The 144179-nt window shown below is 46.6% G+C and overlaps 1 long non-coding RNA gene across 1 annotated transcript; it reads right to left on the bottom strand.

The window, feature by feature from the left end:
* Positions 1–80761: 80761 nt before the first annotated feature.
* Positions 80762–136915, bottom strand: LOC144673950 (uncharacterized). Its single transcript, XR_013574450.1, has 3 exons — positions 136880–136915; positions 93380–93423; positions 80762–80799 (listed from the first exon to the last, which is right to left on the bottom strand). It is a non-coding gene; the product is annotated as an uncharacterized LOC144673950 (long non-coding RNA).
* Between the last annotated feature and the right edge of the window lie 7264 nt (positions 136916–144179).

Genomic DNA, 144179 nt, shown 5'->3' with positions numbered 1-144179 from the left:
TTAAACAGAGAGACTTTAGGACAGAGAGGTTAAACAGAGAAACATCAGGACAGAGAGGTCAAACAGAGAAACTTCAGGACAGAGAGGTTAAACAGAGAAACTTCATGACAGAGAGGATAAACAGAAACTTCAGGACATAGAGGTTAAACAGTGAAACTTCAGGACAGACAGGATAAACAGAAACTTCAGGACATAGAGGTTAAACAGTGAAACTTAAGGACAGAGATGATAAACAGAGAAACTTCATGACAGAGGATAAACAGAAACTTCAGGACATAGAGGTTAAACAGTGAAACTTCAGGACAGACAGGATAAACAGAAGCTTCAGGACATAGAGGTTAAACAGTGAAACTTAAGGACAGAGAGGTTAAACAGAAACTTCAGGACGCAGAGTTTAAACAGAGAAACTTTAGGACAGACAGTTTAAACAGAAACTTCAGGAAATAGAGTCTAAACAGTGACATTTCAGGACAGAGAGGTTAAACAGAGAAACTTCAGGACAGAGAGGTTAAACAGAGAAAGTTCAGGACAGAGAGGTTAAACAGAGAAACTTCAGGACAGAGAGGTTAAACAGGGAAATTTAAGGACAGAGAGGTTAAACAGAGAAATTTAAGGGCAGAGAGGTTAAACAGAGAAACTTCAGGACAGAGAGGTTAAGCAGAGAAACTTCAGGACAGAGAGTTTAAACAGAGAAACATCAGGACAGGGAGGTTAAACAGAGGAACTTCAGGACAGATAAGTTAAACAGAGAAATTTCAGGACAGTGAGATTAAACAGAGAAACTTCAGGACAGAGAGGTTTAGCAGAGAGACGGCAGGACAGAGAGATTAAACAGAGAAACTTCAGGACAGAGAGGTTAAACAGAGAGACTTTAGGACAGAGAGGTTAAACAAAGAAACATCAGGACAGAGAGGTCAAACAGAGAAACTTCAGGACAGAGAGGTTAAACAGAGAAACTTCATGACAGAGAGGATAAACAGAAACTTCAGGACATAGAGGTTAAACAGTGAAACTTCAGGACAGACAGGATAAACAGAAACTTCAGGACATAGAGGTTAAACAGTGAAACTTAAGGACAGAGAGGTTAAACAGAGAAACTTCAGGACTTAGAGGATAAACAGTGAAACTTAAGGACAGAGAGGTTAAACAGAAACTTCAGGACACAGAGTTTAAACAGAGAAACTTTAGGACAGACGGGTTAAACAGAAACTTCAGGACATAGAGGTTAAACAGAGACATTTCAGGAAAGAGAGGTTAAACAGAGAAACTTCAGGACAGAGAGGTTAAACAGAGAAACTTCAGGACAGAGAGGTTAAAAAGAGAAATTCAGGAGAGAGAGTTTAAACAGAGAAACTTCAGGACAGGGAGGTTAAACAGAGGAACGTCAGGACAGAGAAGTTAAACAGAGAAATTTCAGGACAGAGAGATTAAACAGAGAAATTTAAGGACAGAGAGGTTAAACAGAGAAATTTAAGGACAGAGAGGTTAAACAGAGAAACTTCAGGACAGAGAGGTAAAGCAGAGAAACTTCAGGAGAGAGAGTTTAAACAGAGAAACTTCAGGACAGAGAGGTTAAGCAGAGAAACTTCAGGACAGAGAGTTTAAACAGAGAAACATCAGGACAGGGAGGTTAAACAGAGGAACTTCAGGACAGATAAGTTAAACAGAGAAATTTCAGGACAGTGAGATTAAACAGAGAAACTTCAGGACAGAGAGGTTTAGCAGAGAGACGGCAGGACAGAGAGATTAAACAGAGAAACTTCAGGACAGAGAGGTTAAACAGAGAGACTTTAGGACAGAGAGGTTAAACAAAGAAACATCAGGACAGAGAGGTCAAACAGAGAAACTTCAGGACAGAGAGGTTAAACAGAGAAACTTCATGACAGAGAGGATAAACAGAAACTTCAGGACATAGAGGTTAAACAGTGAAACTTCAGGACAGACAGGATAAACAGAAACTTCAGGACATAGAGGTTAAACAGTGAAACTTAAGGACAGAGATGATAAACAGAGAAACTTCATGACAGAGAGGATAAACAGAAACTTCAGGACATAGAGGTTAAACAGTGAAACTTCAGGACAGACAGGATAAACAGAAACTTCAGGACATAGAGGTTAAACAGTGAAACTTAAGGACAGAGAGGTTAAACAGAAACTTCAGGACGCAGAGTTTAAACAGAGAAACTTTAGGACAGACAGTTTAAACAGAAACTTCAGGAAATAGAGTCTAAACAGTGACATTTCAGGACAGAGAGGTTAAACAGAGAAACTTCAGGACAGAGAGGTTAAACAGAGAAAGTTCAGGACAGAGAGGTTAAACAGAGAAACTTCAGGACAGAGAGGTTAAACAGGGAAATTTAAGGACAGAGAGGTTAAACAGAGAAACTTCAGGACAGAGAGGTTAAACAGAGAAACTTCAAAACAGAGAGGTTAAACAGAGAAACTTCAGGACAGGGAGGTTAAACAGATTAACTTCAGGACAGAGAAGTTAAACAGAGAAATTTCAGGACATTGAGATTAAACAGAGAAACTTCAGGACAGAGGGGTTAAACAGAGAGACGGCAGGACAGAGAGATTAAACAGAGAAACTTCAGGACAGAGAGATTAAACAGAGAAACTTCAGGACAGAGAGGTTAAACAGTGAGAAGGCAGGACAGAGAGGTTAAACAGAGAAACTTCAGGACAGAGAGGTTGTACAGAGAAACATCAGGATAGATAGGTTAAACAGAGAAACTTCAGGACAGAGAAGATAGACAGAAACCTCAGGACAGAGAGGTTAAAAAGAGAATTTTCAGGACAGGGAGGATAAATAGAGAAACTTCAGGACAGAGTGGTTAAACAGAGAAACTTCAGGACAGAGAAGTTAAACAGAGAAACTTCAGGACAGAGAGGTTAAACAGAGAAATTTCAGGACAGAGAGGATAAACAGAGAAACTTCAGGATAGAGATGTTAAACAGAGAATCATCAGGACAGAGAGGTTAAACAGAGAAACTTCAGGACAGAGAGGTTAAACAGAGAAACTTCAGGACAGAGAGGTTAAACAGAGAAACTTCAGGACAGAGAGGTTAAACAGCGAAACTTCAGGAAAGAGATGTTAAACAGAGAAACTTCAGGACAGAGAAGTTAAACAAAGAAATTTCAGGACAGTGAGATTTAGCAGAGAAACTTCAGGACTGCGAGTTAAACAGAGAAACTTCAGGACAGAGAAATTAAACAGAGAAATTTGAGGACAGTGAGATTAAACAGAGAAACTTCAGGACAGAGAGTTTAGACAGAGAAACTGCAGGACAGAGAGGTTAAACAGAGAAACTTCAGGACAGAGAGGTTAAACAGAGAAACTTCAGGACAGAGAGATTAAACATCGGAACTTCAGGACAGAGAGGTTAAACACAGAAACTTCAGGACAGAGAAGTTAAACAGAGAAACTTCAGGACTGAGAGGTTAAACAGAGAGACTTTAGGACAGAGAGGTTAAACAGAGAAACATCAGGACAGAGAGGTCAAACAGAGAAATTTCAGGACAGAGAGGTTAAACAGAGAAACTTCAGGACAGAGAAGTTAAGCAGACAAACTTCAGGACAGAGAGGTTAAACAGAGAAACTTCAGGACAGAGAAGTTAAACAGAGAAATTTCAGGACAGTGAGATTAAACAGAGAAACTTCAGGACAGAGAGTTTAATTAGAGAAACTTCAGGACAAGAGGTTAAACAGAGAAACTTCAGGACAGAGAAGTTAAACAGAGAAATTTCAGGACAGTGAGATTAAACAGAGAAACATCAGGACAGGGAGGTTAAACAGAGGAACTTCAGGACAGAGAAGTTAAACAGAGAAATTTCAGGACAGTGAGATTAAACAGAGAAACTTCAGGACAGAGAGGTTTAGCAGAGAGACGGCAGGACAGAGAGATTAAACAGAGAAACTTCAGGACAGAGAGGTTAAACAGAGAGACTTTAGGACAGAGAGGTTAAACAAAGAAACATCAGGACAGAGAGGTCAAACAGAGAAACTTCAGGACAGAGAGGTTAAACAGAGAAACTTCATGACAGAGAGGATAAACAGAAACTTCAGGACATAGAGGTTAAACAGTGAAACTTCAGGACAGACAGGATAAACAGAAACTTCAGGACATAGAGGTTAAACAGTGAAACTTAAGGACAGAGATGATAAACAGAGAAACTTCATGACAGAGAGGATAAACAGAAACTTCAGGACATAGAGGTTAAACAGTGAAACTTCAGGACAGACAGGATAAACAGAAACTTCAGGACATAGAGGTTAAACAGTGAAACTTAAGGACAGAGAGGTTAAACAGAAACTTCAGGACGCAGAGTTTAAACAGAGAAACTTTAGGACAGACAGTTTAAACAGAAACTTCAGGAAATAGAGTCTAAACAGTGACATTTCAGGACAGAGAGGTTAAACAGAGAAACTTCAGGACAGAGAGGTTAAACAGAGAAAGTTCAGGACAGAGAGGTTAAACAGAGAAACTTCAGGACAGAGAGGTTAAACAGAGAAATTTAAGGACAGAGAGGTTAAACAGAGAAACTTCAGGACAGAGAGGTTAAACAGAGAAACTTCAAAACAGAGAGGTTAAACAGAGAAACTTCAGGACAGGGAGGTTAAACAGATTAACTTCAGGACAGAGAAGTTAAACAGAGAAATTTCAGGACATTGAGATTAAACAGAGAAACTTCAGGACAGTGGGGTTAAACAGAGAGACGGCAGGACAGAGAGATTAAACAGAGAAACTTCAGGACAGAGAGATTAAACAGAGAAACTTCAGGAAAGAGAGGTTAAACAGTGAGAAGGCAGGACAGAGAGGTTAAACAGAGAAACTTCAGGACAGAGAGGTTGTACAGAGAAACATCAGGATAGATAGGTTAAACAGAGAAACTTCAGGACAGAGAAGATAGACAGAAACCTCAGGACAGAGAGGTTAAAAAGAGAATTTTCAGGACAGGGAGGATAAATAGAGAAACTTCAGGACAGAGTGGTTAAACAGAGAAACTTCAGGACAGAGAGGTTAAACAGAGAAACTTCAGGACAGAGAGGTTAAACAGAGAAATTTCAGGACAGAGAGGATAAACAGAGAAACTTCAGGATAGAGATGTTAAACAGAGAATCATCAGGACAGAGAGGTTAAACAGAGAAACTTCAGGACAGAGAGGTTAAACAGAGAAACTTCAGGACAGAGAGGTTAAACAGAGAAACTTCAGGACAGAGAGGTTAAACAAAGAAATTTCAGGACAGTGAGATTTAGCAGAGAAACTTCAGGACTGCGAGTTAAACAGAGAACCTTCAGGACAGAGAAATTAAACAGAGAAATTTGAGGACAGTGAGATTAAACAGAGAAACTTCAGGACAGAGAGTTTAGACAGAGAAACTGCAGGACAGAGAGGTTAAACAGAGAAACTTCAGGACAGAGAGGTTAAACAGAGAAACTTCAGGACAGAGAGATTAAACATCGGAACTTCAGGACAGAGAGGTTAAACACAGAAACTTCAGGACAGAGAAGTTAAACAGAGAAACTTCAGGACTGAGAGGTTAAACAGAGAGACTTTAGGACAGAGAGGTTAAACAGAGAAACATCAGGACAGAGAGGTCAAACAGAGAAACTTCAGGACAGAGAGGTTAAACAGAGAAACTTCATGACAGAGAGGATAAACAGAAACTTCAGGACATAGAGGTTAAACAGTGAAACTTCAGGACAGACTGGATAAACAGAAACTTCAGGACATAGAGGTGAAACAGTGAAACTTAAGGACAGAGATGATAAACAGAGAAACTTCATGACAGAGAGGATGAACAGAAACTTCCAGAACATAGAGGTTAAACAGTGAAATTTCGGGACAGACAGAATAAACAGAAACTTCAGGATATAGAGGTTAAACAGTGAAACTTAAGGACAGAGAGGTTAAACAGAAACTTCAGGACACAGAGTTTAAACAGAGAAACTGCAGGACAGACAGTTTAAACAGAAACTTCAGGACATAGAGGCTAAACAGAGACATTTCAGGACAGAGAGGTGAAACAGAGGAACTTCAGGACAGAGAAGTTAATCAGAGACATTTCAGGACAGTGAGATTAAACAGAGAAACTTCAGGACAGAGAGGATAATCAGAGAGACGGCAGGACAGAGAGATTAAACAGAGAAACTTCAGGACAGTGAGGATAAACAGAGAAACTTCAGGACAGAGAGGTTAAACAGAGAAACTTCAGGACAGAGAGATTAAACAGAGAAACTTCAGGACAGTGAGGTTAAACAGAGAAACTTCAGGACAGAGAGGTTAAACAGAGAAACATCAGGACAGAGAGGTTAAACAGAGAAATTTAAGGGCAGAGAGGTTAAACAGAGAAACTTCAGGACAGAGAGGTTAAGCAGAGAAACTTCAGGACAGAGAGTTTAAACAGAGAAACATCAGGACAGGGAGGTTAAACAGAGGAACTTCAGGACAGATAAGTTAAACAGAGAAATTTCAGGACAGTGAGATTAAACAGAGAAACTTCAGGACAGAGAGGTTTAGCAGAGAGACGGCAGGACAGAGAGATTAAACAGAGAAACTTCAGGACAGAGAGGTTAAACAGAGAGACTTTAGGACAGAGAGGTTAAACAGAGAAACATCAGGACAGAGAGGTCAAACAGAGAAACTTCAGGACAGAGAGGTTAAACAGAGAAACTTCATGACAGAGAGGATAAACAGAAACTTCAGGACATAGAGGTTAAACAGTGAAACTTCAGGACAGACAGGATAAACAGAAACTTCAGGACATAGAGGTTAAACAGTGAAACTTAAGGACAGAGATGATAAACAGAGAAACTTCATGACAGAGAGGATAAACAGAAACTTCAGGACATAGAGGTTAAACAGTGAAACTTCAGGACAGACAGGATAAACAGAAGCTTCAGGACATAGAGGTTAAACAGTGAAACTTAAGGACAGAGAGGTTAAACAGAAACTTCAGGACGCAGAGTTTAAACAGAGAAACTTTAGGACAGACAGTTTAAACAGAAACTTCAGGAAATAGAGTCTAAACAGTGACATTTCAGGACAGAGAGGTTAAACAGAGAAACTTCAGGACAGAGAGGTTAAACAGAGAAAGTTCAGGACAGAGAGGTTAAACAGAGAAACTTCAGGACAGAGAGGTTAAACAGGGAAATTTAAGGACAGAGAGGTTAAACAGAGAAATTTAAGGGCAGAGAGGTTAAACAGAGAAACTTCAGGACAGAGAGGTTAAGCAGAGAAACTTCAGGACAGAGAGTTTAAACAGAGAAACATCAGGACAGGGAGGTTAAACAGAGGAACTTCAGGACAGATAAGTTAAACAGAGAAATTTCAGGACAGTGAGATTAAACAGAGAAACTTCAGGACAGAGAGGTTTAGCAGAGAGACGGCAGGACAGAGAGATTAAACAGAGAAACTTCAGGACAGAGAGGTTAAACAGAGAGACTTTAGGACAGAGAGGTTAAACAAAGAAACATCAGGACAGAGAGGTCAAACAGAGAAACTTCAGGACAGAGAGGTTAAACAGAGAAACTTCATGACAGAGAGGATAAACAGAAACTTCAGGACATAGAGGTTAAACAGTGAAACTTCAGGACAGACAGGATAAACAGAAACTTCAGGACATAGAGGTTAAACAGTGAAACTTAAGGACAGAGAGGTTAAACAGAGAAACTTCAGGACTTAGAGGATAAACAGTGAAACTTAAGGACAGAGAGGTTAAACAGAAACTTCAGGACACAGAGTTTAAACAGAGAAACTTTAGGACAGACGGGTTAAACAGAAACTTCAGGACATAGAGGTTAAACAGAGACATTTCAGGAAAGAGAGGTTAAACAGAGAAACTTCAGGACAGAGAGGTTAAACAGAGAAACTTCAGGACAGAGAGGTTAAAAAGAGAAATTCAGGAGAGAGAGTTTAAACAGAGAAACTTCAGGACAGGGAGGTTAAACAGAGGAACGTCAGGACAGAGAAGTTAAACAGAGAAATTTCAGGACAGAGAGATTAAACAGAGAAATTTAAGGACAGAGAGGTTAAACAGAGAAATTTAAGGACAGAGAGGTTAAACAGAGAAACTTCAGGACAGAGAGGTAAAGCAGAGAAACTTCAGGAGAGAGAGTTTAAACAGAGAAACTTCAGGACAGGGAGGTTAAACAGAGGAACGTCAGGACAGAGAAGTTAAACAGAGAAATTTCAGGACAGAGAGGTTAAACAGAGAAACTTCAGGACAGAGAGGTTAAACAGAGAGACAGCAGGACAGAGAGGATAAACAGAGAAACTTCAGGACAGAGAGGTTAAACAGAGAAACATCAGGATAGAGAGGTTAAACAGAGAAACTTCAGGACAGAGAGGATAGACAGAAACCTCAGGACAGAGAGGTTAAACAGAGAATTTTCAGGACAGAGAGGATAAATAGAGAAACTTCAGGACAGAGAGGTTAAACAGGGAAACTTCAGGACAGAGAGGTTAAACAGAGAAACTTCAGGACAGAGAGGTTAAACAGAGAAATTTCAGGACAGAGAGGATAAACAGAGAAACTTCAGGATAGAGAGGTTAAACAGAGAAACATCAGGACAGAGAGGTTACACAGAGAAACTTCAGGACAGAGTGGTGAAACAGAGAAACGTCAGGACAGAGAGGTTAAAGAGAGAAATTTCAGGACAGAGAGGTTAAACAGAGAAACTTCAGGACAGAGAGTTTAAACAGAGAAACTTCAGGACAGAGAGGTTAAACAGAGAAACTTCAGGACAGAGAGGTTAAACAGAGAAACTTAAGGACAGAGAGGTTAAACAGAGAAACTTCAGGATAGTGAGATTAAACAGAGAAACTTCAGGACCGAGAGTTTAAACAGAGAAATTTCAGGACAGAGAGGTTAAACAGAGAAACTTCAGGACAGAGAAGTTAAGCAGACAAACTTCAGGACAGAGAGGTTAAACAGAGAAACTTCAGGACAGAGATGTTAAACAGAGAAATTTCAGGACAGTGAGATTAAACAGAGAAACTTCAGGACAGAGAGTTTAATTAGAGAAACTTCAGGACAAGAGGTTAAACAGAGAAACTTCAGGACAGAGAAGTTAAACAGAGAAATTTCAGGACAGTGAGATTAAACAGAGAAACTTCAGGACAGAGAGTTTAAACAGAGAAACTTCAGGACAGAGAGGTTAAACAGAGAAACTTCAGGACTGCGAGTTAAACAGAGAAACTTCAGGACAGAGAAGTTAAACAGTGAAATTTCAGCACAGTGAGATTAAACAGAGAAACTTCAGGACAGAGAGTTTAGACAGAGAAACTTCAGGACAGAGTGGTTAAACAGAGAAACTTCAGGACAGGGAGATTAAACATAGAAACTTCAGGACAGAGAGGTTAAACACAGAAACTTCAGGACAGAGAAGTTAAGCAGAGAAACCTCAGGACAGAGAGGTTAAACAGAGAGACTTTAGGACAGAGAGGTTAAACAGAGAAACATCAGGACAGAGAGGTCAAACAGAGAAACTTCAGGACAGAGAGGTTAAACAGAGAAACTTCATGACAGAGAGGATAAACAGAAACTTCAGGACATAGAGGTTAAACAGTGAAACTTCAGGACAGACTGGATAAACAGAAACTTCAGGACATAGAGGTGAAACAGTGAAACTTAAGGACAGAGATGATAAACAGAGAAACTTCATGACAGAGAGGATGAACAGAAACTTCCAGAACATAGAGGTTAAACAGTGAAATTTCGGGACAGACAGGATAAACAGAAACTTCAGGATATAGAGGTTAAACAGTGAAACTTAAGGACAGAGAGGATAAACAGAAACTTCAGGACACAGAGTTTAAACAGAGAAACTGCAGGACAGACAGTTTAAACAGAAACTTCAGGACATAGAGGCTAAACAGAGACATTTCAGGACAGAGAGGTGAAACAGAGGAACTTCAGGACAGAGAAGTTAATCAGAGACATTTCAGGACAGTGAGATTAAACAGAGAAACTTCAGGACAGAGAGGATAATCAGAGAGACGGCAGGACAGAGAGATTAAACAGAGAAACTTCAGGACAGTGAGGATAAACAGAGAAACTTCAGGACAGAGAGGTTAAACAGAGAAACTTCAGGACAGAGAGATTAAACAGAGAAACTTCAGGACAGTGAGGTTAAACAGAGAAACTTCAGGACAGAGAGGTTAAACAGAGAAACATCAGGACAGAGAGGTTAAACAGAGAAATTTAAGGGCAGAGAGGTTAAACAGAGAAACTTCAGGACAGAGAGGTTAAGCAGAGAAACTTCAGGACAGAGAGTTTAAACAGAGAAACATCAGGACAGGGAGGTTAAACAGAGGAACTTCAGGACAGATAAGTTAAACAGAGAAATTTCAGGACAGTGAGATTAAACAGAGAAACTTCAGGACAGAGAGGTTTAGCAGAGAGACGGCAGGACAGAGAGATTAAACAGAGAAACTTCAGGACAGAGAGGTTAAACAGAGAGACTTTAGGACAGAGAGGTTAAACAGAGAAACATCAGGACAGAGAGGTCAAACAGAGAAACTTCAGGACAGAGAGGTTAAACAGAGAAACTTCATGACAGAGAGGATAAACAGAAACTTCAGGACATAGAGGTTAAACAGTGAAACTTCAGGACAGACAGGATAAACAGAAACTTCAGGACATAGAGGTTAAACAGTGAAACTTAAGGACAGAGATGATAAACAGAGAAACTTCATGACAGAGAGGATAAACAGAAACTTCAGGACATAGAGGTTAAACAGTGAAACTTCAGGACAGACAGGATAAACAGAAGCTTCAGGACATAGAGGTTAAACAGTGAAACTTAAGGACAGAGAGGTTAAACAGAAACTTCAGGACGCAGAGTTTAAACAGAGAAACTTTAGGACAGACAGTTTAAACAGAAACTTCAGGAAATAGAGTCTAAACAGTGACATTTCAGGACAGAGAGGTTAAACAGAGAAACTTCAGGACAGAGAGGTTAAACAGAGAAAGTTCAGGACAGAGAGGTTAAACAGAGAAACTTCAGGACAGAGAGGTTAAACAGGGAAATTTAAGGACAGAGAGGTTAAACAGAGAAATTTAAGGGCAGAGAGGTTAAACAGAGAAACTTCAGGACAGAGAGGTTAAGCAGAGAAACTTCAGGACAGAGAGTTTAAACAGAGAAACATCAGGACAGGGAGGTTAAACAGAGGAACTTCAGGACAGATAAGTTAAACAGAGAAATTTCAGGACAGTGAGATTAAACAGAGAAACTTCAGGACAGAGAGGTTTAGCAGAGAGACGGCAGGACAGAGAGATTAAACAGAGAAACTTCAGGACAGAGAGGTTAAACAGAGAGACTTTAGGACAGAGAGGTTAAACAAAGAAACATCAGGACAGAGAGGTCAAACAGAGAAACTTCAGGACAGAGAGGTTAAACAGAGAAACTTCATGACAGAGAGGATAAACAGAAACTTCAGGACATAGAGGTTAAACAGTGAAACTTCAGGACAGACAGGATAAACAGAAACTTCAGGACATAGAGGTTAAACAGTGAAACTTAAGGACAGAGATGATAAACAGAGAAACTTCATGACAGAGAGGATAAACAGAAACTTCAGGACATAGAGGTTAAACAGTGAAACTTCAGGACAGACAGGATAAACAGAAACTTCAGGACATAGAGGTTAAACAGTGAAACTTAAGGACAGAGAGGTTAAACAGAAACTTCAGGACGCAGAGTTTAAACAGAGAAACTTTAGGACAGACAGTTTAAACAGAAACTTCAGGAAATAGAGTCTAAACAGTGACATTTCAGGACAGAGAGGTTAAACAGAGAAACTTCAGGACAGAGAGGTTAAACAGAGAAAGTTCAGGACAGAGAGGTTAAACAGAGAAACTTCAGGACAGAGAGGTTAAACAGAGAAATTTAAGGACAGAGAGGTTAAACAGAGAAACTTCAGGACAGAGAGGTTAAACAGAGAAACTTCAAAACAGAGAGGTTAAACAGAGAAACTTCAGGACAGGGAGGTTAAACAGATTAACTTCAGGACAGAGAAGTTAAACAGAGAAATTTCAGGACATTGAGATTAAACAGAGAAACTTCAGGACAGAGGGGTTAAACAGAGAGACGGCAGGACAGAGAGATTAAACAGAGAAACTTCAGGACAGAGAGATTAAACAGAGAAACTTCAGGACAGAGAGGTTAAACAGTGAGAAGGCAGGACAGAGAGGTTAAACAGAGAAACTTCAGGACAGAGAGGTTGTACAGAGAAACATCAGGATAGATAGGTTAAACAGAGAAACTTCAGGACAGAGAAGATAGACAGAAACCTCAGGACAGAGAGGTTAAAAAGAGAATTTTCAGGACAGGGAGGATAAATAGAGAAACTTCAGGACAGAGTGGTTAAACAGAGAAACTTCAGGACAGAGAAGTTAAACAGAGAAACTTCAGGACAGAGAGGTTAAACAGAGAAATTTCAGGACAGAGAGGATAAACAGAGAAACTTCAGGATAGAGATGTTAAACAGAGAATCATCAGGACAGAGAGGTTAAACAGAGAAACTTCAGGACAGAGAGGTTAAACAGAGAAACTTCAGGACAGAGAGGTTAAACAGAGAAACTTCAGGACAGAGAGGTTAAACAGCGAAACTTCAGGAAAGAGATGTTAAACAGAGAAACTTCAGGACAGAGAAGTTAAACAAAGAAATTTCAGGACAGTGAGATTTAGCAGAGAAACTTCAGGACTGCGAGTTAAACAGAGAAACTTCAGGACAGAGAAATTAAACAGAGAAATTTGAGGACAGTGAGATTAAACAGAGAAACTTCAGGACAGAGAGTTTAGACAGAGAAACTGCAGGACAGAGAGGTTAAACAGAGAAACTTCAGGACAGAGAGGTTAAACAGAGAAACTTCAGGACAGAGAGATTAAACATCGGAACTTCAGGACAGAGAGGTTAAACACAGAAACTTCAGGACAGAGAAGTTAAACAGAGAAACTTCAGGACTGAGAGGTTAAACAGAGAGACTTTAGGACAGAGAGGTTAAACAGAGAAACATCAGGACAGAGAGGTCAAACAGAGAAATTTCAGGACAGAGAGGTTAAACAGAGAAACTTCAGGACAGAGAAGTTAAGCAGACAAACTTCAGGACAGAGAGGTTAAACAGAGAAACTTCAGGACAGAGAAGTTAAACAGAGAAATTTCAGGACAGTGAGATTAAACAGAGAAACTTCAGGACAGAGAGTTTAATTAGAGAAACTTCAGGACAAGAGGTTAAACAGAGAAACTTCAGGACAGAGAAGTTAAACAGAGAAATTTCAGGACAGTGAGATTAAACAGAGAAACATCAGGACAGGGAGGTTAAACAGAGGAACTTCAGGACAGATAAGTTAAACAGAGAAATTTCAGGACAGTGAGATTAAACAGAGAAACTTCAGGACAGAGAGGTTTAGCAGAGAGACGGCAGGACAGAGAGATTAAACAGAGAAACTTCAGGACAGAGAGGTTAAACAGAGAGACTTTAGGACAGAGAGGTTAAACAAAGAAACATCAGGACAGAGAGGTCAAACAGAGAAACTTCAGGACAGAGAGGTTAAACAGAGAAACTTCATGACAGAGAGGATAAACAGAAACTTCAGGACATAGAGGTTAAACAGTGAAACTTCAGGACAGACAGGATAAACAGAAACTTCAGGACATAGAGGTTAAACAGTGAAACTTAAGGACAGAGATGATAAACAGAGAAACTTCATGACAGAGAGGATAAACAGAAACTTCAGGACATAGAGGTTAAACAGTGAAACTTCAGGACAGACAGGATAAACAGAAACTTCAGGACATAGAGGTTAAACAGTGAAACTTAAGGACAGAGAGGTTAAACAGAAACTTCAGGACGCAGAGTTTAAACAGAGAAACTTTAGGACAGACAGTTTAAACAGAAACTTCAGGAAATAGAGTCTAAACAGTGACATTTCAGGACAGAGAGGTTAAACAGAGAAACTTCAGGACAGAGAGCTTAAACAGAGAAAGTTCAGGACAGAGAGGTTAAACAGAGAAACTTCAGGACAGAGAGGTTAAACAGGGAAATTTAAGGACAGAGAGGTTAAACAGAGAAACTTCAGGACAGAGAGGTTAAACAGAGAAACTTCAAAACAGAGAGGTTAAACAGAGAAACTTCAGGACAGGGAGGTTAAACAGATTAACTTCAGGACAGAGAAGTTAAACAGAGAAATTTCAGGACATTGAGATTAAACAGAGAAACTTCAGGACAGAGGGGTTAAACAGAGAGACGGCAGGACAGAGAGATTAAACAGAGAAACTTCAGGACAGAGAGATTAAACAGAGAAACTTCAGGACAGAGAGGTTAAACAGTGAGAAGGCAGGACAGAGAGGTTAAACAGAGAAACTTCAGGACAGAGAGGTTGTACAGAGAAACATCAGGATAGATAGGTTAAACAGAGAAACTTCAGGACAGAGAAGATAGACAGAAACCTCAGGACAGAGAGGTTAAAAAGAGAATTTTCAGGACAGGGAGGATAAATAGAGAAACTTCAGGACAGAGTGGTTAAACAGAGAAACTTCAGGACAGAGAGGTTAAACAGAGAAACTTCAGGACAGAGAGGTTAAACAGAGAAATTTCAGGACAGAGAGGATAAACAGAGAAACTTCAGGATAGAGATGTTAAACAGAGAATCATCAGGACATAGAGGTTAAACAGAGAAACTTCAGGACAGAGAGGTTAAACAGAGAAACTTCAGGACAGAGAGGTTAAACAGAGAAACTTCAGGACAGAGAGGTTAAACAAAGAAATTTCAGGACAGTGAGATTTAGCAGAGAAACTTCAGGACTGCGAGTTAAACAGAGAACCTTCAGGACAGAGAAATTAAACAGAGAAATTTGAGGACAGTGAGATTAAACAGAGAAACTTCAGGACAGAGAGTTTAGACAGAGAAACTGCAGGACAGAGAGGTTAAACAGAGAAACTTCAGGACAGAGAGGTTAAACAGAGAAACTTCAGGACAGAGAGATTAAACATCGGAACTTCAGGACAGAGAGGTTAAACACAGAAACTTCAGGACAGAGAAGTTAAACAGAGAAACTTCAGGACTGAGAGGTTAAACAGAGAGACTTTAGGACAGAGAGGTTAAACAGAGAAACATCAGGACAGAGAGGTCAAACAGAGAAATTTCAGGACAGAGAGGTTAAACAGAGAAACTTCAGGACAGAGAAGTTAAGCAGACAAACTTCAGGACAGAGAGGTTAAACAGAGAAACTTCAGGACAGAGAAGTTAAACAGAGAAATTTCAGGACAGTGAGATTAAACAGAGAAACTTCAGGACAGAGAGTTTAATTAGAGAAACTTCAGGACAAGAGGTTAAACAGAGAAACTTCAGGACAGAGAAGTTAAACAGAGAAATTTCAGGACAGTGAGATTAAACAGAGAAACTTCAGGACAGAGAGTTTAAACAGAGAAACTTCAGGACAGAGAGGTTAAACAGAGAAACTTCAGGACTGCGAGTTAAACAGAGAAACTTCAGGACAGAGAAGTTAAACAGAGAAATTTCAGCACAGTGAGATTAAACAGAGAAACTTCAGGACAGAGAGTTTAGACAGAGAAACTTCAGGACAGAGTGGTTAAACAGAGAAACTTCAGGACAGGGAGATTAAACATAGAAACTTCAGGACAGAGAGGTTAAACACAGAAACTTCAGGACAGAGAAGTTAAGCAGAGAAACTTCAGGACAGAGAGGTTAAACAGAGAGACTTTAGGACAGAGAGGTTAAACAGAGAAACATCAGGACAGAGAGGTCAAACAGAGAAACTTCAGGACAGAGAGGTTAAACAGAGAAACTTCATGACAGAGAGGATAAACAGAAACTTCAGGACATAGAGGTTAAACAGTGAAACTTCAGGACAGACAGGATAAACAGAAACTTCAGGACATAGAGGTGAAACAGTGAAACTTAAGGACAGAGATGATAAACAGAGAAACTTCATGACAGAGAGGATGAACAGAAACTTCCAGAACATAGAGGTTAAACAGTGAAATTTCGGGACAGACAGGATAAACAGAAACTTCAGGATATAGAGGTTAAACAGTGAAACTTAAGGACAGAGAGGTTAAACAGAAACTTCAGGACACAGAGTTTAAACAGAGAAACTGCAGGACAGACAGTTTAAACAGAAACTTCAGGACATAGAGGCTAAACAGAGACATTTCAGGACAGAGAGGTGAAACCGAGGAACTTCAGGACAGAGAAGTTAATCAGAGACATTTCAGGACAGTGAGATTAAACAGAGAAACTTCAGGACAGAGAGGATAATCAGAGAGACGGCAGGACAGAGAGATTAAACAGAGAAACTTCAGGACAGTGAGGATAAACAGAGAAACTTCAGGACAGAGAGGTTAAACAGAGAAACTTCAGGACAGAGAGATTAAACAGAGAAACTTCAGGACAGTGAGGTTAAACAGAGAAACTTCAGGACAGAGAGGTTAAACAGAGAAACATCAGGACAGAGAGGTTAAACAGAGAAATTTAAGGGCAGAGAGGTTAAACAGAGAAACTTCAGGACAGAGAGGTTAAGCAGAGAAACTTCAGGACAGAGAGTTTAAACAGAGAAACATCAGGACAGGGAGGTTAAACAGAGGCACTTCAGGACAGATAAGTTAAACAGAGAAATTTCAGGACAGTGAGATTAAACAGAGAAACTTCAGGACAGAGAGGTTTAGCAGAGAGACGGCAGGACAGAGAGATTAAACAGAGAAACTTCAGGACAGAGAGGTTAAACAGAGAGACTTTAGGACAGAGAGGTTAAACAGAGAAACATCAGGACAGAGAGGTCAAACAGAGAAACTTCAGGACAGAGAGGTTAAACAGAGAAACTTCATGACAGAGAGGATAAACAGAAACTTCAGGACATAGAGGTTAAACAGTGAAACTTCAGGACAGACAGGATAAACAGAAACTTCAGGACATAGAGGTTAAACAGTGAAACTTAAGGACAGAGATGATAAACAGAGAAACTTCATGACAGAGAGGATAAACAGAAACTTCAGGACATAGAGGTTAAACAGTGAAACTTCAGGACAGACAGGATAAACAGAAACTTCAGGACATAGAGGTTAAACAGTGAAACTTAAGGACAGAGAGGTTAAACAGAAACTTCAGGACGCAGAGTTTAAACAGAGAAACTTTAGGACAGACAGTTTAAACAGAAACTTCAGGAAATAGAGTCTAAACAGTGACATTTCAGGACAGAGAGGTTAAACAGAGAAACTTCAGGACAGAGAGGTTAAACAGAGAAAGTTCAGGACAGAGAGGTTAAACAGAGAAACTTCAGGACAGAGAGGTTAAACAGGGAAATTTAAGGACAGAGAGGTTAAACAGAGAAATTTAAGGGCAGAGAGGTTAAACAGAGAAACTTCAGGACAGAGAGGTTAAGCAGAGAAACTTCAGGACAGAGAGTTTAAACAGAGAAACATCAGGACAGGGAGGTTAAACAGAGGAACTTCAGGACAGATAAGTTAAACAGAGAAATTTCAGGACAGTGAGATTAAACAGAGAAACTTCAGGACAGAGAGGTTTAGCAGAGAGACGGCAGGACAGAGAGATTAAACAGAGAAACTTCAGGACAGAGAGGTTAAACAGAGAGACTTTAGGACAGAGAGGTTAAACAAAGAAACATCAGGACAGAGAGGTCAAACAGAGAAACTTCAGGACAGAGAGGTTAAACAGAGAAACTTCATGACAGAGAGGATAAACAGAAACTTCAGGACATAGAGGTTAAACAGTGAAACTTCAGGACAGACAGGATAAACAGAAACTTCAGGACATAGAGGTTAAACAGTGAAACTTAAGGACAGAGATGATAAACAGAGAAACTTCATGACAGAGAGGATAAACAGAAACTTCAGGACATAGAGGTTAAACAGTGAAACTTCAGGACAGACAGGATAAACAGAAACTTCAGGACATAGAGGTTAAACAGTGAAACTTAAGGACAGAGAGGTTAAACAGAAACTTCAGGATGCAGAGTTTAAACAGAGAAACTTTAGGACAGACAGTTTAAACAGAAACTTCAGGAAATAGAGTCTAAACAGTGACATTTCAGGACAGAGAGGTTAAACAGAGAAACTTCAGGACAGAGAGGTTAAACAGAGAAAATTCAGGACAGAGAGGTTAAACAGAGAAACTTCAGGACAGAGAGGTTAAACAGGGAAATTTAAGGACAGAGAGGTTAAACAGAGAAACTTCAGGACAGAGAGGTTAAACAGAGAAACTTCAAAACAGAGAGGTTAAACAGAGAAACTTCAGGACAGGGAGGTTAAACAGAGAAACTTCAGGACAGAGAAGTTAAACAGAGAAATTTCAGGACAGTGAGATTAAACAGAGAAACTTCAGGACAGAGAGTTTAAACAGAGAAACTTCAGGACAGAGAGGTTAAACAGAGAAACTTCAGGACTGCGAGTTAAACAGAGAAACTTCAGGACAGAGAAGTTAAACAGAGAAATTTCAGCACAGTGAGATTAAACAGAGAAACTTCAGGACAGAGAGTTTAGACAGAGAAACTTCAGGACAGAGTGGTTAAACAGAGAAACTTCAGGACAGGGAGATTAAACATAGAAACTTCAGGACAGATAGTTTAAACACAGAAACTTCAGGACAGAGAAGTTAAGCAGAGAAACTTCAGGACAGAGAGGTTAAACAGAGAGACTTTAGGACAGAGAGGTTAAACAGAGAAACATCAGGCCAGAGAGGTCAAACAGAGAAACTTCAGGACAGAGAGGTTAAACAGAGAAACTTCATGACAGAGAGGATAAACAGAAACTTCAGGACATAGAGGTCAAACAGTGAAACTTCAGGACAGACAGGATAAACAGAAACTTCAGGACATAGAGGTGAAACAGTGAAACTTAAGGACAGAGATGATAAACAGAGAAACTTCATGACAGAGAGGATGAACAGAAACTTCCAGAACATAGAGGTTAAACAGTGAAATTTCGGGACAGACAGGATAAACAGAAACTTCAGGATATAGAGGTTAAACAGTGAAACTTAAGGACAGAGAGGTTAAACAGAAACTTCAGGACACAGAGTTTAAACAGAGAAACTTTGGGACAGACAGTTTAAACAGAAACTTCAGGACATAGAGGCTAAACAGAGACATTTCAGGACAGAGCGGTGAAACAGAGGAACTTCAGGACAGAGAAGTTAAACAGAGACATTTCAGGACAGTGAGATTAAACAGAGAAACTTCAGGACAGAGAGGATAATCAGAGAGATGGCAGGACAGAGAGATTAAACAGAGAAACTTCAGGACAGAGAGGATAAACAGAGAAACTTCAGGACAGAGAGGTTAAACAGAGAAACTTCAGGACAGAGAGATTAAACAGAGAAACTTCAGGACAGTGAGGTTAAACAGAGAAACTTCAGGACAGAGAGGTTAAACAGAGAAACATCAGGACAGAGAGGTTAAACAGAGAAATTTAAGGGCAGAGAGGTTAAACAGAGAAACTTCAGGACAGAGAGGTTAAGCAGAGAAACTTCAGGACAGAGAGTTTAAACAGAGAAACATCAGGACAGGGAGGTTAAACAGAGGAACTTCAGGACAGATAAGTTAAACAGAGAAATTTCAGGACAGTGAGATTAAACAGAGAAACTTCAGGACAGAGAGGTTTAGCAGAGAGACGGCAGGACAGAGAGATTAAACAGAGAAACTTCAGGACAGAGAGGTTAAACAGAGAGACTTTAGGACAGAGAGGTTAAACAGAGAAACATCAGGACAGAGAGGTCAAACAGAGAAACTTCAGGACAGAGAGGTTAAACAGAGAAACTTCATGACAGAGAGGATAAACAGAAACTTCAGGACATAGAGGTTAAACAGTGAAACTTCAGGACAGACAGGATAAACAGAAACTTCAGGACATAGAGGTTAAACAGTGAAACTTAAGGACAGAGATGATAAACAGAGAAACTTCATGACAGAGAGGATAAACAGAAACTTCAGGACATAGAGGTTAAACAGTGAAACTTCAGGACAGACAGGATAAACAGAAGCTTCAGGACATAGAGGTTAAACAGTGAAACTTAAGGACAGAGAGGTTAAACAGAAACTTCAGGACGCAGAGTTTAAACAGAGAAACTTTAGGACAGACAGTTTAAACAGAAACTTCAGGAAATAGAGTCTAAACAGTGACATTTCAGGACAGAGAGGTTAAACAGAGAAACTTCAGGACAGAGAGGTTAAACAGAGAAAGTTCAGGACAGAGAGGTTAAACAGAGAAACTTCAGGACAGACAGGTTAAACAGGGAAATTTAAGGATAGAGAGGTTAAACAGAGAAATTTAAGGGCAGAGAGGTTAAACAGAGAAACTTCAGGACAGAGAGGTTAAGCAGAGAAACTTCAGGACAGAGAGTTTAAACAGAGAAACATCAGGACAGGGAGGTTAAACAGAGGAACTTCAGGACAGATAAGTTAAACAGAGAAATTTCAGGACAGTGAGATTAAACAGAGAAACTTCAGGACAGAGAGGTTTAGCAGAGAGACGGCAGGACAGAGAGATTAAACAGAGAAACTTCAGGACAGAGAGGTTAAACAGAGAGACTTTAGGCCAGAGAGGTTAAACAAAGAAACATCAGGACAGAGAGGTCAAACAGAGAAACTTCAGGACAGAGAGGTTAAACAGAGAAACTTCATGACAGAGAGGATAAACAGAAACTTCAGGACATAGAGGTTAAACAGTGAAACTTCAGGACAGACAGGATAAACAGAAACTTCAGGACATAGAGGTTAAACAGTGAAACTTAAGGACAGAGATGATAAACAGAGAAACTTCATGACAGAGAGGATAAACAGAAACTTCAGGACATAGAGGTTAAACAGTGAAACTTCAGGACAGACAGGATAAACAGAAACTTCAGGACATAGAGGTTAAACAGTGAAACTTAAGGACAGAGAGGTTAAACAGAAACTTCAGGACGCAGAGTTTAAACAGAGAAACTTTAGGACAGACAGTTTAAACAGAAACTTCAGGAAATAGAGTCTAAACAGTGACATTTCAGGACAGAGAGGTTAAACAGAGAAACTTCAGGACAGAGAGGTTAAACAGAGAAAGTTCAGGACAGAGAGGTTAAACAGAGAAACTTCAGGACAGAGAGGTTAAACAGGGAAATTTAAGGACAGAGAGGTTAAACAGAGAAACTTCAGGACAGAGAGGTTAAACAGAGAAACTTCTAAACAGAGAGGTTAAACAGAGAAACTTCAGGACAGGGAGGTTAAACAGATTAACTTCAGGACAGAGAAGTTAAACAGAGAAATTTCAGGACATTGAGATTAAACAGAGAAACTTCAGGACAGAGGGGTTAAACAGAGAGACGGCAGGACAGAGAGATTAAACAGAGAAACTTCAGGACAGAGAGATCAAACAGAGAAACTTCAGGACATAGAGGTTAAACAGTGAGAAGGCAGGACAGAGAGGTTAAACAGAGAAACTTCAGGACAGAGAGGTTGTACAGAGAAACATCAGGATAGATAGGTTAAACAGAGAAACTTCAGGACAGAGAAGATAGACAGAAACCTCAGGACAGAGAGGTTAAAAAGAGAATTTTCAGGACAGGGAGGATAAATAGAGAAACTTCAGGACAGAGTGGTTAAACAGAGAAACTTCAGGACAGAGAGGTTAAACAGAGAAACTTCAGGACAGAGAGGTTAAACAGAGAAATTTCAGGACAGAGAGGATAAACAGAGAAACTTCAGGATAGAGATGTTAAACAGAGAATCATCAGGACAGAGAGGTTAAACAGAGAAACTTCAGGACAGAGAGGTTAAACAGAGAAACTTCAGGACAGAGAGGTTAAACAGAGAAACTTCAGGACAGAGAGGTTAAACAGCGAAACTTCAGGAAAGAGATGTTAAACAGAGAAACTTCAGGACAGAGAAGTTAAACAAAGAAATTTCAGGACAGTGAGATTTAGCAGAGAAACTTCAGGACTGCGAGTTAAACAGAGAAACTTCAGGACAGAGAAATTAAACAGAGAAATTTGAGGACAGTGAGATTAAACAGAGAAACTTCAGGACAGAGAGTTTAGACAGAGAAACTGCAGGACAGAGAGGTTAAACAGAGAAACTTCAGGACAGAGAGGTTAAACAGAGAAACTTCAGGACAGAGAGATTAAACATCGGAACTTCAGGACAGAGAGGTTAAACACAGAAACTTCAGGGCAGAGAAGTTAAACAGAGAAACTTCAGGACTGAGAGGTTAAACAGAGAAACATCAGGACAGAGAGGTCAAACAGAGAAATTTCAGGACAGAGAGGTTAAACAGAGAAACTTCAGGACAGAGAAGTTAAGCAGACAAACTTCAGGACAGAGAGGTTAAACAGAGAAACTTCAGGACAGAGAAGTTAAACAGAGAAATTTCAGGACAGTGAGATTAAACAGAGAAACTTCAGGACAGAGAGTTTAATTAGAGAAACTTCAGGACAAGAGGTTAAACAGAGAAACTTCAGGACAGAGAAGTTAAACAGAGAAATTTCAGGACAGTGAGATTAAACAGAGAAACATCAGGACAGGGAGGTTAAACAGAGGAACTTCAGGACAGATAAGTTAAACAGAGAAATTTCAGGACAGTGAGATTAAACAGAGAAACTTCAGGACAGAGAGGTTTAGCAGAGAGACGGCAGGACAGAGAGATTAAACAGAGAAACTTCAGGACAGAGAGGTTAAACAGAGAGACTTTAGGACAGAGAGGTTAAACAAAGAAACATCAGGACAGAGAGGTCAAACAGAGAAACTTCAGGACAGAGAGGTTAAACAGAGAAACTTCATGACAGAGAGGATAAACAGAAACTTCAGGACATAGAGGTTAAACAGTGAAACTTCAGGATAGAGATGTTAAACAGAGAATCATCAGGACAGAGAGGTTAAACAGAGAAACTTCAGGACAGAGAGGTTAAACAGAGAAACTTCAGGACAGAGAGGTTAAACAGAGAAACTTCAGGACAGAGAGGTTAAACAGCGAAACTTCAGGAAAGAGATGTTAAACAGAGAAACTTCAGGACAGAGAAGTTAAACAAAGAAAATTCAGGACAGTGAGATTTAGCAGAGAAACTTCAGGACTGCGAGTTAAACAGAGAAACTTCAGGACAGAGAAATTAAACAGAGAAATTTGAGGACAGTGAGATTAAACAGAGAAACTTCAGGACAGAGAGTTTAGACAGAGAAACTGCAGGACAGAGAGGTTAAACAGAGAAACTTCAGGACAGAGAGGTTAAACAGAGAAACTTCAGGACAGAGAGATTAAACATCGGAACTTCAGGACAGAGAGGTTAAACACAGAAACTTCAGGACAGAGAAGTTAAACAGAGAAACTTCAGGACTGAGAGGTTAAACAGAGAAACATCAGGACAGAGAGGTCAAACAGAGAAATTTCAGGACAGAGAGGTTAAACAGAGAAACTTCAGGACAGAGAAGTTAAGCAGACAAACTTCAGGACAGAGAGGTTAAACAGAGAAACTTCTGGACAGAGAAGTTAAACAGAGAAATTTCAGGACAGTGAGATTAAACAGAGAAACTTCAGGACAGAGAGTTTAATTAGAGAAACTTCAGGACAAGAGGTTAAACAGAGAAACTTCAGGACAGAGAAGTTAAACAGAGAAATTTCAGGACAGTGAGATTAAACAGAGAAACTTCAGGACAGGGAGGTTAAACAGAGGAACTTCAGGACAGATAAGTTAAACAGAGAAATTTCAGGACAGTGAGATTAAACAGAGAAACTTCAGGACAGAGAGGTTTAGCAGAGAGACGGCAGGACAGAGAGATTAAACAGAGAAACTTCAGGACAGAGAGGTTAAACAGAGAGACTTTAGGACAGAGAGGTTAAACAAAGAAACATCAGGACAGAGAGGTCAAACAGAGAAACTTCAGGACAGAGAGGTTAAACAGAGAAACTTCATGACAGAGAGGATAAACAGAAACTTCAGGACATAGAGGTTAAACAGTGAAACTTCAGGACAGACAGGATAAACAGAAACTTCAGGACATAGAGGTTAAACAGTGAAACTTAAGGACAGAGATGATAAACAGAGAAACTTCATGACAGAGAGGATAAACAGAAACTTCAGGACATAGAGGTTAAACAGTGAAACTTCAGGACAGACAGGATAAACAGAAACTTCAGGACATAGAGGTTAAACAGTGAAACTTAAGGACAGAGAGGTTAAACAGAAACTTCAGGACGCAGAGTTTAAACAGAGAAACTTTAGGACAGACAGTTTAAACAGAAACTTCAGGAAATAGAGTCTAAACAGTGACATTTCAGGACAGAGAGGTTAAACAGAGAAACTTCAGGACAGAGAGGTTAAACAGAGAAAGTTCAGGACAGAGAGGTTAAACAGAGAAACTTCAGGACAGAGAGGTTAAACAGGGAAATTTAAGGACAGAGAGGTTAAACAGAGAAACTTCAGGACAGAGAGGTTAAACAGAGAAACTTCAAAACAGAGAGGTTAAACAGAGAAACTTCAGGACAGGGAGGTTAAACAGATTAACTTCAGGACAGAGAAGTTAAACAGAGAAATTTCAGGACATTGAGATTAAACAGAGAAACTTCAGGACAGAGGGGTTAAACAGAGAGACGGCAGGACAGAGAGATTAAACAGAGAAACTTCAGGACAGAGAGATTAAACAGAGAAACTTCAGGACAGAGAGGTTAAACAGTGAGAAGGCAGGACAGAGAGGTTAAACAGAGAAACTTCAGGACAGAGAGGTTGTACAGAGAAACATCAGGATAGATAGGTTAAACAGAGAAACTTCAGGACAGAGAAGATAGACAGAAACCTCAGGACAGAGAGGTTAAAAAGAGAATTTTCAGGACAGGGAGGATAAATAGAGAAACTTCAGGACAGAGTGGTTAAACAGAGAAACTTCAGGACAGAGAGGTTAAACAGAGAAACTTCAGGACAGAGAGGTTAAACAGAGAAATTTCAGGATAGAGAGGATAAACAGAGAAACTTCAGGATAGAGATGTTAAACAGAGAATCATCAGGACAGAGAGGTTAAACAGAGAAACTTCAGGACAGAGAGGTTAAACAGAGAAACTTCAGGACAGAGAGGTTAAACAGAGAAACTTCAGGACAGAGAGGTTAAACAGCGAAACTTCAGGAAAGAGATGTTAAACAGAGAAACTTCAGGACAGAGAAGTTAAACAAAGAAATTTCAGGACAGTGAGATTTAGCAGAGAAACTTCAGGACTGCGAGTTAAACAGAGAAACTTCAGGACAGAGAAATTAAACAGAGAAATTTGAGGACAGTGAGATTAAACAGAGAAACTTCAGGACAGAGAGTTTAGACAGAGAAACTGCAGGACAGAGAGGTTAAACAGAGAAACTTCAGGACAGAGAGGTTAAACAGAGAAACTTCAGGACAGAGAGATTAAACATCGGAACTTCAGGACAGAGAGGTTAAACACAGAAACTTCAGGACAGAGAAGTTAAACAGAGAAACTTCAGGACTGAGAGGTTAAACAGAGAGACTTTAGGACAGAGAGGTTAAACAGAGAAACATCAGGACAGAGAGGTCAAACAGAGAAATTTCAGGACAGAGAGGTTAAACAGAGAAACTTCAGGACAGAGAAGTTAAGCAGACAAACTTCAGGACAGAGAGGTTAAACAGAGAAACTTCAGGACAGAGAAGTTAAACAGAGAAATTTCAGGACAGTGAGATTAAACAGAGAAACTTCAGGACAGAGAGTTTAATTAGAGAAACTTCAGGACAAGAGGTTAAACAGAGAAACTTCAGGACAGAGAAGTTAAACAGAGAAATTTCAGGACAGTGAGATTAAACAGAGAAACATCAGGACAGGGAGGTTAAACAGAGGAACTTCAGGACAGATAAGTTAAACAGAGAAATTTCAGGACAGTGAGATTAAACAGAGAAACTTCAGGACAGAGAGGTTTAGCAGAGAGACGGCAGGACAGAGAGATTAAACAGAGAAACTTCAGGACAGAGAGGTTAAACAGAGAGACTTTAGGACAGAGAGGTTAAACAAAGAAACATCAGGACAGAGAGGTCAAACAGAGAAACTTCAGGACAGAGAGGTTAAACAGAGAAACTTCATGACAGAGAGGATAAACAGAAACTTCAGGACATAGAGGTTAAACAGTGAAACTTCAGGACAGACAGGATAAACAGAAACTTCAGGACATAGAGGTTAAACAGTGAAACTTAAGGACAGAGAGGTTAAACAGAAACTTCAGGACGCAGAGTTTAAACAGAGAAACTTTAGGACAGACAGTTTAAACAGAAACTTCAGGAAATAGAGTCTAAACAGTGACATTTCAGGACAGAGAGGTTAAACAGAGAAACTTCAGGACAGAGAGGTTAAACAGAGAAAGTTCAGGACAGAGAGGTTAAACAGAGAAACTTCAGGACAGAGAGGTTAAACAGGGAAATTTAAGGACAGAGAGGTTAAACAGAGAAACTTCAGGACAGAGAGGTTAAACAGAGAAACTTCAAAACAGAGAGGTTAAACAGAGAAACTTCAGGACAGGGAGGTTAAACAGATTAACTTCAGGACAGAGAAGTTAAACAGAGAAATTTCAGGACATTGAGATTAAACAGAGAAACTTCAGGACAGAGGGGTTAAACAGAGAGACGGCAGGACAGAGAGATTAAACAGAGAAACTTCAGGACAGAGAGATTAAACAGAGAAACTTCAGGACAGAGAGGTTAAACAGTGAGAAGGCAGGACAGAGAGGTTAAACAGAGAAACTTCAGGACAGAGAGGTTGTACAGAGAAACATCAGGATAGATAGGTTAAACAGAGAAACTTCAGGACAGAGAAGATAGACAGAAACCTCAGGACAGAGAGGTTAAAAAGAGAATTTTCAGGACAGGGAGAATAAATAGAGAAACTTCAGGACAGAGTGGTTAAACAGAGAAACTTCAGGACAGAGAGGTTAAACAGAGAAACTTCAGGACAGAGAGGTTAAACAGAGAAATTTCAGGACAGAGAGGATAAACAGAGAAACTTCAGGATAGAGATGTTAAACAGAGAATCATCAGGACAGAGAGGTTAAACAGAGAAACTTCAGGACAGAGAGGTTAAACAGAGAAACTTCAGGACAGAGAGGTTAAACAGCGAAACTTCAGGAAAGAGATGTTAAACAGAGAAACTTCAGGACAGAGAAGTTAAACAAAGAAATTTCAGGACAGTGAGATTTAGCAGAGAAACTTCAGGACTGCGAGTTAAACAGAGAAACTTCAGGACAGAGAAATTAAACAGAGAAATTTGAGGACAGTGAGATTAAACAGAGAAACTTCAGGACAGAGAGTTTAGACAGAGAAACTGCAGGACAGAGAGGTTAAACAGAGAAACTTCAGGACAGAGAGGTTAAACAGAGAAACTTCAGGACAGAGAGATTAAACATCGGAACTTCAGGACAGAGAGGTTAAACACAGAAACTTCAGGACAGAGAAGTTAAACAGAGAAACTTCAGGACTGAGAGGTTAAACAGAGAGACTTTAGGACAGAGAGGTTAAACAGAGAAACATCAGGACAGAGAGGTCAAACAGAGAAATTTCAGGACAGAGAGGTTAAACAGAGAAACTTCAGGACAGAGAAGTTAAGCAGACAAACTTCAGGACAGAGAGGTTAAACAGAGAAACTTCAGGACAGAGAAGTTAAACAGAGAAATTTCAGGACAGTGAGATTAAACAGAGAAACTTCAGGACAGAGAGTTTAATTAGAGAAACTTCAGGACAAGAGGTTAAACAGAGAAACTTCAGGACAGAGAAGTTAAACAGAGAAATTTCAGGACAGTGAGATTAAACAGAGAAACATCAGGACAGGGAGGTTAAACAGAGGAACTTCAGGACAGAGAAGTTAAACAGAGAAATTTCAGGACAGTGAGATTAAACAGAGAAACTTCAGGACAGAGAGGTTTAGCAGAGAGACGGCAGGACAGAGAGATTAAACAGAGAAACTTCAGGACAGAGAGGTTAAACAGAGAGACTTTAGGACAGAGAGGTTAAACAAAGAAACATCAGGACAGAGAGGTCAAACAGAGAAACTTCAGGACAGAGAGGTTAAACAGAGAAACTTCATGACAGAGAGGATAAACAGAAACTTCAGGACATAGAGGTTAAACAGTGAAACTTCAGGACAGACAGGATAAACAGAAACTTCAGGACATAGAGGTTAAACAGTGAAACTTAAGGACAGAGAGGTTAAACAGAAACTTCAGGACGCAGAGTTTAAACAGAGAAACTTTAGGACAGACAGTTTAAACAGAAACTTCAGGAAATAGAGTCTAAACAGTGACATTTCAGGACAGAGAGGTTAAACAGAGAAACTTCAGGACAGAGAGGTTAAACAGAGAAAGTTCAGGACAGAGAGGTTAAACAGAGAAACTTCAGGACAGAGAGGTTAAACAGGGAAATTTAAGGACAGAGAGGTTAAACAGAGAAACTTCAGGACAGAGAGGTTAAACAGAGAAACTTCAAAACAGAGAGGTTAAACAGAGAAACTTCAGGACAGGGAGGTTAAACAGATTAACTTCAGGACAGAGAAGTTAAACAGAGAAATTTCAGGACATTGAGATTAAACAGAGAAACTTCAGGACAGAGGGGTTAAACAGAGAGACGGCAGGACAGAGAGATTAAACAGAGAAACTTCAGGACAGAGAGATTAAACAGAGAAACTTCAGGACAGAGAGGTTAAACAGTGAGAAGGCAGGACAGAGAGGTTAAACAGAGAAACTTCAGGACAGAGAGGTTGTACAGAGAAACATCAGGATAGATAGGTTAAACAGAGAAACTTCAGGACAGAGAAGATAGACAGAAACCTCAGGACAGAGAGGTTAAAAAGAGAATTTTCAGGACAGGGAGAATAAATAGAGAAACTTCAGGACAGAGTGGTTAAACAGAGAAACTTCAGGACAGAGAGGTTAAACAGAGAAACTTCAGGACAGAGAGGTTAAACAGAGAAATTTCAGGACAGAGAGGATAAACAGAGAAACTTCAGGATAGAGATGTTAAACAGAGAATCATCAGGACAGAGAGGTTAAACAGAGAAACTTCAGGACAGAGAGGTTAAACAGAGAAACTTCAGGACAGAGAGGTTAAACAGCGAAACTTCAGGAAAGAGATGTTAAACAGAGAAACTTCAGGACAGAGAAGTTAAACAAAGAAATTTCAGGACAGTGAGATTTAGCAGAGAAACTTCAGGACTGCGAGTTAAACAGAGAAACTTCAGGACAGAGAAATTAAACAGAGAAATTTGAGGACAGTGAGATTAAACAGAGAAACTTCAGGACAGAGAGTTTAGACAGAGAAACTGCAGGACAGAGAGGTTAAACAGAGAAACTTCAGGACAGAGAGGTTAAACAGAGAAACTTCAGGACAGAGAGATTAAACATCGGAACTTCAGGACAGAGAGGTTAAACACAGAAACTTCAGGACAGAGAAGTTAAACAGAGAAACTTCAGGACTGAGAGGTTAAACAGAGAGACTTTAGGACAGAGAGGTTAAACAGAGAAACATCAGGACAGAGAGGTCAAACAGAGAAATTTCAGGACAGAGAGGTTAAACAGAGAAACTTCAGGACAGAGAAGTTAAGCAGACAAACTTCAGGACAGAGAGGTTAAACAGAGAAACTTCAGGACAGAGAAGTTAAACAGAGAAATTTCAGGACAGTGAGATTAAACGGAGAAACTTCAGGACAGAGAGTTTAATTAGAGAAACTTCAGGACAAGAGGTTAAACAGAGAAACTTCAGGACAGAGAAGTTAAACAGAGAAATTTCAGGACAGTGAGATTAAACAGAGAAACTTCAGGACAGAGAGTTTAAACAGAGAAACTTCAGGACAGAGAGGTTAAACAGAAAAACTTCAGGACTGCGAGTTAAACAGAGAAACTTCAGGACAGAGAAGTTAAACAGAGAAATTTCAGCACAGTGAGATTAAACAGAGAAACTTCAGGACAGAGAGTTTAGACAGAGAAACTTCAGGACAGAGAGGTTAAACAGAGAGACGGCAGGACAGAGAGGTGAAACAGAGAAACTTCAGGACAGAGAGGTTAAACAGAGAAACTTCAGTACAGAGATGTTAAACAGAGAAACTTCAGGACAGAGAGGTTAAACAGAAAAACTTCAGGACAGAGAGTATAAACAGAGAAACTTCAGGACAGAGAGGTTAAACAGAGAAACTTCAGGACAGAGAGGTTAAACAGAGAAACTTCAGGACAGATAGGTTAAACAGAGAAACTTCAGGACAGAGAGGTTAAACAGAGAAACTTCAGTACAGAGATGTTAAACAGAGAAACTTCAGGACAGAGAGGTTAAACAGAAAAACTTCAGGACAGAGAGTATAAACAGAGAAACTTCAGGACAGAGAGGTTAAACAGAGAAACTTCAGGACAGAGAGGTTAAACAGAGAAACTTCAGGACAGAGAGGTTAAACAGAGAAATTTCAGGACAGAGAGGATAAACAGAGAAACTTCAGGATAGAGATGTTAAACAGAGAATCATCAGGACAGAGAGGTTAAACAGAGAAACTTCAGGACAGAGAGGTTAAACAGAGAAACTTCAGGACAGAGAGGTTAAACAGCGAAACTTCAGGAAAGAGATGTTAAACAGAGAAACTTCAGGACAGAGAAGTTAAACAAAGAAATTTCAGGACAGTGAGATTTAGCAGAGAAACTTCAGGACTGCGAGTTAAACAGAGAAACTTCAGGACAGAGAAATTAAACAGAGAAATTTGAGGACAGTGAGATTAAACAGAGAAACTTCAGGACAGAGAGTTTAGACAGAGAAACTGCAGGACAGAGAGGTTAAACAGAGAAACTTCAGGACAGAGAGGTTAAACAGAGAAACTTCAGGACAGAGAGATTAAACATCGGAACTTCAGGACAGAGAGGTTAAACACAGAAACTTCAGGACAGAGAAGTTAAACAGAGAAACTTCAGGACTGAGAGGTTAAACAGAGAGACTTTAGGACAGAGAGGTTAAACAGAGAAACATCAGGACAGAGAGGTCAAACAGAGAAATTTCAGGACAGAGAGGTTAAACAGAGAAACTTCAGGACAGAGAAGTTAAGCAGACAAACTTCAGGACAGAGAGGTTAAACAGAGAAACTTCAGGACAGAGAAGTTAAACAGAGAAATTTCAGGACAGTGAGATTAAACGGAGAAACTTCAGGACAGAGAGTTTAATTAGAGAAACTTCAGGACAAGAGGTTAAACAGAGAAACTTCAGGACAGAGAAGTTAAACAGAGAAATTTCAGGACAGTGAGATTAAACAGAGAAACTTCAGGACAGAGAGTTTAAACAGAGAAACTTCAGGACAGAGAGGTTAAACAGAAAAACTTCAGGACTGCGAGTTAAACAGAGAAACTTCAGGACAGAGAAGTTAAACAGAGAAATTTCAGCACAGTGAGATTAAACAGAGAAACTTCAGGACAGAGAGTTTAGACAGAGAAACTTCAGGACAGAGAGGTTAAACAGAGAGACGGCAGGACAGAGAGGTGAAACAGAGAAACTTCAGGACAGAGAGGTTAAACAGAGAAACTTCAGGACAGAGAGGTTAAACAGAGAAACTTCAGGACAGATAGGTTAAACAGAGAAACTTCAGGACAGAGAGGTTAAACAGAGAAACTTCAGTACAGAGATGTTAAACAGAGAAACTTCAGGACAGAGAGGTTAAACAGAAAAACTTCAGGACAGAGAGTATAAACAGAGAACCTTCAGGACAGAGAGGTTAAACAGAGAAACTTCAGGACAGAGAGGTTAAACAGACAAACTTTAGGACAGAGAGGTTATACAGAGAAACCTCAGGACAGAGAGGATAAACAGAGAAACTTCAGGACAGAGAGGTTAAACAGAGAAACCTCAGGACAGAGAGGTTAAACAGAGAAACTTCAGGACAGAGAGGTTAAACATATAAACTTCAGGACAGATAGGTTAAACAATGAAACATCAGGACAGAGAGATTAAACAGAGAAACTTCAGGATAGAGAGGTTAAACTGAGAGACTTCAGGACAGAGAGGGTAGAGTGAGAAACTTTAGGACAGAGAGGTTAAACAGAGAAAGTTCAGGACAGAGAGGTTAAGCAGATAAACTTCAGGACAGAGAAGTTAAACAGAGAAACTTAAGGACAGAGAGGTTAAACAGATGATGTTCAGAACAGAGAGGTTAAACAGATAAACTTCAGGAAAAAGATTTTAAACAGAGAAACTTCAGGACAGACAGATTAAAGAGAGAAACTTCAGGACAGAGAGATTAAACAGAGAAACTTCAGGACAGAGAGATTAAATAGGGAAACTTCAGGTCAGAGAGGTTAAACAGAGAAACTTAAGGACAGAGAGGTTAAACAGATGATGTTCAGAACAGAGAGGTTAAACAGATTAACTTCAGGAAAAAGATTTTAAACAGAGAAACTTCAGGACAGACAGATTAAAGAGAGAAACTTCAGGACAGAGAGATTAAACAGAACAACTTCAGGACAGAGAGGTTAAACAGAGAAACTTCAAATCAGAGAGGTTAAACAGAGAAACTTCAGGACAGAGAGGTTAAACAGAGAAACTTCAGGACAGAGAGGTTAATCAGAGAAACTTCAGGACAGAGAGGTTAAACAGAGAAACTTCAGGACAGAGAGGTTAAACAGAGAAACTTCAGGACAGAGAGGTTAAACAGGGAAACTTCTGGACAAAGAGGTTAAACACAGAAACTTCAGGACAGAGATGTTAAACAGAGAAACTTCAGGACGGAGAGGTTCAACTGCGAAACTTCAGGACAGAGAGTTCAAACAGTGAAACTTCAGGACAGAGAGGTTAAACAGAGAAACTTCAGGACAGAGAGGTTAAACAGAGAAACTTCAGGACAGAGAGGTTAAACAGAGAAACTTCAGGACAGAGAGGTTAAACAGAGAAACTTCAGGACAGAGAGGTTAAACAGAGAAACTTCAGGACAGAGAGGTTAAAAAGAGAAACTTTAGGACAGACAGGTTAAACAGAAGCTTCAGGACATAGAGGTTAAACAGTGAAACTTCAGGACAGAGATGAAAAACAGAGAAACTTCAGGACAGAGAGGTTAAACAGAAACTTCAGGACACAGAGGTTAAACAGAGAAACTTTAGGACAGACAGGTTAAACAGAAACTTCAGGACATCGAGGTTAAACAGAGAAACTTCAGAACAGAGAGGTTAAAGATGGAAACTTCAGGACAGATAGGTTAAACAGAGAAACTAAAGGACAGAGAGGTTAAACAGAGAAACTTCAGGACAGAGAGGTTAAACAGAGAAACTTCAGGACAGAGAGATTAAACAGAGAGACGGCAGGACAGAGAGGTTAAACAGAGAAACTTCAGGACAGAGAGGTTACACAGAGAGACAGCAGGACAGAGAGGTTAAACAGAGAAACTTCAGGACAGAGAGGTTAAATAGAGAAACTTCAGTACAGAGAGGTTAAACAGAGAAACTTCAGGAAAGAGAGATTAAACAGAGAAACGTCAGGACAGAGAAGTTAATCAGAGACACGGCAGGACAGAGAGGTTAAACAGAGAAACTTCAGATAAGAGATATTAAACAGACAAACTTCAGGACAGAGAGGTTAAACAGAGCAACTTCAGGACAGAGTGGTTAAACAGCGAAAATTCAAGTCAGAAATGATAAACAGAGAAACTTCAGGACAGAGAGGTTAAACAGAGAATCTTTAGGACAGAGAGGTTAAACAGAGAAACTTCAGGACAGAGAGGTTAAAACAGAGAAGGTTTTGGACAGAGAGGTTAAACAGCGAATCTCAGGACAGGGAGTTTAAACAGAGGTTAATCAAAGCAACATCAGGACTGCGAGGTTAAACAGAGAAATTTCAGGACAGAGATTTTAAGCAGAGAAAGTTCAGGACAGAGAGGACAAACAGAGAAACTTCAGGACAGAAAGATTAAACAGGGAAACTTCAGGACAGAGAGATTAAACAGAGATACTTCAGGATTGACAGGTTAAACAGAGAAACTTCTGGACAGAGAGGTTAAAGACAGAAACTTCAGGACAGAGATGTTAAACAGTGAAAATTCAGGACAGAGAGGTTCAACTGCGAAACTTCAGTACAGAGAATTCAAACAGTGAAACTTCAGGACAGAGATGGTAAACAGAGAGGCTTCAGAACAGAGAGGCTCAACAAAGAAACTTCAGGACAGAGAGTTCAAACAGTGAAACTTCAGGACAGAGATGTTAAACCTAGAGACTTCAGGACAGAGAGGTTAAACAGAGAAACTTGAGGACGGAGAGTTTAAACAGAGAACCTTCAGGACAGAGAGGTTAAATGGAGAAACTTCAGGACAGAGAGGTTAAACAGAGAAACTTCAGGATAGAAAGGTTAAACAGAGAATCTTCAGGGGAGGGAGGTTAAACAGAGAAACTTCAGGACAGAGAGGTTAAACAGCGAAACTTCTGGACAGAAATGATAAACAGAGAAACTTCAGGACAGAGAGGTTAAACAGAGAAACTTCAGGACAGAGAGGTTAAACAGAGAAACATCAGGACAGACAGGAAAAACAGAAACTTCAGGACATAGAGGTTAAACAGTGAAACCTCAGGACAGAGATGATAAACAGAGAAACATCAGGACAGAGAGGTTAAACAGAAACTTCAGGACACAGATGTTAACAGAGAAACTTTAAGACAGACAGGTTAAACAGAAACTTCAGGACATAGAGGTTAAACAGAGAAATTTCAGGACAGAGAGGTTAAACAGAGAAACTTCAGGACAGAGAGGTTAAACAGAGAAACTTCAGGACAGAGAGGTTAAACAGAGAAACTTCAGGACAGAGAGGTTAAACAGAGAAATTTAAGGACAGAGAGGTTAAACAGAGAGACGGCAGGACAGAGAGGTTAAACAGAGAAACTTCAGGACAGAGAGGTTAAACAGAAACATCAGGACACAGATGTTAAACAGAGAAACTTTAGGACAGACAGGTTAAACAGAAACTTCAGGACATAGAGGTTAATCAGAGAAATTTCAGGACAGAGAGGTTAAACCGAGAAACTTCAGGACAGAGAGGTTTTACAGAGAAACCTCAGGAGAGAGAGGTTAAACAGAGAAACCTCAGCACAGAGGGGTTAAACAGAGAAACTTCAGGACAGAGAGGTTAAACATATAAACTTCAGGACAGATAGGTTAAACAATGAAACATCAGGACAGAGAGATTAAACAGAGAAACTTCAGGATAGAGAGGTTAAACAGAGAGACTTCAGGACAGAGAGGGTAGACTGAGAAACTTTAGGACAGAGAGGTTAAACAGAGAAATTTCAGGACAGAGAGGTTAAACAGAGAAATTTCAGGACAGAGAGGTTAAACAGGGAATCTTAAGGACAGAGAGGTTAAACAGATGATGTTCAGAACAGAGAGGTTAAACAGATAAACTTCAGGAAAAAGATTTTAAACAGAGAAACTTCAGGACAGACAGATTAAACAGAGAAACTTCAGGACAGAGAGGTTAAAGAGAGAAACTTCAGGACAGAGAGGTTAAACAGAGAAATTTCAGGACGGAGAGGTTAAACAGAGAAACTTCAGGACAGAGAGGTTAAACAGAGAAATTTCAGGACAGAGAGGTTAAACAGAGAAACCTCAGGACAGAGAGGATAAACAGAGAAACCTCAGGACAGAGAGGTTAAACAGAGAAACTTCAGGACAGAGAGGTTAAACAGAGAAATTTCAGGACAGAGAGATTAAACAGCGAAACTTCAGGACAGAGAGGTTAAACAGAGAAATTTCAGGACAGAGAGATTAATCAGAGAAGCTTCAGGACAGGGAGGTAAAACAGAGAGACGGCAGGACAGAGAGGTGAAACAGAGAAACTTCAGGACAGAGAGGTTAAACAGAGAAACTTCAGGACAGAGAGGTTAAACAGAGAAACTTCAGGACAGAGAGGTTAAACAGAGAAATTTCAGTACAGAGATGTTAAACAGAGAAACTTCAGGTCAGAAATGATAAACAGAGAAACTTCAGGACAGAGAGTTTAAGCAGAGAAAGTTCAGGACAGAGAGGACAAACAGAGAAACTTCAGGACAGAAAGATTGAACAGGGAATCTTCAGGACAGAGAGAATAAACAGAGATACATCAGGATTGACAGGCTAAACAGAGAAACTTCTGGACAGAGAGGTTAAAGACAGAAACTTCAGGACAGAGATGTTAAACAAAGAAAATTCAGGACAGAGAGTTTCAACTGCGAAACTTCAGGACAGAGAGTTCAAATAGTGAAACTTCAGGACAGAGATGTTAAACAGAGAGGCTTCAGAACAGAGCGGTTCAACAAAGAAACTTCAGGACAGAGAGTTCAAACAGTGAAACTTCAGGACAGAGATGTTAAACCTAGAGACTTCAGGACAGAGAGGTTAAACAGAGAAACTTCAGGAGGGAGAGTTTAAACAGAGAACCTTCAGGACAGAGAGGTTAAATGGAGAAACTTCAGGACAGAGAGGTTAAACAGAGAAACTTCAGGAACCAGATATTAAACAGAAAAACTTCAGGACAGAGAGGTTAAACAGCGAAACTTCTGGACAGAAATGATAAACAGAGAAACTTCAGGACAGAGAGGTTAAACAGAGAAACTTTAGGAGAGAGAGGTTAAACAGAGAAACTTCAGGACAGAGAGGTTAAACAGAGAAACATCAGGACAGACAGGATAAACAGAAACTTCAGGACATAGAGGTTAAACAGTGAAACTTCAGGACAGAGATGATAAACAGAGAAACTTCAGGACAGAGAGGTTAAACAGAAACTTCAGGACACAGATGTTAAACAGAGAAACTTTAGGACAGACAGGTTAAACAGAAACTTCAGGACATAGAGGTTAAACAGAGAAATTTCAGGACAGAGAGGTTAAACAGAGAAACTTCAGGACAGAGAGGTTAATCAGAGAAACTTCAGGAGAGAGACGTTTAACAGAGAACCGTCAGGACAGAGAGGACAAACAGAGAAACTTCAGGGCAGAAAGGTTAAACAGGGAAAGTTCAGGACAGAGAGGTTAAACAGCGAAACTTCAGGACAGAGAGGTTAAACAGAGAAACATCAGGACAGAGAGGACAAACAGAGAAACTTCAGGACAGAAAGGTTAAACAGGGAAACTTCAGGACAGAGAGGTTAAACAGAGAAACATAAGGACAGAGAGGATAAAGAGAGAAACTTCAGGACAGAGAGGTTAAACAGGGAAACTTCAGGACACAGATATTAAACAGACAAACTTCAGGATAGAGAGGTTAAAAAGATAGACTTCTGGACAGAGAGATTAAACAGAGAAACTTCAGGACAGAGATGTTAAACAGAGAAACTTCAGGAGAGAGAGTTCAAACAGTGAAACTTCAGGACAGACATGTTCAACTTAAAGACTTCAGGACAGAGATGTTAAACAGAGAGAATTCAGGACGGAGAGGTTAAAGACAGAAACTTCAGGACAGAGATGTTAAACAGAGAAACTTCAGGACAGAGAGGTTAAAGACAGAAATTTTAGGACAGAGAGGTTAATCGGAGAAACTTCAGGAGAGAGTGATTAAACAGAGAAACGTAACGACAGAGAGGTTAAACAGATAAAGTTCAGAACAGAGAGGTTCAACAGAGAATCATCAGGACAGAGAGGTTAAACAGAGAAACTTCAGGACAGAGAGGTTAAACAGAGAATCTTCAGGACAGAGAGGTGAAACAGAGAAGGTTTCGAACAGAGAGGTTAAACAGAGTATCTGAGGACAGAGAGTTTATAAGAGAAACATCAGGACAGAGAGGTTAAACCGAGAAACTTCAGTACAAAGAGGTTAAACCGAGAAACTTCAGGACAGAGAGGTTAAACAGAGAAACCTCAGGACAGAGAGGATAAACAGAGAAACTTCAGGACAGAGAGGTTAAACAGAGAAACCTCAGGACAGAGAGGTTAAACAGAGAAACTTCAGGGCAGAGAGGTTAAACATATAAACTTCAGGACAGATAGGTTAAAGAATGAAACATCAGGACAGAGAGATTAAACAGCGAAACTTCAGGATAGAGAGGTTAAACAGAGAGACTTCAGGACAGAGAGGGTAGAGTGAGAAACTTTAGGACAGAGAGGTTAAACAGAGAAAGTTCAGGACAGAGAGGTTAAACAGATAAACTTCAGGACAGAGAAGTTAAACAGAGAAACTTAAGGAGAGAGAGGTTAACCAGATGATGTTCAGAACAGAGAGGTTAAACAGATAAACTTCAGGAAAAAGATTTTAAACAGAGAAACTTCAGGACAGACAGATTAAAGAGAGAAACTTCAGGAGAGAAATTAAACAGAGAAACTTCAGGACAGAGAGATTAAATAGAGAAACTTAAGTCAGAGAGGTTAAACAGAGAAACTTCAGGACAGAGAGGTTAAACAGAGAATCTTCAGGACAGAGAGGTTAAGCAGAGAAACTTCAGGACAGAGAGGTTAAACAGGGAAACATCTGGACAAAGAGTTTAAACACAGAAACTTCAGGATAGAGATGTTAAACAGAGAAACTTCAGGACGGAGAGGTTCAACTGCCAAACTTCAGGACAGAGAGTTCAAACAGTGAAACTTCAGGACAGAGAGGTTAAACAGAGAAACTTCAGGACAGAGAGGTTAAACAGAGAAACTTCAGGACAGAGAGGTTAAACACAGAAACTTCAGGACAGAGAGGTTAAACAGAGAAACTTCAGGACAGAGAGGTTAAACAGAGATACTTCAGGACAGAGAGGTTAAACAGAGAAACTTTAGGACAGACAGGTTAAACAGAAACTTCAGGAAATAGAGGTTAAACAGTGAAACTTCAGGACAGAGATGATAAACAGAGAAACTTCAGGACAGAGAGGTTAAACAGAAACTTCAGGACACAGAGGTTAAACAGAGAAACTTTAGGACAGACAGGTTAAACAGAAACTTCAGGACATCGAGGTTAAACAGAGAAACTTCAGTACAGAGAGGTTAAAGATGGAAACTTCAGGACAGAGAGGTTAAACAGAGAAACTTCAGGACAGTGAGGTTAAACAGAGAAACTTCAGGATAGAGAGGTTAAACAGAGAAACTTCAGGACAGAGAAGTTAAACAGAGAAACTTCAGGACAGAGAAGTTAAACAGAGAAACTTCAGGACAGAGAGGTTAAACAGAGAAACTTCAGGACAGAGAGGTTACACAGAGAGACGGCAGGACAGAGAGGTTAAACAGAGAAACTTCAGGACAGAGAGGTTAAACAGAGAAACGTCAGGACAGAGAGGTTACACAGAGAGACGGCAGGACAGACAGGTTAAACAGAGAAACTTCAGGACAGAGAGGTTAAATAGAGAGACGGCAAGACAGAGAGGTTAAACAGAGAAACTTCAGGACAGAGAGGTTAAACAGAGAAACTTCAGGACAGAGAGGTTAAACAGAGAAACTTCAGGACAGAGAGGTTAAACAGAGAAACTTCAGGACAGAGAGGTTAAACAGAGAAACTTCAGGAAAGAGAGGTTAAACAGAGAGACGGCAGGACAGAGAGGTTAAACAGAGAATCTTCAGGACAGAGAGGTTAAACAGGGAAACTTCAGGAAAGAGAGATTAAACAGAGAAACGTCAGGACAGAGAGGTTAATCAGAGAGACGGCAGGACAGAGAGGTTAAACAGAGAAACTTCAGATAAGAGATGTTAAACAGACAAACTTCAGGACAGAGAGGTTAAACAGAGCAACTTCAGGACAGAGAGGTTAAACAGCGAAACTTCAGGTCAGAAATGATAAACAGAGAAACTTCAGGACGGAGAGGTTAAACAGAGAAACTTTAGGACAGAGAGGTTAAACAGGGAAACTTCAGGACAGAGCGAGTAAACAGAGAAACTTCAGGACAGAGAATTTATACAGAGAAACTTCAGGACAGAGATGTTAAACAGAGAAACTTCAGGACAGAGAGGTTAAGCAGAGAAACTTCAGGACAGAGAGGTTAAACAGAGAAACTTCAGGACAGAGAGGTTAAACAGAGAGACTTCAGGACAGAGAGGTTAAACAGAGAAACTTCAGGACAAAGAGTTTAAAAAGAGAAAATTCAGACCAGAATGGTTAAACCGAGAAACTTCTGGAAAGAGATGTTGAGACACTTCAGGACAGAGAAGTTAAAACAAAGAAGGTTCTAGACATAGAGGATAAATAGAGAAACTTCAGGACAGAGAGTTTAAAAAGAGAAAATTCAGACCAGTATGGTTAAAACAGAGAAACTTTAGGACAGAGAGATTAAGCAGAAAAACTTCAGTACAGTGAGGTTAAACAGCGAAACTTCAGGAGAGAGAGTTTAAACAGAGAAATTTCAGGCCAGAGGGGTTCAACAGGGAATCATCAGGACAGGGAGGTTAAACAGAGAAATTTCAGGACAGAGAGGTTAAACAGACAAACTTCAGCACAGAGAGGTTAAACAGAGAAACTTCAGGATAGAGAGGTTAAACACAGCAACTTCAGGACAGAGAGATTAAACAGAGAATCTTCAGGACAGAGAGGGTAAACAGAGAAACTTCAGGACAGAGAGGGTAAACAGAGAAACTTCAGAACAGAGAGGGTAAACAGGGAAACTTCAGGACGGAGAGGTTAAACAGAGAAACTTCAGGACAGAGAGGTTAAACAGAGAAACTTCAGGACAGAGAGGTTAAACAGAGAAACTTCAGGACAGACAGGTTAAACAGAGAAACTTCAGGACAGAGAGGTTAAACAGAGAAATGTAAGGACAGAGAAGTTAAACAGATAAAGTTCAGAACAGAGAGGTTCAACAGAGAATCATCAGGACAGAGAGGTTAAACAGAGAAACTTTAGGACAGAGATGTTAAGCAGAGAAACTTCAGGACAGAGAGGTTAAACAGAGAAACTTCAGGACAGAGAGGTTAAACAGAGAAAGTTCAGGACAGAGAGGTTCAACAGAGAATCATCAGGAAAGAGAGGTTAAACAGAGAGACTTCAGGACAGAGAGGTTAAACAGAGAAACTTCAGGACAGAGAGTTTAATAAGAGAAAATTCAGACCAGAATGGTTAAACAGAGAAACTTCAGGAAAGAGATGTTGAGACACTTCAGGACAGAGAGGTTAAAACAAAGAAGGTTCTAGACATATAGGATAAACAGAGAAACTTCAGGACAGAGAGTTTAAAAAGAGAAAATTCAGACCAGAATGGTTAAAACAGAGAAACTTTAGGACAGAAAGATTAAGCAGAAAAACTTCAGGACAGAGAGGTTAAACAGCGAAACTTCAGGAGAGAGAGTTTAAACAGAGAAAGTTCAGGCCAGAGGAGTTCAACAGGGAATCATCAGGATAGGGAGGTTAAACAGAGAAATTTCAGGCCAGAGAGGTTAAACAGAGAAACTTCAGACCAGAGCGGTTAAACTGAGAAACTCCAGGACAGAGAGATTAAAACAGAGAAACTTCAAGACAGAGTGATTAAAACAGAGAAACTTCAGGACAGAGAGGTTAAACAGAGATACTTCAGGACAGAGAGGTTAAATAGAGAAACTTCAGGACAGAGAGGTTAAACAGAGAAACTTCAGGACAGAGAGGTTACACAGAGAAACTTCAGGACAGAGATGTTAAACTTAGAGACTTCAGGACAGAGTTGTTAAACAGAGTGACTTCAGGATGGAGAGGTTAAACAGAGAAACTTCATGACAGAGTGGTTAAACTGTGAAACTTCAGGACAGCGAGGTTGAACAGAGAAAGTTCCAGACAGAGAGGTTAAACCGAGAAACTACAGGAAAGAGAGATTAAACAGAGAAAGTTCAGGACAGAGAGGCTAAACAGAGAAACTTCAGGACAGAGAGGTTAAAACAGAGAAACTTCAGGACAGAGATGTTGAGAGACTTCAGGACAGAGAGGTTAAACAGAGAGACTTCAGGATAGAAAGGTTAAACAGAGAATCTTCAGGGGAGGGAGGTTAAACAGAGAAACTTCAGAACAGAGAGGTTCAACAGAGAATCATCAGGACAGAGAGGTTAAACAGAGAAACTTTAGGACAGAGATGTTAAGCAGAGAAACTTCAGGACAGAGAGGTTAAACAGAGAAACTTCAGGACAGAGAGGTTAAACAGAGAAAGTTCAGGACAGAGAGGTTCAACAGAGAATCATCAGGACAGAGAGGTTAAACAGAGAGACTTCAGGACAGAGAGGTTAAACAGAGAAACTTCAGGACAGAGAGTTTAATAAGAGAAAATTCAGACCAGAATGGTTAAACAGAGAAACTTCAGGAAAGAGATGTTGAGACACTTCAGGACAGAGAGGTTAAAACAAAGAAGGTTCTAGACATAGAGGATAAACAGAGAAACTTCAGGACAGAGAGTTTAAAAAGAGAAAATTCAGACCAGAATGGTTAAAACAGAGAAACTTTAGGACAGAAAGATTAAGCAGAAAAACTTCAGGACAGAGAGGTTAAACAGCAAAACTTCAGGAGAGAGAGTTTAAACAGAGAAAGTTCAGGCCAGAGGGGTTCAACAGGGAATCATCAGGATAGGGAGGTTAAACAGAGAAACTTCAGACCAGAGCGGTTAAACTGAGAAACTGCAGGACAGAGAGATTAAAACAGAGAAACTTCAAGACAGAGTGATTAAAACAGAGAAACTTCAGGACAGAGAGGTTAAACAGAGAAACTTCAGGACAGAGAGGTTAAATAGAGAAACTTCAGGACAGAGAGGTTAAACAGAGAAACTTCAGGACAGAGAGGTTACACAGAAAAACTTCAGGACAGAGATGTTAAACTTAGAGACTTCAGGACAGAGTTGTTAAACAGAGTGACTTCAGGATGGAGAGGTTAAACAGAGAAACTTCAGGACAGAGAGTTTAAAAAGAGAAAATTCAGACCAGAATGGTTAAAACAGAGAAACTTTAGGACAGAAAGATTAAGCAGAAAAACTTCAGGACAGAGAGGTTAAACAGCGAAACTTCAGGAGAGAGAGTTTAAACAGAGAAAGTTCAGGCCAGAGTGGTTCAACAGGGAATCATCAGGATAGGGAGGTTAAACAGAGAAATTTCAGGCTAGAGAGGTAAAACAGACAAACTTCAGGACAGAGAGGTTAAACAGAGAAACTTCAGGACAGAGAGGTTAAACAGAGAAACTTCAGACCAGAGCGGTTAAACTGAGAAACTGCAGGACAGAGAGATTAAAACAGAGAAACTCCAAGACAGAGTGATTAAAACAGAGAAACTTCAGGACAGAGAGGTTAAACAGAGAAACTTCAGGACAGAGAGGTTAAATAGAGAAACTTCAGGACAGAGAGGTTAAACAGAGAAACTTCAGGACAGAGAGGTTACACAGAAAAACTTCAGGACAGAGATGTTAAACAGAGTGACTTCAGGATGGAGAGGTTAAACAGAGAAACTTCAGGACAGAGTGGTTAAACTGTGAAACTTCAGGACAGCGAGGTTAAACAGAGAAAGTTCCAGACAGAGAGGTTAAACCGAGAAACTACAGGAAAGAGAGATTAAACAGAGAAAGTTCAGGACAGGGAGGCTAAACAGAGAAACTTCAGGACAGAGAGGTTAAAACAGAGAAACTTCAGGACAGAGATGTTGAGAGACTTCAGGACAGAGAGGTTAAACAGAGAGACTTCAGGATAGAAAGGTTAAACAGAGAATCTTCAGGGGAGGGAGGTTAAACAGAGAAACTTCAGGACAGAGATGTTAAACTTAGAGAATTCAGGACAGAGAGGTTAAACAGAGAGACTTCAGGATATAGTGATTAAACAGAGAGACTTCAGGACAGAGAGGTTAAACAGTGAGACTTCAGGACAGAAAGTTTAAACAGAGAAACTTCAGGACAGAGACGTTAAACAGGGAAACTTCAGGACAGAGCGAGTAAACAGAGAAACTTCAGGACAGAGAATTTAAACAGAGAAACTTCAGGACAGAGAGGTTAAACAGAGAAACTTCAGGACAGAGAGGTTAAAGACAGAAACTTCAGGACAGAGATGTTAACCAGAGAAACTTCAGGACAGAGAGGTTAAAGACAGAAATTTCAGGACAGAGAGGTTAAACAGAGAAATTTCAGGACAGAGAGGTTAATCGGAGAAACTTCAGGAGAGAGTGATTAAACAGAGAATCTACAGGGCGGAGAGGTTAAACAGATAAACTTCAGGACAGAGAGGTTAAACAGAGAAACGTAAGGACAGAGAGGTTAAACAGATAAAGTTCAGAACCGAGAGGTTCAACAGAGAATCATCAGGACAGAGGGGTTAAATAGAGAAACTTTAGGACAGAGATGTTAAGCAGAGAAACTTCAGGACAGAGAGGTTAAACAGAGAAACTTCAGGACAGAGAGGTTAAACAGAGAAAGTTCAGGACAGAGAGGTTAAACAGAGAAACTTGAGGACAGAGAGGTTAAACAGAGAAACTTCAGGACAGAGAGGTTAAACAGAGAGACTTCAGGACAGAGAGGTTAAACAGAGAAAGTTCAGGACAGAGAGGTTAAACAGAGAAACTTGAGGACAGAGAGGTTAAACAGAGAAACTTCAGGACAGAGAGGTTAAACAGAGAGACTTCAGGACAGAGAGGTTAAACAGAGAATCATCAGGACAGAGAGGTTAAACAGAGAAACTTTAGGACAGAGAGGTGAAGCAGAGAAACTTCAGGACAGAGAGGTTAAACAGAGAAACTTCAGGACAGAGAGGTTAAACAGAGAGACTTCAGGACAGAGAGGTTAAACAGAGAAAATTCAGGACAGAGAGTTTAAAAAGAGAAAATTCAGACCAGAATGGTTAAACCGAGAAACTTCTGGAAAGAGATGTTGAGACACTTCAGGACAGAGAAGTTAAAACAAAGAAGGTTCTAGACATGGAGGATAAATAGAGAAACTTCAGGACAGAGAGTTTAAGAAGAGAAAATTCAGACCAGAATGGTTAAAACAGAGAAACTTCAGGACAGAGAGGTTAATCGGAGAAACTTCAGGAGAGAGTGATTAAACAGAGAATCTACAGGGCGGAGAGGTTAAACAGATAAACTTCAGGACAGAGAGGTTCAACAGAGAATCATCAGGACAGAGAGGTTCAACAGAGAATCATCAGGACAGAGAGGTTAAACAGAGAGGCTTCAGGAGAGAGAGGTTAAACAGAGAAACTTCAGGACAGAGAGGGTAAACAGAGAAACTTCAGGACAGAGAGGTTAAACAGGGAAACTTCAGGACAGAGAGGTTAAACAGAGAAACTTCAGTACAGAGAGGTTAAACAGAGAAACTTCAGGAGAGAGTGGTTAAACAGAGAAACTTCAGGACAGAGAGGTTAAAGACAGAAACTTCAGGACAGAGAGGTTAAACAGAGAAATTTCAGGACAGAGAGGATTAACAGAGAAACTTCAGTACAGAGAGGTTAAAACAGAGTAGCCTCTGGACAGAGAGGATAAACAGGGAAACTTCAGGACAGAGAGGTTAAAGACAGAAACTTCTGGACAGAGAGGTTAAACTGAGAAATTTCAGGACAGAGAGGATTAACAGAGAAGCTTCAGGACAGAGAGATTAAAACAGAGTAGGTTCTGGACAGAGAGGATAAACCGAGAAACTTCAGGACAGAGAGGTTAAATAGAGAGACTTCAGGATAGAAAGATTAAACAGAGAGACTTCAGGACAGAGAGGTTAAACAGAGAAACTTCAGGACAGAGAGGTTAAACAGAGAATCTCGGGACAGAGAGGTTAAACCGAGAAACTTCAGGACAGAGATGTTAAACAGAGAGTCTTCAGGAGAGTGAGTTTGAGACACTTCAGGACAGAAAGTTTAAAAAGAGAAACTTCAGGACAGAGAATTTAAACAGAGAAACTTCAGGACAGAGAGGTTAAACAGAGAAACTTCAGGACAGAGAGGTTAAAGACAGAAACTTCAGGACAGAGATGTTATACAGAGAAACTTCAGGACAGAGAGGTTAAAGACAGAAATTTCAGGACAGAGAGGTTAAACAGAGAAACTTCAGGACAGAGAGGTTAAACAGAGAAACTTCAGGACAGAGAGGTTAAACAGAGAAACGTAAGGACAGAGAGGTTAAACAGATAAAGTTCAGAACAGAGAGGTTCAACAGAGAATCATCAGGACAGAGAGGTTAAATAGAGAAACTTAAGGACAGAGATGTTAAGCAGCGAAACTTCAGGACAGAGAGGTTAAACACAGCAACTTCTGGTCAGAGAGGTTAAAGCAAAGAAGGTACTGGACAAAAGGGATAAACAGAGAAACTTCAGGACAGAGAGTTTAAACAGAGAAAATTCAGACCAGAATGGTTAAACAGAGAAACTTCAGGACAGAGAGGTTAAACAGAGAAGCTTCAGGACAGAGAGGTTAATCAGAGAAACTTCAGGACAGAGAGGTTAAACAGAGAAACTTCAGGACAGAGAGGTTAAACAGAGAAACTTCAGGACAGAGATGGTAAAACAGTGAGATTCAGGACAGAGAAGTTGAAACTGTGAGACTTCAGGTGAGAAAGGTCAAAACGGAGGAACTTCAGGACAGAGAGGTTAAACAGAGAAACTTCAGGACAGAGAGGTTAAACAGAGAAACTTCAGGACAGAGAGGTTAAACAGAGAAACTTCAGGACAGAGAGGTTAAACAGAGAAACTTCAGGACAGAGAGGGTAAAACGGTGAGATTCAGGACAGAGAGTTTGAAACTGTGAGACTTCAGGTGAGAAAGGTCAAAACGGAGGAACTTCAGGACAGAGAGGTTAAACAGAGAAACTTCAGGACAGAGAGGTTAAACAGAGAAACTTCAGGACAGAGAGGTTAAAGACAGAAACTTCAGGACAGAGAGGTTAATCAGAGAAACTTCAGGACAGAGAGGGTAAAACAGGGAGATTCAGGACAGAGAGGTTGAAACTGTGAGACTTCAGGTGAGAAAGGTCAAAACGGAGGAACTTCAGGACAGAGAGGTTAAACAGAGAAACTTCAGGACAGAGAGGTTAAACAGAGAAACTTCAGGACAGAGAGGTTAAACAGAGAAACTTCAGGACAGAGAGGTTGAACAGAGAAACTTCAGGACAGAGAGGTTAAACAGAGAAACTTCAGGACAGAGAGTTTAAACAGAGAAACTTCAGGACAGAGAGGTTAAACAGAGAAACTTCAGGACAGAGAGGTTAAGTAGAGAAACTTCAGGACAGAGAGGTTAAACAGAGAGACTTCAGGACAGAGAGGTTAAACAGAGAAACTTCAGGACAGAGAGATTGAACAGATAAACCTCAGCACAGAGAGGTTAAACAGCGAGATTCACGACTGACAGTTTGAAGCAGAGAGACTTCAGGAAAGCATAAAACAGTGAGGCTTAGGTAAGAGAGGTTAAAACAGCGAGACTTCAGGGCAGACTTCGGATAAGATTGGCCGGGTGGTTAACAGTGAGTTTGAGATCCTGCGGGAGGGTATAGCTGGGATGGTCGGGTGGGTAGATGGAATTTAACCCTGGGGGGTGTTAGGTGATACTCTTTGGAAGGAGTAATTTGATAGGGTGGTGTTCAGTGAACGGCATGACACTAGTAAGTTCTGAGGAACAAAGTGACCTTGGTGTGTGTGTCCATAGATCTCTGAAGGCGGAGGGAATTGTTAGTGGGATGATGAAAAAGGCATATGGGACACTTGCCTTTATCAATTGAGGCATAGATTACAAAAGTAAGGAGTTCATGTTGGAGTTGTATAGAATTTTGGTGAGGCCACAGCTGGAGTACTGTGTGCAGTTCTGGTCGCCACGTTATAGGAAGGATGTGATTGTACTGGAGGGTGTGCAGAGGAGATTCACCAGGTTGTTGCCTGGGATGAAGCATTTAAGTTGTGAAGAGAGGTTGGATAGGCTTGCGTTGTATTCGTTGGAGCAGAGAAGACTGAGGGGGTGCCTGATCGAGGTGTACAAGATTATGAGAGGCATGGACAGGGTGGATAGGGAGCAGCTGTTCCCCTTAGTTGAAGGGTCAGTCACAAGAGGACATAAGTTCAAGGTGAGGGGCAGGAGGTTTAGAGGGGGATGTGAGGAAAAACCTTTTTACCCAGAGGGTGGTGAGGGTCTGGAATGCGCTGCCTGGGAGGGAGGTGGAGGTGGGTTGCCTCACATCCTTTAAAAAGTACCTGGATGAGCACTTGGCACCTCATAACATTCAAGTCTATGGGCCAAGTGCAGGTGAATGGGATTAGGTAGGTAGGTCAGGTGTTTCTCACGTGTCGGTGCAGACTCGATGGGCCAAAGGGCCTCTCCTGCACTGTGTGATTCTATGATTCTGTGATACAGAGAGGTAAAAACAGAGAGACTTCAGCAAAGGGAGGTTAAAACAGTGAGATTTAGGAGAGAGAGATTAAAACATCGAGACTTCAGGACAGACTGGGTAAAACAGAGAGACTTCAGAAAAGAGAGTTTAAAAGAACCAGACTTCAGCACAGAGAGGTTAAAACAGCGAGATTCAGGACAGAGAGGGTAAAACAGTGAGATTCAGGACAGAGAGGTTGAAACTGTGAGACTTCAGGAGAGAAAGGTCAAAACAGAGGAACTTCAGGACAGAGAGGTCAAAACAGAGGAACTTCAGGACAGAGAGGTTGAACAGAGAAACTTCAGCACAGAGAGGTTAAACAGAGAAACTTCAGGACAGAGAGGTTAAACAGAGAAACTTCAGCACACAGAGGATAAACAGAGAAACTTCAGGACAGAGAGGTTAAACAGAGAAGCTTCAGGACAGAGAGGTTAAACAGAGAAACTTCAGGACAGAGAGGTTAAACAGAGAAACTTCAGGACAGAGAGGGTAAACAGAGAAACTTCAGGACAGAGAGGGTAAAACAGTGAGATTCAGGACAGAGAGGTTGAAACTGTGAGACTTCAGGTGAGAAAGTTCAAAACGGAGGAACTTCAGGACAGAGAGGTTAAACAGAGAAACTTCAGGACAGAGAGGTTAAACAGAGAAACTTCAGGACAGAGAGGTTAAACAGAGAAACTTCAGGACAGAGAGGTTAAACAGAGAAACTTCAGGACAGAGAGGTTAAACAGAGAAAGTTCAGGACAGAGAGGTTAAACAGAGAAACTTCAGGACAGAGAGGGTAAAACAGTGAGATTCAGGACAGAGAGGTTGAAACTGTGAGACTTCAGGTGAGAAAGGTCAAAATGGAGGAACTTCAGGACATCGAGGTTAAACAGAGAAACTTCGGGACAGAGAGGTTAAACAGAGAAACTTCAGGACAGAGAGGTTAAACAGAGAAACTTCAGGACAGAGAGGTTAATCAGAGAAACTTCAGGACAGAGAGGGTAAAACAGTGAGATTCAGGACAGAGAGGTTGAAACTGTGAGACTTCAGGTGAGAAAGGTCAAAACGGAGGAACTTCTGGACAGAGAGGTTAAACAGAGAAACTTCAGGACAGAGAGGTTAAATAGAGAAACTTCAGGACAGAGGGGTTAAATAGAGAAACTTCAGGACAGACAGGTTAAACAGAGAAACTTCAGGACAGAGAGGTTAAACAGAGAAACTTCAGGACAGAGAGGTTAAACAGAGAAACTTCAGGACAGAGAAGTTAAACAGAGAAACGTCAGGACAGAGAGGTTAAACAGAGAAACTTCAGGACAGAGAGGTTAAACAGAGAAACTTCAGGACAGAGAAGTTAAACAGAGAAACCTCAGGACAGAGAGGTTAAACAGAGAAACTTCAGGACAGAGAGGTTAAATAGAGAAACTTCAGGACAGAGAGGTTAAACAGAGAAACTTCAGGACAGAGAGATTAAACAGATAAACCTCAGCACAGAGAGGTTAAACAGCGAGATTCACGACTGACAGTTTGAAGCACAGAGACTTCAGGAGAGCATAAAACAGTGAGGCTTAGGTAAGAGAGGTTAAAACAGCGAGACTTCAGGGCACACTTCGGATAAGATTGGCCGGGTAGTTAACAGTGAGTTTGAGATCCTGCGGGAGGGTATAGCTGGGATGGTCGGGTGGGTGGATGGAATTTAACCCTGGGGGGTGTGAGGTGATACTCTTTGGAAGGAGTAATTTGATAGGGTGGTGTTCAATGAACGGCATGACACTAGTAAGTTCTGAGGAACAAAGTGACCTTGGTGTGTGTGTCCGTAGATCTCTGAAGGCGGAAGGGCATGTTAGTGGGATGGTGAAAAAGGCATATGGGACACTTGCCTTTATCAATTGAGGCATAGATTACAAAAGTAAGGAGCTCATGTTGGAGTTGTATAGAATCTTGGTGAGGCCACAGCTGGAGTACTGTGTGCAGTTCTGGTCGCCACATTATAGGAAGGATGTGATTGTACTGGAGGGTGTGCAGAGGAGATTCACCAGGATGTTGCCTGGGATGAAACATTTAAGTTGTGAAGAGAGGTTGGATAGGCTTGGGTTGTTTTGGTTGGAGCAGAGAAGACTGAGGGGCGAGCTGATCGAGGTGTACAAGATTATGAGAGGCATGGACAGGGTGGATAGGGAGCAGCTGTTCCCCTTAGTTGAAGGGTCAGTCACAAGAGGACATAAGTTCAATGTGAGGGGCAGGAGGTTTAGAGGGGGATGTGAGGAAAAACCTTTTTACCCAGAGGGTGGTGAGGGTCTGGAATGCGCTGCCTGGGAGGGTGATGGAGGTGGGTTGCCTCATGTCCTTTAAAAAGTACCTGGATGAGCACTTGGCACCTCATAACATTCAAGGCTATGGGCCAAGTGCAGGTGAATGGGATTAGGTAGGTAGGTCAGGTGTTTCTCACTTGTCGGTGCAGACTCGATGGGCCAAAGGGCCTCTCCTGCCCTGTGTGATTCTATGATTCTGTGATTCAGAGAGGTAAAAACAGAGAGACTTCAGCACAGGGAGGTTAAAACAGTGAGATTTAGGAGAGAGAGATTAAAACATCGAGACTTCAGGACAGACTGGGTAAAACAGAGAGACTTCAGAAAAGAGAGTTTAAAAGAACCAGACTTCAGCACAGAGAGGTTAAAACAGTGAGATTCAGGACAGAGAGGGTAAAACAGTGAGATTCAGGACAGAGAGGGTAAAACAGTGAGATTCAGGACAGAGAGGGTAAAACAGTCAGATTCAGGACAGAGAGGTTAAAACAGCGAGATTCAGGACAGAGAGGTTGAAACTGTGAGACTTCAGGAGAGAAAGGTCAAAACAGAGGAACTTCAGGACAGAGAGGTTAAACAGAGAAACTTCAGCACAGAGAAGTTAAACAGAGAAACTTCGGGAGAGAGAGGTTAAACAGAGAAACTTCAGCACAGAGAAGTTAAACACAGAAACTTCAGGACAGAGAGGTTAAACAGAGAAACTTCAGGACAGAGAGGTTAAAGACAGAAACTTCAGGACAGAGAGGGTAAAACAGTGAGATTCAGGAGAGAGAGGGTAAAACAGTGAGATTCAGGACAGAGAGGTTGAAACTGTGAGACTTCAGGAGAGAAAGGCCAAAACAGAGGAACATCAGGACAGAGAAGTTAAACAGAGAAACTTCGGGAGAGAGAGGTTAAACAGAGAAACTTCAGGACAGAGAGGATGAACAGAGAAACTTCAGTACAGAGAGGGTAAACAGAGAAACTTCAGGACAGAGAGGTGAAACAGAGAAACTTCAGGACAGAGAGGATAAACAGGGAAACTTCAGGACAGAGAGGATAAACAGAGAAACTTCAGGACAGAGAAGATAAACAGAGAAACTTCAGGACAGAGAGGATAAACAGAGAAACTTCAGGACAGAGAGGTTAAACAGAGAAACTTCAGGACAGAGAGGTTAAACAGAGAAACTTCAGGACAGAGAGGTTAAACGGGGAAACTTCAGGGCAGAGAGATTAAACAGAGAAACTTTAGGACAGACAGGTTAAAAGGAAACTTCAGGACATAGAGGTTAAACAGAGAAACTTCAGGACACAGAGGTTTAACAGAGAAACTTCAGGACAGAGAGGTTAAACAGAGAAACTTCAGGACAGAGAGGTTAAACAGAGAAACTTCAGGACAGAGAGGTTAAACAGAGAAACTTCAGGACAGAGAGGATAAACAGAGAAACTTCAGGACAGAGAGGATAAACAGAGAAACTTCAGGACAGAGAGGATAAACAGAGAAACTTCAGGACAGAGAGGATAAACAGAGAAACTTCAGGATAGAAAGGTTAAACAGAGAAACTTCAGGGGAGGGAGGTTAAACAGAGAAACTTCAGGACAGAGAGGTTAAACAGAGAAACTTCAGGGCAGGGAGGTCAAACAGAGAAACGTCAGGACAGAGATGTTAAACTTAGAGACTTCAGGACAGAGAGTTTAAACAGAGAGACTTCAGGATAGAGAGGTTAAACTGAGAAACTTCAGGACAGGGAGGTTAAACAGTGAAACTTCACGACAGGGAGGTTGAACAGAGATGCTTCAGGACAGAGATTTTAAACAAAGAAACTTCAGGACTAGGAGGTTAAACAGAGAAACTTCAGGACAGAGAGTTTAAACAGAGAAACTAAAGGACAGAGACGTTAAACAGACAAACTTCAGGACAGAGAGGTTAATCCGAGAAACTTCAGGACAGAGAGGTTAAAGACAGAAATTACAGGACAGAGAGGTTAAACAGAGAAACTTCAGGACAGACAGGTTAAAGACAGAAATTACAGGACAGAGAGGTTAAACAGGGAAACTTCTGGACAGAGCTATTAAAAACAGAAACTTCAGGACAGGGAATTTAAACAGAGAAACTTCAGGACAGAGAGGTTAAACAGGGAAACTTCAGGACAGAGAGGTTAAACAGAGAAACTTCAGTACAGAGAGGTTAAACAGAGAAACTTCAGGAGAGAGTGGTTAAACAGAGAAACTTCAGGACAGAGAGGTTAAAGACAGAAACTTCAGGACAGAGAGGTTAAACAGAGAAATTTCAGGACAGAGAGGATTAACAGAGAAACTTCAGGACAGAGAGGTTAAAACAGAGTAGCCTCTGGACAGAGAGGATAAACCGAGAAACTTCAGGACAGAGAGGTTAAATAGAGAGACTTCAGGATAGACAGGTTAAACAGAGAGACGTCACGATAGAGAGATTAAACAGAGAAACTTCAGGACAGAGAGGTTAAACAGAGAAATTTCAGGACAGAGAGGTTAAACAGAGAAACTAAAGGACAGAGACGTTAAACAGACATACTTCAGGACAGAGAGGTTAAACAGAGAATCTCAGGACAGAGAGGTTAAACCGAGAAACTTCAGGACAGAGATGTTAAACAGAGAGTCTTCAGGAGAGAGAGTTTGAGACACTTCAGGACAGAAAGTTTAAACAGAGAAACTTCAGGACAGAGACGTTAAACAGGGAAACTTCAGGAGAGAGAGTTTGAGACACTTCAGGACAGTGAGATTAAACAGAGAAACTTCAGGACAGAGAATTTAAACAGAGAAACTTCAGGACAGAGAGGTTAAACAGAGAAACTTCAGGACAGAGAGGTTAAAGACAGAAACTTCAGGACAGAGATGTTAAACAGAGAAACTTCAGGACAGAGAGGTTAAAGACAGAAATTTCAGGACAGAGAAGTTAAACAGAGAAACTTCAGGACAGAGAGGTTAATCGGAGAAACTTCAGGAGAGAGTGATTAAACAGAGAATCTACAGGGCGGAGAGGTTAAACAGATAAACTTCAGGACAGAGAGGTTCAACAGAGAATCATCAGGACAGAGAGGTTAAACAGAGAAACTTTAGGACAGAGATGTTAAGCAGAGAAACTTCATGACAGAGAGGTTAAACAGAGAAAGTTCAGGACAGAGAGTTTCAACAGAGAATCATCAGGACAGAGAGGTTAAACAGAGAGACTTCAGGAGAGAGAGGTTAAACAGAGAAACTTCAGGACAGAGAGGGTAAACAGAGAAAGTTCAGGCCAGACAGGGTCAACAGAGAATCATCAGGACAGAGAGTTCAAACAGAGAAACGTCAGGACAGAGAGGGTATACAGAGAAACTTCAGGAGAGAGAAGTTAAACAGAGAAATTTCAGGTTAGAGAGGTTAAACAGAGAAACTTCAGGACAGAGAGGTTAAACAGAGAAAATTCAGGACAGAGAGGTTAAACAGAGAAACTTCAGGACAGAGAGGGTAAACAGAGAAACTTCAGGACAGAGAGGTTAAACAGAGAAACTTCAGGACAGAGAGGTTAAACAGAGAAACTTCAGGACAGAGAGGTTAAACAGAGAAACTTCAGGACAGAGAGATTAAACAGAGAAACTTCAGAACAGAGAGGTTAAACAGAGAAACTTCAGGACAGAGAGGGTAAAACAGTGAGATTCAGGACAGAGAGGGTAAAACAGTGAGACTTCAGGAGAGAAAGGTCAAAACAGAGGAACTTCAGGACAGAGAGGTTAAACAGGGAAACTTCAGGACAGAGAGGTTAAAGACAGAAACTTCTGGACAGAGAGGTTAAACTGAGAAATTTCAGGACAGAGAGGATTAACAGAGAAGCTTCAGGACAGAGAGGTTAAAACGGAGTAGGTTCTGGACAGAGAGGATAAACCGAGAAACTTCAGGACAGAGAGGTTAAACAGAGAAACTTCAGGACAGAGAGGTTAAACAGAGAATCTCAGGACAGAGAGGTTAAACCGAGAAACTTCAGGACAGAGATGTTAAACAGAGAGTCTTCAGGAGAGTGAGTTTGAGACACTTCAGGACAGAAAGTTTAAACAGAGAAACTTCAGGACAGAGAATTTAAACAGAGAAACTTCAGGACAGAGAGGTTAAACAGAGAAACTTCAAGACAGAGAGGTTAAAGACAGAAACTTCAGGACAGAGATGTTATACAGAGAAACTTCAGGACAGAGAGGTTAAAGACAGAAATTTCAGGACAGAGAGGTTAAACAGAGAAACTTCAGGACAGAGAGGTTAAACAGAGAAACTTCAGGACAGAGAGGTTAAACAGAGAAACGTAAGGACAGAGAGGTTAAACAGATAAAGTTCAGAACAGAGAGGTTCAACAGAGAATCATCAGGACAGAGAGGTTAAATAGAGAAACTTAAGGACAGAGATGTTAAGCAGCGAAACTTCAGGACAGAGAGGTTAAACACAGCAACTTCTGGTCAGAGAGGTTAAAGCAAAGAAGGTTCTGGACAAAAGGGATAAACAGAGAAACTTCAGGACAGAGAGTTTAAACAGAGAAAATTCAGACCAGAATGGTTAAACAGAGAAACTTCAGGACAGAGAGGTTAAACAGAGAAAATTCAGGACAGAGAGGTTAAACAGAGAAACTTCAGGACAGAGAGGGTAAACAGAGAAACTTCAGGACAGAGAGGTTAAACAGAGAAACTTCAGGACAGAGAGGTTAAACAGAGAAACTTCAGGACAGAGAGGATAAACAGAGAAACTTCAGGACAGAGAGATTAAACAGAGAAACTTCAGAACAGAGAGGTTAAACAGAGAAACTTCAGGACAGAGAGGGTAAAACAGTGAGATTCAGGACAGAGAGGGTAAAACAGTGAGACTTCAGGAGAGAAAGGTCAAAACAGAGGAACTTCAGGACAGAGAGGTTAAACAGGGAAACTTCAGGACAGAGAGGTTAAAGACAGAAACTTCTGGACAGAGAGGTTAAACTGAGAAATTTCAGGACAGAGAGGATTAACAGAGAAGCTTCAGGACAGAGAGGTTAAAACAGAGTAGGTTCTGGACAGAGAGGATAAACCGAGAAACTTCAGGACAGAGAGGTTAAATAGGGAGACTTCAGGATAGAAAGATTAAACAGAGAGACTTCAGGACAGAGAGGTTAAACAGAGAAACTTCAGGACAGAGAGGTTAAACAGAGAATCTCAGGACAGAGAGGTTAAACCGAGAAACTTCAGGACAGAGATGTTAAACAGAGAGTCTTCAGGAGAGTGAGTTTGAGACACTTCAGGACAGAAAGTTTAAACAGAGAAACTTCAGGACAGAGAATTTAAACAGAGAAACTTCAGGACAGAGAGGTTAAACAGATAAACTTCAGGACAGAGAGGTTAAACAGAGAAACGTAAGGACAGAGAGGTTAAACAGATAAAGTTCAGAACAGAGAGGTTCAACAGAGAATCATCAGGACAGAGAGGTTAAATAGAGAAACTTAAGGACAGAGATGTTAAGCAGCGAAACTTCAGGACAGAGAGGTTAAACACAGCAACTTCTGGTCAGAGAGGTTAAAGCAAAGAAGGTTCTGGACAAAAGGGATAAACAGAGAAACTTCAGGACAGAGAGTTTAAACAGAGAAAATTCAGACCAGAATGGTTAAACAGAGAAACTTCAGGACAGAGAGGTTAAACAGAGAAAGTTCAGGCCAGAGACGTTATACAGAGAAAGTTCAGGCCAGAGAGGGTCAACAGAGAATCATCAGGACAGAGAGTTCAAACAGAGAAACGTCAGGACAGAGAGGTTAAACAGAGAAACTTCAGGAGAGAGAAGTTAAACAGAGAAATTTCAGGTTAGAGAGGTTAAACAGAGAAACTTCAGGACAGAGAGGTTAAACAGAGAAACTTCAGGACAGAGAGATTAAACAGAGAAACTTCAGGACAGAGAGGGTAAACAGAGAAACTTCAGGACAGAGAGGGTAAACAGAGAAACTTCAGGACAGAGAGGGTAAACAGAGAAACTTCAGGACAGAGAGGTTAAACAGAGAAACTTCAGGACAGAGAGGTTAAACAGAGAAACTTCAGGACAGAGAGATTAAACAGAGAAACTTCAGGACAGAGAGGTTAAACAGAGAAACTTCAGGACAGAGAGGGTAAAACAGTGAGATTCAGGACAGAGAGGGTAAAACAGTGAGACTTCAGGAGAGAAAGGTCAAAACAGAGGAACTTCAGGACAGAGATGTTAAACAGAGAAACTTCAGGACAGAGAGGTTAAACAGAGAAAATTCAGGACAGAGAGATTAATCAGAGAAACTTCAGGACAGAGAGGGTAAACAGAGAAACTTCAGGACAGAGAGGTTAAACAGAGAAACTTCAGGACAGAGAGGTTAAACAGAGAAACTTCAGGACAGAGAGGTTAAACAGAGAAACTTCAGGACAGAGAGGTTAAACAGAGAAACTTCAGGACAGAGAGGTTAAACAGAGAAATTTCAGGACAGAGAGGTTAAACAGAGAAACTTCAGGACAGAGAGGTTAAACAGAGAAACTTCAGGACAGAGAGGTTAAACAGAGAAACTTCAGGACAGAGAGGTTAAACAGAGAAACTTCAGGACAGAGAGGTTAAACAGAGAAACTTCAGGACAGAGAGGTTAATCAGAGAAACTTCAGGACAGAGAGGTTAAACAGAGAAACTTCAGGACAGAGAGGTTAAACAGAGAAACTTCAGGACGAGAGGTTAAACAGAGAAACTTCAGGACAGAGAGGTTAAACAGAGAAACTTCAGGACAGAGAGTTTAAACAGAGAAAATTCAGACCAGAATGGTTAAACAGAGAAACTTCAGGACAGAGAGGTTAAACAGAGAAAATTCAGGACAGAGAGGTTAAACAGAGAAACTTCAGGACAGAGAGGGTAAACAGAGAAACTTCAGGACAGAGAGGTTAAACAGAGAAACTTCAGGACAGAGAGGTTAAACAGAGAAACTTCAGGACAGAGAGGATAAACAGAGAAACTTCAGGACAGAGAGATTAAACAGAGAAACTTCAGAACAGAGAGGTTAAACAGAGAAACTTCAGGACAGAGAGGGTAAAACAGTGAGATTCAGGACAGAGAGGGTAAAACAGTGAGACTTCAGGAGAGAAAGGTCAAAACAGAGGAACTTCAGGACAGAGAGGTTAAACAGGGAAACTTCAGGACAGAGAGGTTAAAGACAGAAACTTCTGGACAGAGAGGTTAAACTGAGAAATTTCAGGACAGAGAGGATTAACAGAGAAGCTTCAGGACAGAGAGGTTAAAACAGAGTAGGTTCTGGACAGAGAGGATAAACCGAGAAACTTCAGGACAGAGAGGTTAAATAGGGAGACTTCAGGATAGAAAGATTAAACAGAGAGACTTCAGGACAGAGAGGTTAAACAGAGAAACTTCAGGACAGAGAGGTTAAACAGAGAATCTCAGGACAGAGAGGTTAAACCGAGAAACTTCAGGACAGAGATGTTAAACAGAGAGTCTTCAGGAGAGTGAGTTTGAGACACTTCAGGACAGAAAGTTTAAACAGAGAAACTTCAGGACAGAGAATTTAAACAGAGAAACTTCAGGACAGAGAGGTTAAACAGATAAACTTCAGGACAGAGAGGTTAAACAGAGAAACGTAAGGACAGAGAGGTTAAACAGATAAAGTTCAGAACAGAGAGGTTCAACAGAGAATCATCAGGACAGAGAGGTTAAATAGAGAAACTTAAGGACAGAGATGTTAAGCAGCGAAACTTCAGGACAGAGAGGTTAAACACAGCAACTTCTGGTCAGAGAGGTTAAAGCAAAGAAGGTTCTGGACAAAAGGGATAAACAGAGAAACTTCAGGACAGAGAGTTTAAACAGAGAAAATTCAGACCAGAATGGTTAAACAGAGAAACTTCAGGACAGAGAGGTTAAACAGAGAAAGTTCAGGCCAGAGACGTTATACAGAGAAAGTTCAGGCCAGAGAGGGTCAACAGAGAATCATCAGGACAGAGAGTTCAAACAGAGAAACGTCAGGACAGAGAGGTTAAACAGAGAAACTTCAGGAGAGAGAAGTTAAACAGAGAAATTTCAGGTTAGAGAGGTTAAACAGAGAAACTTCAGGACAGAGAGGTTAAACAGAGAAACTTCAGGACAGAGAGATTAAACAGAGAAACTTCAGGACAGAGAGGGTAAACAGAGAAACTTCAGGACAGAGAGGGTAAACAGAGAAACTTCAGGACAGAGAGGGTAAACAGAGAAACTTCAGGACAGAGAGGTTAAACAGAGAAATTTCAGGACAGAGAGGTTAAACAGAGAAACTTCAGGACAGAGAGGTTAAACAGAGAAACTTCAGGACAGAGAGGTTAAACAGAGAAACTTCAGGACAGAGAGGTTAAACAGAGAAACTTCAGGACAGAGAGGTTAAACAGAGAAACTTCAGGACAGAGAGGTTAATCAGAGAAACTTCAGGACAGAGAGGTTAAACAGAGAAACTTCAGGACAGAGAGGTTAAACAGAGAAACTTCAGGACGAGAGGTTAAACAGAGAAACTTCAGGACAGAGAAGTTCAACAGAGAAACGTCAGGACAGAGAGGTTAAACAGAGAAACTTCAGCACAGAGAGGTTAAACAGCGAGATTCACGACTGACAGTTTGAAGCAGAGAGACTTCAGGAGAGCATAAAACAGTGAGGCTTAGGTAAGAGAGGTTAAAACAGCGAGACTTCAGGGCAGACTTCGGATAAGATTGGCCGGGTGGTTAGCAGTGAGGTTGAGATCCTGCGGGAGGGTATAGCTGGAATGGTCGGGTGGGTGGATGGAATTTAACCCTGGGGGGTGTGACGTGATGCTCTTTGGAAGGAGTAATTTGATAGGGTGGTGTTCAATGAACGGCATGACACTAGTAAGTTCTGAGGAACAAAGTGACCTTGGTGTGTGTGTCCGTAGATCTCTGAAGGCGGAGGGGCATGTTAGTGGGATGGTGAAAAAGGCATATGGGACACTTGCCTTTATCAGTTGAGGCATAGATTACAAAAGTAAGGAGTTCATGTTGGAGTTGTATAGAATCTTGGTGAGGCCACAGCTGGAGTACTGTGTGCAGTTCTGGTCACCACATTATAGGAAGGATGTGATTGCACTGGAGGGGGTGCAGAGGAGATTCACCAGGATGTTGCCTGGGATGAAACATTTAAGCTGTGAAGAGAGGTTGGATAGACTTGGGTTGTTTTGGTTGGAGCAGAGAAGACTGAGGGGTGACCTGATCGAGGTGTACAAGATTATGAGGGGCATGGACAGGGTGGATAGGGAGCAGCTGTTCCCCTTAGTTGAAGGGTCAGTCACAAGAGGACATAAGTTCAAGGTGAGGGGCAGGAGGTTTAGAGGGGGATGTGAGGAAAAACCTTTTTACCCAGAGGGTGGTGATGGTCTGGAATGCGCTGCCTGGGAGGGAGGTGGAGGTGGGTTGCCTCACATCCTTTAAAAAGTACCTGGATGAGCACTTGGCACCTCATAACATTCAAGGCTATGGGCCAAGTGCAGGTGAATGGGATTAGGTAGGTAGGTCAGGTGTTTCTCACTTGTCGGTGCAGACTCGATGGGACAAAGGGCCTCGCCTGCACTGTGTGATTCTATGATTCTGTGATTCAGAGAGGTAAAAACAGAGAGACTTCAGCACAGGGAGGTTAAAACAGTGAGATTTAGGAGAGAGAGATTAAAACATCGAGACTTCAGGACAGACTGGGTAAAACAGAGAGACTTCAGAAAAGAGAGTTTAAAAGAACCAGACTTCAGCACAGAGAGGTTAAAACAGCGAGATTCAGGACAGAGAGGGTAAAACAGCGAGATTCAGGACAGAGAGGGTAAAACAGTGAGATTCAGGACAGAGAGGGTAAAACAGTGAGATTCAGGACAGAGAGGTTGAAACTGTGAGACTTCAGGAGAGAAAGGTCAAAACAGAGGAACTTCAGGACAGAGAGGTTAAACAGAGGAACTTCAGGACAGAGAGGTTAAACAGAGAAACTTCAGGACAGAGAGGATAAACAGAGAAGCTTCAGCACAGAGAGGTTAAACAGAGAAACTTCAGGACAGAGAGGTTAAACAGAGAAACTTCAGGACAGAGAGGATAAAAAGAGAAACTTCAGGACAGAGAGGGTAAAACAGTGAGATTCAGGACAGAGAGGGTAAAACAGTGAGATTCAGGACAGAGAGGTTGAAACTGTGAGACTTCAGGTGAGAAAGGTCAAAACAGAGGAACTTCAGGACAGAGAGGTTAAACAGAGAAACTTCAGGAGCGAGAGGTCAAACAGAGAAACTTCAGGACAGAGAGATTAAACAGAGAAACTTCAGGATGAGAGGTTAAACAGAGAAACTTCAGGACAGAGAGGTTAAACAGAGAAACTTCAGGACCGAGAGGTCAAACAGAGAAACTTCAGGATGAGAGGTTAAACAGAGAAACTTCAGGACAGAGAGATTAAACAGAGAAACTTCAGGACAGATAGGTTAAACAGAGAAACTTCAGGACAGAGAGGTTGAACAGAGAAACTTCAGGACAGAGAGGTTAAACAGAGAAACTTCAGGATAGACAGGTTAAACAGATAGACTTCAGGACAGAGAGGTTAAACAGAGAAACTTCAGGACAGAGAGGTTAAACAGAGAAACTAAAGGACAGAGACGTTAAACAGACAAACTTCAGGACAGAGAGATTAAACAGACAATCTCAGGACAGAGAGTTTAAACCGAGAAACTTCAGGACAGAGATGTTAAACAGAGAGTCTTCAGGACAGAGAGTTTCAGACACTTCAGGACAGAAAGTTTAAACAGAGAAACTTCAGGACAGAGACGTTAAACAGGGAAACTTCAGGACAGAGCGATTAAACAGAGAAACTTCAGGACAGAGAATTTAAACAGAGAAACTTCAGGACAGAGAGGTTAAACAGAGAAACTTCAGGACAGAGAGGTTAAAGACAGAAACTTCAGGACAGAGATGTTATACAGAGAAACTTCAGGACAGAGAGGTTAAAGACAGAAATTTCAGGACAGAGAGGTTAAACAGATAAACTTCAGGACAGAGAGGTTAAACAGAGAAACGTAAGGACAGAGAGGTTAAACAGATAAAGTTCAGAACAGAGAGGTTCAACAGAGAATCATCAGGACAGAGAGGTTAAGCAGAGAAACTTTAGGACAGAGATGTTAAGCAGAGAAACTTCAGGACAGAGAGGTAAAACAGAGAAAGTTCAGGACAGAGAGGTTAAACCGAGAAACTTCAGGAAAGAGATGTTGAGACACTTCAGGACAGAGAGGTTAAAACAAAGAAGGTTCTAGACATAGAGGATAAACAGAGAAACTTCAGGACAGAGAGTTTAAAAGGAGAAAATTCTGACCAGAATGGTTAAAACAGAGAAACTTCAGGATAGAGAGATTAAGCAGAAAAACTTCAGGACAGAGAGGTTAAACAGCGAAACTTCAGGAGAGAGAGTTTAAACAGAGAAAGTTCAGGCCAGAGGGGTTCAACAGGGAATCATCAGGACAGGGAGGTTTAACAGAGAAATTTCAGGACAGAGAGGTTAAACAGAGAAACTTCAGGACAGAGAGGTTAAACACAGCAACTTCAGATCAGAGAGGTTAAAACAAAGAAGGTTCTGGACAAAAAGGATAAACTGAGAAACTTCAGGACAGAGAGTTTAAACAGAGAAAATTCAGACCAGAATGGTTAAACAGAGAAACTTCAGGACAGAGAGGTTAAATAGAGAAACTTCAGGCCAGAGATGTTAAACAGAGAAAGTTCAGGCCAGAGAGGGTCAACAGAGAATCATTATGACAGAGAGTTCAAACAGAGAAACATCAGGACAGAGAGGTTAAACAGAGAAACTTCAGGAGAGAGAAGTTAAACAGAGAAATTTCAGGATAGAGAGGTTAAACAGAGAAACTTCAGGACAGAGAGGTTAAACAGAGAAAATTCAGGACAGAGAGTTTAAACAGAGAAACTTCAGGACAGAGAGGTTAAACAGAGAAACTTCAGGACAGAGAGGTTAAACAGAGAAACTTCAGGACAGAGAGATTAAACAGAGAAACTTCAGGACAGAGAGGATAAACAGAGAAACTTCAGGACAGAGAGGTTAAACAGAGAAACTTCAGGACAGAGAGGGTAAAACAGTGAGATTCAGGACAGAGAGGGTAAAACAGTGAGACTTCAGGAGAGAAAGGTCAAAACAGAGGAACTTCAGGACAGAGAGGTTAAACAGAGAAACCTCAGGACAGAGAGGTTAAACAGAGAAACTTCAGGACAGAGAGGTTAAACAGAGAAACTTCAGGACAGAGAGGTTAAATAGAGAAACTTCAGGACAGAGAGGCTAAAACAGTGAGATTCACGACTGACTGTTTGAAGCAGAGAGACTTCAGGAGAGCATAAAACAGTGAGGCTTAGGTAAGAGAGGTTGAAACAGCGAGACTTCAGGGCAGACTTCGGATAAGATTGGCCGGGTGGTTAACAGTGAGTTTGAGAGACTGCGGGAGGGTATAGCTGGAATGGTCGGGTGGGTGGATGGAATTTAACCCTGGGGGGTGTGAGGTGATACTCTTTGGAAGGAGTAATTTGATAGGGTGGTGTTCAATGAACGGCATGACACTAGTAAGTTCTGAGGAACAAAGTGACCTTGGTGTGTGTGCCCATATATCTCTGAAGGAGGAGGGGCATGTTAGTGGGATGGTGAAAAAGGCATATGGGACACTTGCCTTTATCAATTGAGGCATAGATTACAAAAGTAAGGAGGTCATGTTGGAGTTGTATAGAATCTTGGTGAGGCCACAGCTGGAGTACTGTGTGCAGTTCTGGTCGCCACATTATAGGAAGGATGTGATTGTACTGGAGGGGGTGCAGAGGAGATTCACCAGGATGTTGCCTGGAATGAAACATTTAAGCTGTGAAGAGAGGTTGGATAGGCTTGGGTTGTTTTGGTTGGAGCAGAGAAGACTGAGGGGCGAGCTGATCGAGGTGTACAAGATTATGAAGGGCATGGACAGGGTGGATAGGGAGCAGCTGTTCCCCTTAGTTGAAGGGTCAGTCACAAGGGAGCATAAGTTCAAGGTGAGGAGCGGAGGTTTAGGGGGGATGTGAGGAAAAACCTTTTTACCCAGAGGGTGGTGAGGGTCTGGAATGCGCTGCCTGGGAGGGAGGTGGAGGTGGGTTGCCTCACATCCTTTAAAAAGTACCTGGATGAGCACTTGGCACCTCATAACATTCAAGGCTATGGGCCAAGTGCAGGTGAATGGGATTAGGTAGGTAGGTCAGGTGTTTCTCACATGTCGGTGCAGACTCGATGGGCCAAAGGGCCTCTCCTGCACTGTGTGATTCTATGATTCTGTGATTCAGAGAGGTAAAAACAGAGAGACTTCAGCACAGGGAGGTTAAAACAGTGAGATTTAGGAGAGAGAGATTAAAACATCGAGACTTCAGGACAGACTGGGTAAAACAGAGAGACTTCAGAAAAGAGAGTTTAAAAGAACCAGACTTCAGCACAGAGAGGTTAAAACAGCGAGATTCAGGACAGAGAGGGTAAAACAGCGAGATTCAGGACAGAGAGGGTAAAACAGTGAGATTCAGGACAGAGAGGGTAAAACAGCGAGATTCAGGACAGAGAGGGTAAAACAGCGAGATTCAGGACAGAGAGGGTAAAACAGCGAGATTCAGGACAGAGAGGTTAAAACAGCGAGATTCAGGACAGAGAGGTTAAAACGGAGAGATTCAGGACAGAGGGGGTAAAACAGTGAGATTCAGGACAGAGAGGTTGAAACAGTGAGATTCAGGAGAGAAAGGTCAAAACAGAGGAACTTCAGGACAGAGAAGTTAAACAGAAACTTCGGGAGAGAGAGGTTAAACAGAGAAACTTCAGGACAGAGAGGATAAACAGAGAAACTTCAGCACAGAGAGGTTAAACAGAGAAACTTTCGGACAGAGAGGTTAAACAGAGAAACTTCAGGACAGAGAGGTTAAACAGAGAAACTTCAGGACAGAGAGGTTAAACAGAGAAACTTCAGGACAGAGAGGTTAAACAGAGAAACTTCAGGACAGAGAGGTTAAACAGAGAAACTTCAGGACAGAGAGGTTAAACAGAGGAACTTCAGGGCAGAGAGGTTAAACAGAGAAACTTCAGGGCAGAGAGGTTAAACAGAGACACTTCAGCACAGAGAGGATAAAACAGCGAGGTTCACGACAGACAGTTTGAAGCAGAGAGACTTCAGGAGTGCATAAAACAGTGAGGCTTAGGTAAGAGAGGTTAAAACAGCGAGACTTCAGGGCAGACTTCGGTGAAGATTGGCCGGGTAGTTAACAGTGAGTTTGAGAGCCTGCGGGAGGGTATAGCTGGGATGTTCGTGTGGGTGGATGGAATTTAACCCTGGGGGGTGTGAGGTTAAACAGAGAAAATTCAGGACTGAGAAGTTGAAACAGGGAGACTTCAGGGCACAGCAAAATCGAGAGACTTCAGCACAGTGAGGTTAAAACAGAGAGAATTAGGGACAGAGAGATTAACAGACAGAATTCGGGGCAGAGTGGTTAATACAGTGAGATTAAGGACATAAAGGATAAAACAGTGAGATTCAGGACTGAGAGGTTAAAACAGAGAGAATTCAGGACAGAGAGGGTAAAACAGCGAGATTCAGGACAGAGAGGTTGAAACAGTGAGACATCAGCAGAGAAAGGTCAAAACAGAGGAACTTAAGGACAGAGAGGTTAAACAGAGAAACTTCAGGACAGAGAGGTTAAACAGAGAAACCTCAGGACAGAGAGGTTAAACAGAGAAACTTCAGGACAGAGAGGTTAAACAGAGAAACTTCAGGACAGAGAGGTTAAACAGAGAAACTTCAGGACAGAGAGGTTAAACAGAGAATCTTCAGCACAGAGAAGTTAAACAGAGAAACTTCAGGACAGAGAGGTTAAACAGAGAAACTTCAGGACAGAGAAGTTAAACAGAGAAACTTCAGGGTAGAGAGGTTAAACAGAGAAACTTCAGGACAGAGAGGGTAAACAGAGAAACTTCAGGACAGAGAGGTTAAACAGAGAAACTTCAGGACAGAGAGGTTAAACAGAGAAACTTCAGGACAGAGAGGTTAAACAGAGAAACTTCAGGACAGAGAGGTTAAACAGAGAAACTTCAGGACAGAGAGGTTAAACAGAGAAACTTCAGGACAGAGAAGTTAAACAGAGAAAATTCAGGGTAGAGAGGTTAAACAGAGAAACTTCAGGACAGAGAGGGTAAACAGAGAAACTTCAGGACAGAGAGGTTAAACAGAGAAACTTCAGGACAGATAGGATAAACAGAGAAACTTCAGGACAGAGAGGTTAAACAGAGAAACTTCAGGACAGAGAGGTTAAACAGAGAAAATTCAGGACAGAGAGGTTAAACAGAGAAACTTCAGGACAGAGAGGTTAAACAGAGAAATTTCAGGACAGAGAGGTTAAACAGAGAAACTTCAGGACAGAGAGGTTAAACAGGGAAACTTCAGGACAGATAGGATAAACAGAGAAACTTCAGGACAGAGAGGTTAAACAGAGAAACTTCAGGACAGAGAGGTTAAACAGAGAAACTTCAGGACAGAGAGGGTAAAACAGTGAGATTCAGGACAGAGAGGTTGAAACAGTGAAACATCAGGAGAGAAAGGTCAAAACAGAGGAACTTCAGGACAGAGAGGTTAAACAGAGAAACTTCAGGACAGAGAGGTTAAACAGAGAATCTTCAGCACAGAAAGGTTAAACAGAGAAACCTCAGGACAGAGAGGATAAACAGAGAAACTTTCGGACAGAGAGGTTAAACAGAGAAACTTCAGGACAGAGATGCTAAAACAGCGAGATTCACGACAGATAGTTTGAAGCAGAGAGACTTCAGGAGAGCATAAAACAGTGAGGCTTAGGTAAGAGAGGTTGAAACAGCGAGACTTCAGGGCAGACTTCGGATAAGATTGGCCGGGTGGTTAACAGTGAGTTTGAGAGACTGCGGGAGGGTATAGCTGGGATGGTCGGGTGGGTGGATGGAATTTAACCCTGGGGGGTGTGAGGTGATACTCTTTGGAAGGAGTAATTTGATAGGGTGGTGTTCAATGAACGGCATGACACTAGTAAGTTCTGAGGAACAAAGTGACCTTGGTGTGTGTGCCCATAGATCTCTGAAGGCGTAGGGGCATGTTAGTGGGATGGTGAAAAAGGCATATGGGACACTTGCCTTTATCAATTGAGGCATAGATTACAAAAGTAAGGAGGTCATGTTGGAGTTGTATAGAATCTTGGTGAGGCCACAGCTGGAGTACTGTGTGCAGTTCTGGTCGCCACATTATAGGAAGGATGTGATTGTACTGGAGGGGGTGCAGAGGAGATTCACCAGGATGTTGCCTGGGATGAAACATTTAAGCTGTGAAGAGAGGTTGGATAGGCTTGGGTTGTTTTGGTTGGAGCAGAGAAGACTGAGGGGCGAGCTGATCGATGTGTACAAGATTATGAGGGGCATGGACAGAGTCGATAGGGAGCAGCTGTTCCCCTTAGTTGAAGGGTCAGTCACAAGGGGGCATAAGTTCAAGGTGAGGGTCAGGAAGTTTAGGGGGGATGTGAGGAAAAACCTTTTTACCCAGAGGGTGGTGAGGGTCTGGAATGCGCTGCCTGGGCGGGTGTTGGAGGCGGGTTGCCTCACATCCTTTAAAAAGTACCTAGATGAGCACTTGGCACATCACAATATTCAAGGCTATGGGCCAAGTGCAGGTGAATGGGATTAGGTTGGTAGGTCAGGTGTTTCTCACGTGTCGGTGCAGACTCGATGGGCCAAAGGGCCTCTCCTGCACTGAGTGATTCTATGATTCTGTGATTCAGAGAGGTAAAAACAGAGAGACTTCAGCACAGAGAGGGTAAAACAGCGAGATTCAGGACAGAGAGGGTAAAACAGCGAGATTCAGGACAGAGAGCGTAAAACAGCGAGATTCAGGACAGAGAGGGTAAAACAGTGAGATTCAGGACAGAGAGGGTAAAACAGTGAGATTCAGGACAGAGAGGGTAAAACAGCGAGATTCAGGACAGAGAGGGTAAAACAGCGAGATTCAGGACAGAGAGGGTAAAACAGCGAGATTCAGGACAGAGAGGGTAAAACAGTGAGATTTAGGAGAGAGAGGGTAAAACAGTGAGATTCAGGACAGAGAGGGTAAAACTGCGAGAGTTCAGAAAAGAGAGTTTAAAACAGCGAGAATCAGGAGAGAAAAGTTAAAACAGAGAGACTTAAGGACAAAGAGGTTGAACAGAGAGACTTCAGGACAGAGAGTTTAAAACTGAGAGTTCGGGAGAGAGAGGTCAAATTATCGAGGTTTAGTAGAGCGAGATTGAAACAGAGAAAATTCAGGCCAGGGAGAATAAAACAGGTAGATTTCGGGTCAGAGAGGTTAAAAAAGTGAGATTTAGGACAGAGATGACAAAACAGCAAGATTCATGACAGAGAGTTTAAACAGAGAAACTTCAGCACACAGAGGATAAAACAAGTGAAGTCAGGAGAGACAGTTTAAAATAGCGAAATTTCAGAACAGAGAGACTTCGGTACAGAGAGGTAAAAAAAGTGAAACCCAGTGTTATACAGTGACAGACCCGTCCCCACCAGTACTGTCCCCCAGTGTTATACAGTGACAGACCTGTCCCGACCAGTACTGTACCCCAGTGTTATACAGTGACAGACCTGTCCCCACCAGTACTGTACCCCAATGTTATACAGTGATAGACCCGTCCCCACCAGTACTGTACCCCGGTGTTATACAGTGACAGACCTGTCCCCACCAGTACTGTACCCCAGTGTTATACAGTGACAGACCCGTCCCCACCAGTACTGTATCCCAGTGTTATATAGTGACAGACCTGTCCCCACCAGTACTGTACCCCAGTGTTATACAGTGACAGAGCCGTCCACACCAGTACTGTATCCCAGTGTTATACAGTGACAGACCTGTCCCCACCAGTACTGTATCCCAGTGTTATACAGTGACAGACCTGTCCCCACCAGTACTGTACCCCAGTGTTATACAGTGACAGACCTGTCCCCACCAGTACTGTACCCCAGTATTATACAGACACAGACCCGTCCCCACCAGTACTGTACCACAGTGTTATACAGTGACAGACCTGTCCCCACCAGTACTGTACCCCAGTGTTATACAGTGACAGAACTGTCCCCACCAGTACTGTACCACAGTGTTATACAGAGACAGACCCGTCCCCACCAGTACTGTACCCCAGTGTTATACAGTGACAGACCCGTCCCCACCAGGACTGTACCCCAGTGTTATACAGTGACAGACCCGTCCCCACCAGTACTGTACCCCAGTGTTATACAGTGACAGACCAGTCCCCACCAGTACTGTACCCCAGTGTTATACAGAGACAGAACCGTCCCCACCAGTACTGTACCCCAGTGTTATACAGTGACAGACCTGTCCCCACCAGTACTGTACCCCAGTGTTATACAGAGACAGACCCGTCCCCACCAGTACTGTACCCCAGTGTTATACAGTAACAGACCTGTCCCCACCAGTACTGTACCCCAGTGTTATACAGAGTCAGACCCGTCCCCACCACTACTGTACCCCAGTGTTATACAGTGACAGACCCGTTCACACCAGTACTGTACCCGAGTGTTATACAGTGACAGACCCTCCCCACCAGTACTGTACCCCAGTGTTATACAGTGACAGACCTGTCCCCACCAGTACTGTACCTCAGTGTTATACAGAGGCAGAACTGTCCCCACCACTACAGTACCGCAGTGTTATACAGAGACAGAACTGTCCCCACCACTACTGAACCCCAGTGTTATACAGTGACAGACCTGTCCCCACCAGTACTGTACCCCAGTGTTATGCAGAGGCAGACCTGTCCCCACCACTACTGTAGCCCAGTGTTATACAGAGGCAGATCTGTCCCCACCACTACTGCACCCCAGTGTTATACAGAGACAGACCTGTCCCCACCACTACAGTACCCCAGTGTTACACAGTGACAGACCTGTCCCCACCAGTACTGTACACCAGTGTTATACAGTGACAGACCCGTCGCCACCAGTACTGTACCCTAGTGTTATACAGTGACAGACCTGTTCCGACCAGTAATGTACCCCAGTGTTATACAGTGACAGACCCGTCCCCACCAGTACTGTGCCCCAGTGTTATACAGTGACAGACCCGTCCCCACCAGTACTGTACTCAGTGTTATACAGAGGCAGACCTGTCCCCACCAGTACTGTACCCCAGTGTTATACAGAGACAGACCTGTCCCCACCAGTGCTGTACCCCAGTGTTATACAGAGGCAGACATGTCCCCATCACTACTGTACCCCAGTGTTATACAGAGACAGACCTCTCTCCACCACTACTGTACCCCAGTGTTATACAGTGACAGACCTGACCCCACCAGTACTGTTCCCCAGTGTTATACAGAGGCAGACCTGTCCCCACCACTACTGTACCCCAGTGTTATACAGAGGCAGACCTGTCCCCACCACTACTGTACCCCAGTGTTATACAGAGACAGACCTGTCCCCACCAGTACTGTACCCCAGTGTTATACAGTGACAGATCTGTCCCCACCAGTGCTGAACCCCAGTGTTATACAGTGACAGGCCTGTCCCCACCAGTACTGTACCCTAGTGTTATACAGTGAGAGAACTGTCCCCACCAGTACTGTACCCCAGTGTTATACAGAGACAGACCTGTCCCCACCAGTACTGTACCCCAGTGTTATACAGTGACAGACATGTCCCCACCAGTACTGTACCCCAGTGTTATACAGTGACAGACCTGTCCCCACCAGTACTGTACCCCAGTGTTATACAGTGACAGACGCGTCCCCACCAATACTGTATCCAAGTGTTATACAGTGACAGGCCTGTCCCCACCAGTACTGTACCCCAGTGTTATACAGTGATAGGCGTGTCCCCACCAGTCCTGTGCCCCAGTGTTAAACAGTAACAGACCTGTCCCCAACAGTACTGTACCCCAGTGTTATACAGTGATAGACCCGTCCCCACCAGTACTGTACCCAAGTGTTATACAGTGACAGACCTGTCCCCACCAGTACTGTACCCCAGTGTTAAACAGTGACAGACCCGTCCCCACCAGTACTGTATCCCAGTGTTATACAGTGACAGATCTGTCCCCACCAGTACTGTACCCCAGTGTTATACAGTGACAGAGCTGTCCCCACCAGTACTGTATCCCAGTGTTATACAGTGGCAGACCTGTCCCCACCAGTTCTGTACCCCAGTGTTATACAGACACAGACCTGTCCCCACCAGTACTGTAGCCCAGTGTTATACAGTGACAGACCTGTCCCCACCAGTACTGTACCCCAGTGTTATACTGACACAGACCCATCCCCACAGGTACTGTACCACAGTGTTATACAGTGACAGACCTGTCCCCACCAGTACTGCACCCCAGTGTTATACAGTGACAGACCTGTCCCCACCAGCACTGTACCCCAGTGTTATACAGTGACAGACCCGTCCCCAACAGTACTGTACCCCAGTGTTATACAGTGACAGACCTGTCCCCACCAGTACTGTATCCCAGTGTTATACAGAGACAGACCCGTCCCCACCAGTACTGTACCCCAGTGTTATACAGTGACAGACCTGTCCCCACCAGTACTGTACCCCAGTGTTATACAGTGACAGACCTGTCCCCACCAGTACTGTACCCCAGTGTTATACAGAGATAGAACCGTCCCCACCAGTACTGTACCCCAGTGTTATACAGTGACAGACCTGTCCCCACCAGTACTGTACACCAGTGTTATACAGTGACAGACCCGTCCGCACCAGTACTGTACCCCAGTGTTATACAGTGACAGATCCGTCCCCACCAGTACTGTACCCCAGTGTTATACAGAGACAGACCCGTCCCCACCAGTACTGTACCCCAGTGTTATACAGTACCAGACCTGTCCCCACCAGTACTGTACCCCAGTGTTATACAGAGTCAGACCCGTCCCCACCAGTACTGTACCCCAGTGTTATACAGTGACAGACCTGTCCCCACCAGTACTGTACCCCAGTGTTATACAGTGACAGACCCTTCCGCACCAGTACTGTACCCGAGTGTTATACAGTGACAGACCCTCCCCACCAGTACTGTACCCCAGTGTTATACAGTGACAGACCAGTCCCCACCAGTACTGTACCTCAGTGTTATACAGAGGCAGAACTGTCCACACCACTACAGTACCCCAGTGTTATACAGAGACAGACCTGTCCCCACCACTACAGTACGCCAGTGTTATACAGTGACAAACCTGTCCCCACCAGTACTGTACCCCAGTGTTATGCAGAGGCAGACCTGTCCCCACCACTACTGTACCCCAGTGTTATACAGAGGCAGATCTGTCCCCACCACTACTGCACCCCAGTGTTATACAGAGACAGACCTCTCCCCACCACTACAGTACCCCAGTGTTATACAGTGGCAGAGCTGTCCCCACCAGTACTGTTCCCCAGTGTTCTACAGAGGCAGTACTGTCCCCACCACTACTGTACCCCAGTGTTATGCAGAGGCAGACCTGTCCCCACCACTACTGTACCCCAGTGTTATACAGAGACAGACCTGTCCCCACCACTACTGTACCCCAGTGTTATATAGTGACAGATCTGTCCCCACCAGTGCTGTACCCCAGTGTTATACAGTGACAGGCCTGTCCCCACCAGTACTGTACCCCAGTGTTATACAGTGACAAACCTGTCCCCACCAGTACTGAACCCCAGTGTTATACAGTGACAAACATGTCCCCACCAGTACTGTACCCTAGTGTTATACAGTGACAGACCTGTCCCCACCAGTACTGTACCCCAGTGTTATACAGTGACAGACGCGTCCCCACCAGTACTGTATCCAAGTGTTATAACCTGACAGGCCTGTCCCCACCAGTACTGTACCCCAGTGTTATACAGTGACAGGCCTGTCCCCACCAGTACTGTGCCCCAGTGTTAAACAGTAACAGACCTGTCCGCACCGGTACTGTACCCCAGTGTTATACAGTGAAAGACCTGTCCCCACCAGTACTGTACCCCAGTGTTATACAGTGACAGACCTGTCCCCACCAGAACTGTACCCCAGTGTTATACAGTGAGAGACCTATCCCCACCAGTACTGTACCCCAGTGTTATACAGAGATAGACCTGTCCCCACCAGTACTGTAATCCAGTGTTATACAGTGACAGACCTGTCCCCACCAGTACTGTACCCCAGTGTTATACAGTGACAGACCTCTCCCCACCTGTACTGTACACCAGTGTTATACAATGACAGACCCGTCCCCACCAGTACTGTACCCCTGTGTTATACAGTGACCGACCCGTCCCCACCTGGACTGTACCTCAATATTATACAGTGACAGACCTGTCCCCACCTGTACTGTACCCCAGTGTTGTACAGTGACAGACCTGTTCCCACCAGTACTGTACCCCAGTGTTATACCGTGTCAAACCCGTGCCCACCAGTACTGTACCCCATTGTTATACAGTGACAGACCTGTCCCCACCAGTACTGTACCCCAGTGTTATACAGTGATAGACGTGACCCATCATTACTGTACCCCAGTGTTATACAGTGTCCGACCCGTCCGCACCATTACTGTACCCCAAAGTTACACAGTGACAGACCCTCCCCACCAGTACTGTACCCCAGTGTTATACAGTGACAGACCCATCCCCACCAGTACTGTACACCAGTGTTATACAGTGACAGACCTGTCCCCACCAGTACTGTACCCCAGTGTTAAACAGTGACAGACCCGTCCCCACCAGTACTGTATCCCAGTGTTATACAGTGACAGATCTGTCCCCACCAGTACTGTACCCCAGTGTTATACAGTGACAGAGCCGTCCCCACCAGTACTGTATCCCAGTGTTATACAGTGACAGACCTGTCCCCACCAGTTCTGTACCCCAGTGTTATACAGACACAGACCTGACCCCACCAGTACTGTAGCCCAGTGTTATACAGTGACAGACCTGTCCGCACCAGTACTGTACCCCACTGTTATACTGACACAGACCCTTCCCCACAGGTACTGTACCACAGTGTTATACAGTGACAGACCTGTCCCCACCAGTACTGTACCCCAGTGTTATACAGTGACAGACCTGTCCCCACCAGTACTGTACCCCAGTGTTATACAGTGACAGACCCGTCCCCAGCAGTACTGTACCCCAGTGTTATACTGTGACAGACCTGTCCCCTCCAGTTCTGTACCCCAGTGTGATACAGAGACAGACCCGTCCCCAACAGTACTGTACCCCAGTGTTATACAGTGACAGACCTGTCCCCACCAGTACTGCACCCCAGTGTTATACAGTGACAGACCCGTCCCCAAAGTACTGTACCGCAGTGTTATACAGAGATAGAACCGTACCCACCAATACTGTACCCCAGTGTTATACAGTGACAGACCTGTCCCCACCAGTACTGTACCCCAGTGTTATACAGTGACAGACCCGTCCGCACCAGTACTGTACCCCAGTGTTATACAGTGACAGACCCGTCCCCACCAGTACTGTACCCCAGTGTTATACAGAGACAGACCCGTCCCCACCAGTACTGTACCCCAGTGTTATACAGTGCCAGACTTGTCCCCACCAGTACTGTACCCCAGTGTAATACAGAGTCAGACCCGTCCCCACCAGGACTGTACCCCAGTGTTATACAGTGACAGACCTGTCCCCACCAGTACTGTACCCCAGTGTTATACAGTGACAGACCTATCCCCACCAGTACTGTACCCCAGTGTTATACAGTGACAGACCCTTCCCCACCAGTACTGTACCCGAGTGTTGTACAGTGACAGACCCTCCCCACCAGTACAGTACCCAAGAGTTATACAGTGACAGACAAGTCCCCACCAGTACTGTACCTCAGTGTTATACAGAGGCAGAACTGTCCCCACCACTACAGTACCCCAGTGTTATACAGAGACAGAGCTGTCCCCACCACTACTGTACCCCAGTGTTATACAGTGACAAACCTGTCCCCACCAGTACTGTACCCCAGTGATATGCAGAGGCAGACCTGTCCCCACCACTACTGTACCCCAGTGTTATACAGAGGCAGACCTGTCCCCACCAATACTTTCCCCCAGTGTTATACAGAGACAGACCTCTCCCCACCACTACTGTACCCCAGAGTTATACAGTGACAGACCTGACCACACCAGTACTGTTCCCCAGTGTTCTACAGAGGCAGACCTGTACCCACCACTGCTGTACCACAGTGTTATTCAGAGGCAGACCTGTCCCCACCACTACTGTACCCCAGTGTTATACATAGGCAGACCAGTCCCCACCACTACTGTACCCCAGTGTTATACAGTGACAGATCTGTCCCCACCAGTGCTGTACCCCAGTGTTATACAGTGACAGGCCTGTCCCCACCAGTACTGTACCCCAGTGTTATACAGTGAGAGAACTGTCCCCACCAGCACTGTACCCGAGTGTTATACAGTGACAGACCTGTCCCCACCAGTACTGTACCCCAGTGTTATACAGTGACAGACATGTCCCCACCAGTACTGTACCCCAGTGTTATACAGTGACAGACCTGTCCCCACCAGTACTGTACCCCAGTGTTATACAGTGACAGACGCGTCCCCACCAGTACTTGTATCCAAGTGTTATAACCTGACAGGCCTGTCCCCACCAGTACTGTACCCCAGTGTTAAACAGTAACAGACCTGTCCGCACCGGTACTGTACCCCAGTGTTATACAGTGAAAGACCTGTCCCCACCAGTACTGTACCCCAGTGTTATACAGTGACAGACCTGTCCCCACCAGAACTGTACCCCAGTGTTATACAGTGAGAGACCTATCCCCACCAGTTCTGTACCCCAGTGTTATACAGTGACAGACCCGTCCCCACCAGTACTTTGCCCCAGTGTTATACAGTGACAGACCTGTCCCCACCAGTACTGTACCCCAGTGTTATACAGTGACAGACCTGTCCCCACCAGTACTGTACCCCAGTGTTTTACAGTGACAGAACTGTCCCCACCAGAACTGTACCCCAGTGTTATACAGTGACCGACCTGTCCCCACCCGTCCTGAACCCCAGTGTTATACAGAGACAGACCTGTCCCCACCAGTACTGTACGCCAGTGTTATACAGTGACAGACCTGTCCCCACCAGTACTGTACCCCAGTGTTATACAGTGACAGACCTCTCCCCACCTGTACTGTACACCAGTGTTATACAATGACAGACCCGTCCCCACCAGTACTGTACCCCTGTGTTATACAGTGACAGACCCGTCCCCACCTGTACTGTACCCCAATATTATACAGTGACAGACCTGTCCCCACCTGTACTGTACCCCAGTGTTGTACAGTGACAGACCTGTTCCCACCAGTACTGTACCCCATTGTTATACAGTTACAGACATGTCCCCACCAGTACTGTACCCCAGTGAAATACAGTGATAGACGTGACCCATCATTACTGTACCCCAGTGTTATACAGTGTCCGACCCATCCGCACCAGTACTGTACCCCAGAGTTACACAGTGACAGTCCCTCCCCACCAGTACTGTACCCCAGTGTTATGCAGTGACAGACCCATCCCCACCAGTACTGTACCCCAGTGTTATACAGTGACAGACCAGTCCCAATCAGTACTGCACCCCAGTGTTATACAGTGACAGACCCATCCCCACCAAAACTGTACCCCAGTGTTATACAGTGACAGGCCTGTCCCAACCAGTACTGTACCCCAGTGTTATATAGTGACAGACCTGTCCCCACCAGTACTGTACCCCAGTGTTATACAGTGACAGACCTGTCCCCACAAGTACTGTACCCCAGTGTTATAAAGTGACAGACCCATCCCCACCAGTACTGTACCCCAGTGTTATACAGAGACAGACCTATCCCCACAAGTACTGTACCCAAGTGTTATCCAGAGATAGACCTCTCCCCACCAGCACTGTACCCCAGTGTTATTTAGAGACAGACCTGTCCGTACCAGTACTGTGCCCCAGTGTTATATAGAGACAGACCTGTCCGCAGCAGTACTGTACCCCAGTGTTATACAGTGACAGACCTGTCCCCACCAGTACTGTACCCCAGTGTTATACAGTGACAGACCTGTCCCCACCAGTACTGTATCCCAGTGTTATACAATGACAGACCTGTCCCCACCAGTACTGTACCCCAGTGTTATACAGTGACAGACCTGTCCCCACCAGTACTGTACCCCAGTGTTATACAGTGACAGACCCATCCCCACCAGTACTGTACCCCAGTGTTATACAGAGACAGACCTATCCCCACCAGTACTGTACCCCAGTGTTATCCAGAGATAGACCTCTCCCCACCAGCACTGTACCCCAGTGTTATACAGAGACAGACCTGTCCGTACCAGTACTGTGCCCCAGTGTTATATAGAGTCAGACCTGTCCGCAGCAGTACTGTACCCCAGTGTTATACAGTGACAGACCCGTCCCCTCCAGTACTGTACCCCAGTGTTATACAGTGACAGACCTGTCCCCACCAGTACTGTATCCCAGTGTTATACAATGACAGACCTGTCCGGACCAGTACTGTACCCCAGTGTTATACAGTGACAGACACGTCCCCACAAGTACTGTACCCCAGTGTTATACAGTGACAGCCCCATCCGCACCAGTACTGTGCCCCAGTGTTATACAGTGACAGACCTGACCCCCCCAGTACTGTATCCCAGTGTTATACAGTGACAGACCTGTCCCCAAAAGTACTGTACCCCAGTGTTATACAGAGACAGACCTGTCCCCACCAGTACTGCAACCCAGTGTTATATAGTGACAGACCTGTCCACACCAGTACTGTACCCCAGTGTTATACAGTGTCAGTCCTGTACCCACCAGTACTGTACCCCAGTGTTATACAGTGACAGTCCTGTACCCACCAGTTCTGTACACCAGTGTTATACAGTGACAGACCTATCCCCACCAGTACTGTACCCCAGTGTTATACAGAGATAGACCTGTCCCCACCACTACTGTACCCCAGTGTTAAACAGAGACAGACCTGTCCCCACCACTACTGTACCCCAGTGTTATACAGTGACAGACCTGTCCCCACCAGTACGGTACCCCAGTGTTATACAGAGACAGACCCGTCCCCACCAGTACTGTACCCCAGTTTTATACAGTGACAGACCTGTCCCCACCATTACAGTACCCCAGTGTTATACAGTGACGGACCTGTCCCCACCAGTGCTGTACCCCAATGTTATACAGTGACAGACCCGTCCCCACCAGTACTGTACCCCAGTGTTATACTGTGACAGACCCGTCCCCACCAGTACTGTACCCCAGTGTTATACAGTGACAGACCCGTCCCCACCAGTACTGTACCCCAGTGTTATACAAAGACAGACCCGTCCCCACCAGTACTGTACCCGAGTTTTATACAGTGACAGACCCTCCCCACCAGTACAGTGCCCCAGTGTTATACAGTGACAGACCTTACCCCCCCAGTACTGTATCCCACTGTTATTCAGTGACAGACCTGTCACCAACAGTACTGTACCCCAGTGTTATACAGAGACAGACCTGTCCCCACCAGTGCTGCAACCCAGTTTTATATAGTGAATGACCTGTCCACACCAGTACTGTACCCCAGTGTTATACAGTGACAGTCCTGTCCCAACCTGTACTGTATCCCAGTTTTATACAGTGACAGACCTGTCCCCACCAGTACTGTACCCCAGTGTTATACAGTGACAGACCTGACCCCACCAGTCCTGTACCCCAGTGTTATACAGTGACAGACCTGTCCCCACCAGTGCTGCACCCCAGTGTCATACAGTGACAGACATGTCCTCACCAGTACTGTACCCCAGTGTTATACAGAGGCAGAACTGTCCCCACCACTACTGTACCCCAGTGTTATACAGAGGCAGATCTGTCCCCACCACTACTGCACCCCAGTGTTATACAGAGACCGAACTGTCCCCACCACTACAGTACCCCAGTGTTATACAGTGACAGACCTGTCCCCACCTGTACTGTACCCCAGTGTTATACAGTGACAGACCCGTCGCCAACAGTACTGTACCCCAGTGTTATACAGTGACAGACATATTCCAACCATTACTGTACCCCAGTGTTATACAGTGACAGACCCGTCCCCACCAGTAATGTACCCCAGTGTTATACAGTGACAGACCCGTCCCAACCAGTACTGTACCTCAGTGTTATACAGATGCAGACCTGTCCCCACCAGTACTGTACCCCAGCGTTATACAGAAGCATACCTGTCCCCACCAGTACTGTACCCCAGTGTTATACAGAGGCAGACCTGTCCCCACCACTACTGTACCCCAGTGTTATACAGAGGCAGACCTGTCCCCACCACTACTGTACCCCAGTGTTATACAGAGACAGACCTGTCCCCACCACTACTGTACCCCAGTGTTATATAGAGGCAGACCTGTCCCCACCACAACTGTACCCCAGTGATATACAGAGACAGACCTGTCCCCACCACTACTGTACCACAGTGTTATAAAGTGACAGATCTGTCCCCACCAGTGCTGTACCCCAGTGTTATACAGTGACAGGCCTGTCCCCACCAGTACTGTACCCCAGTGATATACTGTGAGAGAACTGTCCCTACCAGTACTGTACCCCAGTGTTATAAAGTGACAGATCTGTCCCCACCAGTACTGTACCCCAGTGTTATACATGATAGACCTGTCCCCACCAGTACTGTACCCCAGTGTTACACAGTGACAGATGCGTCCCCACCTGTACTGTATCCAAGTGTTATACAGTGACAGTCCTGTCCCCACCAGTACTGTACCCCAGTGATTTACAGTGACAGAACTGTCCCCACCAGAACTGTACCCCAGTGTTATACAGTGACAGACCTGTCCCCACCCGTACTGAAGCCCAGTGTTATACAGTGACTGACCTGTCCCCACCAGTACTGTACCCCAGTGTTATACAGTGACAGACCTCTCCCCACCTGTACTGTACCCCAGTGTTATACAATGACAGAGCCGTCCCCACCAGTACTGTACCCCTGTGTTATACAGTGACAGACCCGTCCCCACCTGTACTGTACCCCAGTATTATACAGTGACAGACCTGTCCCCACCAGTACTGTACTCCAGTGTTATACAGTGACAGACCTGTTCCCACCAGTACTGTACCCCTGTGTTATACAGTGACAGACCTGTCCCCACCAGTACTGTACCCCAGTGTTATACAGTGATAGACCTGACCCACCATTACTGTACCCCAGTGTTATTCAATGACAGACCTGTCCCCATCAGTACTGTACCCCATTGTTATACAGTGACAGACCTGTCCCCAACAGTACTGTACCCCAGTGTTATACAGTGATAGACCTGACCCACCAGTGCTGTACCCCAGTGTTATACAGTGACTGACCTGTCCACACCAGTACTGTACCCCAGTGTTATACAGTGACAGACCTATCCCCACCAACACTGTACCCCAGTGTTATACAGTGATAGACCCATCCCCACCAGTACTGTACCCCAGTGTTATACAGTGACAGACCTGTCCCCACCAGTACTGTACCCCATTGTTATACAGTGACAGACCTGTCCCCACCAGTACTGTACCCCATTGTTATACAGTGATAGACCTGACCCACCATTACTGTACCCCAGTGTTAAACAATGACAGACCTGTCCCCATCAGTACTGTACCCCATTGTTATACAGTGACAGACCTGTCCCCACCAGTACTGTACCCCATTGTTATACAGTGATAGACCTGACCCACCATTACTGTACCCCAGTGTTAAACAATGACAGACCTGTCCCCATCAGTACTGTACCCCATTGTTATACAGTGACAGACCCGTCCCCACCAGTACTGTACCCCAGTGTTATACAGTGACAGACCTGCCCCCACCAGTACTGTACCCCAGTGTTATACAGAGACAGACCTGTCCCCACCAGTACTGTACCCCAGTGTTATACAGTGACAGACCTGTCCGCACCAGTACTGTACCCCAGTGTTATACAGAGACAGACCTGTCCGCAGCAGTACTGTACCCCAGTGTTATACAGTGACAGACCCGTCCCCACCAGTACTGTACCCCAGTGTTATACAGTGACAGACGCGTCCCCACCAGTACTGTATCCATGTGTTATACACTGACAGGCCTGTCCCCACCAGTACTGTACCCCAGTGATATACAGTGATATACCTGTCCCCACCAGTACTGTGCCCCATTGTTAAACAGTAGCAGATCTGTCCGCACCAGTACTTTACCCCAGTGTTATACAGTGAAAGACCTGTCCCCACCAGTACTGTACCCCTGTGTTATACAGTGACAGACCTGTCCCCACCAGAACTGTACCCCAGTGTTACACAGAGACAGACCTGTCCCCACTAGTACTCTACCCCAGTGTTATCCAGTGACTGACCTGTCCCCAGCAGTACTGCCCACCAGTGTTATAGAGTGACCGACCCGTCCCCACCAGTACTGTACCCCAGTGTTACACAGTGACAGACCTTTCCCCACCAGTACTGTACCCCAGTGTTATACAGTGACAGAACCATCCCCACAAGTACTGTATCCCAGTGTTATACAGTGACAGACCGGTCCCCACCAGTACTGTTTCCCAGTGTTATACAGTGACAGACCTGTCCCCACCACTACTGTACCCCAGTGTTATACAGAGACAGACCTGTCCCCACCAGTAGTGTACCCCAGTGTTATACAGAGGCAGACTTGTCACCACCACTACTGTACCCCAGTATTATACAGAGGCAGACCTCTCCCCACCACTACTGTACCCCAGTGTTATACAGGGACAGACCTCTCCCCAACACTACTGTACCCCAGTGTTATACAGTGACAGACCTGTCCCCACCAGAAATGAACCCCATTGTTATACAGTGACAGACCAGTCCCCACCAGTACTGAACCCCAGTGTTATAAAGTGACAGATCTGTCCCCACCAGTACTGTACCCCAGTGTTATACAGTGACAGGCCCGTCCCCACCAGTAATGTACCCCAGTGTTATACAGTGACAGACCCGTCCCCACCAGTACTGTACCTCAGTGTTATACTGAGGCAGACCTGTCCCCACCAGTACTGTACCCCAGTGTTATACAGAGACAGACCAGTCCCCACCAGTACTGTACCTCAGTGTTATACAGTGGCAGACCTTTCCCCTCCAGTACTTTACCGCAGTGTTATACAGAGACAGACCTGTCCCCACCAGTACTGTACCCCAGTGTTATACAGAGGCAGACCTGTCCCCACCACTAATGTACCTCAGTGTTATACAGAGACAGACCTGTCCCCACCACTACTGTACCCCAGTGTTATACAGTGACAGACCTGTCCCCACCACTACTGTACCCCAGTGTTATACAGAGTTAGACCTGTCCAAACCACTACTGTACCCCAGTGTTATACAGAGGCCGACCTGTCCCCACCACTACTGTACCCCAGTGCTCTACAGAGACAGACCTGTCCCCACCACTACTGTATCCCACTGTTATTCAGTGACAGACCCGTCCCCACCAGTACTGTACCCCAGTGTTATACAGTGACAGACCTGTCCCGACCATTACTGTACCCCATTGTTATACAGTGACAGACCAATCCCCACCAGTATTGTACCACAGTGTTATACAGTGACAGAACTGTCCCCACCAGTACTGTACCCCAGTGTTATACAGAGACAGAACTGTCGCCACCAGTACAGTACCCCAGTGTTATACAGAGACAGACCTGTCCGCACCAGTACTGTACCCCAGTGTTATTCAGTGACAGGCCTGTCCCCACCAGTACTGTACCCCAGTATTATACACTGACAGACCCGTCCCCATCAGTACTGTACCCTAGTGTTATACAGTGACAGTCCTGTCCCCACCGGAACTGTACCCCAGTGTTACACAGTGACAGACCTGTCCCCACCAGTACTGCACCCCAGTGTTATAGAGTGACCGACCCGTCCCCACCAGTACTGTACCACAGTGTTACACAGTGACTGACCTTTCCCCACCAGTACTGTACCCCAGTGTTATACAGTGACAGACCCATCCCCACAAGTACTGTACCCCAGTGTTATACAGTGACAGACCGGTCCCCACCAGTACTGTTTCGCAGTGTTATACAGTGACAGACCTGTCCACACCAGTACTGTACCCCAGTGTTATACAGAGACAGACCTGTCCCCACCAGTACTGTTTCGCAGTGTTATACAGTGACAGACCTGTCCACCCCAGTACTGTACCGAAGTGCTATACAGAGGCAGACCTGTCCCCACCACTACTGTACCCCAGTGTTATACAGAGACAGACCTGTCCCCACCACTACTGTACCCCAGTGTTATACAATGACAGACCTGTCCCCACCAGTACTTTACCCCAGTGTTATACAGTGACAGACCAGTCCCCACCAGTACTGTACCCCAGTGTTATACAGTGACAGACCTGTTCCGACCAGTACTGTACCCCAGTGTTATACAGTGAGAGACCTGTCCCCACCAGTACTATACCCCAGTGTTAAACAGTGACAGACCTGTCCCCACCAGTACTTTACCTCAGTGTTATACAGAGGCAGACCTGTCCCCACCAGTACTGTACCCCAGCGTTATACAGAGACAGACCTGTCCCCACCAGTTTTGTACCCCAGTGTTATACAGAGGCAGACCTGTCCCCACCACTACTGTTCTCCAGTGTTATACAGAGACAGACCTGTCCCCACCACTACTGTACCCCAGTGTTATACAGAGACAGACCTGTCCCCACCACTACTGTACCCCAGTGTTATACAGTGACAGGCCTGTCCCCACCAGTACTGTACCCCAGTGTTATACAGTGAGAAAACTGACCCCACCAGTACTGTACCCTAGTGTTATACAGTGACAGACCTGTTCCCACCAGTACTGTACCCCAGTGTTATACAGTGACAGACATGTCCCCACCAGTACTGTACCCCAGTGTTATACAGTGACAGACCTGTTCCGACCAGTACTGTACCCCAGTGTTATACAGTGAGAGACCTGTCCCCACCAGTACTATACCCCAGTGTTAAACAGTGACAGACCTGTCCCCACCAGTACTTTACCTCAGTGTTATACAGAGGCAGACCTGTCCCCACCAGTACTGTACCCCAGCGTTATACAGAGACAGACCTGTCCCCACCAGTTTTGTACCCCAGTGTTATACAGAGGCAGACCTGTCCCCACCACTACTGTTCTCCAGTGTTATACAGAGACAGACCTGTCCCCACCACTACTGTACCCCAGTGTAATACAGAGACAGACCTGTCCCCACCACTACTGTACCCCAGTGTTATACAGTGACAGGCCTGTCCCCACCAGTACTGTACCCCAGTGTTATACAGTGAGAGAACTGACCCCACCAGTACTGTACCCTAGTGTTATACAGTGACAGACCTGTTCCCACCAGTACTGTACCCCAGTGTTATACAGTGACAGACATGTCCCCACCAGTACTGTGCCCCAGTGTTAAACAGTAACAGACCTGTCCCCACCAGTACTGTACCCCAGCGTTATACAGTGAAAGACCTGTCCCCACCACTACTGTACCCCAGTGTTATACAGTGACAGACCTGTCCCCACCAGAACTGTACCCCAGTGTTATACAGTGAGAGACCTATCCCGACCAGTACTGTACCCCAGTGTTATACAGAGACAGACCTGTCCCCACCACTACTGTACCCCACTGTTATACAGTGACAGACCTGACCACACCAGTACTTTGCCCCAGTGTAATACAGTGACAGACATGTCCCTACCAGTACTTTGCCCCAGTGTTATACAGTGACAGACCCGTCCCTACCAGTACTGTACCACAGTGTTATACAGTGACAGACCTGTCCCCACCAGTACTGTACCCCAGTGTTATACAGTGACAGACCTGTCCCCACCAGTACTGTACACCAGTGTTATACAGTGACAGACCTGTCCCCACCAGTACTGTACCCCAGTGTTATACAGTGACAGACCTGTCCCCACCACTACAGTACACCAGTGTTATACAGAGACAGACCTATCCCCACCACTACTGTTCCCCAGTGTTATACAGTGACAGACCTGTCCCCACCAGTACTGTACCCCAGTGTTATGCAGAGGCAGACCTGTCTCCACCACTACTGTACCCCAGTGTTATACAGAGGCAGAAATGTCCCCACCACTACTGTACCCCAGTGTTATACAGTGACATACCCGGCGCCACCAGTACTGTACCGCAGTGTTATACAGTGAGAGACCTGTTTCGACCAGTACTGTACCCCAGTGTTATACAGTGACAGACCCGTCCCCACCAGTACTGTACCCCAGTGTTATACAGTGACAGACCCGTCCCCACCAGTACTGTAACCCAGTGTTATACAGTGACAGACCCGTCCCCACCACTACAGTACCCCAGTGTTATACAGAGACAGACCTGTCCCCACCACAACTGTAACCCAGTGTTATACAGAGGCAGACCTGACCCAACCACTACTGTACCCCAGTGTTATTCAGAGGCAGACCTGTCCCCACCACTACTGTACCCCTGTGTTATACAGTGACAGATCTGTGCCCACCAGTGCTGTACGCCAGTGTTATACAGAGACAGGCCTGTCCCCAACAGTACTGTACCCCAGTGTTAAACAGTGAGAGAACTGTCCCCACCAGTACTGAACCCCAGTGTTATACAGTGACAGACCTGTCCCCACCAGTACTGTACCCCTGTGTTATACAGTGACAGACATGTCCCCACCAGTACGGTACCCCAGTGTTATACAGTGACAGGCCTGTCCCCACCAGTACTGTACCCCAGTGTTATACAGTGATAGGCCTGTCCAAACCAGTACTGTGTCCCAGTGTTAAAGAGTAACAGACCTGCCCCCACCAGTACTGTACCCCAGCGTTATACAGTGAAAGACCTGTCACCACCAGTATTGTACCACAGTGTTATACAGTGACAGACCTGTCCCCACCAGAACTGTACCCCAGTGTTATACAGTGAGAGACCTATCCCCACCAGTACTGTACCCCATTGTTATACAGTGACAGACCTGTCCCCATCAGTACTGTACTCCAGTGTTATACAGTGACAGAACTGTCCCCACCAGAACTGTACCACAGTGTTATACAGTGACAGACCTGTCCCCACCCGTACTGAACCCCAGTGTTATACAGAGACAGACCTGTCCCCACCAGTACTGTACCTCAGTGTTATACAGTGACAGACCCGTCCCCACCAGTACTGTACCCCATTGTTATACAGTGACAGACCTGTCCCCACCAGAACCGTACCCCAGTGTTATACAGTGACAGACCTGACCCCACCTGTTCTGTACACCAGTGTTATACAGTGACAGACCCGTCCCCACCAGTACAGTACCCCTGTGTTATACAGTGACAGACCCGTCCACACCTGTACTGTACCCCAGTATTATACAGTGACAGACCTGTCCCCACCAGTACTGTACCCCAGTGTTATACAGTGACAGACCTGTTCCCACCAGTACTGTACACCTGTGTTATACAGTGATACACCCGTCCCCGCCAGTACTGTACCCCATTGTTATACAGTGACAGACCTCTCCCCACCAGTACTGTACCCCAGTGTTATACAGTGATAGACCTGATCCACCATTACTGTACCCCAGTGTTATACAGTGTCAGACCTTAACCCACCAGTACTGTACCCCAGTGTTATACAGAGACAGACCTGTCCCCACCAGTGCTGCAACCCAGTGTTATATAGTGACCGTCCTGTCCTCACCAGTACTGTACCCCAGTGTTATGCAGTGACAGACCTGTCCGCACCAGTACTGTATCCCAGTTTTATACAGTGACATACCCATCCCCACCAGTACTGTGCCGCAGTGTTATACAGTGACAGACCTGACCCCACCAGTACTGTATCCCAGTGTTATACAGTGACAGACCTGTCCCCACCAGTGCTGTACCCCAGTGTTATACAGAGACAGACCTGACCTCACCAGTGCTGTACCCCAGTGTTATACAGAGACAGACCTGTCCTCAACAGTGCTGCACCCCAGTGTTATACAGAGACAGACCTGACCTCACCAGTGCTGTATCCCAGTGTTATACAGTGACAGACCTGTCCTCACCAGTGCTGCACCCCAGTGTTATAGAGTGACAGACCTGTCCCCACCAGTGCTGCACCCCAGTGTAATACAGTGACAGACATGTCCTCACCAGTACTGTACTCCTATGTTATACAGTGACAGACCCGTCCCCACCAGTACTGCACCCCTGTGTTATACAGTGACAAACCCGTCCCCACCAGTACTGTACCCCAGTGTTATACAGTGACAGACCTGCCCCCACCATTTCTGTACCCCAGTGTTATACAGTGACAGACCTGTCCCCACCAGTACTGTACCCCAGTGTATTCCAGTGACCGACCCGTCCCCACCAGTACTTTACCCCAGTGTTACACAGTGACAGACCTGTCCCCATCAGTACTGTACCCCAGTGTTATACAGTGACAGACCTATCCCCACAAGTACTGTACCCCAGTGTTCAACAGTGACAGACCTGTCCCCACCAGTACTGTACCCCATTGTTATACAGTGACAGACCTCACCCCACCAGTACTGTACCCCAGTGTTATACAGTGACAGACCTGTCCTCACCAGTACTGTACCCCAGTGTTATACAGTGACAGACCAGTCCCCACCAGTACTGTACCCCAGTGTTATACAATGTCAGACCTGTCCGCACCAGTACTGCACCCCAGTCTTATCCAGAGATAGACCTCTCCCCCCAGTACTGTACCCCAGTGTTATACAGAGACAGACCTGTCCGCACCAGTACTGTACCCCATTGTTATACAGTAGCAGACCTGTCCCCACCAGTACTGTACCACAGTGTTATACAGTGACAGACCTGTCCCCACCAGTACTGTACCCCAGTGTTACACCGAGACAGATCTTTCCCCACCAGTACTGTACCCCAGTGTTATACAGTGACAGACCTGTCCTGAGCAGTACTGCACCCCAGTGTTATAGAGTGACCGACCCGTCCCCACCAGTACTGTACCCCATTGTTACACAGTGACAGACCTTTCCCCACCATTACTGTACCCCAGTGTTATACAGTGACAGACCCATCCCCACAAGTACTGTACCCCAGTGTTATACAGTGACAGACCGGTCCCCACCAGTACTGTATCCCAGTGTTATACAGTGACAGACCTGTCCACACCAGTACTGTACACCAAGGTTATACAGAGACAGACCTGTCCCCACCACTACTGTACCCTAGTGTTATACAGAGACAGACCTGTCCCCACCTGTATTGTACCCCAGTGTTATACAGAGGCAGACTTGTCCCCACCACTACTGTACCCCAGTATTATACAGAGGCAGACCTGTCCCCACCACTACTGTACCCCAGTGTTATACAGAGACAGACCTATCCCCACCACTACTGTACCCCAGTGTTATACAGTGACAGACCTGTCCCCACCAGTACTGTACACGAGTATTATACAGTGACAGACCAGTCCCCACCAGTACTGTACCCCACTGTTATACAGTGACAGGCCCGTCCCCACCAGTACTGTACCCCAGTGTTATACAGTGACAGACCCGTCCCCACCAGTACTGTACCTCAGTGTTACACAGTGACAGATGCGTCCCCACCTGTACTGTATCCAAGTGTTATACAGTGACAGGCCTGTCCCCACCAGTACTGTACCCCAGTGTTATACAGTGATAGGCCTGTCCAAAGCAGAACTGTGCCCCAGTGTTAAAGAGTAACAGACCTGCCCCCACCAGTACTGTACCCCAGCGTTATACAGTGAAAGACCTGTCACCACCAGTATTGTACCACAGTGTTATACAGTGACAGACCTGTCCCCACCAGAACTGTACCCCAGTGTTATACAGTGAGAGTCCTATCCCCACCAGTACTGTACCACAGTGTTATACAGTGACAGACCAGTCCCCATCAGTACTGTACTCCAGTGTTATACAGTTACAGAACTGTCCCCATCAGAACCGTACCCCAGTGTTATACAGTGACAGACCTGACCCCACCTGTTCTGTACACCAGTGTTATACAGTGACAGAACCGTCCCCACCAGTACAGTACCCCTGTGTTATACAGTGACAGACCCGTCCCCACCTGTACTGTACCCCAGTATTATACAGTGACAGACCTGTCCCCACCAGTACTGTACCCCATTGTTATACAGTGACAGACCTCACCCCACCAGTACTGTACCCCAGTGTTATACAGTGTCAGACCTTAACCCACCAGTACTGTACCCCAGTGTTATACAGAGACAGACCTGTCCCCACCAGTGCTGCAACCCAGTGTTATATAGTGACCGTCCTGTCCTCACCAGTACTGTACCCCAGTGTTATGCAGTGACAGACCTGTCCGCCCCAGTACTGTATCCCAGTTTTATACAGTGACAGACCCATCCCCACCAGTACTGTGCCGCAGTGTTATACAGTGACAGACCTGACCCCACCAGTACTGTATCCCAGTGTTATACAGTGACAGACCTGTCCCCACCAGTGCTGTACCCCAGTGTTATACAGAGACAGACCTGTCCTCACCAGTGCTGCACCCCAGTGTTATTCAGAGACAGAACTGTCCTCACCAGTGCTGTACCCCAGTGTTATACAGAGACAGACCTGTCTTCACCAGTGCTGCACCCCAGTGTTATAGAGTGACAGACCTGTCCCCACCAGTGCTGCACCCCAGTGTAATACAGTGACAGACATGTCCTCACCAGTACTGTACTCCTATGTTATACAGTGGCAGACCTGTCCCCACCAGTTCTGTACCCCAGTGTTATACAGTGACGGACCTGTCCCCACCAGTACTGTACCCCAGTGTTATACAGTGACAGACCTGTCCCCAACAGTGCTGTACCCCAGTGTGATACAGTGACAGACCTGTCCCCACCAGCACTGTACCCCAGTTTTATACAGTGACAGACCTGTCCACACCAGTACTGTACCCCTGTGTTATACAGTGACAAACCCGTGCCCACCAGTATTGTACCCCATTGTTATACAGTGACAGACCTGTCCCCACCAGTACTGTACCCCAGTGTTATACAGTGATAGACGTGACCCATCATTACTGTACCCCAGTGTTATACAGTTTCCGACCCGTCCGCACCAGTACTGTACCCCAGAGTTACACAGTGACAGACCCTCCCCACCAGTACTGTACCCCAGTGTTATACAGTGACAGACCCATCCCCACCAGTACTGTACCCCAGTGTTATACAGTGACAGACCTGTCCCAATCAGAACTGCACCCCAGTGTTATACAGTGACAGACCCATCCCCACCAAAACTGTACCCCAGTGTTATACAGTGATAGGCCTGTCCCCACCAGTACTGTACCCCAGTGTTATACAGTGACAGACCCGTCCCCACCAGTACTGTACCCCAGTGTTATACAGTGACAGACCCATCCCCACCAGTACTGTACTCCAGTGTTATACAGTGACAGACCCATCCCCACCAGTACTGTACCCCAGTGTTATACAGTGACAGACTTGTCCCCACCAGTACTGTACCCCAGTGTTATACAGTGACAGACCTGTCCCCACCAGTACTGTACCCCTGTGTTATACAGTGACAGACCCGTCCCCTCAAGTTCTGTACCCCAGTGTTATAAAGTAACAGACCTATCCCCGCCAGCACTGTACCCCAGTGTTATACAGAGACAGACCTGTCCGTACCAGTACTGGACCCCAGTGTTATACAGAGTCAGACCTGTCCGCAGCAGTACTGTACCCCTTTGTTATACAGTGACACACCCGTCCCCACCAGTAATGTACCCCAGTGTTATACAGTGACAGACCTGTCCCCACCAGTACTGTATCCCAGTGTTATACAGTGACAGACCTGTCCCCACCAGTACTGTACCCCAGTGTTATACAGTGACAGACCTGTCCGCACCAGTACTGTACCCCAGTGTTATACAGTGACGGACACGTCCCCACCAGTACTGTACCCCAGTGTAATACAGTGACAGCCCCATCCCCACCAGTACTGTGCCCCAGTGTTATACAGTGACAGACCCTACCCCCCCAGTACTGTATCCCACTGTTATTCAGTGACAGACCTGTCACCAACAGTACTGTACCCCAGTGTTATACAGAGACAGACCTGTCCCCACCAGTGCTGCAACCCAGTGTTATATAGAGAAAGACCTGTCCACACCAGTACTGTACCCCAGTGTTATACAGTGACAGTCCTGTCCCAACCTGTACTGTATCCCAGTGTTACACAGTGACAGACCTGTCCCCACCAGTACTGTACCCCAGTGTTATACAGTGGCAGACCTGTCCCCACCAGTTCTGTACCCCAGTGTTATACAGTGACAGACCTATCCCCACCAGTACTGTACCCCAGTGTTATGCAGAGGCAGAACTGTCCCCACCACTAATGTACCCCAGTGTTATACAGAGGCAGATCTGTCCCCACCACTACTGCACCCCAGTGTTATACAGAGACCGAACTGTCCCCACCACTACAGTACCCTAGTGTTATACAGTGACAGACCTGTCCCCACCTGTACTGTACCCCAATGTTATACAGTGACAGACCCGTCGCCAACAGTACTGTACCCCAGTGTTATACAGTGACAGACCTGTCCCCACCACTACTGTACCCCAGTGTTATACAGTGACAGGCCTGTCCCCACCAGTACTGTACCCCAGTGTTATACAGTGAGAGAACTGACCCCACCAGTACTGTACCCTAGTGTTATACAGTGACAGACCTGTTCCCACCAGTACTGTACCCCAGTGTTATACAGTGACAGACATGTCCCCACCAGTACTGTACCCCAGTGTTATACAGTGACAATCCTGTCCCCACCAGTATTGAACCCCAGTGTTACACAGTGACAGATGCGTCCCCACCTGTACTGTATCCAAGTGTTATACAGTGACAGGCATGTCCACACCAGTACTGTACCCCAGTGTTATACAGTGATAGGCCTGTCCCCACCAGTACTGTGCCCCAGTGTTAAACAGTAACAGACCTGTCCCCACCAGTACTGTACCCCAGCGTTATACAGTGAAAGACCTGTCCCCACCACTACTGTACCCCAGTGTTATACAGTGACAGACCTGTCCCCACCAGAACTGTACCCCAGTGTTATACAGTGAGAGACCTATCCCGACCAGTACTGTACCCCAGTGTTATACAGAGACAGACCTGTCCCCACCACTACTGTACCCCACTGTTATACAGTGACAGACCTGACCACACCAGTACTTTGCCCCAGTGTAATACAGTGACAGACATGTCCCTACCAGTACTTTGCCCCAGTGTTATACAGTGACAGACCCGTCCCTACCAGTACTGTACCACAGTGTTATACAGTGACAGACCTGTCCCCACCAGTACTGTACCCCAGTGTTATACAGTGACAGACCTGTCCCCACCAGTACTGTACACCAGTGTTATACAGTGACAGACCTGTCCCCACCAGTACTGTACCCCAGTGTTATACAGTGACAGACCTGTCCCCACCACTACAGTACACCAGTGTTATACAGAGACAGACCTATCCCCACCACTACTGTTCCCCAGTGTTATACAGTGACAGACCTGTCCCCACCAGTACTGTACCCCAGTGTTATGCAGAGGCAGACCTGTCTCCACCACTACTGTACCCCAGTGTTATACAGAGGCAGAAATGTCCCCACCACTACTGTACCCCAGTGTTATACAGTGACATACCCGGCGCCACCAGTACTGTACCGCAGTGTTATACAGTGAGAGACCTGTTTCGACCAGTACTGTACCCCAGTGTTATACAGTGACAGACCCGTCCCCACCAGTACTGTACCCCAGTGTTATACAGTGACAGACCCGTCCCCACCAGTACTGTAACCCAGTGTTATACAGTGACAGACCCGTCCCCACCACTACAGTACCCCAGTGTTATACAGAGACAGACCTGTCCCCACCACAACTGTAACCCAGTGTTATACAGAGGCAGACCTGACCCAACCACTACTGTACCCCAGTGTTATACAGAGGCAGACCTGTCCCCACCACTACTGTACCCCATTGTTATACAGTGACAGATCTGTGCCCACCAGTGCTGTACGCCAGTGTTATACAGAGACAGGCCTGTCCCCAACAGTACTGTACCCCAGTGTTAAACAGTGAGAGAACTGTCCCCACCAGTACTGAACCCCAGTGTTATACAGTGACAGACCTGTCCCCACCAGTACTGTACCCCAGTGTTATACAGTGACAGACATGTCCCCACCAGTACGGTACCCCAGTGTTATACAGTGACAGGCCTGTCCCCACCAGTACTGTACCCCAGTGTTATACAGTGATAGGCCTGTCCAAACCAGTACTGTGTCCCAGTGTTAAAGAGTAACAGACCTGCCCCCACCAGTACAGTACCCCAGCGTTATACAGTGAAAGACCTGTCACCACCAGTATTGTACCACAGTGTTATACAGTGACAGACCTGTCCCCACCAGAACTGTACCCCAGTGTTATACAGTGAGAGACCTATCCCCACCAGTACTGTACCCCATTGTTATACAGTGACAGACCTGTCCCCATCAGTACTGTACTCCAGTGTTATACAGTGACAGAACTGTCCCCACCAGAACTGTACCACAGTGTTATACAGTGACAGACCTGTCCCCACCCGTACTGAACCCCAGTGTTATACAGAGACAGACCTGTCCCCACCAGTACTGTACCTCAGTGTTATACAGTGACAGACCCGTCCCCACCAGTACTGTACCCCATTGTTATACAGTGACAGACCTGTCCCCACCAGAACCGTACCCCAGTGTTATACAGTGACAGACCTGACCCCACCTGTTCTGTACACCAGTGTTATACAGTGACAGACCCGTCCCCACCAGTACAGTACCCCTGTGTTATACAGTGACAGACCCGTCCACACCTGTACTGTACCCCAGTATTATACAGTGACAGACCTGTCCCCACCAGTACTGTACCCCAGTGTTATACAGTGACAGACCTGTTCCCACCAGTACTGTACACCTGTGTTATACAGTGATAAACCCGTCCCCGCCAGTACTGTACCCCATTGTTATACAGTGACAGACCTCTCCCCACCAGTACTGTACCCCAGTGTTATACAGTGATAGACCTGACCCACCATTACTGTACCCCAGTGTTATACAGTGTCAGACCTTAACCCACCAGTACTGTACCCCAGTGTTATACAGAGACAGACCTGTCCCCACCAGTGCTGCAAGCCAGTGTTATATAGTGACCGTCCTGTCCTCACCAGTACTGTACCACAGTGTTACACAGTGACAGACCTGTCCCCACCAGTACTGTACCCCAGTGTTATACAGTGGCAGACCTGTCCCCACCAGTTCTGTACCCCAGTGTTATACAGTGACAGACCTATCCCCACCAGTACTGTACCCCAGTGTTATGCAGAGGCAGAACTGTCCCCACCACTACTGTACCCCAGTGTTATACAGAGACAGATCTGTCCCCACCACTACTGCACCCCAGTGTTATACAGAGACCGAACTGTCCCCACCACTACAGTACCCTAGTGTTCTACAGTGACAGACCAGTCCCCACCTGTACTGTACCCCAATGTTATACAGTGACAGACCCGTCGCCAACAGTACTGTACCCCAGTGTTATACAGTGACAGACCTATTCCGACCATTACTGTACCCCAGTGTTATACAGTGACAGAACCGTCCCCACCAGTAATGTACCCCAGTGTTATACAGTGACAGACCCGTCCCAACCAGTACTGTACCTCAGTGTTATACAGATGCAGACCTGTCCCCACCAGTACTGTACCCCAGCGTTATACAGAAGCATACCTGTCCCCACCAGTACTGTACCCCAGTGTTATACAGAGGCAGACCTGTCCCCACCACTACTGTACCCCAGTGTTATACAGAGACAGACCTGTCCCCACCACTACTGTACCCCAGTGTTATACAGTGACAGACCTGACCCCACCAGTACTGTTCCCCAGTGTTATACAGAGGCAGACCTGTCCCCACCACTACTGTACCCCAGTGTTATATAGAGGCAGACCTGTCCCCACCACAACTGTACCCCAGTGATATACAGAGACAGACCTGTCCCCACCACTACTGTACCACAGTGTTATAAAGTGACAGATCTGTCCCCACCAGTGCTGTACCCCAGTGTTATACAGTGACAGGCCTGTCCCCACCAGTCCTGTACCCCAGTGATATACAGTGAGAGAACTGTCCCTACCAGTACTGTACCCCAGTGTTATAAAGTGACAGATCTGTCCCCACCAGTACTGTACCCCAGTGTTATACAGTGATAGACCAGTCCCCACCAGTTCTGTACCCCAGTGTTACACAGTGACAGATGCGTCCCCACCTGTACTGTATCCAAGTGTTATACAGTGACAGGCCTGTCCCCACCAGTACTGTACCCCAGTGTTTTACAGTGACAGAACTGTCCCCACCAGAACTGTACCCCAGTGTTATACAGTGACAGACCTGTCCCCACCCGTACTGAAGCCCTGTGTTATACAGTGACTGACCTGTCCCCACCAGTACTGTACCCCAGTGTTATACAGTGACAGACCTCTCCCCACCTGTACTGTACCCCAGTGTTATACAATGACCGACCCGTCCCCACCAGTACTGTACCCCTGTGTTATACAGTGACAGACCCGTCCCCACCTGTACTGTACCCCAGTATTATACAGTGACAGACCTGTTCCCACCAGTACTGTACCCCTGTGTTATACAGTGACAGACCCGTCCCCACCAGTACTGTACCCCAGTGTTATACAGTGACAGACCTGTCCCCACCAGTACTGTACCCCAGTGTTATACAGTGATAGACCTGACCCACCATTACTGTACCCCAGTGTTGTTCAATGACAGACCTGTCCCCATCAGTACTGTACCCCATTGTTATACAGTGACAGACCTGTCCCCAACCGTACTGTACCCCAGTGTTATACAGTGATAGACCTGACCTACCAGTGCTGTACCCCAGTGTTTTACAGTGACTGACCTGTCCACACCAGTACTGTACCCCAGTGTTATACAGTGACAGACCTATCCCCACCAACACTGTACCCCAGTGTTATACAGTGATAGACCCATCCCCACCAGTACTGTACCCCAGTGTTATATAGTGACAGACCTGTCCCCACCAGTACTGTACCCCATTGTTATACAGTGACAGACCTGTCCCCACCAGTAATGTACCCCATTGTTATACAGTGACAGACCCATCCCCACCAGTACTTTACCCCAGTGTTATACAGTGATAGACCTGACCCACCATTACTGTACCCCAGTGTTAAACAATGACAGACCTGTCCCCATCAGTACTGTACCCCATTGTTATACAGTGACAGACCTGTCCCCATCAGTACTGCACCCCAGTGTTATACAGTGTCAGACCCATCCCCACCAGTACTGTACCCCAGTGTTATACAGTGACAGACCTGCCCCCAGCAGTACTGTACCCCAGTGTTATACAGAGACAGACCTGTCCCCACCAGTACTGTACCCCAGTGTTATACAGTGACAGACCTGTCCGCACCAGTACTGTACCCCAGTGTTATACAGAGACAGACCTGTCCGCAGCAGTACTGTACCCCAGTGTTATACAGTGACAGACCCCTCCCCACCAGTACTGTACCCCAGTGTTATACAGTGACAGACGCGGCCCCACCAGTACTGTATCCAAGTGTTATACACTGACAGGCCTGTCCCCACCAGTACTGTACCCCAGTGATATACAGTGATAGTCCTGTCCCCACCAGTACTGTGCCCCATTGTTAAACAGTAGCAGATCTGTCCGCACCAGTACTTTACCCCAGTGTTATACAGTGAAAGACCTGTCCCCACCAGTACTGTACCCCTGTGTTATACAGTGACAGACCTGTCCCCACCAAAACTGTACCCCAGTGTTACACAGAGACAGACCTGTCCCCACTAGTACTCTACCCCAGTGTTATCCAGTGACTGACCTGTCCCCAGCAGTACTGCCCACCAGTGTTATAGAGTGACCGACCCGTCCCCACCATTACTGTACCCCAGTGTTACACAGTGACAGACCTTTCCCCACCAGTACTGTACCCCAGTGTTATACAGTGACAGACCCATCCCCACAAGTACTGTATCCCAGTGTTATACAGTGACAGACCGGTCCCCACCAGTACTGTTTCCCAGTGTTATACAGTGACAGACCTGTCCCCACCACTACTGTACCCCAGTGTTATACAGAGACAGACCTGTCCCCACCAGTAGTGTACCCCAGTGTTATACAGAGGCAGACTTGTCACCACCACTACTGTACCCCAGTATTATACAGAGGCAGACCTCTCCCCACCACTACTGTACCCCAGTGTTATACAGGGACAGACCTCTGCCCAACACTACTGTACCCCAGTGTTATACAGTGACAGACCTGTCCCCACCAGAAATGTACCCCAGTGTTTTACGGTGACAGACCAGTCCCCACCAGTACTGAACCCCAGTGTTATAAAGTGACAGATCTGTCCCCACCAGTACTGTACCCCAGTGTTATACAGTGACAGGCCCGTCCCCACCAGTAATGTACCCCAGTGTTATACAGTGACAGACCCGTCCCCACCAGTACTGTACCTCAGTGTTATACTGAGGCAGACCTGTCCCCACCAGTACTGTACCCCAGTGTTATACAGAGACAGACCAGTCCCCACCAGTACTGTACCTCAGTGTTATACAGTGGCAGACCTTTCCCCACCAGTACTTTACCGCAGTGTTATACAGAGACAGACCTGTCCCCACCAGTACTGTACCCCAGTGTTATACAGAGGCAGACCTGTCCAAACCACTACTGTACCCCAGTGTTATACAGAGGCAGACCTGTCCCCACCACTACTGTACCCCAGTGCTATACAGAGACAGACCTGTCCCCACCACTACTGTATTCCACTGTTATTCAGTGACAGACCCGTCCCCACCAGTACTGTACCCCAGTGTTATACAGTGACAGACCTGTCCCGACCATTACTGTACCCCATTGTTATACAGTGACAGTCCAATCCCCACCAGTATTGTACCCCAGTGTTATACAGTGACAGAACTGTCCCCACCAGTACTGTACCCCAGTGTTATACAGAGACAGAACTGTCGCCACCAGTACAGTACCCCAGTGTTATACAGAGACAGACCTTTCCCCACCAGTACTGTACCCCAGTGTTATACAGTGACAGACCTTTCCCCACCAGTACTGTACCCCAGTGTTATTCAGTGACAGGCCCGTCCCCACCAGTACTGTACCCCAGTGTTATACACTGACAGACCCCTCCCCATCAGTACTGTACCCCAGTGTTATACAGTGACAGTCCTGTCCCCACCGGAACTGTACCCCAGTGTTACACAGTGACAGACCTGTCCCCACCAGTACTGTACCCCAGTGTTATACAGTGACAGACCTGTTCCCACCAGTACTGCACCCCAGTGTTATAGAGTGACCGACCCGTCCCCACCAGTACTGTACCCCAGTGTTACACATTGACTGACCTTTCCCCACCAGTACTGTACCCCAGTGTTATACAGTGACAGACCCATCCCCACAAGTACTGTACCCCAGTGTTATACAGTGACAGACCGGTCCCCACCAGTACTGTTTCGCAGTGTTATACAGTGACAGACCTGTCCACACCAGTACGGTACCCCAGTGTTATACAGAGACAGACCCGTCCCCACCAGTACTGTTTCGCAGTGTTATACAGTGACAGACCTGTCCACCCCAGTACTGTACCGAAGTGTTATACAGAGGCAGACTTGTCCCCACCACTTCTGTACCCCAGTATTATTCAAAGGCAGACCTCTCCCCACCACTACTGTACCCCAGTGTTATACAGAGACAGACCTGTCCCCACCACTACTGTACCCCAGTGTTATACAGTGACAGACCTGTCCCCACCAGTACTTTACCCCAGTGTTATACAGTGACAGACCAGTCCCCACCAGTACTGTACCCCAGTGTTATACAGTGACAGACCTGTTCCGACCAGTACTGTACCCCAGTGTTATACAGTGAGAGACCTGTCCCCACCAGTACTATACCCCAGTGTTAAACAGTGACAGACCCGTCCCCACCAGTACTTTACCTCAGTGTTATACAGAGGCAGACCTGTCCCCACCAGTACTGTACCCCAGCGTTATACAGAGACAGACCTGTCCCCACCAGTTTTGTACCCCAGTGTTATACAGAGAGAGAACTGACCCCACCAGTACTGTACCCTAGTGTTATAAAGTGACGGACCTGTTCCCACCAGTACTGTACCCCAGTGTTATACAGTGACAGACATGTCCCCACCAGTACTGTACCCCAGTGTTATACAGTGACAATCCTGTCCCCAACAGTATTGAACCCCAGTGTTACACAGTGACAGATGCGTCCCCACCTGTACTGTATCCAAGTGTTATACAGTGACAGGCATGTCCACACCAGTACTGTACCCCAGTGTTATACAGTGATAGGCCTGTCCCCACCAGTACTGTGCCTCAGTGTTAAACAGTAACAGACCTGTCCCCACCAGTACTGTACCCCAGCGTTATACAGTGAAAGACCTGTCCCCACCACTACTGTACCCCAGTGTTATACAGTGACAGACCTGTCCCCTCCAGAACTGTACCCCAGTGTTATACAGTGAGAGACCTATCCCGACCAGTACTGTACCCCAGTGTTATACAGAGACAGACCTGTCCCCACCACTACTGTACCCCAGTGTTATACAGTGACAGACCTGACCATACCAGTACTTTGCCCCAGTGTATTACAGTGACAGGCATGTCCCTACCAGTACTTTGCCCCAGTGTTATACAGTGACAGACCCGTCCCTACCAGTACTGTTCCCCAGTGTTATACAGTGACAGACCTGTCCCCACCAGTACTGTACACCAGTGTTATTCAGTGACAGACCTGTCTCCACCAGTACTGTACCCCAGTGTTATACAGTGACAGACCTATCCCCACCACTACTGTACCCCAGTGTTATACAGTGACAGACCTGTCCCCACCAGTACTGTACCCCAGTGTTATGCGGAGGCAGACCTGTCTCCACCACTACTGTACCCCAGTGTTATACAAAGGCAGAAATGTCCCCACCACTACTGTACCCCAGTGTTATACAGTGACATACCCGTCGCCACCAGTACTGTACCGCAGTGTTATACAGTGAGAGACCTGTTTCGACCAGTACTGTACCCCAGTGTTATACAGTGACAGACCCGTCCCCACCAGTACTGTACCCCAGTGTTATACAGTGACAGACCCGTCCCCACCAGTACTGTACCCCAGTGTTATACAGTGACAGACCCGTCCCCACCACTACAGTACCCCAGTGTTATACAGAGACAGACCTGTCCCCACCACAACTGTAACCCAGTGTTATACAGAGGCAGACCTGTCCCCACCACTACTCTACCCCAGTGTTATACAGAGGCAGACCTGTCCCCACCACTACTGTACCCCAGTGTTATACAGTGACAGATCTGTGCCCACCAGTGCTGTACTCCAGTGTTATACAGTGACAGGCCTGTCCCCAACAGTACTCTACCCGAGTGTTAAACAGTGAGAGAACTGTCCCCACCAGTACTGAACCCCAGTGTTATACAGTGACAGACCTGTCCCCACCAGTACTGTACCCCAGTGTTATACAGTGACAGACATGTCCCCACCAGTACGGTACCCCAGTGTTATACAGTGACAGACCTGTCCCCACCAGAACTGTACCCCAGTGTTACAGAGTGACAGATGCGTCCCCACCTGTACTGTATCCAAGTGTTATACAGTGACAGGCCTGTCCCCACCAGTACTGTACCCCAGTGTTATACAGTGATAGGCCTGTCCAAACTAGTACTGTTCCCCAGTGTTAAAGAGTAACAGACCTGCCCCCACCAGTACTGTACCCCAGCGTTATACAGTGAAAGACCTGTCACCACCAGTATTGTACCACAGTGTTATACAGTGACAGACCTGTCCCCACCAGAACTGTACCCCAGTGTTATACAGTGAGAGACCTATCCCCACCAGTACTGTACCCCTGTGTTATACAGTGACAGACATGTCCCCACCAGTACGGTACCCCAGTGTTATACAGTGACAGACCTGTCCCCACCAGTACTGTACCCCAGTGTTACACAGTGACAGATGCGTCCCCACCTGTACTGTATCCAAGTGCTATACAGTGACAGGCCTGTCCCCACCAGTACTGTACCCCAGTGTTATACAGTGATAGGCCTGTGTAAACCAGTACTGTGCCCCAGTGTTAAAGAGTAACAGACCTGCCCCCACCAGTACTGTACACCAGCGTTATACAGTGAAAGACCAGTCACCACCAGTATTGTACCACAGTGTTATACATTGACAGACCTGTCGCCACCAGAACTGTACCCCAGTGTTATACAGTGAGAGACCTATCCCCACCAGTACTGTACCCCAGTGTTATACAGTGACAGACCTGTCCCCATCAGTACTGTACTCCAGTGTTATACAGTGACAGAACTGTCCCCACCAGAACTGTACCACAGTGTTATACAGAGACAGACCCGTCCCCACCAGTACTGTACCTCAGTGTTATACAGTGACAGACCTGTCCCCACCAGTACTGTACCCCAGTGTTATACAGTGACAGACCTGTCCCCACCAGTACTGTACCTCAGTGTTATACAGTGACAGACCCGTCCCCACCAGTACTGTACCCCAGTGTTATACAGTGACAGACCTGTCCCCACCAGTACTGTACCTCAGTGTTATACAGAGACAGACCCGTCCCCACCAGTACTGTACCTCAGTGTTATACAGTGACAGACCCGTCCCCACCAGTACTGTACCCCAGTGTTATACAGTGACAGACCTGTCCCCACCAGAACCGTACCCCAGTGTTATACAGTGACAGACCTGACCCCACCTGTTCTGTACACCAGTGTTATACAGTGACAGACCCGTCCCCACCAGTACAGTACCCCTGTGTTATACAGTGACAGACCCGTCCCCACCTGTACTGTACCCCAGTATTATATAGTGAAAGACCTGTCCCCACCAGTACTGTACCCCAGTGTTATACAGTGACAGACCTGTTCCCACCAGTACTGTACACCTGTGTTATACAGTGATAGACCTGACCCACCATTACTGTACCCCAGTGTTATACAGTGTCAGACCTTAACCCACCAGTACTGTACCCCAGTGTTATACAGAGACAGACCTGTCCCCACCAGTGCTGCAACCCAGTGTTATATAGTGACCGTCCTGTCCTCACCAGTACTGTACCCCAGTGTTATGCAGTGACAGACCTGTCCTCACCAGTACTGTACCCCAGTGTTATACAGTGACAGACCTGTCCTCACCAGTACTGTACCCCAGTGTTATACAGTGACAGACCAGTCCCCACCAGTACTGTACCCCAGTGTTAAACAATGTCAGACCTGTCCCCACCAGTACTGCACCCCAGTCTTATCCAGAGATAGACCTCTCCCCCCAGTACTGTACCCCAGTGTTATACAGAGACAGACCTGTCCGCACCAGTACTGTACCCCAGTGTTATACAGTGACAGACCTGTCCCCACCAGTACTGTACCCCAGTGTTATACAGTGACAGACCTGTCCCAACCAGTACTGGACCCCAGTGTTACACCGAGACAGACCTTTCCCCACCAGTACTGTACCCCAGTGTTATACAGTGACAGACCTGTCCCCAGCAGTACTGCACCCCAGTGTTATAGAGTGACCGACCCGTCCCCACCAGTACTGTACCCCACTGTTATACAGTGACAGGCCTGTCCCCACCAGTACTGTACCCCAGTGTTATACAGTGACAGGCCCGTCCCCACCAGTACTGTACCCCAGTGTTATACAGTGACAGACCCGTCCCCACCAGTACGGTACCTCAGTGTTATACTGAGGCAGACCTGTCCCTACCAGTACTGTACCCCAGTGTTATACAGAGACAGACCAGTCCCCAACAGTACTGTACCTCAGTGTTACACAGTGACAGATGCGTCCCCATCTGTACTGTATCCAAGTGTTATACAGTGACAGGCCTGTCCCCACCAGTACTGTACCCCAGTGTTATACAGAGATAGGCCTGTCCAAACCAGTACTGTGCCCCAGTGTTAAAGAGTAACAGACCTGCCCCCACCAGTACTGTACCCCAGCGTTATACAGTGAAAGACCTGTCACCACCAGTATTGTACCACAGTGTTATACAGTGACAGACCTGTCCCCACCAGAACTGTACCCCAGTGTTATACAGTGAGAGACCTATCCCCACCAGTACTGTACCACAGTGTTATACAGTGACAGACCTGTCCCCATCAGTACTGTACTCCAGTGTTATACAGTGACAGAACTGTCCCCACCAGAACTGTACCACAGTGTTATACAGTGACAGAACTGTCCCCACCAGTACTGTACCCCAGTGTTACACAGTGACAGACCTGTCCCCACCCGTACTGAACCCCAGTGTTATACAGAGACAGATCTTTCCCCACCAGTACTGTACCTCAGTGTAATACAGTGACAGACCTGACCCCACCAGTACTGTACCCGAGTGTTATACAGTGACAGACCCGTCCCCACCAGTACTGTACCCCAGTGTTATACAGTGACAGACCTGTCCCCACCAGAACCGTACCCCAGTGTTATACAGTGACAGACCTGACCCCACCTGTTCTGTACACCAGTGTTATACAGTGACAGAACCGTCCCCACCAGTACAGTACCCCTGTGTTATACAGTGACAGACCCGTCCCCACCAGTACTGTACCCCAGTGTTATACAGTGACAGACCTGTCCCCACCAGTACTGTACCCCAGTGTTATACAGTGACAGACCTGTTCCCACCAGTACTGTACACCTGTGTTATACAGTGATAAACCCGTCCCCGCCAGTACTGTACCCCATTGTTATACAGTGACAGACCTCTCCCCACCAGTATTGTACCCCAGTGTTATACAGTGTCAGACCTTAACCCACCAGTAATGTACCCCAGTGTTATACAGAGACAGACCTGTCCCCACCAGTGCTGCAACCCAGTGTTATATAGTGACCGTCCTGTCCTCACCAGTACTGTACCCCAGTGTTATGCAGTGACAGGCCTGTCCGCACCAGTGCTGTATCCCAGTTTTATACAGTGACAGACCCATCCCCACCAGTACTGTGCCGCAGTGTTATACAGTGACAGACCTGACCCCACCAGTACGGCATCCCAGTGTTATACAGTGACAGACCTGTCCCCACCAGTGCTGTACCCCAGTGTTATACAGAGACAGACCTGTCCTCACCAGTGCTGCACCCCAGTGTTATACAGAGACAGACCTGTCCTCACCAGTGCTGTACCCCAGTGTTATACAGAGACAGACCTGTCCTCACCAGTGCTGCACCCCAGTGTTATAGAGTGACAGACCTGTCCCCACCAGTGCTGCACCCCAGTGTAATACAGTGACAGACATGTCCTCACCGGTACTGTACTCCTATGTTATACAGTGGCAGACCTGTCCCCACCAGTTCTGTACCCCAGTGTTATACAGTGACGGACCTGTCCCCAACAGTGCTGTACCCCAGCGTTATACAGTGACAGACCTGTCCCCACCAGCACTGTACCCCAGTTTTATACAGTGACAGACCTGTCCCCACCAGTGCTCTACCCCAGTTTTATACAGTGAGAGGCCTGTCCCCACCAGTACTGTACCCCAGTGTTATATGGTGAGAGAACTGTCCCCACAAGTACTGTACCCCAGTGGTATACAGTGACAGACTAGTCCCCACCAGTACGGTACCGCAGTGTTATACAGTGACAGACCTGTCCTCACCAGTATTGTACCCCAGTGTTATTCAGTGACAGACCTGTCCCCACCAGTACTGAACCCCAGTGTTATAAAGTGACAGTCCCGTCCCCTCCAGTACTGTATCCCAGTGTTATAAAGTGACAGTCCCGTCCCCTCCAGTACTGTATCCCAGTGTTATACAGTGACAGTCCTCTCCCCACCAGTACTGTACCCCATTGTTACACAGTGACAGACCTTTCCCCAACATTACTGTACCCCAGTGTTATACAGTGACAGACCCATCCCCACAAGTACTGTACCCCAGTGTTATACAGTGACAGACCGGTCCCCACCAGTACTGTATCCCAGTGTTATACAGTGACAGACCTGTCCACACCAGTACTGTACACCAAGGTTATACAGAGACAGACCTGTCCCCACCACTACTGTACCCCAGTGTTATACAGAGACAGACCTGTCCCCACCTGTATTGTACCCCGGTGTTATACAGAGACAGACCTATCCCCACCACTACTGTACCCCAGTGTTATACAGTGACAGACCTGTCCCCACCTGTACTGTACCCGAGTATTATACAGTGACAGGAAAGTCCCCACCAGTACTGTACCCCACTGTTATACAGTGACAGGCCTGTCCCCACCAGTACTGTACCCCAGTGTTATACAGTGACAGGCCCGTCCCCACCAGTACTGTACCCCAGTGTTATACAGTGACAGACCCGTCCCCACCAGTACGGTACCTCAGTGTTATACAGAGACAGACCAGTCCCCAACAGTACTGTACCTCAGTGTTACACAGTGACAGATGCGTCCCCACCTGTACTGTATCCAAGTGTTATACAGTGACAGGCCTGTCCCCACCAGTACTGTACCCCTGTGTTATACAGTGATAGGCCTGTCCAAACCAGTACTGTGCCCCAGTGTTAAAGAGTAACAGACCTGCCCCCACCAGTATTGTACCCCAGTGTTATACAGTGAAAGACCTGTCACCACCAGTACTGTACCGCAGTGTTATACAGTAACAGACCTGTCCCCACCAGTATTGTACCACAGTGTTATACAGTGACAGACCTGTCCCCACCAGAACTGTACCCCAGTGTTATACAGTAACAGACCTGTCCCCACCAGAACTGTACCCCAGTGTTATACAGTGAGAGACCTATCCCCACCAGTACTGTACCACAGTGTTATACAGTGACAGACCTGTCCCCATCAGTACTGTACTCCAGTGTTATACAGTGACAGAACTGTCCCCACCAGAACTGTACCACAGTGTTATACAGTGACAGACCTGTCCCCACCCGTACTAAACCCCAGTGTAATACAGTGACAGACCTGACCCCACCAGTACTGTACCTCAGTGTAATACAGTGACAGACCTGACCCCACCAGTACTGTACCCGAGTGTTATACAGTGACAGACCCGTCCCCACCAGTACTGTACCCCAGTGTTATACAGTGACAGACCTGTCCCCACCAGAACCGTACCCCAGTGTTATACAGTGACAGACCTGACCCCACCTGTTCTGTACACCAGTGTTATACAGTGACAGACCCGTCCCCACCAGTACTGTACCCCAGTGTTATACAGTGACAGACCTGTTCCCACCAGTACTGTACACCTGTGTTATACAGTGATAAACCCGTCCCCGCCAGTACAGTACCCCAGTGTTATACAGTGACAGAACCGTCCCCACCAGTAGAGTACCCCTGTGTTATACAGTGACAGACCCGTCCCCACCTGTACTGTACCCCAGTATTATACAGTGACAGACTTGTCCCCACCAGTTCTGTTCCCCAGTGTTATACAGTGACAGACCTGTTCCCACCAGTACTGTACACCTGTGTTATACAGTGATAAATCCGTCCCCGCCAGTACTGTACCCCATTGTTATACAGTGACAGACCTCTCCCCACCAGTACTGTACCCCAGTGTTATACAGTGTCAGACCTTAACCCACCAGTAATGTACCCCAGTGTTATACAGAGACAGACCTGTCCCCACCAGTGCTGCAACCCAGTGTTATATAGTGGCCGTCCTGTCCTCACCAGTACTGTACCCCAGTGTTATGCAGTGACAGACCTGTCCGCACCAGTACTGTATCCCAGTTTTATACAGTGACAGACCCATCCCCACCAGTACTGTGCCGCAATGTTATACAGTGACAGACCTGACCCCACCAGTACGGCATCCCAGTGTTATACAGTGACAGACCTGTCCCCACCAGTGCTGTACCCCAGTGTTATACAGAGACAGACCTGTCCTCACCAGTGCTGCACCCCAGTGTTATACAGAGACAGACCTGTCCTCACCAGTGCTGTACCCCAGTGTTATACAGAGACAGACCTGTCCTCACCAGTGCTGCACCCCAGTGTTATAGAGTGACAGACCTGTCCCCACCAGTGCTGCACCCCAGTGTAATACAGTGACAGACATGTCCTCACCAGTACTGTACTCCTATGTTATACCGTGGCAGACCTGTCCCCACCAGTTCTGTACCCCAGTGTTATACAGTGACAGACCTGTCCCCACCAGCACTGTACCCCAGTTTTATACAGTGACAGACCTGCCCCCACCATTTCTGTACCCCAGAGTTATACAGTGACAGACCTGTCCCCACCAGTACTGTACCCCAGTGTTATACAGTGACAGACCTGTCCCCACCAGCACTGTACCCCAGTTTTATACAGTGACAGACCTGTCCCCACCAGTGCTCTACCCCAGTTTTATACAGTGAGAGGCCTGTCCCCACCAGTACTGTACCCCAGTGTTATATGGTGAGAGAACTGTCCCCACCAGTACTGTACCCCAGTGTTATACAGTGACAGACTAGTCCCCACCAGTACGGTACCGCAGTGTTATACAGTGACAGACCTGTCCTCACCAGTATTGTACCCCAGTGTTATACAGTGACAGACCTGTCCCCACCAGTACTGAACCCCAGTGTTATAAAGTGACAGTCCCGTCCCCTCCAGTACTGTATCCCAGTGTTATAAAGTGACAGTCCCGTCCCCTCCAGTACTGTATCCCAGTGTTATACAGTGACAGTCCTGTCCCCACCAGTACTGTACCCCAGTGTTATACAGTGACAGACCTGTCCCCACCAGTACTGTACCCCAGTGTTATAAAGTGACAGTCCCGTCCCCTCCAGTACTGTATCCCAGTGTTATACAGTGACAGACCCGTCCCCACCAGTACTGCACCCCTGTGTTATACAGTGACAAGCCCGTCCCCACCAGTACTGTACCCCAGTGTTATACAGTGACAGACCTGCCCCCACTATTTCTGTACCGCAGTGTTATACAGTGACAGACCTGTCCCCACCAGTACTGTACCCCAGTGTTATCCAGTGACCGACCCGTCCCCACCAGTACTTTACCCCAGTGTTACACAGTGGCAGACCTGTCCCCATCAGTACTGTTCCCCAGTGTTATACAGTGACAGACCTGTCCGCACCAGTACTGTACCCCAGTGTTATACAGTGACAGGCGTGTCCCCACCAGTACTGTACCCCAGTGTTATACAGTGACAGACCTGTCCCCACCAGTACTGTACCCCAGTGTTACACCGAGACAGACCTTTCCCCACCAGTACTGTACCCCAGTGTTATACAGTGACAGACCTGTCCCCAGCAGTACTGCACCCCAGTGTTATACAGTGACAGACCCGTCCCCACCAGTACTGTACCCCAGTGTTACACAGTGACAGGCCTGTCCCCACTAGTACTGCACCCCAGTATTATACAGTGACAGACCCGTCCCCACCAGTACTGTACCCCAGTGTTACACAGTGACAGGCCTGTCCCCACTAGTACTGTACCCCAGTGTTATACAGTGACAGACCCGTCCCCACCAGTACTGTACCCCAGTGTTACACAGTGACAGGCCTGTCCCCACTAGTACTGTACCCCAGTGTTATACAGTGACAGACCTGTCCCCACCAGTACTGTACCCCAGTGTTATACAGTGACAGACCTGTCCCCACCAGTACTGTACCCCAGTGTTACACCGAGACAGACCTTTCCCCACCAGTACTGTACCCCAGTGTTATACAGTGACAGACCTGTCCCCAGCAGTACTGCACCCCAGTGTTATAGAGTGACCGACCCGTCCGCAACAGTACTGTACCCCATTGTTACACAGTGACAGACCTTTCCCCACCATTACTGTACCCCAGTGTTATACAGTGACAGACCCATCCCCACAAGTACTGTACCCCAGTGTTATACAGTGACAGCCCGGTCCCCACCAGTACTGTATCCCAGTGTTATACAGTGACAGACCTGTCCACAACAGTACTGTACACCAAGGTTATACAGAGACAGACCTGTCCCCACCACTACTGTACCCCAGTGTTATACAGAGACAGACCTGTCCCCACCTGTATTGTACCCCAATGTTATACAGAGGCAGACTTGTCCCCACCACTACTGTACCCCAGTATTATACAGAGGCAGACCTGTCCCCACCACTACTGTACCCCAGTGTTATACAGAGACAGACCTATCCCCACCACTACTGTACCCCAGTGTTATACAGTGACAGACCTGTCCCCACCAGTACTGTACCCCAGTGTTATACAGTGACAGACCAGTCCCCACCAGTACTGTACCAACTGTTATACAGTGACAGGCCTGTCCCCACCAGTACAGTACCCCAGTGTTATACAGTGACAGGCCCGTCCCCACCAGTACTGTACCCCAGTGTTATACAGTGACAGACCCGTCCCCACCAGTACGGTACCTCAGTGTTATACTGAGGCAGACCTGTCCCTACCAGTACTGTACCCCAGTGTTATACAGAGGCAGACCAGTCTCCAACAGTACTGTACCTCAGTGCTATACAGAGTCAGACCTTTGCCAACCAGTACTGTACCGCAGTGTTATACAGAGTCTGACCTGTCCCCACCAGTACTCTACCACAGTGTTATACAGAGGCAGACCTGTCCCCACCACTACTGTACCTCAGTGTTATACAGAGACAGACCTGTCCCCACCACTACTGTACCCCAGTGTTATACAGTGACAGACCTGTCCCCACCAGTACTGTACCCCAGTGTTATAAAGAGTTAGACCTGTCCCCACCACTACTGTACCCCAGTGTTATACAGAGGCAGACCTGTCCCCACCACTACTGAACCCAAGTGTTATACAGACACAGACGTGTCCCCACCACTACTGTATCCCAGTGTTATTGAGTGACAGACCCGTCCCCACCAGTACTGTACCCCAGTCTTATACAATGACAGACCAGTCCCCACCATTTCTGTACCCCAGTGTTATACAGTGACAGACCAATCCCCACCAGTATTGTACCACAGTGTTATACAGTGACAGACCTGTCCCCACCAGTACTGTACCCCAGTGTTATACAGAGAAAGAGCTGTCGCCACCAGTACTGTACCACAGTGTTATACAGAGACAGACCTGTCCGCACCAGTACTGTACCCCAGTGTTATACAGTGACAGGCCCGTCCCCACCAGTACTGTATCCCAGTGTTATACAGTGACAGACCCATCCCCACCAGTACTGTACCCCAGTGTTATACTGAGACAGACATGTCCCCACCACTACTCTACCCCAGTGTTATACATAGACAGACCTGTCCCCACCAGTAGTGTACCCCAGTGTTATACAGAGGCAGACTTGTCCCCACCACTTCTGTACCCCAGTGTTATACAGTGACAGACCTGTCCCCACCACTACTGTACCCCAGTGTTATACAGTGACAGACCTGTCCCCACCAGTACTGTACACCAGTGTTATACAGTGACAGACCTGTCCCCAGCAGTACTGTACATCAGTGTTATAAAATGACAGACCCGTCCCCACCAGTACTGTACCCCAGTGCTATCCAGAGATAGAGCTCTCCCCACCAGTACTGTTCCTCAGTGTTATACAGAGACAGACCTGTCCGCACCAGTACTGTACCACAGTGTTATACAGTGACAGACCCGTCCCCACCAGTACTGTACCCCAGTGTTATACAGTGACAGACCTGTCCCCACCAGTACTGTACCCCAGTGTTATACAGTGACCGACCTGTCGCCACCAATACTGTACCCCAGCGTTATACAGTGACAGACCCGCCCCCACCAGTACTGTACCCCAGTGTTATACAGTGACATACCTGTCCACACCAGTACTGTACCCCAGTGTTATACAGTGACGGACCTGTCCCCACCAGTACTGTACCCCTGTGTTATACAGTGACAGACCCGTTCCCACCAGTACTGCATCCCAGTGTTATACAGTGACAGACCTGTCCCCACCAGTACTTTACCCCAGTGTTACACAGAGACAGACTTGTCCCCACCAGTACTGTATCCCAGTGTTATACAGTGACAGACCTCTCCCCACCATTACTGTACCCCAGTGTTATACAGTGACAGACCAATCCCCACCACTATTGAACCACAGTGTTATACAGTGACAGACCAATCCCCACCAGTACTGTCCCCCAGTGTTATACAGAGACAGACCTGTCCGCACCAGTACTGTACCCCAGTGTTATACAGTGACAGACCGGTCCCCACCAGTACTGTACCCCAGTGTTATACATTGACAGACCTGTCCCCACCAGTACTGTACCCCAGTGTTATACAGTGACAGACCTGTCCCCACCAGTACTGTACCCCAGTGTTACTCAGAGACAGACCTGTCCCCACCAGAACTGTACCCCAGTGTTATACAGTGACAGACCTGTCCCCACCAGTACTGCACCCCAGTGTTATAGAGTGACCGACCCGTCCCCACCAGTACTGTACACCAGTGTTACACAGTGACAGACCTTTCCCCACCAGTACTGTACCACAGTGTTATACAGTGACAGACCCATCCCCACAAGTACTGTACCCCAGTTATATACAGTGACAGACCTGTCCACACCAGTACTGTACCCCAGTGTTATTCAGAGACAGACCTGTCCCCACCAGTACTGTACCCCAGTGTTATACAGAGACAGACCTGTCCCCACCAGTAGTGTACCCCAGTGTTATACATAGGCAGACTTGTCCCCACCACTACTGTAACCCAGTATTATACAGAGGCAGACCTGTCCCAACCACTACTGTACCCCAGTGTTATACAGTGAAAGACCCATCCCCACCAGTACTGTACCTCAGTGTTGTACTGAGGCAGACCTGTCCCCACCAGTACTGTACCCCAGTGTTATACAGAGACAGACCAGTCCCCACCAGTACTGTACCTCAGTGTTATACAGAGGCAGACCTGTCCCCACCAGTACTGTACCGCAGTGTTATACAGAGACAGACCAGTCCCCACCAGTACTGTACCCCAGTGTTATACAGAGGCAGACCTGTCTCCGCCACTACTGTACCCCAGTGTTATACAGATACAGACCTGTCCTCACCACTACTGTACCCCAGTGTTATACAGTGACAGACCTGTCCCCACCAGTACTGTTCCCCAGTGTTATACAGAGACAGACCAGTCCCCACCAGTACTGTTCCCCAGTGTTAGACAGTCACAGACCTGTCCCAACCAGTACTGTACCCCAGTGTTATACAGTGACAGACCTGTCCCCACCAGTACTGTACCCCAGTGTTATACAGTGACAGACCTGTCCCCACCAGTACTGTACCTCAGTGTTATACTGAGGCAGACCTGTCCCCACCAGTACTGTACCCCAGTGTTATACAGAGAGAGACCAGTCCCCACCACTACTGTACCCCAGTGTTATACAGTGACAGACATGTCCCCACCAGTACTGTACCCCAGTTTTGGACAGTGACAGACCTGTCCCCACCAGTACTGTACCCCAGTGTTATACAGTGACAGACCTGTCCCCACCAGTACTGTACCCCAGGTTTTACAGTGACAGGCCTGTCCCCACCAGTACTGTACCCCAGTGTTATGCAGTGACAGGCCTGTCCCCACCAGTACTGTACCCCAGTGTTGTACAGTGACAGTCCTGTCTCCACCAGTACTGTACCCCTGTGTTTTACAGTGACAGTCCCTTCCCCACCAGTACTGTACCCCAGTGTTATACAGTGACCGGCCTGTCCCCACCAGTACTGTATCCCAGTGTTATAGAGTGACAGGCCAGTCCCCACCAGTACTGTGCCCCAGTGTTATACAGTAACAGACCTGTCCCCACCAGTACTGTACCCCAGTGTATACAGTGACAGACCTGTCCCCACCAGCACTGTATCCCAGTGTTATACAGTGACAGACCTGTCCCCACCAGTACTGTACCCCAGTGTTATACAGTGACAGACCTGTCCGCACCAGTACTGTATCCCAGTGTTATACAGTGACAGACCCATCCCCTCTAGTACAGTGCCCCAGTGTTATACAGTGACAGACCTGACCCCACCAGTACTGTATCCCAGTGTTATGCAGTGACAGGCCTGTCCGCACCAGTACTGTACCCCAGTGTTATACAGTGACAGACCTGTCCCCACCAGTGCTGCACCACAGTGTTATACAGTGACAGACCTGTCCCCACCAGTACTGTACCGCAGTGTTATACAGAGACAGACCAGTCCCCACCAGTACTGTACCCCAGTGTTATACAGAGGCAGACCTGTCTCCGCCACTACTGTACCCCAGTGTTATACAGATACAGACCTGTCCTCACCACTACTGTACCCCAGTGTTATACAGTGACAGACCTGTCCCCACCAGTACTGTTCCCCAGTGTTATACAGAGACAGACCAGTCCCCACCAGTACTGTTCCCCAGTGTTAGACAGTCACAGACCTGTCCCAACCAGTACTGTACCCCAGTGTTATACAGTGACAGACCTGTCCCCACCAGTACTGTACCCCAGTGTTATACAGTGACAGACCTGTCCCCACCAGTACTGTACCTCAGTGTTATACTGAGGCAGACCTGTCCCCACCAGTACTGTACCCCAGTGTTATACAGAGAGAGACCAGTCCCCACCACTACTGTACCCCAGTGTTATACAGTGACAGACATGTCCCCACCAGTACTGTACCCCAGTTTTGGACAGTGACAGACCTGTCCCCACCAGTACTGTACCCCAGTGTTATACAGTGACAGACCTGTCCCCACCAGTACTGTACCCCAGGTTTTACAGTGACAGGCCTGTCCCCACCAGTACTGTACCCCAGTGTTATGCAGTGACAGGCCTGTCCCCACCAGTACTGTACCCCAGTGTTGTACAGTGACAGTCCTGTCTCCACCAGTACTGTACCCCTGTGTTTTACAGTGACAGTCCCTTCCCCACCAGTACTGTACCCCAGTGTTATACAGTGACCGGCCTGTCCCCACCAGTACTGTATCCCAGTGTTATAGAGTGACAGGCCAGTCCCCACCAGTACTGTGCCCCAGTGTTATACAGTAACAGACCTGTCCCCACCAGTACTGTACCCCAGTGTATACAGTGACAGACCTGTCCCCACCAGCACTGTATCCCAGTGTTATACAGTGACAGACCTGTCCCCACCAGTACTGTACCCCAGTGTTATACAGTGACAGACCTGTCCGCACCAGTACTGTATCCCAGTGTTATACAGTGACAGACCCATCCCCTCTAGTACAGTGCCCCAGTGTTATACAGTGACAGACCTGACCCCACCAGTACTGTATCCCAGTGTTATGCAGTGACAGGCCTGTCCGCACCAGTACTGTACCCCAGTGTTATACAGTGACAGACCTGTCCCCACCAGTGCTGCACCACAGTGTTATACAGTGACAGACCTGTCCTCACCAGTATTGTACCCCAGTGTTACACAGTGACTGACCTGTCCCCACCAGTACTGTACACCAGTGTTATACAGTGACACACCTATCCCCACCAGTACTGTACCCCAGTGTTATACAGAGATAGACCTCTCCCCACCAGGACTGTACCCCAGTGTTATACAGTGACAGACCCGTCCCCATTTGTAGTGTACCACAGTGTTTTACAGTGACAGACCCATCCCCACAAGTACTGTAACCCAGTGTTATACAGTGACAGACCGGTCCCCATCAGTATTGTTTCCCAGTGTTATACAGTGACAGACCTGTCCACACCAGTACTGTACCCCAGTGTAATACAGAGACAGACCTGTCCCCACCACTACTGTACCCCAGTGTTATACAGAGACAGACCTGTCCCCACCAGTAGTGTACCCCAGTGTTATACATAGGCAGACTTGTCCCCACCACTACTGTACCCCAGTATTATACAGAGGCAGACCTGTCCCATCCACTACTGTACCCCAGTGTTATACAGAGTCAGACCTGTCCCCACCACTACTGTAACCCAGTGTTATACAGTGACAGACCTGTCCCCACCTTTACTGTAGCCCAGTGTTATAGAGTGACAGACCAGTCCCTACCAGTACTGTACCCCAGTGTTATACAGTGAGAGGCCTGTCCCCACCAGTACTGTACCACAGTGTTATACAGTGACAGGCCCGTCGCCACCAGTACTGTACCCCAGTGTTATACAGTGACAGACCTGTCCAAACCAGAACTGCACCCCAGTGTTATACAGTGAGAGACCTATCCCCACCAGTACTGTACCCCTGTGTTATACAGAGACAGACCTGTCCCCAACACTACTGTACCCCAGTGTTATACCGTGACAGACCAGACCCCACCTGTACTTTACCCCAGTGTTATAAAGTGACAGACCTGTCCCTTACCAGTACTGTACCGCAGTGTTATACAGAGAGAGACCAGTCCCCACCAGTAATGTACCTCAGTGTTATACAGAGGCAGACCTGTCCCCACCAGTACTGTACCGCAGTGTTATACAGAGGCAGATCTGTTCCCACCACTACTGTACACCAATGTTATACAGAGACAGACCTGTCCCCAACACTACTGTACCCCAGTGTTATACAGTGACAGACCTGTCCCCACCAGTACTGTACCCCAGTGTTCTACAGTGTAAGTGCTGTACCCACTAGTACCGTACCCCAGTGTTATACAGTGACTGACCCGTCCCCACCAGTACTGTATCCCAGTGTTATACAGTGACAGACCTGTCCCCACCAGTACTGTATCCCAGTGTTATACAGTGACAGACCCATCCCCACCAGTACTGTGCTCAAGTGTTATGCAGCGACAGACCTGACCCCACCAGTACTGTACCCCAGTGTTATACAGTGACAGACCTGTCCCCACTAGTACTGTCCCACAGTGTTATACAGTGACAGACATGTCCCCACCAGTGCTGCACCCCAGCATTATACTGTGTCAGACCTGTCCTCACCAGTACTGTACCCCAGTGTTATACAGTGACACACCCGTCCCCACCAGTACTGTACCCCTGTGTTATACAGTGACAGACCTGTCCCCACCAGTACTGTACCCCAGTGTTATACAGTGACAGAACTCTACCCACCAGTACAGTACCCCAGTGTTATACAGTGACAGAACTCTACCCACCAGTTCTGTACCCCAGTGTTTTACAGTGACAGACCCGTCCCCACCACTACCATACCCCAGTGTTATACAGTGACAGACATGTCCCCACCAGTACTGTACCCCAGTGTTTTACAGTGACAGACCCGTCCCCACCACTACTTTACCCCAGTGTTATACAGTGACAGACCTGTCCCCACCAGTACTGTACCCCAGTGTTATACAGTGACAGACCCGTCCCCACCAGTACTGTACCACTGTGTTATACAGTGACAGACCCGTCCCCACCAGTACTGTACCCCAGTATTATACAGTGACAGATCTGACCCTCCAGTACTGTACCCCAGTGTTATACAGTGACAGACATGTTCCCACAAGTACTGTACCCCTGTGTTATACAGTGACAAACCCTTCCCCACCAGTACTGTACCCCAGTGTTCTACAGTGTAAGTGCTGTACCCACTAGTACCGTACCCCAGTGTTATACAGTGACTGACCCGTCCCAACCAGTACTGTATCCCAGTGTTATACAGTGACAGACCCATCCCCACCAGTACTGTGCTCAAGTGTTATGCAGCGACAGACCTGACCCCACCAGTACTGTACCCCAGTGTTATACAGTGACAGACCTGTCCCCACCAGTACTGTACCACAGTGTTATACAGTGACAGACAAGTCCCCACCAGTGCTGCACCACAGCATTATACTGTGTCAGACCTGTCCTCACCAGTACTGTACCCCAGTGTTATACAGTGACAGACCTTTCCCCACCAGTACTGTACCCCAGTGTTATACAGTCACAGACCTATCCCCACCAGTACTGTACCCCAATGTTATACAGAGATAGACCTCTCCCCTCCAGTACTGTACCCTTGTGTTATACAGTGAAAGACCTGTCCGCACCAGTACAGTACCCCAGTCTTATACAGTGAAAGACCTGTCCCAACCAGTACTGTATCCCAGTGTTACACAGTGACAGACCTGTCCCCACCAGTATTGTACGCAAGTGTTATACAGTGACAGACATGTCCCCACCAGTGCTGCACCCCAGTGTTATACTGTGACAGACCTGTCCTCACCAGTACTGTACCCCAGTGTTATACAGTGACAGACCTGTCCCCACCAGTACTGTAACCCAGTGTTATACAGTGACAGACCGAACCCCACCAGTACTGTACCCCAATGTTATACAGAGATAGACCTCTCCCCACCAGTACTGTACCCCAGTGTTATACAGAGAGAGACCTGTCCGCACCAGTACTGTGCCCCAGTGTTATACAGTGACAGACCTGTCCCCACCAGTACTGTACCCCAGTATTATACAGTGACAGACCAGTCCCCACTAGTACTGTACCCCAGTGTTTTACATTGACAGATCTGTCCCCAACAATACTGTACCCCAGTGTAATACAGTGACAGACCCGTCCCCACCAGTACTGTACCCCAGTGTTATACAGTGTCAGACCGCCCCCACCAGTACTGCACCCCATTGTTATACAGTGACAGACCAGTTCCCTCCTGTACTGTACCCCTGTGTTATACAGTGACAGACCCGTCCCCACCAGTACTGTACCCCAGTGTTATACAGTGACAGACCTGTCCCCACCAGTACTGTACGCCAGTGTTATACAGTGACAGACCTGTCCCCACCAATACTGTACCCCAGTGTAAAACAGTGACAGAGCCGTCCCCACCAGTACTGTACCCCAGTGTTATACAGTGACATACCTTTCCCCACCAGTACTGCACTGCAGTGTTATACAGTGACAGACCTGTTCCTACCTGTACTGTACCCCTGTGTTATACAGTGACAGACCCGTCCCCACCAGTGCTGTACCCCAGTGTTATACAGTGACAGACCCGTCCCCACCAGTCCTGTACCCCAGTGTTATACAGTGACACACCCGTCCCCACCAGTACTGTACCCCAGTGTTATACAGAGACAGACCCGTCCCCACCAGTACTGAACCCCAGTGTTAAATAGTGACAGACATGTCCCCACCAGTTCTGTACCCCAGTGTTATACAGTGACAGACCTGTCCCCACCAGTACAGTACCCCAGTGTTATACAGTGACAGACCTCTACCCACCAGTACTGTACCCCAGTGTTTTACAGTGACAGACCCGTCCCCACCAGTACCATACCCCAGTGTTATACAGTGACAGACCTGTCCCCACCAGTACTGTACCCCAGTGTTATACAGTGACAGAGCTGACCCTCCAGTACTGTACCCCAGTGTTATACAGTGACAGACCTGTTCCCACAAGTACTGTACCCCTGTGTTATACAGTGACAAACCCGTCCCCACCAGTACTGTACCCCAGTGTAATACAGTGACAGTCCTGTCCCCACCAGTACTGTACCCCAGTGTTATACAGTGACAGACCTGTCCCCACCAGTACTGTACCCCTGTGTTATACAGTGACCGAACCGTCCCCACCAGTACTGTACCCCAGTGTTACACATTGACAGACCGGTCCCCATCAGTGCTGTACCCCAGTGTTATACAGTGACAGACCCGTCCCCACCAGTACTGTACCCCAGTGTTCTACAGTGTAAGTGCTGTACCCACTAGTACCGTACCCCAGTGTTATACAGTGACTGACCCGTCCCCACCAGTACTGTATCCCAGTGTTATACAGTGACAGACCTGTCCCCACCAGTACTGTATCCCAGTGTTATACAGTGACAGACCCATCCCCACCAGTACTGTGCTCAAGTGTTATGCAGCGAAAGACCTGACCCCACCAGTACTGTACCCCAGTGTTATACAGTGACAGACCTTTCCCCACTAGTACTGTACCACAGTGTTATACAGTGACAGACATGTCCCCAACAGTGCTGCACCCCAGCATTATACTGTGTCAGACCTGTCCTCACCAGTACTGTACCCCAGTGATATACAGTGACAGACCTATCCCCACCAGTACTGTACCCCAGTGTTATACAGTGACACACCTATCCCCACCAGTACTGTACCCCAATGTTATACAGAGATAGAACTCTCCCCTCCAGTACTGTACCCCAGTGTTATACAGTGAAGGACCTGTCCCCACCAGTACTGTATCCCAGTGTTATACAGTGACAGACCCATCCCCACCAGTACTGTACCCCAGTGTTATACAATGCCAGACCCGTCCCCACCAGTACTGTACCCCATTGTTATACAGTAACAGACCCGTCCCCAACAATAATGTACCTCAGTGTTAAACAGTGACAGACCCGTCCCCACCAGTACTGTACCCCAGAGTTATACAGTGACAGAAATGTCCCCACCGGTACTGTACCCCAGTGTTATACAGTGACAGACCTGTCCCCACCAGTTCTGTACCCCAGTGTTATACAGTGACAGACCTGTCCCCACCAGTACTGTACCCCAGTGATATACAGTGACAGACCTGTCCCCACCAGTACAGTACCCCAGTGTAATACAGTGACAGACATGTCCCCACCGGTACTGTAACCCAGTGTTATACAGTGACAGAGCCGTCCCCACCAGTACCATGCCCCAGTGTTATACAGTGACAGACCTGTTCCCACCAGTACTGTACCCCTGTGTTATACAGAGACAAACCCGTCCACACCAGTACTGTTCCCCAGTGTTATATAGTGACAGACCTGTCCCCACCAGTACTGTACCCCAGTGTTATACAGTGACAGACCTGTCCCCATCTGTACTGTACCCCAGTGTTATACAGTGACCGAACCGTCATCACCAGTACTGTACCCCAGTGTTACACAGTGGCAGACATGTCCCCATCAGTACTGTACCCCAGTGTTATACAGTGACAGACCCGTCCCCACCAGTACTGTACCCCAGTGCTCAACAGTGTCAGACCTGTGCCCACCAGTACCGTACCCCAGTGTTATACAGTGACTGACCCGTCCCCACCAGTACTGTATCCCAGTGTTATACAGAGACAGACCTGTCCCCACCAGTACTGTACCCCAGTGTTATACAGTGACAGACCTGTCCCCACCAGTACTGTACCCCAGTGTTATACAGTGACAGACCTGTCCCCACCAGTACTGTCCCCCAGTGTTATACAGTGAAATACCTGTCCTCTCCAGTACTGTATCCCAGTGTTATACAGTGGGAGACCCATCCCCACCAGTACTGTGCTCCTGTGTTATGCAGTGATCGACCTGACCCCCACCAGTACTGTATCCCAGTGTTATACAGTGACAGACCTGTCCCCACCAGTACTGTACCCCAGTGTTATACAGTGACAGACCTGTCCCCACCAGTACAGTACCCCAGTGTTATACAGTGACAGACCTATTCTCACCAGTACTGTACCCCAATGTTATACAGAGATAGACCTCTCCCCTCCAGTACTGTACCCCAGTGTTTTACAGTGACAGACCTGTCCCCACCTGTACTGTACCCCAGTGTTATACAGTGACAGACCTGTCCCCACCAGGACTGTACCCCAGTGTTTTGCAGTGACAGACCTGTCCCCACCAGGACTGTACCCCAGTGTTATACATTGACAGACCTGTCCCCTCCAATAGTGTACCCCAGTGTAATACAGTGACAGACCCGTCCCCACCAGTACTGCACCCCAGTGTTATACAGTTACAGACCTGTTCCCACCTGTACAGTACCCCTGTGTTATACAGTGACAGACCCGTCCCCACCAGTACTGTACCCCAGTGTTATACAGTGACAGACCCGCCCCCACCAGTACTGCACCCCAGTGTTATACAGTTACAGACCTGTTCCAACCTGTACAGTACCCCTGTGTTATACAGTGACAGACCCGTCCCCACCAGTACTGTACCCCAGTGTTATACAGTGACAGACCTGTCCATACCAGTACTGAACCCCAGTGTTATACAGTGACAGACCTGTCCCCACCAGTACAGTACCCCAGTGTTATACAGTGACAGACCCGTCCCCACCAGTACCATACCACAGTGTTATACAGTGACAGACCTGTTCCCACCATTACTGTACCCCTGTGTTATACAGTGACAAACCCGTCCACAACAGTACTGTTCCCCAGTGTTACACAGTGACAGACGTGTCCCCACCAGTACTGTACCCCAGTGTTATACAGTGACAGACCCGTCCCCACCAGTACTGTACCCCAGTGTTATACAGAGACAGACCCGTCCCCATCACTACTGTACCTCAGTGTTCTACAGTGTCAGACCTGTCCCCACCAGTACTGTACCCAACTGTTATACATTGACAGACCTGTCCCCACCAGTACTGTGCCCCAGTGTTATACAGTGACTGACCCGTCCCCACCTGTACTGTATCCTAGTGTTATACAGTGACAGACCTGTCCCCACCAGTACTGTACCCCAGTGTTATACATTGACAGACCTGTCCACACCAGTACCGTATCCCAGTGTTATACAGTGACAGACCCATCCCCATCAGTACTGGGCTCCAGTGTTAAGCAGTGACAGACCTGACCACACCAGTACTGTATCCCAGTGTTACACAATGACAGACCCGTCCCCACCAGTACTGTACCCCAGTGTTATACAGTGACAGACCTGTCCCCACCAGTACTGTACGCCTGTGTTATACAGTGACAGACCTGTCCCCACCAATACTGTACCCCAGTGTAAAACAGTGACAGACCCGTCCCCACCAGTACTGTACCCCAGTGTTATACAGTGACATACCTGTCCCCACCAGTACTGCACCCCAGTGTTATACAGTGACAGAACTCTACCCACCAGTACTGTACCCCAGTATTATACAGTGGCAGACCTGTCCCCACCAGTACAGTACCCCAGTGTTATACAGTGACAGAACTCTACCCACCAGTACTGTACCCCAGTGTTTTACAGTGACAGACCCGTCCCCACCAGTACCATACCCCAGTGTTATACAGTGACAGACCTGTCCCCACCAGTACTGTACCCCAGTGTTATACAGTGACAGACCCGTCCCCACCAGTACTGTACCCCAGTGTTATACAGTGACAGACCTGTCCATACCAGTACTGAACCCCAGTGTTATACAGTGACAGACCTGTCCCCACCAGTACAGTACCCCAGTGTTATACAGTGACAGACCCGTCCCCACCAGTACCATACCACAGTGTTATACAGTGACAGACCTGTTCCCACCATTACTGTACCCCTGTGTTATACAGTGACAAACCCGTCCACAACAGTACTGTTCCCCAGTGTTACACAGTGACAGACGTGTCCCCACCAGTACTGTACCCCAGTGTTATACAGTGACAGACCCGTCCCCACCAGTACTGTACCCCAGTGTTATACAGAGACAGACCCGTCCCCATCACTACTGTACCTCAGTGTTCTACAGTGTCAGACCTGTCCCCACCAGTACTGTACCCAACTGTTATACATTGACAGACCTGTCCCCACCAGTACTGTGCCCCAGTGTTATACAGTGACTGACCCGTCCCCACCTGTACTGTATCCTAGTGTTATACAGTGACAGACCTGTCCCCACCAGTACTGCACCCCAGTGTTATACATTGACAGACCTGTCCACACCAGTACCGTATCCCAGTGTTATACAGTGACAGACCCATCCCCATCAGTACTGGGCTCCAGTGTTAAGCAGTGACAGAGCTGACCACACCAGTACTGTATCCCAGTGTTACACAATGACAGACCCGTCCCCACCAGTACTGTACCCCAGTGTTATACAGTGACAGACCTGTCCCCACCAGTACTGTACGCCTGTGTTATACAGTGACAGACCTGTCCCCACCAATACTGTACCCCAGTGTAAAACAGTGACAGACCCGTCCCCACCAGTACTGTACCCCAGTGTTATACAGTGACATACCTGTCCCCACCAGTACTGCACCCCAGTGTTATACAGTGACAGAACTCTACCCACCAGTACTGTACCCCAGTATTATACAGTGGCAGACCTGTCCCCACCAGTACAGTACCCCAGTGTTATACAGTGACAGAACTCTACCCACCAGTACTGTACCCCAGTGTTTTACAGTGACAGACCCGTCCCCACCAGTACCATACCCCAGTGTTATACAGTGACAGACCTGTCCCCACCAGTACTGTACCCCAGTGTTATACAGTGACAGACCCGTCCCCACCAGTACTGTACCACTGTGTTATATAGTGACAGACCCGTCCCCACCAGTACTGTACCCCAGTATTATACAGTGACAGAGCTGACCCTCCAGTACTGTTATCCAGTGTTATACAGTGACAGACATGTTCCCACAAGTACTGTACCCCTGTGTTATACAGTGACAAACCCTTCCCCACCAGTACTGTACCCCAGTGTAATACAGTGACAGTCCTGTCCCCACCAGTACTGTACCCCAGTGTTATACAGTGACAGACCTGTCCCCACCAGTACTGTACCCCTGTGTTATACAGTGACCGAACCGTCCCCACCAGTACTGTACCCCAGTGTTACACATTGACAGACCTGTCCCCACCAGTACTGAACCCCAGTGTTATACAGTGACAGACCCGTCCCCACCAGTACTGTACCCCAGTGTTCTACAGTGTAAGTGCTGTACCCACTAGTACCGTACCCCAGTGTTATACAGTGACTAACCCGTCCCCACCAGTACTGTATCCCAGTGTTATACAGTGACAGACCTGTCTTCACCAGTACTGTATCCCAGTGTTATACAGTGACAGACCCATCCCCACCAGTACTGTGCTCAAGTGTTATGCAGCGACAGACCTGACCGCTCCAGTACTGTACCCCAGTGTTATACAGTGACAGACCTGTCCCCACCAGTACTGTACCACAGTGTTATACAGTGACAGACAAGTCCCCACCAGTGCTGCACCCCTGCATTATACTGTGTCAGACCTGTCCTCACCAGTACTGTACCCCAGTGTTATACAGTGACAGACCTTTCCCCACCAGTACTGTACCCCAGTGTTATACAGTGACAGACCTATCCCCACCAGTACTGTACCCCAATGTTATACAGAGATAGACCTCTCCCCTCCAGTACTGTACCCTTGTGTTATACAGTGAAAGACCTCTCCGCACCAGTACAGTACCCCAGTGTTATACAGTGAAAGACCTGTCCCCACCAGTACTGTATCCCAGTGTTACACAGTGACAGACCTGTCCCCACCAGTACTGTACGCAAGTGTTATACAGTGACAGACATGTCCCCACCAGTGCTGCACCCCAGTGTTATACTGTGACAGACCTGTCCTCACCAGTACTGTACCCCAGTGTTATACAGTGACAGACCTGTCCCCACCAGCACTGTAACCCAGTGTTATACAGTGACAGACCGAACCCCACCAGTACTGTACCCCAATGTTATACAGAGATAGACCTCTCCCCACCAGTACTGTACCCCAGTGTTATACAGAGACAGACCTGTCCGCACCAGTACTGTGCCCCAGTGTTATACAGTGACAGACCCGTCCCCACCAGTACTGTACCCCAGTATTATACAGTGACAGACCAGTCCCCACTAGTACTGTACCCCAGTGTTTTACATTGACAGATCTGTCCCCAACAATACTGTACCCCAGTGTAATACAGTGACAGACCCGTCCCCACCAGTACTGTACCCCAGTGTTATACAGTGACAGACCGCCCCCACCAGTACTGCACCCCATTGTTATACAGTGACAGACCAGTTCCCACCTGTACTATACCCCTGTGTTATACAGTGACAGACCCGCCCCCACCAGTACTGTACCCCAGTTTTATACAGTGACAGACCTGTCCCCACCAGTACTGTACGCCAGTGTTATACAGTGACAGACCTGTCCCCACCAATACTGTACCCCAGTGTAAAACAGTGACAGAGCCGTCCCCACCAGTACTGTACCCCAGTGTTATACAGTGACATACCTTTCCCCACCAGTACTGCACCGCAGTGTTATACAGTGACAGACCTGTTCCTACCTGTACTGTACCCCTGTGTTTTACAGTGACAGACCCGTCCCCACCAGTGCTGTACCCCAGTGTTATACAGTGACAGACCCGTCCCCACCAGTACTGTACCCCAGGGCTCAACAGTGTCAGACCTGTGCCCACCAGTACCGTACCCCAGTGTTATACAGTGACTGACCCGTCCCCACCAGTACTGTATCCCAGTGTTATACAGAGACAGACCTGTCTACCCACCAGTACTGTACCCCAGTGTTATACAGTGACAGACCTGTCCCCACCAGTACTGTACCCCAGTGTTATACAGTGACAGACCTGTCCCCACCAGTACTGCACCCCAGTGTTATACAGTGAAAGACCTGTCCCCTCCAGTACTGTATCCCAGTGTTATACAGTGGGAGACCCATCCCCACCAGTACTGTGCTCCAGTGTTATGCAGTGATCGACCTGACCCCCACCAGTACTGTATCCCAGTGTTATACAGTGACAGACCTGTCCCCACCAGTACTGTACCCCAGTGTTATACAGTGACAGACCTATTCTCACCTGTACTGTTCCCCAATGTTATACAGAGATAGACCTCTCCCCTCCAGTACTGTACCCCAGTGTTATACAGTGACAGACCTGTCCCCACCAGTACTGTACCCCAGTGTTATACAGTGACAGACCTATCCCCACCAGTACTGTACCCTAGTGTTATACAGTGACAGACCCGTCCCCACCAGTACAGTACCCCAGTGTTTTACAGTGACAGACCTGTCCCCACCTGTACTGTACCCCAGTGTTATACAGTGACAGACCTGTCCCCACCAGGACTGTACCCCAGTGTTTTACAGTGACAGACCTGTCCCCACCAGGACTGTACCCCAGTGTTATACATTGACAGACCTGTCCCCTCCAATAGTGTACCCCAGTGTAATACAGTGACAGACCCGTCCCCACCAGTACTGCACCCCAGTGTTATACAGTTACAGACCTGTTCCCACCTGTACAGTACCCCTGTGTTATACAGTGACAGACCCGTCCCCACCAGTACTGTACCCCAGTGTTATACAGTGACAGACCCGCCCCCACCAGTACTGCACCCCAGTGTTATACAGTTACAGACCTGTTCCCACCTGTACAGTACCCCTGTGTTATACAGTGACAGACCCGTCCCCACCAGTACTGTACCCCAGTGTTATACAGTGACAGACCTGTCCATACCAGTACTGAACCCCAGTGTTATACAGTGAAAGTCCTGTCCCCACCAGTACAGTACCCCAGTGTTATACAGTGACAGACCCGTCCCCACCAGTACCATACCACAGTGTTATACAGTGACAGACCTGTTCCCACCATTACTGTACCCCTGTGTTATACAGTGACAAACCCGTCCACAACAGTACTGTTCCCCAGTGTTACACAGTGACAGACGTGTCCCCACCAGTACTGTACCCCATTGTTATACAGTGACAGACCCGTCCCCACCAGTACTGTACCCCAGTGTTATACAGAGACAGACCCGTCCCCATCACTACTGTACCTCAGTGTTCTACAGTGTCAGACCTGTCCCCACCAGTACTGTACCCCACTGTTATACATTGACAGACCTGTCCCCACCAGTACTGTGCCCCAGTGTTATACAGTGACTGACCCGTCCCCACCTGTACTGTATCCTAGTGTTATACAGTGACAGACCTGTCCCCACCAGTACTGTACCCCAGTGTTATACATTGACAGACCTGTCCACACCAGTACCGTATCCCAGTGTTATACAGTGACAGACCCATCCCCATCAGTACTGTGCTCCAGTGTTAAGCAGTGACAGACCTGACCACACCAGTACTGTATCCCAGTGTTACACAATGACAGACCCGTCCCCACCAGTACTGTACCCCAGTGTTATACAGTGACAGACCTGTCCCCACCAGTACTGTACGCCTGTGTTATACAGTGACAGACCTGTCCCCACCAATACTGTACCCCAGTGTAAAACAGTGACAGACCCGTCCCCACCAGTACTGTACCCCAGTGTTATACAGTGACATACCTGTCCCCACCAGTACTGCACCCCAGTGCTATACAGTGACAGAACTCTACCCACCAGTACTGTACCCCAGTGTTATACAGTGACACACCCGTCCCCACCAGTACTGTACCCCAGTATTATACAGTGGCAGACCTGTCCCCACCAGTACAGTACCCCAGTGTTATACAGTGACAGAACTCTACCCACCAGTACTGTACCCCAGTGTTTTACAGTGACAGACCCGTCCCCACCAGTACCATACCCCAGTGTTATACAGTGACAGACCTGTCCCCACCAGTACTGTACCCCAGTGTTATACAGTGACAGACCCGTCCCCACCAGTATTGTACCACTGTGTTATATAGTGACAGACCCGTCCCCACCAGTACTGTACCCCAGTATTATACAGTGACAGAGCTGACCCTCCAGTACTGTTCCCCAGTGTTATACAGTGACAGACATGTTCCCACAAGTACTGTACCCCTGTGTTATACAGTGACAAACCCTTCCCCACCAGTACTGTACCCCAGTGTAATACAATGACAGTCCTGTCCCCACCAGTACTGTACCCCAGTGTTATACAGTGACAGACCTGTCCCCACCAGTACTGTACCCCTGTGTTATACAGTGACCGAACCGTCCCCACCAGTACTGTTCCCCAGTGTTACACATTGACAGACCTGTCCCCACCAGTACTGTACCCCAGTGTTATACAGTGACAGACCCGTCCCCACCAGTACTGTACCCCAGTGTTCTACAGTGTAAGTGCTGTACCCACTAGTACCGTACCCCAGTGTTATACAGTGACTAACCCGTCCCCACCAGTACTGTATCCCAGTGTTATACAGTGACAGACCTGTCTTCACCAGTACTGTATCCCAGTGTTATACAGTGACAGACCCATCCCCACCAGTACTGTGCTCATGTGTTAGCAAGCGACAGACCTGACCCTACCAGTACTGTACCCCAGTGTTATACAGTGACAGACCTGTCCCCACCAGTACTGTACCACAGTGTTATACAGTGACAGACAAGTCCCCACCAGTGCTGCACCCCAGCATTATACTGTGTCAGACCTGTCCTCACCAGTACTGTACCCCAGTGTTATACAGTGACAGACCTTTCCCCACCAGTACTGTACCCCAGTGTTATACAGTGACAGACCTATCCCCACCAGTACTGTACCCCAATGTTATACAGAGATAGACCTCTCCCCTCCAGTACTGTACCCTTGTGTTATACAGTGAAAGACCTCTCCGCACCAGTACAGTACCCCAGTGTTATACAGTGAAAGACCTGTCCCCACCAGTACTGTATCCCAGTGTTACACAGTGACAGACCTGTCCCCACCAGTACTGTACGCAAGTGTTATACAGTGACAGACATGTCCCCACCAGTGCTGCACCCCAGTGTTATACTGTGACAGACCTGTCCTCACCAGTACTGTACCCCAGTGTTATACAGTGACAGACCTGTCCCCACCAGTACTGTAACCCAGTGTTATACAGTGACAGACCGGACCCCACCAGTACTGTACCCCAATGTTATACAGAGATAGACCTCTCCCCACCAGTACTGTACCCCAGTGTTATACAGAGACAGACCTGTCCGCACCAGTACTGTGCCCCAGTGTTATACAGTGACAGACCCGTCCCCACCAGTACTGTACCCCAGTATTATACAGTGACAGACCAGTCCCCACTAGTACTGTACCCCAGTGTTTTACATTGACAGATCTGTCCCCAACAATACTGTACCCCAGTGTAATACAGTGACAGACCCGTCCCCACCAGAACTGTACCCCAGTGTTATACAGTGACAGACCGCCCCCACCAGTACTGCACCCCATTGTTATACAGTGACAGACCAGTTCCCACCTGTACTGTACCCCTGTGTTATACAGTGACAGACCCGTCCCCACCAGTACTGTACCCCAGTTTTATACAGTGACAGACCTGTCCCCACCAGTACTGTACGCCAGTGTTATACAGTGACAGACCTGTCCCCACCAATACTGTACCCCAGTGTAAAACAGTGACAGAGCCGTCCCCACCAGTACTGTACCCCAGTGTTATACAGTGACATACCTTTCCCCACCAGTACTGCACCGCAGTGTTATACAGTGACAGACCTGTTCCTACCTGTACTGTACCCCTGTGTTATACAGTGACAGACCCGTCCCCACCAGTGCTGTACCCCAGTGTTATACAGTGACAGACCCGTCCCCACCAGTCCTGTACCCCAGTGTTATACAGTGACACACCCGTCCCCACCAGTACTGTACCCCAGTGTTATACAGAGACAGACCCGTCCCCACCAGTGCTGAACCCCAGTGTTAAATAGTGACAGACATGTCCCCACCAGTACTGTACCCCAGTGTTATACAGTGACAGACCTGTCCCCACCAGTACAGTACCCCAGTGTTATACAGTGACAGACCTCTACCCACCAGTACTGTACCCCAGTGATTTACAGTGACAGACCCGTCCCCACCAGTACCATACCCCAGTGTTATACAGTAACAGACCTGTCCCCACCAGTACTGTACCCCAGTGTTATACAGTGACAGACCCTTCCCCACCAGTAATGTACCACTGTGTTATACAGTGACAGACCCGTCCCCACCAGTACTGTACCCCAGTATTATACAGTGACAGAGCTGACCCTCCAGTACTGTACCCCAGTGTTTTACAGTGACAGACCTGTTCCCACAAGTACTGTACCCCTGTGTTATACAGTGACAAACCCGTCCCCACCAGTACTGTACCCCAGTGTAATACAGTGACAGTCCTGTCCCCACCAGTACTGTACCCCAGTGTTATACAGTGACAGACCTGTCCCCACCAGTACTGTACCCCTGTGTTATACAGTGACCGAACCGTCCCCACCAGTACTGTACCCCAGTGTTACACATTGACAGACCGGTCCCCATCAGTGCTGTACCCCAGTGTTATACAGTGACAGACCCGTCCCCACCAGTACTGTACCCCAGTGTTCTACAGTGCAAGTGCTGTACCCACTAGTACCGTACCCCAGTGTTATACAGTGACTGACCCGTCCCCACCAGTACTGTATCCCAGTGTTATACAGTGACAGACCTGTCCCCACCAGTACTGTATCCCACTGTTATACAGTGACAGACCCATCCCCACCAGTACTGTGCTCAAGTTTTATGCAGCGAGAGACCTGACCCCACCAGTACTGTACCCCAGTGTTATACAGTGGCAGACCTGTCCCCACCAGTACTGTACCACACTGTTATACAGTGACAGACATGTCCCCACCAGTGCTGCACCCCAGCATTATACTGTGTCAGACCTGTCCTCACCAGTACTGTACCCCAGTGTTATACAGTGACAGACCTTTCCCCACCAGTACTGTACCCCAGTGTTATACAGTGAAAGACCTGTCCCCACCAGTACTGTATCCCAGTGTTATACAGTGACAGACCAATCCCCACCAGTACTGTGCTCCAGTGTTATGCAGTGATCGACCTGACCCCCACCAGTTCTGTACCCCAGTGTTATACAGTGACAGACCTGTCCCCACCAGTACTGTACCCCAGTGTTACACAGTGACAGACCTGTCCCCACCAGTACTGTACCTCAGTGTTAAGCAGTGACAGACCCGTCCCCACCAGTACTGCACCCCGGAGTTATACAGTGACAGACCTGTCCCCACCAGTACAGTCCCCCAGTGTTATACAGTGACAGACATGTCCCTACCGGTACTGTACCCCAGTGTTATAGAGTGACAGACCCGTCCCCACCAGTACCATACCCCAGTGTTATACAGTGACAGACCTGTTCCCACCAGTACTGTACCCCTGTGTTATACAGTGACAAACCCGTCCAAACCAGTACTGTTCCCCAGTGTTATACAGTGACAGACCTGTCCCCACCAGTACCGTATCCCAGTGTAATACAGTGACAGACCCATCCCCATCAGTACTGTGCTCCAGTGTTATGCAGTGACAGACCTGACCCCACCAGTACTGTATCCCAGTGTTACACAATGTCAGACCTGTCCCCACCAGTACTGTACGCCAGTGTTATACAGTGACAGACATGTCCCCACCAGTGCTGCACCCCAGTGTTATACTGTGACAGACCTGTCCTCACCAGTACTGTACCCCAGTGTTATACAGTGACAGACCTGTCCCCACCAGTACTGTAACCCAGTGTTATACAGTGACAGACCTATCCCCACCAGTACTGTACCCCAATGTTATACAGAGATAGACCTCTCCCCAACAGTACTGTACCCCAGTGTTATACAGAGACAGACCTGTCCGCACCAGTACTGTACCCCAGTGTTATTCAGTGACAGACACGTCCCCACCAGTACTGTACCCCAGTATTATACAGTGACAGACCTGTCCCCACCAGTACTGTACCCCAGTGTTATACATTGACAGACCTGTCCCCACCAATACTGTACCCCAGTGTAATGCAGTGACAGACCCGTCCCCACCAGTACTGTACCCCAGTGTTATACAGTGACAGACCCGTCCCCACCAGTACTGTACCCCAGTGTTTTACAGTGACAGACCTGTCCCCACCTGTACTGTAGCCCAGTGTTATACAGTGACAGACCTGTCCCCACCAGGACTGTACCCCAGTGTTTTACAGTGACAGGCCTGTCCCCACCAGGACTGTACCCCAGTGTTATACATTGACAGACCTGTACCCTCCAATAGTGTACCCCAGTGTAATACAGTGACAGACCCGTCCCCACCAGTACTGTACCCCAGTGTTATACAGTGACAGACCCGCCCCCACCAGTACTGCACCCCAGTGTTATACAGTTACAGACCTGTTCCCACCTGTACAGTACCCCTGTGTCATACAGTGACAGACCCGTCCCCACCAGTACTGTACCCCAGTGTTATACAGTGACAGACCTGTCCATACCAGTACTGAACCCCAGTGTTATACAGTGACAGACCTGTCCCCACCAGTACATTACCCCAGTGTTATACAGTGACAGACCCGTCCCCACCAGTACCATACCACAGTGTTATACAGTGACAGACCTGTTCCCACCATTACTGTACCCCTGTGTTATACAGTGACAAACCCGTCCACACCAGTACTGTTCCCCAGTGTTACACAGTGACAGACGTGTCCCCACCAGTACTGTACCCCAGTGTTATACAGTGACAGACCCGTCCCCACCAGTACTGTACCCCAGTGTTATACAGAGACAGACCCGTCCCCATCACTACTGTACCTCAGTGTTCTACAGTGTCAGACCTGTCCCCACCAGTACTGTTCCCCAGTGTTATACATTGACAGACCTGTCCCCACCAGTACTGTGCCCCAGTGTTATACAGTGACTGACCCGTCCCCACCTGCACTGTATCCTAGTGTTATACAGTGACAGACCTGTCACCACCAGTACTGTACCCCAGTGTTATACATTGACAGACCTGTCCACACCAGTACCGTATCCCAGTGTTATACAGTGACAGACCCATCCCCATCAGTACTGTGCTCCAGTGTTAAGCAGTCACAGACCTAACCACACCAGTACTGTATCCCAGTGTTACACAATGACAGACCCGTCCCCACCAGTACCGTACACCAGTGTTATACAGTGACAGACCTGTCCCCACCAGTACTGAACGCCAGTGTTATACAGTGACAGACCTGTCCCCACCAATACTGTACCCCAGTGTAAAACATTGACAGACCCGTCCCCACCAGTACTGCACCCCAGTGTTATACAGTGACATACCTGTCCCCACCAGTACTGCACCCCAGTGTTATACAGTGACAGAACTCTACCCACCAGTACTGTTCCCCAGTGTTATACAGTGACAGACCCGTCCCCACCAGTGCTGTACCCCAGTGTTATACAGTGACAGACCCGTCCCCACCAGTCCTGTACCCCAGTGTTATACAGTGACACACCCGTCCCCACCAGTACTGTACCCCTGTGTTATACAGTGACAGACCTGTCCCCACCAGTACAGTACCCCAGTGTTATACAGTGACAGAACTCTACCCACCAGTACTGTACCCCAGTGTTTTACAGTGACAGAGCCGTCCCCACCAGTACCATACCCCAGTGTTATACAGTGACAGACCTGTCCCCACCAGTACTGTACCCCAGTGTTATACAGTGACAGACCCGTCCCCACCAGTACTGTACCACTGTGTTATACAGTGACAGACCCGTCCCCACCAGTACTGTACCCCAGTATTATACAGTGACAGAGCTGACCCTCCAGTACTGTACCCCAGTGTTATACAGTGACAGACATGTTCCCACAAGTACTGTACCCCTGTGTTATACAGTGACAAACCCTTCCCCACCAGTACTGTACCCCAGTGTAATACAGTGACAGTCCTGTCCCCACCAGTACTGTACCCCAGTGTTATACAGTGACAGACCTGTCCCCACCAGTACTGTACCCCTGTGTTATACAGTGACCGAACCGTCCCCACCAGTACTGTACCCCAGTGTTACACATTGACAGACCTGTCCCCACCAGTACTGTACCCCAGTGTTATACAGTGACAGACCCGTCCCCACCAGTACTGTACCCCAGTGTTCTACAGTGTAAGTGCTGTACCCACTATTACCGTACCCCAGTGTTATACAGTGACTGACCCATCCCTACCAGTACTGTATCCCAGTGATATACAGTGACAGACCTGTCCCCACCAGTACTGTATCCCAGTGTTATACAGTGACAGACCCATCCCCGCCAGTACTGTGCTCAAGTGTTATGCAGCGACAGACCTGACCCCACCAGTACTGTACCCCAGTGTTATACTGTGACAGACCTGTCCCCACCAGTACTGTACCACAGTGTTATACAGTGACAGATAAGTCCCCACCAGTGCTGCACCACAGCATTATACTGTGTCAGACCTGTCCTCACCAGTACTGTACCCCAGTGTTATACAGTGACAGACCTTTCCCCACCAGTACTGTACCCCAGTGTTATACAGTCACAGACCTATCCCCACCAGTACTGTACCCCAATGTTATACAGAGATAGACCTCTCCCCTCCAGTACTGTACCCTTGTGTTATACAGTGAAAGACCTGTCCGCACCAGTACAGTACCCCAGTGTTATACAGTGAAAGACCTTTCCCCACCAGTACTGTATCCCAGTGTTACACAGTGACAGACCTGTCCCCACCAGTACTGTACGCAAGTGTTATACAGTGACAGACATGTCCCCACCAGTGCTGCACCCCAGTGTTATACTGTGACAGACCTGTCCTCACCAGTACTGTACCCCAGTGTTATACAGTGACAGACCTGTCCCCACTAGTACTGTAACCCAGTGTTATACAGTGACAGACCGAACCCCACCAGTACTGTACCCCAATGTTATACAGAGATAGACCTCTCCCCACCAGTACTGTACCCCAGTGTTATACAGAGACAGACCTGTCCGCACCAGTACTGTGCCCCAGTGTTATACAGTGACAGACCCGTCCCCACCAGTACTGTACCCCACTATTATACAGTGACAGACCAGTCCCCACTAGTACTGTACCCCAGTGTTTTACATTGACAGATCTTTCCCCAACAATATTGTACCACAGTGTAATACAGTGACAGACCCGTCCCCACCAGTACTGTACCCCAGTGTTATACAGTGACAGACCGCCCCCACCAGTACTGCACCCCATTGTTATACAGTGACAGACCAGTTCCCACCTGTACTGTACCCCTGTGTTATACAGTGACAGACCCGTCCCCACCAGTACTGTACCCCAGTGTTATACAGTGACAGTCCTGTCCCCAACAGTACTGTACGCCAGTGTTATACAGTGACAGACCTGTCCCCACCAATACTGTACCCCAGTGTAAAACAGTGACAGAGCCGTCCCCACCAGTACTGTACCCCAGTGTTATACAGTGACATACCTTTCCCCACCAGTACTGCACCGCAGTGTTATACAGTGACAGACCTGTTCCAACCTGTACTGTACCCCTGTGTTATACAGTGACAGACCCGTCCCCACCAGTGCTGTACCCCAGTGTTATACAGTGACAGACCCGTCCCCACCAGTCCTGTACCCCAGTGTTATACAGTGACACACCCGTCCCCACCAGTACTGTACCCCAGTGTTATAAAGAGACAGACCCGTCCCCACCAGTACTGAACCCCAGTGTTAAATAGTGACAGACATGTCCCCACCAGTACTGTACCCCAGTGTTATACAGTGACAGACCTGTCCCCACCAGTACAGTACCCCAGTGTTATACAGTGACAGACCTCTACCCACCAGTACTGTACCCCAGTGTTTAAAAGTGACAGACCCGTCCCCACCAGTACCATACCCCAGTGTTATACAGTGACAGACCTGTCCCCACCAGTACTGTACCCCAGTGTTATACAGTGACAGACCCGTCCCCACCAGTAATGTACCACTGTGTTATACAGTGACAGACCCGTCCCCACCAGTACTGTACCCCAGTATTATACAGTGACAGAGCTGACCCTCCAGTACTGTACCCCAGTGTTATACAGTGACAGACCTGTTCCCACAAGTACTGTACCCCTGTGTTATACAGTGACAAACCCGTCCCCACCAGTACTGTACCCCAGTGTAATACAGTGACAGTCCTGTCCCCACCAGTACTGTACCCCAGTGTTATTCAGTGACAGACCAGTCCCCACCAGTACTGTACCCCTGTGTTATACAGTGACCGAACCGTCCCCAGCAGTACTGTACCCCAGTGTTACACATTGACAGACCGGTCCCCATCAGTGCTGTACCCCAGTGTTATACAGTGACAGACCCGTCCCCACCAGTACTGTACCCCAGTGTTCTACAGTGTAAGTGCTGTACCCACTAGTACTGTACCCCAGTGTTATACAGTGACTGACCCGTCCCCACCAGTACTGTATCCCAGTGTTATACAGTGACAGACCTGTCCCCACCAGTACTGTATCCCAGTGTTATACAGTGACAGACCCATCCCCACCAGTACTGTGCTCAAGTGTTATGCAGCGACAGACCTGACCCCACCAGTACTGTACCCCAGTGTTATACAGTGACAGACCTGTCCCCACCAGTACTGTACCACAGTGTTATACAGTGACAGACATGTCCCCACCAGTGCTGCACCCCAGCATTATACTGTGTCAGACCTGTCCTCACCAGTACTGTACCCCAGTGTTATACAGTGACAGACCTTTCCCCACCAGTACTGTACCCCAGTGTTATACAGTGACACACCTATCCCCACCAGTACTGGACCCCAATGTTATACAGAGATAGACCTCTCCCCTCCAGTACTGTACCCCAGTGTTATACAGTGAAAGACCTGTCCCCACCAGCACTGTATCCCAGTGTTATACAGTGACAGACCCATCCCCACCAGTACTGTGCTCCAGCGTTATGCAGTGATCGACCTGACCCCCACCAGTTCTGTACCACAGTGTTATACAGTGACAGACCTGTCCCCACCAGTACTGTACCCCAGTGTTACACAGTGACAGACCTGTCCCCACCAGTACTGTACCCCAGTTTTACACAGTGACAGACCTGTCCCCACCAGTACTGTAAGGAAGTGTTATACAGTGACAGACATATCCCGACCAGTGCCGCACCCCAGTGTTATACAGTGACAGACACGCCCCCACCAGTAATGCACCCCAGTGTTATACAGTGACAGACCTGTTCCCACCTGTACTGTACCCCAGTGTTATGCAGTGACAGACCGTCCCCACCAGTACTGTACCCCAGTGTTATACAGTGACAGACATGTCCCCACCAGTACTGTACCCCAGTGTTACACAGTGTCAGACCCGTCCCCAGCAGTACTGTCCCCCAGTGTTATACAGTGACAGACCTGTCCCCACCAGTACTGTACCCCAGTGTTATACAGCGACAGACCCGTCCCCACCAGTACTCTACCCCAGTGTTAGACAGAGACAGACCTGTCCCCACCAGTAATGTACCCCAGTGTTATACAGTGACTGACCTGTCCCCACCAGTACTGTACCCCATTGTTATACAGTGACAGACCCGTCCCCACCAGTACTGTACCTCAGTGTTAAACAGTGACAGGCCCGTCCCCACCAGTACTGCACCCCAGAGTTATACAGTGACAGACCTGTCCCCACCAGTACTGTACCTCAGTGTTAAACAGTGACAGACCCGTCCCCACCAGTACTGCACCCCAGAGTTATACAGTGACAGACCTGTCCCCACCAGTACTGTACCCCTGTGTTATACAGTGACAAACACGTCCAAACCAGTACTGTTCCCCAGTGTTATACAGTGACAGACCTGTCCCCACCAGTACTGTACCCCAGTGTTATACAGTGACAGACCCGTCCCCACCTGTACTGTACCCCAGTGTTATCCAGTGACCGAACCGTCATCACCAGTATTGTACCCCAGTGTTACACAGTGACAGACCTGTCCCCATCAGTACTGTACCCCAGTGTTATACAGTGACAGACCTGTCCCCACCAGTACTGTGTCCCAGTGTTATACAGTGACAGACCTGTCCCCACCAGTACTGTACCCCAGTGTTATACAGTGAAAGACCTGTCCCCACCAGTACTGTACCCCAGTGTTAAACAGTTAAAGACCTGTCCCCACCAGTACTGTAATCCAGTGTTATACAGTGAAAGACCTGTCCCCACCAGTACTGTACCCCGGTGTTATACAGTGACAGACCTGTCCCCACCAGTACTGTGCCCCAGTGTTATACAGTGACAGACCTGTCCCCACCAGTACTGTACCCCAGTGTTATACAGTGACAGACCTGTCCCCACCAGTACTGTAAGCAAGTGTTATACAGTGACAGACATGTCCCCACCAGTGCGGCACCCCTGTGTTATACTGTGACAAACCTGTCCCCACCAGTACTGTACCCCAGTGTTATACAGTGACAGACCCATCCCCACCAGTACTGTACCCCAGTGTTATACAGTGACATACCTGTCCCCACCAGTACTGTACCCCAGTGTTATACAGTGACAGACCTGTTCCCACCTGTACTGTACCCCAGTGTTCTACAGTGACAGACCCATCCCCACCAGTCCTGTACCCCAGTGTTATACAGTGACAGACCCGTCCCCACCAGTACTGAACCCCAGTGTTATATAGTGAGAGACATATCCCCACCAGTACTGTACCCCAGTGTTATACAGTGACAGACATGTCCCCACCAGTACTGTACCCCAGTGTTATACAGTGACAGACCTGTCCCCACCAGTACGGTACCCCAGTGTTATACATTGATAGACCTGTCCCCACCAGTACAGTACCCCAGTGTTATACATTGACAGACCTGTCCCCACCAGTACTGTACCCCAGTGTTATACAGTGACAGACCTGTCCCCACCAGTACCATTCCCCAGTGTTATACAGTGACAGACCTGTCCCCACCAGTACTGTACCCCAGTGTTATACAGTGACAGACCCGTCCCCACCAGTACTGTATCCCACTATTATACATTGACAGACCTGACCCACCAGTACTGTACCGCAGTGTTATACAGTGACAGACCTGTTCCCACCAGTTCTGTACCCCTGTGTTATACAGTGACAAACCCGTCCCCACCAGTACTGTACCCCAGTGTTATACAGTGACCGAACCGTCCCCACCAGTACTGTACCCCAGTGTTATACAGTGACAGACCTGTCTCCACCAGTACTGTACCCCAGTGTTATACAGTGACAGACCCGTCCCCACCGCTACTGTACCCCAGTGTTCTACAGTGTCAGACCTGTTCCCACTAGTACCGTACCCCAGTGTTATACAGAGACAGACCCGTCCACACCACTACTGTACCTCAGTGTTCTACAGTGTCACACCTGTCCCCACCAGTACTGTTCCCCAGTGTTATACAGTGACAGACCTGTCCCCACCAGTACTGTGCCCCAGTGTTATACAGTGACTGACCCGTCCCCACCTGTACTGTATCCCAGTGTTATACAGTGACAGACCTGTCCCCACCAGTACTGTACCCCAGTGTTATACATTGACAGACCTGTCCCCACCAGTACCGTATCCCAGTGTAATACAGTGACAGACCCATCCCGATCAGTACTGTGCTCCAGTGTTATGCAGTGACAGACCTGACCCCACTAGTACTGTATCCCAGTGTTACACAATGTCAGACCTGTCCCCACCAGTACTGTACGCCAGTGTTATACAGTGACAGACATGTCCCCACCAGTGCTGCACCCCAGTGTTATACTGTGACAGACCTGTCCTCACCCGTACTGTACCCCAGTGTTATACAGTGACAGACCTGTCCCCACCAGTACTGTAACCCAGTGTTATACAGTGACAGACCTATCCCCACCAGTACTGTACCCCAATGTTATACAGAGATAGACCTCTCCCCAACAGTACTGTACCCCAGTGTTATACAGAGACAGACCTGTCCGCACCAGTACTGTACCCCAGTGTTATTCAGTGACAGACCCGTCCCCACCAGTACTGTACCCCAGTATTATACAGTGACAGACCTGTCCCCACCAGTACTGTACCCCAGTGTTATACATTGACAGACCTTTCCCCACCAATACTGTACCCCAGTGTAATACAGTGACAGACCCGTCCCCACCAGTACTGAACCCCAGGGTTATACAGTGAAAGACCCGCCCCCACCAGCACAGCACCCCATTGTTTTACAGTGACAGACCAGTTCCCACCTGTACTGTACCCCTGTGTTATACAGTGACAGACCCGTCCCCACCAGTACTGTGCCCCAGTGTTATACAGTGACAGACCTGTCTCCACCAGTACTGTACCCCAGTGTTATACAGTGACAGACCTGTCCCCACCAATACTGTACCCCAGTGTTATACAGTGACATACCTGTCCCCACCAGTACTGCACCCCGGTGTTATACAGTGACAGACCTGTTCACACCTGTACTGTACCCCTGTGTTATACAGTGACAGACCCGTCCCCACCAGTACTGTACCCCAGTGTTATACAGTGACAGACCCGTCCCCACCAGTCCTGTACCCCAGTGTTATACAGTGACACACCCGTCTCCACCAGTACTGTACCCCAGTGTTATACAGAGACAGACCCTTCCCCACCAGTACTGAACCCCAGTGTTAAATAGTGATAGACATGTCCCCACCAGTACTGTACCCCCGTGTTATACAGTGACAGACCTGTCCCCACCAGTACAGTACCCCAGTGTTATACAGTGACAGACCTCTCCCCACCAGTACTGTACCCCAGTGTTATACAGGGACAGACCCGTCCCCACCAGTACTGTACCCATGTTTTATACAGTGACAGACCCGTCCCCACCAGTACTGTACCCCAGTGTTATACAGAGACAGACCCGTCCCCACCAGTACTGAACCCCAGTGTTAAATAATGATAGACATGTCCCCACCAGTACTGTACCCCCGTGTTATACAGTGACAGACCTGTCCCCACCAGTACAGTACCCCAGTGTTATACAGTGACAGACCTCTCCCCACCAGTACTGTACCCCAGTGTTTTACAGGGACAGACCCGTCCCCACCAGTACCATACCCCAGTGTTATACAGTGGCAGACCTGTCCCCACCAGTACTGTACCCCAGTGTTATACAGTGACAGGCCCGTCCCCACCAGTACTGTACCCATGTTTTATACAGTGACAGACACGTCCCCACCAGTACTGTACCCCAGTATTATACAGTGACAGTCCTGACCCTCCAGTACTGTACCCCAGTGTTATACAGTGACAGACCTGTTCCCACAAGTACTGTACCCCTCTGTTATACAATGACAAACCCGTCCCGACCACTACTGCCCCACAGTGTAATACAGTGACAGTCCTGTCCCCACCAGTACTGTTCCCCAGTGTTATACAGTGACAGACCTGTCCCCACCAGTACTGTACCCCTGTGTTATACAGTGACCGAACCGTCCCCACCAGTACTGTACCCCAGTGTTACACAGTGACAGACCTGTCCCCATCAGTACTGTACCCCAGTGTTATACAGTGACAGACCCATCCCCACCAGTACTGTACCCCAGGGTTATACAGTGACAGTCCTGTCCCCACCAGTACTGTACCCCAGTGTTATACAGTGACAGACCTGTCCCCACCAGTACTGTACCCCTGTGTTATACAGTGACCGAACCGTCCCAACCAGTACTGTACCCCAGTGTTACACAGTGACAGACCTGTCCCCAATCAGTACTGTACCCCAGTGTTATACAGTGACAGACCTGTCCCCACCAGTACCGTACCCCAGTGTTATACAGTGAGTGACCCGTCCCACCAGTACTGTAACCCAGTGTTATACAGTGAAAGACCCATCCCCACCAGTACTGTACCCCAGTGTTATACAGTGACAGACCTGACCCCACCAGTACTGTACCCCAGTGTTATACAGTGACAGACCTGTCCCCACCAGTATTGTATCCCAGTGTTATACAGTGACAGACCTGTCCCCACCAGTACTGTACCACAGTGTTATGCAGTGACAGACATGTCCCCACCAGGGCTGCACCCCAGTGTTATACTGTGACAGACCTGTCCTCACCAGTACTGTACCCCAGTGTTATACAGTGACTGACCCGTCCCCAACAGTACTGTACCCCAGTGTTTTACAGTGACAGACCTGTCCCCACCAGGACTGTACCCCAGTGTTATACATTGACAGAGCTGTCCCCTCCAATAGTTTACCCCAGTGTTATGCAATGACAGACCCGTCCCCACCAGTACTGTACCCCAGTGTTATACAGTCACAGACACGCCCCACCAGTACTGCACCACAGTGTTATACAGTGACAGACCTGTTCCCACCTGAACTGTACCCCAGTGTTATACAGTGACAAACCCATCCACACCAGTACTGTTCCCTAATGTTATACAGTGACAGACCTGTCCCCACCTGTACTGTACCCCAGTGTTATACAGTGACCGAACCGTCATCACCAGTACTGTACCCCAGTGTTACACAGTGACAGACCTGTCCCCATCAGTACTGTACCCCAGTGTTATACAGTGACAGGGCCGTCCCCACCAGTACCGTACCCCAGTGTTATAAAGTGACTGACCTGACCCCACCAGTACTGTACCCCAGTGTTATACAGTGACAGACCTGTCCCCAACAGTACTGTAACACAGTGTTATACAGTGACAGACATGTCCCCACCAGTGCTGCACCCCAGCATTATACTGTGACAGACCTGTCCTCACCAGTACTGTACCCCAGTGTTATACAGTGACAGACCTTTCCCCACCAGTACTGTACCCCAGTGTTATACAGTGACAGACCTATCCCCACCAGTACTGTACCACAATGTTATACAGAGATAGACCTCTCCCCACCAGTACTGTACCCTTGTGTTATACAGAGACAGACCTGTCCCCACCAGTACTGTACCCCATTGTTATACAGTGACAGACCTGTCGCCACCAGTACTGTACCCCGGTGTTATACAGTGACCGTACCGTCCCCACCAGTACTGTACCCCAGTGTTACACAGTGACAGACCTGTCCCCACCAGTACTGTACCCCAGTGTTATACAGTGACCGATCCGTCATCACCAGTACGGTACCCCAGTGTTACACAGTGACAGACCTGTCCCCATCAGTACTGTACCCCAGTGTTAAACAGAGACAGACCCGTCCCCACCAGTACTGTACCCCAGTGTTATACAGTGACAGATCTATCCCCACCAGTACTGTACCCCAATGTTATACAGAGATAGACCTCTCCCCACCAGTACAGTACCCCAGTGTTATACAGAGACAGACCTGTCCGAACCAGTACTGTACCCCAGTGTTATACAGTGACAGACCCGTCCTCACCAGTACTGTACCCCAGTATTATACAGTGACAGACCTGTCCCCACCAGTACTGTACCCCAGTGTTATACATTGACAGACCTGTCCCCACCACTACTGTACCCCAGTGTAATACAGTGACAGACCCGTCCCCACCAGTACTCTACCCCAGTGTTATACAGTGGCAGATCCGCCCCCACCAATACTGCACCCCATTGTTATACAGTGACAGACCAGTTCCCACCTGTACTGTACCTCAGTGTTATACAGTGACAGACCCGTCCGCACCAGTAGTGTACCCCAGTGTTATACAGTGACATACCTGTCCCCACCAGTACTGTACCTCAGTGTTATACAGTGACAGACCTGTCCCCACCAATACTGTACCCCAGTGTAATACAGTGACAGACCCGTCCCCACCAGTACTGTACCCCAGTGTTATACAGTGTCATACCTGTCCCCACCAGTACTGCACCCCAGTGTTATACAGTGACAGACCTGTTCCCACCTGTACTGTACCCCTGTGTTATACAGTGACAGACCCGTCCCCACCAGTACTGTACCCCAGTGTTATACAGTGACAGACCCATCCCCACCAGTCCTGTACCCCAGTGTTATACAGTGACAGACCCGTCCCCACCAGTACTGTACCCCAGTGTTATGCAGTGACAGTCCCGTCCCCACCAGTACTGAACCCCAGTGTTATATAGTGACAGACATGTCCCCACCAGTACTGTACCCCAGTGTTATACAGTGACAGACCTGTCCCCACCAGTACAGTACCCCAGTGTTATACAGTGACAGACCTGTCCCCACCAGTACTGTACCCCAGTGTTATACAGTGACAGACCCGTCCCCACCAGTACCATACCCCAGTGTTATACAGTGACAGACCCGTCCCCACCAGTACTGTACCCCAGTGTTATACAGTGACAGACCCGTCCCCACCAGTACTGTACCCCTGTGTTAAACAGTGACAGACCCGTCCCCACCAGTACTGTACCCCAGTAATATACAGTGACAGAACTGCCCCACCAGTACTGTACCCCAGTGTTATACAGTGACAGACCTGTTCCCACAAGTACTGTACCCCTGTGTTATACAGTGACAAACCCGTCCCCACCAGTACTGTACCCCAGTGTTATACAGTGACAGTCCTGTCCCCACCAGTACTGTACCCCAGTATTATACAGTGACAGACCTGTCCCCACCAGTACTGTACCCCATTGTTATACAGTGACCGAACTGTCCCCACCAGTACTGTACCCCAGTGTTATACAGTGACCGAACTGTCCCCACCAGTACTGTACCCCAGTGTTACACAGTGACAGACCTGTCCCCATCGGTACTGTACCACAGTGTTATACAGTGACAGACCCGTCCCCACCAGTACTGTACCCCAGTGTTATACAGAGACAGACCCGTCCCCACCAGAACTGTACCCCAGTGTTATACAGTCACTGACCCGTCCCCACCAGTACTGTATCCCAGTGTTATACAGTGACAGACCTGTCCCCACCAGTACTGTATCCCAGTGTTATACAGTGACAGACCCGTCCCCACCAGTACTGTGCTCCAGTGTTATGCAGCGACAAACCTGACCCTACCAGTGCTGCACCCCAGCATTATACTGTGACAGACCTGTCCTCACCAGTACTGTACCCCAGTGTTATACAGTGACAGACCTTTCCCCACCAGTACTGTACCCCAGTGTCATACAGTGACAGACCTATCCCCACCAGTACTGTACCCCAATGTTATACAGAGATAGACCTCTGCCCACCAGTACTGTACCCCAGTGTTATACAGAGACAGACCTGTCCGCACCAGTACTGTACCCCAATGTTATGCAGTGACAGACCTGTCCCCACCAGTACTGTACCACAGTGTTATACAGTGACAGACCTGTCCCCACCAGCACTGTCCCCCAGTGTTATACAGTGACAGACCTGTCCCCACCAATACTGTACCCCAGTGTATTACAGTGACAGAC

The sequence above is a fragment of the Cetorhinus maximus genome, unplaced genomic scaffold (genome assembly GCF_964194155.1).
Source record: "Cetorhinus maximus unplaced genomic scaffold, sCetMax3.hap1.1 HAP1_SCAFFOLD_520, whole genome shotgun sequence".
NCBI lineage: Eukaryota > Metazoa > Chordata > Chondrichthyes > Lamniformes > Cetorhinidae > Cetorhinus > Cetorhinus maximus.
Note: the sequence above shows the minus strand (reverse complement) of the source record. Positions and strands in the feature narration are given on the sequence as shown.